Source organism: Buteo buteo, chromosome 12 (assembly GCF_964188355.1).
Source record: "Buteo buteo chromosome 12, bButBut1.hap1.1, whole genome shotgun sequence".
Lineage (NCBI taxonomy): Eukaryota > Metazoa > Chordata > Aves > Accipitriformes > Accipitridae > Buteo > Buteo buteo.
Window position 1 is genome coordinate 18,436,343 of NC_134182.1, and position 123,981 is coordinate 18,560,323.

The 123,981-nt window shown below is 42.0% G+C and overlaps 1 protein-coding gene across 1 annotated transcript; it reads right to left on the bottom strand.

The window, feature by feature from the left end:
* Positions 1–33,225: 33,225 nt before the first annotated feature.
* On the bottom strand, positions 33,226–121,389 carry PLB1 (phospholipase B1). The gene is made up of 57 exons (XM_075042882.1): positions 121,357–121,389; positions 120,119–120,182; positions 119,587–119,645; positions 118,069–118,109; positions 117,139–117,182; positions 116,076–116,160; positions 115,487–115,538; positions 114,203–114,289; positions 113,668–113,730; positions 111,128–111,210; positions 108,964–109,042; positions 100,569–100,673; positions 98,926–99,018; positions 91,744–91,812; positions 90,851–90,931; positions 89,345–89,411; positions 88,561–88,619; positions 87,252–87,325; positions 85,831–85,874; positions 84,885–84,993; positions 83,904–83,955; positions 81,889–81,969; positions 80,285–80,350; positions 79,488–79,588; positions 76,572–76,653; positions 75,805–75,909; positions 75,025–75,120; positions 74,478–74,549; positions 73,787–73,846; positions 73,322–73,382; positions 72,542–72,600; positions 70,699–70,766; positions 69,634–69,677; positions 68,261–68,369; positions 64,614–64,665; positions 64,392–64,472; positions 63,197–63,262; positions 62,692–62,792; positions 61,712–61,793; positions 61,180–61,284; positions 59,340–59,435; positions 58,218–58,289; positions 56,260–56,337; positions 54,207–54,267; positions 53,467–53,525; positions 50,899–50,957; positions 49,689–49,732; positions 48,342–48,441; positions 46,891–46,942; positions 44,922–45,002; positions 43,812–43,877; positions 43,167–43,261; positions 41,926–42,007; positions 40,468–40,572; positions 39,281–39,376; positions 35,115–35,189; positions 33,226–34,629 (listed from the first exon to the last, which is right to left on the bottom strand). The coding sequence occupies exons 7-57, from the start codon at positions 115,499–115,501 to the stop codon at positions 34,408–34,410; spliced, it is 4,014 nt and encodes a 1,337-aa protein (XP_074898983.1). The 5' UTR covers positions 115,502–115,538; positions 116,076–116,160; positions 117,139–117,182; positions 118,069–118,109; positions 119,587–119,645; positions 120,119–120,182; positions 121,357–121,389; the 3' UTR covers positions 33,226–34,407.
* Positions 121,390–123,981: the final 2,592 nt, after the last annotated feature.

The following is a 123,981-nucleotide window of genomic DNA, read 5'->3' on the forward strand; positions in this document are numbered from 1 at the left end:
CCGCCCCCCCCCTTGCCCTTTTCAACCCAAATACAAGAAAAAGTACGAAATAGGTGTTTCCATGTGTCCTGGTTTTGGCTGGGATAAAGCTGAATTTCTTTCTAGTAGCTGGTATAGTGCTATGTTTTGAGTTCAGTATGAGAAGAATGTTGATAACACTGATGTTTTCAGTTGTTGCTCAGTAGTGTTTAGTCTAAAGTCAAGGATTTTTCAGCTTCTCATCCCCAGCCAGCGAGAAAACTGGAGGGACACAAGAAGTTGGCACAGGACACAGCCAGGGCAGCTGACCCAAACTGGCCAATGCGGTATTCCATACCATGTGACATCCTGCCCAGTATATAAACTGGGGGGAGTTGGCCTGGGCGGGGGGCAGATCCCTGCTCAGGAACTAACTGGGCATCAGTTGTCAAGTGGAGAGCAATTGCATTGTGCATCAATTGTTTTGTATATTCCAATCATTTTGTGACTATTCTTGTTATTTTATTATTGTTATTATCATTATTAGTTTCTTCCTTTCTGTTCTATTAAACTGTTCTTATCTTAACCCACAAGTTTTACTTTTTTTTTCGATTCTCTCACCCATCCCACTGGGTGGGGGGAAAGTGAGTGAGCAGCTGCATGGTGCTTAGTTGCTGGCTAGGGTTAAACCACAACACAATGTCCGACTTGAATTTTTTTGCCTGGGGGGAGAGTGGAAGGGGTAAATGCAGACCTCATTAAAATAGTGATGGCAACAGTCAGAAATACAACAAGCAGGTATGGTACTGCCCAGTTGCTGTAATCCTTTAAATTTGACTTTCTGCCCAGTTTTCCTGGGTACATCTGCACTGTGAAGTGGAAGAATGAGCCAAGCTATCAACAACCTGAGCTGGTAAGGCTTCCTCACACAGCATCATACAGATGCAGTCTAGCCATGCTGTCCTGTCCACAGACAAGAAAAAAAGTCTCCTGCGGCTGGTTATGGCAGCCAGAGCCAGCAGCTGTATCGCATGAAGAAGAACCTGCTCTGTGCAGGGCACAGCCTGCCTAGTGCCCAGTTAGCATCTCACGCTGTTTTCTTAAATCCCTTTTGGCCTAGCTGCACCCATACACTGATTAATATAGAGGTTAGAGCTGACACAAGTTAGTTGGGGAAGTGTGAGAAGTCATACGAAAGTGTAAGTAAAAGGAGGACAAGGACTAATTTTCTCATGTTTTTGTACTTCCCAGGGCATTGCTTTTCTCATTATACCACCCTCTGCTAGTGGGTGAATCACATTGGTGCAGTCTTTCTCTAAAGGAGCAGGCCTGATCCTCCCTCTCCAACGGGCTGGTGTCCTGCTGCTGACTTCTGAACTGGGTGAGAGTCAGACCCAGTGTGTGGCTGGGGAAGGGGAGGTTTTGGAAAACAAATTATACTTTGTTAAGTGGTTAGAAGACATACTGACTTAAATAAGCACCTAGCTCCTGTTTACACTTGAAAGTTTTGTCATGCTGGTGTAGTTATGCCAGTAAACTCCTCCTACATAATTAGAGTGCTTTTTGCCTGTAAAATGCATTCCAGTTTGGCAAGCGATATAAGCCATAACATCAAAACCACTTTTTTTTTTTTTGCTGGTATAATTGTGTCTACACTAGGGCTTTTGTTGAAGTAGTTATGCCATAAAAATCACCCTACACAACACAAAGCTTTCAAGTGTAAACTGAAATCTTCAACCTTGTCTACCCAGCCAGATGTTACTGTGCTTTAATACAGTTATGGAAAATCAGGGTAGTTTTGTTAGAATGTGCTGACCACAACTGATTAGTCAGCAGAGACAAAGTTAAATCCCATTCAGCATCATGTCAGCTAACCATGTATCTGGTGTGGTATAATCTAATTTGATCTTTGCATAGCTGTGGTTGAACAGGAACAATTCAACCTTCCTTAAACTATATCATGTATTAATAGGCCCAGGGTGAAATTTGCTTTATTTCAGCTTATTTTTCACTAGCTTTACTGATGTATTTCTTCCGACGTACGTTACTTTGGTTGCCATCTCAGTTAAGTCTATTAAGAGTCATTCTTCCATTTAGGTTTTTCATATTTGTTTTCCATTTTTTTGATACCATGAACTGTAAACATATCTAACATATCAATGAGAAAGAAATGTCTGCCACTGTAATGGATACTCCACTGGATCCTTTAATTGTTTAAATTAAGCTATTTGCAAGCATTAACATAGTGGATTATCAATACAAATGAATTTAATATGTCTTCTTAGCTGAGTATCACTTTCTAAAGGATGTCATTAGGCACACTCAGATTAGTTTTCTCCAGTAGACTGTAATTCAGGCTTGCATTTCTAATAGTCTACCGCATTTTAATTATTTTTCTTTCACATGAGCATTCCTAGGCTTCCTCAAAAACACAAATGCTGCCCTTCAGAAAACAATGACACACGTTTTTATAATAGGCAAGGCTAGGACCTGAAGAAGTCACAGAAAGTTACTTAGTAGATCATGTGAAAAAACAATGCTATCTTAAGCATACAGTGCGAGTTTCACTCACTGCAAATCCAAAGTCCATCTGCTAATGAAGGACTGGAACCAGATTTGCCCTGGAATCAGCCACAGTTTGTTACCAAATTCAGAGGAAGTAGATTTAGGCCTACACTAAATAAAGGAGAAACCTCATTTATCTCTGAGATGCAATTAATTCTGCAGTGTGATGGGGACCTGTTCAATCAGCTCTGCTTATTTTACAGATTTTGAGAATGTCCATGATCATGCTTTAAGTACTAGCTAACAGCGTGATAGCTGAACAGTTTGTTAGCAACAGCCAAAGCAGTAAATGCAGAATGCTACATCCTGGTGATACCACTGGCAAACATGACGAGACAATGTAATTACCCAAGCTGGAATTAAATTAGGGCATTGTATCTTTATTACAGAAAATACCAGGGGATTCTTACTTGCCACGGATAGGGTTTGTACCTCATCCCAAGCAGATACTGTCACTCATTATGCACCTGTACAGAGCCTGCCAAAGAGAGTCTGTCGTGTTACTGTGACCTGTGTAGGACTTTACATGAAAATAATCTTCTGAGAGATCACTGCCACCAGCACTGAAAGCTACAAAAAGGACAAACTTAAAGGCCAAACCAGGGACCAGGTGTGCAGTGGAGCCTTGGCATACACTTTCAATCATGGGATACACGGTAGACGCAGTGACTGAGGCTTTCAGAGAACTAGGAGAGGTCAGACATGATATATTTTAGTATTGTTTTTTGACTGCAAGAACAGTAAAGGACTAGTGGCTGCTATTCCACTTCAGGCCACAGAGCCTCCTATTAAGATAAGGAAATTCTTGCTTCACTACTCAAGCAAACAGACCCAAGAGCATTTTCCGAAAAACAAACAAAAGTGATGCAAATGCAATTTTAGTGCTGGCACTCAGCGTACGTGTGTACTGCAGCCATTGCTTTTGCTTTGGTGCGGGCTGAAATCCAAATATATGTAGGCCTACATAGCTGTTTAAGATCAATCCTGCCAGGCTAACAGTAGGGTTTTCTCCAACCACCTATTTACCATCTATCACTGTCATCAATATCACCACAGGAGAATATCATCTCCTCGTGGCTATAAGTGTTTGTTGTTACCCTCTGCAGCACCAGTTGATTTCCCAGTAGAGATAGTAATAAATAACACCAGTAATATAATGCACTTGCAGCTTTCCAGGAGAGGACATAAAGAATGATGCCTGTGAAAAGCAGAAACTTTCTTCTTCACAGAATACTGCGTAATTTTGGTAAATAGCCTTAGAAAGTATAATTTAGGTGAAGAAGTGGGAGCTAGGCAATTCAAAGATTCGTTAGTGGTTACGTATCTTTTACCTCCAGGCTCCTCTGAGTCTCGACCAGATGAGTAGTGACTGAAAGTTGTTACCACCTGGCAGCTAAGGGAAGAAGAAGTGGTGGTGCTTCCAACTCAGATTTTTCATGAACTGCTGACCACAATACAAAGACCCAGGACTGAACAATGTACACAGATTAATCATCTCTTTCAACTCTGATCTGGGAATAATCTCTTTTGATCAGGGTGGAGAAGCAATTGCCCTGTATGGGAAGCTAGCCTCACCGTTGCCAATTCTGTACCTATCGTATGAAAAATGAGTACAAGCAGACCTGCAGCTAGGCCAAATTGTCAGAGTTTGGGTCTTTGATTTCAGAGTAATTACCATCACTTACACTGCAGAGGAGTCAGGCCAACAGGGTTTATATATGTTGATGATTTTTATGAGCACTACATATATTTCTTAAACATGACTACTGCAGATTAATTGCCCCATCTTTTAAAGTTACAAAATACGCTTCTCGAATTGCATTGGATTTTTTCCACTCTCTTACTATATCAGACTTCAAACTTCCACATTAATTTTACAGCACATAAGATCAAAACACATATGTTTAGATTTTTTACAGTGCTTTATGGCATTTTTGCTGGAAAAGTATTTTTAAAGTTGGGGGTTTTTTTTCCTCTTTTCTCTGTGCATGCAGTCATTAATCCAGTTTCAAATTCTGATATTTCTGTCCTCAACCTTTGGTAGATATGAACAGGACGTACTGCAGTACTCACAGAATTCCCATTTCACTGCAGGCATATAACTTGCCTCTATAAATCACATAACCCATTCTCCTGCTAGTGCAAGGTATGTTTCCCCAACAAGTGACTTACTGGATATTAGTGGTATTAAACTTTAAGACAAAAACCTAAGAAAAACTACACCTGTCATTACATATTACAAGACATGGACAGAACACCTTTTTTCACTATCTTGAAGAAGCACGGTTGCAGCCTCATTGCATAATAACAGTTATTTCTACTGTTCCACGGCACATGAACAGCAATGAACAGACTGTATGATTAATGAAATTAACTAATTAAAACCTTCTCCAACCTTATTTGAGTATTTAGTTAGTCAAAGCAGTTGTTTATTTCCCATAGGACAAAGCAACAGAGGTTACTATAATTAATTAAAAGTAATAGCAAATAATTTGGAGAGTATGGGCTTTATGAATGTTCATTGAATGTTTGAACAACAGGCTAAAAAAACCCAAACTCCTCCAAACACAAATAGAACTCCATGTTTCCCTGCCCTTAGTTTCTGGTTGTGAGCTGTAAAGCCCTAGTGGTTCAGGTCTGGTCTGGTGTGGGTGAGAGGAGGGGATGCGAAACCCGCGTGTCGGGGACCACCGGCCAAACTCCCTGCTTGCAGCACACCTCTGAAGCATGCATGCTGGCAGAGGTTTGGGGATGTTTTCAGTGCTGTAGGGCACCCAAAGACAAGCTGGGGGAAGGGCCTGGGCAAACGGAGGATTTGCATCTCCCTGTGGAGAGCGTGAGGTGATGACAGGCCTGATGTATCCCACAGCTCAAGGCCGGCTTGTGGTCCATGCTGTGATCAACCTGACCACCACAGGTCAGCATGGTAAACAGCATCACATCTGCCTTTTGTTATCCTTAATCAAGATGATCCAGCATCCTTTTTCCATCTCTGCAACTGCCTTTACTATTTCATATTAATGTGGTGCCACACATCTTTTCACCTGCCTAGAGGCTTTAACACACAAAACATACAAAATAAAAACCCAAAGTTTCTCATCCTAGCCACAGTGGTAAGCAGTTTCTCATCATTTACATGGTATTTTTTCAGCAAAGAAATATTTCTTTGGGGGAGAGGTACAGCAACCTATTGATCTACTGATTTCAGTGTCAAATAATCTGACTGATCACACTTAACCTCCCAAAAGCTTGTCTGTTGCCGACTGCCCTACTTTTCCAGTAGCTTAGCAGTCTGGACTCCCAATGGGGGATTTACTCAAGTAATGTGCAACTTTTCCAAGTAGTGTTTTCTCTTGCAAACACCCTTCTTGTTAATGAGAAATTCCATGCTTATTAGCCACTCTAGCTCCACAGTGGACCAATTACATGCTTTGTGTACTTTAAGATTTGGTGCTTTTGACTGGACCTGCGAATAAAATTAGCTGAAACACAGAACTGACTTTGGCTTCAAGGAAGAAAGTTACCCAACTAAGTTTGATGATCATAATGGATGTGAAAGAAAATTTTTCCTGGGTTGAATTTCAGCTTGGAAAGAAAGGCAAATAGAAAACATGCATAGTCTTGAAGAATATTCCATAAACCAAGAAAAGCTACTTTATCAGATAAGCATTCATGTTAATTTTTTATCCAGTCTCATTCAAAAGAAGTTAATTTGGTGCCAACAGATTGTATTAAGATTAGTTCCAAACCTCTGGAGAATGTTGTGGTTGGCTGTCTCTGTTTCTGAGCTATGACTGAATCTGCAATGAGGAGGACAAAAGAGGGATTTTGCAGCACAACAGTACATGAGTGAAGAGCCTACAATCCTGTGAGGGGACTGATGGAGGGGCAGGTCCTAGGAGAAGCAAAGGCATCTCCAGTTGCCTGTCAAGGGAGTTCCGAGATGGAGGAAGAGCAGATCTTTCTTTCAAGGTTTGGTGTGAACAGAAGAGCCTTACAGCCAGCTGGCCAAACACTCAGTACAGGGAGCTTATCTTCCAGAAACAGGGTCCTAGCTATGGCCTCACCATAAGGAATACATGAAAAAGTAACAGGAATAGTGTGGAATACACATGGGGATCAAGGAAGACCTGTGATACAATCCTGATTAGCCTGTCATTTTATTCTATTTTTAACTTTGCTCTTTTCTTGAAGTTCTCCACTGTTTTTCGTTCTCCCTCTCTCTCATTCATGTTGTGTTTGAGAAACCATTCCTCTCCATGGACTTCAATGGGCTTTGGATCAAACCCTACAATACAGGTGTAGCTTGTTAAATTTTTAAACATACTTGCTTCACAATCATTGTGCCATATTTTCCTTCTACAGATAGAACAACAACAAAATGTGATCATTTGGTCTAATTCCAAAGAAGGGCTAATATTCTACCCTTGTCAGAACTAGCATGCCAGCTCAGCTTTTTAGTCCTTTAGAAAGCTGGGTTCCTCTAACCACAGGTTTTCACTGCTGTTATGTGGCCAGATTTACAATACAATAAATTGCTTGCTCCTAGAGAGAACTGTGATCACAGGAATACAGCGAATTCTTATTTTCTCTGGAAGCTGTCTCTGAAAAAAGAATTTTATAGAACCTGATGTGACTGATTCAGTGTTGTTTTATAGGAATAGATGGATTCTGTACGATGGTTCACTTTTAAGAATCTTTACTTTTTGAAGAGTGATCACTATATTACTATAATTGTTAATCAAGGCAAAGGAAGCTTGTGGATCACAGTCCCTTGCTCAGATGAGGACTCAGCCCTAGTATGTTGAAAGCATTAGGTGAATTTAAATTTATGGCTCATCAAAGCCCATTCACTTTCAGTAAGGAAAAGGTTTTTCTCTTCCGATTTAGCCTAATAGGTAACCATAAAGAAGCAAACAAGGAAGAAGAATGTCTCCAAATAAGTTTCTTTGCCGCAAACACTCAGAGATTGTTAAGAGACTATACCAGGATTCTTGACCTGAAGATAAAGTTGGCATAAATAAACAATATGCCTTTCAATGTGGCAAACAGTGAGGTTAAAAAAAAAAAAAAGAACCACCTTGCCCATATATACAAGATGGTGGGCTAGCCTAGCCTCCAACCCATGAGTGTGAAAAAGATTTGAGGTTTAAGTGGATAATGAATCCCTGAGCTGGTGTGTTGGACAAAGACATTTAATCAACAACTAAATTAGAAAATTCGCAAGTTAAGTTGGTTTTTTTGTTTGTTTGTTTTTGCCTCCCCTACAGAATCAATTAGTACTGAAATACTGTACCTACCTTTAGACACCAAAATTGCCTGAGTCTCAGGGAAACTAAGTGCCCATGACTAACATATTGGCTGCTTCTGTAGCTCTGCCAAGGAAGCCTCACTGACAGGGGTTAAGGAAGGCTCCAGCTCAGTGGTTCTCAAGCTAGGATTATAATAAATACATGGGGACTTTGATACCCCTTTCTTACTTTCCTTCCCCCTTCCTTTTCTTATTGGCTTTGGTATCAAAGACCTTCACCCTGTAACCCTTGTTACCTTGAACTTGGACTTCAGAATCCAGCCCCCATGAACCCCAAGGGAACAGGATTCATTCCCTCCCCAATGACAACACTCTTAAAGTAAGATTCTTTAGGACATTGCCAGAAAAACAAAACCACACAACGGCAAATACCCTACAAAGGGTGCACTGCAAGTGGGTTGAATAAGCAGGGGAACACACATCAGTGACAAACAATTCTCGTACCTGTAACAATTCCTCCTAACTGCATCTGCATGTCTGTCATGCCATCTCTCTCTTTGTATTTGCTAGCAGCTTTATAAATATCTGGGCCACTAAGCAGCTTTTCTCTTCAAAACCTGTGGCCCAAATTCTTAAGAACACATTAGGGTCCCTAAAAGGACAGAGAAGTGTGTGCGTGTGTGCACGTGTTTACATGTTTAAAAAGCAGAGCCGATGAGCTACATTATAATGCCTTTGCATAAGAATCAGTGGAAATTTGCCTGAATAAGAGCAGGAGAACCAGCAGATTTCTGGTTTTTCTGATCAGGAGCTGCCCTGCATTCAATGCACCTTATGTTGGTTAATTCTGTCAAAAGTATAAATAGTACAAGTTAAGGGGTCATGCCTAGAAGCCAGCAGTTGTGCCCCTGCCTCCTCAGGTCCAGAATGCCTCCTCTTACAGAAGATTGCAGCGCAGCTTTTTAATTGTTCAGCCATACAGAAGATAATAAAAAATAGTTATGTGTTTCTGAACCCTAGTCTTACCTTGGCTGTCAGTTTTCTGAAGAGCATCTTTTCACCTTAGAACACAGTCCAAAACAGTAAGAGACCAACAGCAGAGCATCACATACAGGGGCACTTGATGAAACTAACACCCAATAGTTTTAGAAAGACAAACTGTAAATTTCAACTTGATTGAGAACATCCTATGCACATTGAAGTGGAAGGATTTCTTATATTGACAGCACATGGTGGGAGCTTGCTCACCTGCTTCTGTTAGCTGGCCTTAGCTAGCAACTCCTAGTGTCACTTTGGGCAGACTAATTACATCCCAGTTACATTTAGGAAAACCAGGTGAACGGCTTTCCAAGGCTTTTATTGAGAATTCTCCATGATGTGAAATGATTAAATCAGGATTAACAGTGTTTCTAAAAATACATACTTGTTCAGTCACAGGTTGTTTGGTCTGATGCAGGAATTACCACGTTAAATTATACAGTATAAGCAAGAGTTCAGTGTGGATGATCATAACAGTCCCTGCTAGACTTAATATCCATGAATTAACTCATGAGAGGGAATAAATGCAGTGGGACAGCTCATGTGATTACTGATTCCAGCTCCTGCCTCCTCTTTTCAAAACATTTTTGAAGCAGCTCCCAAGCCATAGCAGTTTACAGCCTCTGCATTGCATCCCTGACAGAATACGCCATCAATACGTTGCTGCTTGGGTACAGGGCACTGAAAGGCAACAAAATGGGCTACATAATTTAATATTGAAGAATATTTGCATTTTAGACATGAATGTAAGGGTAAGCAAATCTTCAAGATGGAAGCAGAAAATCAAGGGGGTCAGAATAGACATTTCCTGTCTCCATAACTATGTAAGTAGCAGACATTCAAGACTTCTTGTGCTATTTTTTTTTCTTTTTCCTTTTTTGCTTTGAAGCCTCAGAAATTGATTGTTATTCAAGTCCAGATGAAAATCTTAAGAGACTAATGGCTCAATCCAGCAAGGCAAACCCTACTTTTAAAAATATGTTACATTAGGAGAGACCTTTGTCAGTAACACACAGAGTCGCTGATCTTGTCAAAAGAAACTGTTTTCAGTGTGAGTTTTTAGGCTCAACCATTTATCAAAAGTAGATCACCCAATGCTGACTTAAGGCAGTGGTAAAGCTTCCACGTGATTTCAGTGACTGAACCCATTGGCACTGCTCTTATTTCATCCACCCAGCACAACGAGTCAACTGATTGCATTTAGGAATTTGCTGTACGCCTGTAATTTATTATGCTGTCATCTTGGGAAGAAGCATTGTTGAAGAAGAATGACATAGTCCTTCCTTTATAATTTATTGTCCCAATAAAATTAAACACTCAACCTCCAGCTCCTAGAAAATTCCGCAGAAGAAATCAAATTCTAAAGATGATCCATTCTTATCAGTGGCAAATGGAGTAAAAAGTGAATCATTGCACAGGCCTTGATGTAGAATACAAGTGACCTTGGAGTGGCAATCAAACTTTAAAAGTTCATGTTTCACAGAAGACATCAAGATGATTAGTTGGAAAAGGTTGTATTGATTCGGAAGTGCCCCCACACCTTTAAGTACTTTTTTTTTTAAATGTAGTTTGCGGTTGTTCCAGGATTCAGGGAAGAGTCTACCCAGGGCAACTGTGATCTAAATAAGGGAGACACACAGTTGCATGCCAATGACTGCTGTCACATGAGTGACAACACAGAAAATCCAATCCAGCATTTGCTTTGATTTTGGCACCCATTAAAAGGCCACCTCCCAAGGCAATGTATGATACCAGGCCATGATCTTGCATGGAAGAGGGGAGAACTCTCAGAAAACATCAGGGTATGCAATTGCTTTGCAACTCAGGGCACCACTCCACCACTCCAGCTATTGCAAGGAACCAGGTAAAAATGCAAGAGATTATGAAAGTTCTTAGGCTCAGGGGTGGAGCCATGAATGAATGCTAGGGTGGTTTGTCCTAAGCTCTCCCAACCATGAAGCTCAGTGTACAGGGGTAGGTTTGCCAGGACCTAGGAGGACCGTACTCCCCTTCCCATGCTGTTTTCACTGCTGGGCGCAGCACATGCTGTGTGACTCAACAGCGAAGTGGCCACACCACTGAGCAGCTTCTCCCAGCGCTCCATCAGGCAACGGTGTTCTTTACAAACACTGATGTGCAATGTGCAAAACCCCATAACTTCCGATATGGATTTTACGACTCCATTCAAGAGTTAGCAAAGTAAGACATGGAAACTCAACAGCCTTAAAAATTTTCCAGTGCCTTGCAGTTAGTGTGAGAGAGTTTTGAAGAAAAAAAAAAAAAAAATCAATGCCAGAAATTTGAAATCCCACTGCCTATTATATCCAAGTTCACACCAGTGCTATAAGACAAAGCCCAAGGCTATTCAGCTGAGCAAACAGGGAATATAATATTCAGGAGTCTTTAGAAGATATGCAGAAATCAATAGCACCATCCTAACTTCGCCACTTATTTGTGATGGTTAGGTCACTTAAACTCTCCATTCTCCCTTATTCCTGCCCATAAAGTGAAGACAATTCTAATGACTGCTCTTATTACAGAAATACTGAAAGATTTAATGAGCTAATATTTTTCCAACACTGGAAGTATGTAAAGTACTTGGCAAATGCTGAATGTTATCACCAGGGCTGGAGCAGCAGTGGATAGCAAGACTGCCAGCACTTGTAGCTAAGGAAGAGATAGGAAAAAGCTGTTTCATCAGAGATGGAACCAAATTTGAAATGGGTTCAATCTTTACAAGCCAGTTATGGTACAATGATTGCACATTCCAGCACTTGCTTAAAACCCCAGACATTGTTGAGTCACATGAGCTAGTTGGGGCTTTTCACAATCAAGAAAGCGACTCCCTCATCTCCACAAACACTTCACACTGTTGCTCCTACTGGTTCTTCACATTCAACTTGCCGTTATGTATTTTAAAATCTCTATGCCAGAGGCAATGAATTAGTTCAAATGTCTTACAGAGGAGAGATTTACAGACTTAGTTGATAAATGCTGTGCTTCAACCTAGGCTAGTTTTCCATGGCAGATTAACAGATGAAAGCTACCAAAAATGATTATAAAGTACAGGGTAAGAAACTCAGGTAATATAAAAGCAACTTCAGTTGGCCTAGGATGACTTATACTTTGAGGATCTGGCCATAAACTAAGAGGAAGCTTGCCAACAGAGCTTTTCCTCAGCAACTATCTTACAAAAGCCAGTGCAATCCCAAGTAATTCCTCTATTAAACCCCTCTTTCAGCTCAGGAGTTGCTTCCTTTTACAGCAGCACTAGGAAAATGTGCCCAACAGCATCAGACCTATCTGTAAAAGTAATTTAACTACCAGATCCACAATTAGTATTTCAATTTGTGCACTGTGCTTATCAAAGGAGCTTAAGGCCCAGCTACAATTCATAAAGAAACACATTTTTCAAAGCCATCTGAGCCAACACGTTTGCCAGAGAACACTGAGTCACTGAAATCAAGATCCTCTTCAGCAATAAAAACAATGGGAAAAATAGACTTTGTGTCTTGCCCAGGACGTCAATGGGCTTTGCTCAATGATGAAACACACTGATCACCAGCAGCCTAAACTCACAGCATGGCAGGTACTGGCAGTAAGTTTTGTCCTTGTAGATATCTTAGAAGTGTTCATAATTTTGCTCATTTCATAGTTTCCATTAAGATCACACTATTCACATCAGTAAACATACACATTTGGTCAAATAAACTTTTATGATAAGATTATGCCCTGCACTGGAGTTTGCAAAACAGCACTGCTAACAGAATGTGCAGCTCTGTGCAATCAGCTGCTATATATCTATTCATCCATTTTACCAGATAACCTTTGCTTGCAGTGCTCGTACCTGCACTCCAGTTTGAATTAAGATTGTGCATCTTTTATATCCCTATGGCTGAAATCCCTTACATATTTGTAGTGATTTAAGTGGAGAAGGGTGCAGTTGATATGTTGAGGGTCTTTCCTTCCCTACCCAAACATCTAATGCTTTTGTCCACTGCACCTTGAAATACATCATTTTCCCACCCCAACACAAGCCCACATTTACCTGTCATACATGCTTATTTTTTTGTATACCCCAGGCCTGGTCTCCCCTCCCCTCCCTGAGTGCTTTCCCTCCTGCCTGATGCCTCCTTCACCTGGCCCTCTACCTTCACCCCAATACATGTGTGCATACAGACATTACCTTTCTTCTTGGTACTTCTATCGTAACACACAGGCCCCCAGTAAGGTGGTAAGTGATGGCAACTGTCATGGGAAGGTGCCTGAGACACAGACAGAAATAGATGCTAGTGCTTCTTCGCTGCCAGGCCATGGCCCACATTTATGGTTTGGCTTGTGGTCACTAAGAAGCCCGGCAGAATAATATTTTTTTTTTTCTTATTACCCACTTCATTGTAGCATTTAATTTCATTAGGTTTATAGATTGTAGTAGTTTCGTGTGGCAATGTTTTGGTAGCGGGGGGGGGGGGGGTTACAGGGGTGGCTTCTGTAAGAAGCTGCTGGAAGCTTCCCCTGTGTCCGACAGAGCCAATACCAGCCGGCTCTAAGACGGACCCGCTGCCGGCCAAGGCCGAGCCCATCAGCGATGGTGGTAACACCTCTGGGATAACATTTTTAAGAAGGGAAAAAAATTGGGACAGACAGAAACAGCAGCCGGAGAGAGGAGTGAGAACATGTAAGAGAAACAACCCTGTGGACAAGGTCAGTGAAGAAGGAGGGGGAGGAGATGCTCCAGGTACCAGAGCGAAGATTCCCCTGCAGCCCGTGGTGAAGACCATGGTGAGGCAGGCTGTCCCCCAGCAGTCCATGGAGGTCCACAGTGGAGCAGATCTCCACCTGCAGCCCATGGAGGACCCTATGCCGGAGCAGGTGGGTTCCCAAAGGAGGCTGTGACCCCGTGGGAACCCCATGCTGGAGCAGGCTCCTGGCAGGACCTGCAGACCCGTGGAGAGAGGAGCCCACATTGGAGCAGGTTTGCTGGCAGGACTTGTGACCTCATGGGGGACCCATGCTGGAGCAGTTTGTGAAGAACTGCAGCCTATGGGAAGGACCCACATTGGAGAAGTTCATGGAGGACTGTCTCCCGTGGGTAGGACCCCACAATGGAGCAGGGGAAGAGTGTGAGGAGCCCTCCCCCTGAGGAGGAAGGAATGGCAGAGACAATGTGTGATGAACTGACCATAACCCCCATTCCCCGTCCCCCTGCGCCGCTGAGGGGGAGTAGATAGAGAATCCAGGAGTGAAGCTGTGCCTGGGAAGAAGGGAGGGGTGGAGGAAAGGTGTTTTGAGACTTGGGTTTATTTCTTATTACCTTACTCTGGTTGATTTGTAATAAATTGAGTTAATTTTCCCCAAGCTGAGTCTGTTTTTGCCCATGATGGTCATTGGTGAGTGATCTCTCCTGTCCTCATCTCGACCCACAAGCTCTTTGTTATATTTTCTCTCCCCTGTCCAGCTGAGGAGGGGGAGTGATAGAACAGCTTTGGTGGGCACCTGGCATCCAGCCAGGGTTAACCCATCACATAGATTTCATAGAAAAATGTAGTGCTAAATGTAGATGAGAAAAATACATAGTACATACAGAAAACATATCCTATAGGAACCTTCCAGCATCATTTCCAGGTACCATATTTTTCTAATTATAAAACATTATATCCTCCTCTGTGCAGGGTGACATGACATAAGCCCAACATAGTAACATGAAGGAATTAATATGCTCCCATCTTTCCTGCCACTGGCTGCATGAGAGTTATTTGCTTAAAAGCAACTTTGGAATACAAGTATTTTGACCTCAAGTACTTTCAACCATCTCCAGGCAACCTCCTCACAGGATCAGGTGAGTATAGCTCTATTTCCACTATGAAATGAGGAATAATGTTATTTGATCTCAGTCTTTTTATCTTTTCTAACACTTTTCTCTTTTGCTTTGTCCTCCTGTTACCTGGTGTGCAATATGCTCCTTAGGAGTTCCAGGGTGCATTGTCTCAGGGAAATAGCTATTAATTATTAAACCTGTCTCTATAACAGCCTTCCAGGTGTTGAGGCAATCTGTAAGCTAAGCACTGATGTTTATCTCTGTAACACAGCACTACTGCATGAAACATGGCAGCCAAGCGGCTGCGCAAGCCTTTTTATGTTTATATTTTTTGGAATTGCCTTACAGTGAGAAAAGTGCCTTTTTTTCAGAAAAAAAATATATAGAATTGGTCTATGGTTAAATCCTCCCTTTTGTCCACTTCTAGGCAAGCACATGTCATTGTCCAAAGCCTCACACTGGTTTTAGTACTGCACTTAATCTTTGCTGTGTAAGCAGTCAGAAGCTGGAAACCTTGAGCCAGGTTTAGATCTGTCACCTGCCATTTGCAGGCCAGTCGATTTCTTGCAGGGTTACACACACCTACACATCAGCTGGCTACTTTTAAGGTTGTCCCTAGAAGTGGAATGGGGCGGGCAAGGGCTGAGGATCTGCTGCTGGCAAAAAGAAATCCAAAATGGTGGGGTAAGGTTTAGTGCCCTGCAGTTGTCAGATGAACCTTTCGTGATTAGATCTCCTGAGATTCACAGACCAGGAAAGCAGCCAGCCTGAGAAGATGGCTAAAACCCAACTGCACTATGTCAGTTTGGTGGACCCTGGTGATACAGCACCAGAATTGCCTTTCATTCCTAGCAGGAACGATGAAGAAAGCCCAAATGTCATTTTGAGCCCTATTGCATCACCATTTGAAATGAAACAGATGCAAAATAAGTACATTAAGACTGAACAAGATTTTGGAAGGCTGTGGTGGAGAAATCTATGGAGAAGTGCCAAAGCCAGCAGGATTACATAAAGGTGCTGCCCTGAAAATATCTTCATGGATGGGAAACATTCATTAGTACATTCTGCCTTTATTTCTATTATTATTTCATGGTCTGTAGTAACACAATAAAAATCCCTCTCAGGGACCTAAAGCTATTTTCCCAATCACTGTGCAAATAACATAAAAAAGCAAGTAATTCAGCAAGCACTGTAACACAAGAGTCCAGGTTTCTTATGTCTCGTGGTCATTTGCAGGTACAAACTGAGGCACTTTTTTGATACTTATTAGCACATCTCTCCCTTATGAATTGTTTGGTATCTAATACGATGCGAATTTACCTGCTACCTTTCTTTCTGGCACGTGACTTCAGGGTTCCTCTCTGCTCTGGTTAGCTGCCTACTTGCACAAAACTTGCAGGAAATCAATTAGTTTTCAGCCCACTCTCCATCAGCCAAATTAAATCAACCGGTGTACTCAACAGTTATCTGAGGACATACAGGGCATGACCACCTAAGCCTCATTTCCTGAGGAAACCAGACTTGCAATTCCTACTTCTAAAAGCCAATTACTTGCAGTTTATACACAAAATAAATGTGAAGATAGGAAGAGAAGATGGCAGAAAGGCTGAAGATAGGTAATAAGAAACCAAGCATACTGTTCTGCAAAAAAATGAACACTAGTCACAGTCCAACACTGACAGCTGGCACCAGCTTCGCAACCTGACGAGGCATCTAAAGGAAGCGTAGAAAGTCAGGAGGGAGGGGGCAAGGTGGGGTTTTGTCCCAGATCTTCTCAAATGTGTAAGGCAGCATAGAGGGATACTCCACTTGAGGGAAAGTTAACTAGTAGGAGGTGGACAAGCAGAAGTGGTTATGTCAAATAAGCAGGGACCAGCTGTTTACCCCTAGATTCGGCTGTGCTGATCCAAGGAGACTGATCTGCCTCCAGCCTTGTCCCTGTGGCTTGCAGTTCATCCCTACCCCTGCCTAGGGGCTCATTTTCCAGCTGAGCAGTTTGTGCAGACATGAACTCCTCCTGCTTCAGCTGAAGTGGAGCAAGGGGAAGCTTACCTTATATAAATCCAGGTTCATTGTTCTGACAGGAGGAGGTTGAGAGGTGCTCCTGTGGGCAGGTCAAGAGGGGCAGTAACTTTTTTCACTGCCATAGCTGTTGGCAAAGGGGTGTCTGTCCACATCCTCCGCAGGGCAACTGGTCTTGGGAAGGACTGTGTTTTCAGGCACCTTCTTTATGAAAGCACAACACAACACTTGGGTTTTCAGTATGGAGAAGAGGAGAGGAGTCAGCTATGTGTTGAGAGACAACATGTTTCTGTCATTGTCTGTGTGATGAGAGCATCTAGGCTCTCACCTTCCCTCATGGGTGGGTACTGGAAGTTTGGATGGAAAGAAAACCTGAATTTAAAGAAGTGTGCTTACTCTGTCACATGTTTTGGCTGATGTGGTTCTAGTGAGAAGCAGCAGCCTATGGCTGCTAGTGGCCAAGTGGTGGGACACGTAGGCTGCGGTGACAAGGAAAGGCAGGAGACAATACAAGGGAATACCAAGTTCTGTGGAGGTAGGACTACTCACCAGTTCCATTATTTCATACATCCATAAGGCAATGTCAAGTTTTACATTTGGTCATTTGGACATAAGCCTGGAATAGATAAATGTGAGAATTATTAGCTGAAGCTGTGACGAATCAGACATATGCTCAGCCTCTAGAAAGCCTTCTGCTCTTCTTTCTCTACCTGCATCAAGAGCAGGAGATGGCAGACTTTGCAGCTCTCTCCATTTTCCAGCTCTCTGCTGGCAGAGCTACCTTGTTCCAGGAGGTTTTTTCCACTGGCTAAGCCTGATGCTTTAAGGCCCATGAAGGCTTTAAAGCTACTTACAGATTGCAAAGTGACCTTTTTTAGGCTTCAGATTCTGAGACTGACTCATGTGAACTAAGAGACCCTGAACATAGAGATCAAATTCTCTTTCATATTTCTCAACTGTCACATATTCATTAGTTATAAATAATAAATGTCACGTGGCTTGCAAAATATATAGCCTACCTATTTAAAAATACCCAATGCTCATAAGCTTTTTATCTTAAAGTATTTTTGGTCTCAATCAGTGTTTTCAGCCCTTGACCACAGAACTGCCTATGGGAAGGAAGGAGAAAGGTAAATACCATACATCATACTCTTAAACGTGAAGACAGGAGAGGGGGGTAAGCCAGAGGCAGATCTTGGACAAAAACCCAGGAGGAATGAGGATGGACTTGTGCACGCAGCAGCCATCATGGTTGCATCGCTTTGCAGAAAAGCTGTGCTTCCTGGCTGCGGGTTGCCAGACACCGGGCAGGAATATTCCCTGCAAGATCCATCCTTACCATCTGGCCCACAGCTCTGCTCCCAGCCCCGGGAAAGGCAGGACAGGAGGCAGAGCAGGTCACAGCTCTTCCCAGCTGAGCCCCACCACTGACTGCTGTGCAAGACTGCAAGGCAGGCAGGGGATACATAGCTTGGCTTCATGTGAACATAACACAATTCCTCTCTCCTCACCAGTTCACTAAACTCACATTTCCTATGCCTCTGCTAGTGCAGTTCAGGCTGAAAAATAGTCGTCTTAATGGCTGAGTCTGTTTGCTTTCTTTGAGGATGTTTATTTAATCTCTCTTCACTAATGAGTCAGGCTTTTTCTATGATCCACAAGACATCAATATTGCATGTGCTCAGGGACCTGAAGCACGTACACTAAGCACTGTGTATTTCAAAAGCAAGTGTGTTTTGTTAACAACAACAACTAAACAAGCTAGGGAGCAGCCTGAACTTTTAGGGTCAAAGCGAGATCAAAGCATGCAAAGGTTAATTGGCAAAATGCCACAGGAGCCATTCTGCAGTGGGAATTTATCATTTACAAGCATACCATTAAAGACTGCTTTAATCACTAGATTACTCTAAGTACTTGCAAATTTTAATAAAGCAAACCACTATTTTTTTCTACTTTAGCATCAAAACCCCCTCCTTTCTTAAATATAGAAGCACATAATCAGATTCGTATAAAAGGCTTCTCCCCCCCAAACCCAACAAAAGCATTAATGTTATAATTAACACCACAGATATCTCTGGAGGGTAAGGGGGAAGAATTCACATCTTCCTCCCTGCTCCTTTTGTGCTTCTCATAGCTATTTGCCTGGAGCCACTTGCCCCTGCTGCCCTCTGGGTTATTTCCTCCTCCTTCTGTGAGGAAACAGGCATTGCCCCATGCTGACCCACAGCTCGAGGACCCTAATATTGTCCCCCGAGCACAGAAATCCCCCAATGCCCTCCCTGGTGCCCCTGTGTACTTCACTTGCCCAGTATGCTCTTTGGACAACACCTTTGCCAAAACAGGGTGGGGGGTGGTGTTGAGGGAGCCCCCGCAACCGTACATCCCTGGTGCCAGGGACACACCACCCAGAGGGTGTCCCCCCCCAAGCCAGGGGAAGCTGCTGCAGGAGCAAGGCAGAGAGCCTGGCTCAAAGCCTCCTGAAAATGCTATGTTAAATAATCTATTGTGCACTTAAATGGTATTTATAGACACCATCAATCACACAGGTACTGAATGCATTAAATCAAGATTTGTTTAAAGACCAGTGTTCTTCCAGCCTCCTAAAAACAGCTCAGAAAAATGAAATCATTATAGCCCTCACCCAAATGTCATGGATTCAAGTAGGTCCCTGATGCTCAGCAGGGCTTAGGCTTACACACAGCCCCAGCCCCCATCACTGGCATCCCTCACAGAGGTGGACACAGGGAACAGGCTCAGGTTGACCTTCTGTGTTACAGTGAGCAGGTCTCATGATACCCTTACCTTCATAAAATCACGATTCAGTGGAGCAACATCAGTACAGAGCTAGTGAGGAGTAAGCTAAAACCAGCCCCCAAACATGCAGAACTGGTAAAAATGAAAACAGAGCACAAAGACAAAACCCCAAGCCAAAGTGAACAACTGACCTCTTGCACCGCTTTTAAACTCTATCCTCCATGGGTCTCTAACCATAATTGGCCACAGCTGGGCCCTCTCTGTTTGCCTCCAGCCAGGAGGAAGTCTGAAGCATCAAACAGAAAACATATGTGAACTACAGACCTTGCTAAATGAGCTGTAAGCAGCATTTTTCATTCCTGGTGTGGTGGCATTTTAGGCAGCATTAGAGTGTTTGTGGGGGTGTAGTTTCTTGGGCAAACACTTGCTTTTTGGACACCTGAACATAATTTATGCAGCTGTAGCAGATGTCCTATAGTCTAGGACATAGGGATAGCAGCAGGCAGTACTGGCATACTAACAGCACGAAGAGTGATAGGCACAGTACCTCAGTAGATGCGTGTACTGTCATCCAGCTTTTGACTCTTAAGCCTAAAATGAGTTATTTAACCTCTGATTTTGGGTTTCCCTGGCTACTCATGTTTTTATTTGCATTTACCAATTTATTGGTGATGCTTGCAAAAGTAAGGTAGCACTTACAAGCCATTCTCAAGAGAAGCAGCATTTTACATTCTGAGTTTTACTAGTGCAATGGTACTAGAAGCAGAAATGAGGCATAAGTTAGTGTGACTCCTTGCAGGAATGCTGCTGCTTATTCCCTACATAACTAACCTACAAGGGCAGAGGAATATTAAACATCATGTAGTCCACTGATTTGCTTACACATGCAAAACCTCCACTGCAAATTTAAACAATGTCTATACCTACCATGCAACAGGGTAAGCTGTGATGCAGTTTGCTTTTTCTTCATTCTAGTAATTAGGTTCTATATTTTTGTCCCCTCCCCTTTTCTTTGGTGTTAAATGTTCTGCAGAAAGTCAAACCACAGGCAGCTTTCTTCTACAAACCAATCCAATTGTTAAGATTGTGGACAGATTGCGATTTAAGACTCCACAGAGATGCCTGGATGGAAATCCTTTAGGTTAGTTAGTTCTTATTCAAAAACACACAAACAAGAATGAAGGATAGCAGCACATTTAAGTTGGGGACTGGTGGCTGGAGACCACCAGATAATTAAAGGTCTGTCCTTAATTATCAGCCTTAGAAAAGGGAGGGCCAGATAAGCTGGGATATGACCCATTAATGACAAGGACAGTTATGTAGGTCACTGTCATATGGAAAGACACAGAGCAGAACCTAAGCAGCAACCTACATGCAGTGCCCCAGATCAAAGAAGAAACTGGCGACACCTTCAAAAAGAGTTCTGGCCACGGATCAGAGAACAGCAAGAGGCCCCCCCATCCAAAGGAAAACACTGTGCCCAGCTTTCTTCTCCCTCTGGATGGATAGATGGCCATCTTGGCTGCTGTCAGGAGATAGCTGATGAAAAAATCTTTGATGAAGAATTCCTAGGATTTTGTGGGGCCAAAAATAGGGAGAGCAAACAGGTGCAGGGGATATGCAGACAGCTGCATGTACAGTGTGAGTGATTTCTTCTGCTTGGTCCCGCTCTTCCTTGTGGTCTTTCATCCAGAAAAAGAGACTCAAAGAAAGCAGAAGGGAACAAAGATTTCTTTCCTAAGGCATAAAACACAAATGGGGCAGACAGCACGGTGGATGCAAAGGTTTCAGACGTTCATTTCTGGGAATGGGTTAGGAAAGATCATCAGCTAGTCTGCAGCTCCAGTTGAATAGCTTCTATAGCTCTTGGAAATAAAAGTTGCCAGCATATAAATGCCAATAAAGTGGGTATGGTAGGCTTAGAAATGATCACATGAGATCATCCTGGAGGATCAGCTACCCAGCTGGAGTCAGTAAGGGTCAGAAATGCTGACAGTCACTTCTCCACTGCTTTCTAGTGATGACTGTTTTAATCCATGTGACTCCAGAAGGTACCATGATTGTCATCTGCCAGGCAGTTCCCTTGGTTATATGGTGTCACAAAGCAATAATATATGACTATTTCCCTGGACTATGAAGTGGGTATTTCAGGACATAGTATTTTAAATAACTGTTTATACAGTAACAGCTTGTGGCAATGGAGTCATGAAGTGTTTCTGAGGTTACTTAGTACTGCAGAAAAACAGAACAAGAAACCACCTGAGCTCCCTAAACTATGGCCTGGGTACCACAGGGTGCCACAAACCCCACAGAAGTGGCATGGGCTCGGCGCAGCAGTAGGAGTTGCTTTGGGTGCTAGCAACCCACATTTTTGCAACCTTTGATCTAAACAGCCTGAATGTTGGGGGAGAACCATAACACAGCAAACAGCTCAATTGCATCAGGTCTTCTGACATCATCAGAGGTATTACTGTACCCAGTATTTCTGCCACTACCAGCTTTAATCAAAATGGTACCAGTTTATCAGGAATATTTACCACCAATAGGGCTAAATAGAGGATAAGACCTCTGTTGTGTGAATACTGAGTTTGAAATGTGTCTTCTTTTCACACTGGAATGAAATCTGAATGTTGCAAAACCCTGAAAAATAATTGTTTAGGATTGATCATAATGTAGAAGGAATTCTTAATCTGCCTGTGGAATTTTTGTGTTGTTAGGAAAACAAACATTTCACATGGAAAAAGGAAATGTTTTATTCCAAAAAAGTCCCCCAAAGTGAAAGCAGGACACTACCACAATCCAAAATTTGCAAAATATGAATTTCTGTGGAACTGTATTTTTTTTACTGGCCTGCAGTGGCTGTAATTGGTTATTGTTTATCTGCCCAATTCTAATCAGTATAGCAATATCCAACAACGGTGTGCTGAAAAATTACATCACATTTTATTAGCAAAAATGTATTTATAATGTATTCGTAATGACAAAAGAATGAGGTCACTAAATATAGTTTATTTCACCCCAAGGGGGCTAATATAGGAGAGTGGCAGAAGGCTGGTGGGCACCAGTTGAGCCTATGCTAGAAGAACTGCAGGAAGAGCTATGCAGTGAACAATATCAAAATATTAGATTAGGGGCAGCGTGGTCATTTTGAGCAACTTTGTATTTTAAAATGGCTGGGCAAGTGGCAGATTGAGAGAGACCAGAGCAACAAAACCAGGGTTCCGTATTAGCAAGTCAAATTGTAAACTGACATCAGGAGCACTGTGATGATTATATAATGAATTTCACAATATTTGGTGCTGTTTTCTACAGCCCTTGCTCCTGCAACTCTGTAATTACATTAAAATTGCTATTCTCATGTAAAAGTAAAAAGTGTTTCCAGCCTTGAAAGTTTAAAAAACATTAACCAAGGACTCCAAATGAAAAAAGTAAATAAAAAGCACATTAAACTAACTATTTAACCCCCTCCAACTCTCAGGGTTTTCCAGCAGACAGCTCATGATGTGTGATGATCTGAGTTGAGCTGATAGTTGCTGGCTGCTCAACTGGAGAAAATTTGGTTTTCTTGAGGGAGAGGTGACTAAGAGAGAGTATCTGTTTTTAAAAGATAAGACAGTAAAATGTGGTGGCTGTGTGGTTGGTAGGAAGGAATAGCTGTAGTTTTCATGTGGGTTTTTTTTGTGTGTGAGAGATGGAGCTAGGAGAAACACTAAAAGTGGATCCTAGCTAAATCTTTAATGACAATCTTTGCACTTGCTCCCTATCTCTTTATCTGTGTTTCTTACATACCACTACAGAAATTTTCAAATACCTGAGAAATGCATCGCTAACTGGGATATATATGCATGTATACATATGGGGAAATATACATGCATAAATATGCATATGTTTTAAATGCCCACAGGCCTTTAGCCATCTAAGGCCTTGTAGGAAACAACAGCTACAACACGCAAGAGTTATGAAGTAAGAATGTAGCTGCCACAAATCCATCTCTAATCCTCCTTTAATTATACAGGCGAGTGGTGCCTTAATGCTGAGACAGCTCCACGCTGCAGTGTGCTCCAGCAAGCATAAAGGAAGCAGCAGCACCTGATGACACCGGACTGTACAGTACAGAGAGTGAAGTGAAGGCTACAATTAGGAAACCACTTTATAGTGAAGCAGGCAGTCTAGTGAAAGCAACTGATGGGACCAGCTGACTGCATCTATATTGACAATAGCCTGCTAGCATCATTACTATCTGTCATCTTCTCCCCCTTCTCCAGCACATCTCTGAATGCATAGACTGAGTAATCTTCCCACACCATAAAGACCAAAATCCTTAGTTAAATCACTCCACTGAGATCTGCCCAAACTCACGTGTTATGATGGCCACTATGACAGGGGGAGAATTTCACCTCTGAGCACACCTATGGCAAACAGCCAAGAAAGGATGGCTGCATCCTACTCTGGCTTCACACATGCTTCCTCATGCATGAAAGACATAAACAAAATACAGAAAATACAGCTAGGCAGTGATAGAAGCAGAGTAGACTAGGCTAAATCTCAGAAGAAAGTTAGATAACAACAAATGCAAGGCGCTTACAAAGAGTTTTTCTTCCTAGAGCTCAAAATGGTCTTACACACTTTAGTGAATTCATCACTCCTGGCTCTTGTGAAAAGGTGTCAAAGACCAATTACCTGTTGTCCAGCCAGGAAGGCTGGGGTAGCAGAAGAGAGCAAGGTGCTTGTTCAAGGCCTGACACATGAACAGAAAATGAGTCTGCTAATTTTCAGTGCTTAATTCTGAAAAATTTAGCTTACATGCCTCAAAAAGACCTTTGGAGATCCCTAATCCATCTGTCCTGCATGTCTGTTACCCTATATGTTTTTTCCCTCCCAGACTATTTTGCACAGTTTGGCTTGGAGAAACTAGTAACTTCTCTCTCTATGCTGACTGGGCTAGCCCCTTGCTTCTCAGCTTAGCTGTTAATGCAAGTGGAAATACATACAGGAAGAAGCTTGCCCTTTTGCTGCCCTTGACGCACCTAGTCTGAGCCTACAGAATTTTGGATCTCCAGGGGTCTCCGTCTAGCAGCTTGTAAAAGCATTCCAAATTTACTACTCTTTTAACCAGCAAAGAAAATAAATCTTCTTTGCCATAAATGCTAATGTTGGTGCACTGAGAAATTCAACAGGAGGCTGCAGAGAGAAAGAAACATTCCCCATGCAATGATTAAAGTGCCAGTTCATGAAAGCTGATGTCAGTGCATGCTTTCAGGGTGGCAGAGCACTTTGCATTTATCCTCTCCTTGTTTGTGCTCCATCTGGATGGGCTCCAGTGGAAAAAAGAAAAGGAGAAGCTAATGCCTTTCTAATACATTTCTGAATTCCTTCAGTTTCATGCAGGGAGCAGGTTCTGAAGCATCTAACTTTTGCTTGCTCAGTTCAATGAGATAAAAGAAACCAAAGGCAGCTGGTGCTCATGGCCAAACTAAGTTATAATTAAATTGTCATAGCAAACAGTCAGTTGGGGCAGCTCCAAGGAGGACCAAAGGAGAGCACACTGGTAATTAACATAATCTCAGGATTCAATAGTTTGCAAAGGCAACCCTGTTTCCCAACTGCTTTCATATAAAGTCATGATGGTTCAAAACCAAAACCAGCTCCATAAGTAAGCTACAGGTTTCTGCTAAAAATGGTCTGATGGGAAGACATCCAAGAGCAGTTCCCCAACTCCATGGTATTGTTCGCAGGTTAGAGGATAAGCAGGGCTACTACTAGGCTTCCTACTGAAGCAGATCTCCCTTCCCTGGAATGGAGCAGCACAGGGAGTGCTGCATGTCCCCCCTTTCCATAACCCCTTGTCCTCTTCCAGCAGTGGCACTGCCAGTTAGGTCAAGCAGAGCAGTTGGTTGCAGGTGTGAGATGTGAGCATCCCGGCAGAGATGGTGGCTGCTGGGAGGCAGCCTTATGTGGAAAAATACCAAAATACCTTTTTTTTTTCCTTCCTTTTTTTTTAAATTCTGGGCTGCTGTTGGAGTCAATAGGACAGGCTTACCCAATCAATATGGTCACACACATGCTGCAACTGCTACAATAATTACATTGCAGGGTTTCTTACTGAAGATGGCTACTGATAATTTGGTTTTAGAGCTACACGCTGGTACTGTCGAGCAGCGTGGCTGAATGGATGATGACTCTGCATGACGGCAGTTTTGGGCTGTGGTCACTCTCATAGCTGGCACAGTTACTTGTTACAAACAGCTCATGTTGATCAATATGTTAGCTCTGCAGTGAAGCTGCCTCTCAAGCACTGAAATAACAACTTTGAATTTACTGGGATTATTCAGAAGAAACAACTTTTCTTTCTCCCTGGACATGCTGATGGTTTAGAGTTATTTCCCATTTCAAAAATTAGGATGGCAATATAAAAAAATTAAAAGGTTCCAAAGCAGTAATATTTTTCAACTATATGCTTTCAGCTGGCAAATAAGTCAAAAGGCAGACATCCTGCACTTCTGAATATTCTGAAAGTAAATAGTCTTTGAAATAACATTCCAAAATGAAAAATTTCATTTTAGGTCCACTTTTCCCCATCATTTGTCTTCCACCAAATAAAAAATGAAAGACAAACAGACCAATGACACAAGAAAAAAAATTCCATTTCAGCAACATAATTTGTTCTCAGTAGGATTTTTTTTTTCTGTTCTAAAGGATATACCTTCACCATGTAAACAGATCTGAGATCAGTTCCCTGAAAATCCTAACCCTCTCTACCCTAAGCAAAGTGCAAGGATCCCTTCAGAGCTAGGTGAGGAGAAGGTGCAACCTGCAGGCTTGCATCTCACAGGCTGGAGGTAGAACCTGGTGAGCTAATTGCTGGGTATGTGTATTGCAAGTGGGAGCATGATGGGAGAGCAGTGAACTTGTCTCTCCTCTCCATTCCCCACGCTGCAATAATCACAGCCTGGGCCTCTGCCAAAGCGCTGCCGAGCACTCAGTGCCCCTGTATGGATATGGAGCATGAGGGCAGACCTGATCCTCAGTGACCTACAAACCGCAGAGCTTGCGGCTCCCCACCACTGTCTCCCCACTCGAACAGACTGCCAATGTTTTGCTGTATTTGCATTCAAACTAAGGGGAAAAACAGGCGTAAAGTTGGCACAGCTACCAGTCTAGCTACGTTAGTGATTGAGTGATAAGTTGTATAGTGGTTACACAACTGGGCTGTGTCTGTGGAGCCAGGACTTCTGGATTTAATTTCCTGCTCAGTCACTGACTCATCACATAGCCCAGGGCACATCACTTCACCTCTCTGCACATAAATTTAATCATCTTTAGTTGGGGGTTAATAAGACTATCTCATAGGAATGTTAGGACACACAAATTACCCTCATAAATATTTGTAAAATGCTTCAGCAAAGGCATTGAATATTATGTTGTTGACTAAGTAACAGCCAGGGGAATGTTCTAATCATCAGGCTGGCTTATTTACTTACCTTGCACCAGAGATTTCTGGCAGTTGTACCAAAAGAGGTAGAGGAAAGGATGAAGAGATTGTTTGACTAGTGCAGCAGGAGCAGCAGCAGGAAAAGGTCAGCTCATGCCACAAAACAAGTACGTGATGGATAAATGTTATGCTAAAGTTTGAGAGGCATTTGTGTCATTTTCAGCCCAGATGCACAGAAAGTTTATGTAGATGACACTTACAGTGATGGAATATGGATGCCTAATCCTGTTATGTGTGGTTCACAAAGTCCCATGTCATTTCTTCAGAATACATGGTCAACTCTGTTTTCAGACTTAAAAAGCATTTAGATACCTGAAGTTCTGCTTTTGCACTTTCACAGAGGTGTTATCGTCTTGCCTATGGTGAGCATCTCACTGTCTGTCCTCCACCTGAGGCTGTCTGGGATTCACAGCCTAGGTGTGTCAGTGCCTCAGATCCCCAGAGGGTCTGGGAGGAATACGCAGGGATATTATATGATTCATATAATCACTCAGTTTTGCTGTGGGATGTTAAGGAGCAGCTGCACTCCAGGCCCTAGAGGCTGTATTTGCAGACAGGTAAGCTTTCTGAGGGTCCCAACATCTGCACTGAAGTAATACAAGATGGTTGCTGAGAAAGCTAAGCAGAGAGCAAGTCTTAGAAACTTTCAGAAGATGTGCCCTTAATTTCTGTTGTCTAACCTATCCCAACTGTGTCCTCCCCACTTATTCGTAACTTCTGTGTTTTACTTTGATCTGAAAGCTGCTTCAGAGGATACCTGTGGGCAACCTGGCAAGTGCAGGTAAATCCCTGGCAGGTAGAGAGCTGCTAAACTGGCCAATTCCTGTGACTTTTACAGGAGGTACTGATTGCAAAACTGAGTTGGTGCAAGAGCACGGAAAGTACTTTCTGCCTCATCCACCCACTGTGAAGCCATTACACACATTTTTCTGAAATGCCCAAGGCCCAGCTCCTCTGCTGTTGTTAAATTGAAGCACTGTTGAGCAGCCCTGGCTGCTGTTTTACTTTGGGGATTATCTCCTATCACAACCTAAACCCATTGGGGCCCTCAGGTGGTGCTTCCAGTCACCTAAGCAACACGGGTGGTAGCTAGGGGCTTTTCCTTCATGGTTAGTTTTTAACACTAAAAGGAATTTTAAAAAAATCTTTAATGGTTATGATACAGACACTTTAAAGATATCAGGTCACTTTCTTTCTTCACAGCCATAATCATTCTGGAGAGGCTGGATCGATGGGCTGAGGCCAAGTGTATGAAGTTCAACGAGGCCAAGTGCTGGGTCCTGCACTTCTGTCACAACAACCCCGTGCAGCGCTACAGGCTTGGGGAAGAGTGGCTGGAAAGCTGCCTGGCAGAAGAAGACCTAGGTGTGCTGGTTGACAGCTGGCTGAATATGAGCCAGCAGTGTGCCCAGGTGGCCAAGAAGGCCAACGTCATCCTGGCCTGCATCAGAAATAGTGTGGCCAGCAGGAGCAGGGAGGTGGTTGGTCCCCGTACTCGGCACTGGTGAGGCCGCACCTCGAGTACTGTGTTCAGTTTTGGGCCCCTCGCTACAGGAAAGACATGGAGGTGCTGGAGCGTGTTCAGAGAAGGGCAACCGAGTTGGTGAGGGGCCTGGAGCACAAGTCTTATGAGGAGCAGCTGAGGGAACTGGGGCTGTTTAATCTGGAGAAGAGGAGGCTGAGGGGAGACCTTATCGCTCTCTACAACTACCTGAAAAGGGGTTGTAGTGAGGTGGGTGCTGGTCTCTTCTGCTGGGTGGCTGCAAACAGGACGAGAGGAAATGGCCTCAAGTTGCAGCAGAGATTGGATATTAGGAAAAATTTCTTTAGTGAAAGAGTTGTCAGGCATTGGAACAGGCTGCCCAGGGAAGTGGTTGAGTCACCATCCCTGGAGGTATTCAAAAAGTGTGTAGACAAGGCACTTCAGGACATGGTTTAGCAGGCATGGATGATGGTTGGACTCAATGATCCTGAAGGTCTTTTACAACCTAAATGATTCTATGATTCTATTTTATGCCAATGAGAAAGCACTCTTAGATGCTTGGGAGCAGCTGGTTCCTCCAGCTGAAATAACTCATGCCAGTGTCAGCCCATGGATCAATGGCAGAAATTCCCAACTGCCTCTCACTGAACCATGTCCCTGCAGCACCACTAGTCCAAAGGGACTATTAAATCCTTCTTGTAAGGAAGAAGGCGGCCTGGAAACTACAAGCACCCTACCACTGAAACACGTTCATGGATCCCATACTCCATCCAACGGAGGACATGAGCCCATTTTTATACCTGACTTCTACAAATCCTGCTGAAGGCATGCAATAAGGGAAAACCCATATGGTTCAGTGAATGAAGTTTTATCAGTAAAATCCACATAACTTAATCTAGTTATGACTGCGTTATGAGTGACAGTTACATAGGTCATGGAAATGGAAAGACATAAAGGAACTTCTTCCAGTCTCTAGCCAGTGAGTAGTTCCAACCATGCCTTAAATAAGCTCTCCTGTGTTTCATTGGATTTGTTTTCAATAATTGCTCAAGCCCTGGCCTTTTCTTGTTTCCTTGGGTGACTACTCTCTCCGATGGTCAAAAACAGAACAATTTTTGCTTTGTGCTAGGATGTTCATCAAAAGCAGCTAAAGTTAATAATCTCCCCCCCCGCCCCAAGTCAGGTGTGTGTTGATAGTGTTGGGTTTCAAAATACATAAGAGAAATCTACTGAACTCAGAAAGGAATTCAATAGCCAAAATATGGTGGAACATCTGGTGTCCACAAAAGCTAAGTGGTGGCAACAACAGTAGCTGACAGTTAAATGGAAGATATTCAGCATGTGCCAAGTTAAAATGTGCCTCCCCTCTTCCACCACCCCCTTTTTTGGATACAGACTCCTGGTACTAGAAATGTTTCTCAGATACCTGGATGAGCAACCTGTGTACTCAGGACAGAAATAGTTTTAACACAGTAGTTCTCAGGAGCATCCCTCCCTGTAATGCTCAGGGATTTATGATAAGCAAAAAACTTGTTTCATTTAAGTAATTTGTGAACTACTTTATGGATAGACTTTTGTCTTGCTTTTCCCAAAATTCCAGATACCTTCCTTCTAAAAAAAGGGTAAAAAAGAGCAAGCATTGCAAACCTGTGGCCCTTCAAAAGAAAATTCTTTAAATATCCCAGGGAACATGAATCAGGCAAATGCAGAGTTGTAAAAAACCAGAGCTTTTCCATACCCGTCTCTTTGGGGTGGGGTTGTTTCAACTTAACATTTTAGCTAAATACCCCTCAAAGTAACAGAATTCTTGCCCAGATGTCCTAATCTATAACATACTGAACAGCTGTTAAAATGATATCGTTTGTCATCAGTACATCTGTATCTCACCATCTAGAAAGTGGTGGGAGGGAACGTTTAGCAATCTCCAAAGCCACACAAAATTCTTCTGTGCAGATGTTTTTCTGAATTTTCCGTCTTCTCTAAGTTCACTGAGGACCTAAACTGGACCTTGGGGCAAACTGACCCTAGATGAAACTCTCTTGTGCCATTTGACCTTATGTCCTGGTTTCAGCTGGGATAAAGTTAATTGTCTTCCTAGTACAGTAGCTGGTAGCTGGTACAGTGCTGTGTTTTGAGTTCAGTATGTGAAGAATGTTGATAACACTGATGTTTTCAGTTGTTGCTCAGTAGTGTTTAGTCTAAAGTCAAGGATTTTTCAGCTTCTCATCCCCAGCCAGCGAGAAAGCTGGAGGGACACAAGAAGTTGGCACAGGACACAGCCAGGGCACCTGACCCAAACTGGCCAATGCGGTATTCCATACCATGTGATGTCACATATAGTATATAAACTGGGGGGAGTAGGGCTGGGGGATCGCCGCTCAGGGACTAGCTGGCTGTCAATCGGCGGGTGGTGAGCACCCGCACTGCACATCATTTGTATATTCCAATCCTTTTATTATTGCTGTTGTCATTTTATTAGTGTTATCATTATCATTATTAGTTTATTCTTTTCTGTTCTGTTAAACTGTTCTTATCTCAACCCACAAGTTTTACTTCTTTTCCCAATTTTTCACCCCCATCCCACTGGGTGGGGAGGGAGTGAGTGAGCTGCTGCATGGTGCTTAGTTGCTGGCTGGGATTAAATCATGACACCTTACAAAGCAAAACACAGACACTGTACCATGATGAGAGGGAGGTCCATCAGCAGCTACAAAGGAGACCAGAACTAGAACTCAGCTGCCGCTGAAGCTGTAGATAAATTATTTGCCATCACTTGTCAGGTTCCGTCACCTGCCTGTTTGAAGAACAGATTACTTCTCAAGACCAGGCAACAGCATAACATTTATTCCCAACGCCCTTCACAACAACCTGAGCTGGGCAGCAAGGCCAGTACCCACAAAGGTCCTTTGGATGGTGACTGTTCATGTCGGCTCAGCTGTAGCTCTTCTCCAGAGGAGGAATTCATAAAGCCTCTTTTCTCAGGATGCTAGGAAATCATTTTACACAGAAGAGGTGCTTTTCAGTGGTGGGTGAGACCACGATTGGCCAAAGCAAAATCTTCGGCTAAGATGGCATGCCTTTTTCTATACAGACTTAAAGTTTCTCTTAAGCCTATCTTCTTTTATGCATCAGTAGGGAATCTGGCCTACTCAGCAGCCCACTGAGGGAAAATGCCATAAGGGCATTTGAAACCAATGGCATGTTATTGCAGAAAAAAGGGGGAATGGACAACTGGCAGACAGGATGCACAGATTACTTTCTGATTTAATGTGGCACTGAATGCAGTCAGACTAAAATCCAGACCTAATCATTTGTAATTTACTGCAGCTTAATATTACCTCTGCTTAATGAGCACAGAGGGAATGCTCAGCAGTAATATCTTCAAGGAAATAATTTTCCTTGTGGAGCAGCTGCAAACTGCATGATTCTTGATGTTTTGGGTTTTTTTAAATGTCAGTGCAGTTCATCACATACTTCAGTCTGTACAACAAAGGTGCCAGAAGATACTTCCATAGACTAAATAAGAAGTCTGCCAGTTCCTGCTCCAGCTACTTTGTGCTCCTGCTGTAGTACTGCATTAGAGCTACACCACAGCTACAGAAACTAGGGGAAAACTGTCCTGCTGCAGAAGCAGCACAAAGCCAATAAAATTTGAGCTCGATGGTTTCTCAAAAGCATCAGTAAAGGCAGTATTCCTTACAGAGCTGAATGCCACAGGGAGCTGAGGACCTGCAGTCCAAAGAGTCACCTGGGCTCCCACACAAGAATTATTTCCACTCTGGAATCCTTCAGGATGGTGGAAGAGCTAAGAGCTGTCTTTCACCTCACTTCCCAACTGGCTGCACCTCCTATGTTTTGGTTTTCAGAAGCTCAGAACAAAGTTTAGCTTTCTAAGTGAGGAAAGGGAACGTCTAGTTATTCTAGCAGGGCCACCAGCATGAAACCCAAGATGCGCTTGTATCCATCTCTAGGCAGGACAAACCTGATGTGAGAAACTGCAGTATTTTGTATCTCTAACTCATGCTGTAGGACCCCCACCCCACTTCCTGCATGAACACATGATTTAGAAAAGTAAATCAGCACTGAACTACTGTTTTGAGTTTCCTTTAAAATACCTAGTAGTGATGGAACGTTCTGCAGAGAACTACATCTTTTTACTCCTTCACAAGCGAAGAGCTGTATAAGCAGTGCTCATACATGAGAGTCCAAGCTCCCAGGAGGGAAGAGGACTCAAGAACAACATTCAGGGATGAGAGGAGATTGTAGCCTTCATGATTCACTGGGATATTTGCTCAGGTGCCTCAGCTGTGAGGCTTATATTTTACAATGTGTCTGAGGTGAAGATGCTGTGGAATGGACTGGAATACAGTAAATCTTGTCTCCTGCATTGCAGGTTTGAGGCTGTGTTTGCTTCCATTTACTGAGCTAAATAAATATCAGCAGTTGGGATAGTAGATAGTTAATGACCCACAGTGAAGACAAGGACAGGAAGAGCAGCAGAGATGCCTGTGCTGCACTGAAACAAGATGCAGGTGCTTCTGTTTTGCATTCCAAATATACCCCCACTTGGCACTGCATGTAGAGCTCCCAGACACACATCTGTGGATAAGATTTAGGCAAATAAAAGTCCTACTAGTAATAGCCCAACCTTTGAGTGCGGATCAAAGGAGAGGCAAGTGGAGCTACAGTCCCTGAAACCTGACTATACAACTTGTATTTTACCCACCTCTTATCATCTTAGTAAGGACAACGACAGGAGTGAAATGGAAAAAGGAGGAGTCTGACGATCTTCTGTGTGCCTAATGAGTAGATTTAGGAACACCAGAACACTTTCTTTCCTGAAACATTTTAATTTTCTGCTCATTTGCATTTCTGGAGTGGAAACGTAGTACACCTCACAAAAAAAAAATCACACCAGTGCAAACCATATTTTGACTTCAGTAAAATCAGAAATTGAAGTATGTGACATATATAGGAAATAACAAAGATATTGGAAAACAAGATCACAGGGAACCTGTGAAGTATATTCTGTACTAGTAGATCATATGCATTGACCTGCAAGTATAAAACAAGGAAAGTCTAATTTCCAGGAACGACCTCCTCTGAAGTCCTGATCAGAATTTTGAAAAAACTTTGGAAATTCTTCCTTGGAGAACAGCCATGGAGACTCCAGTCTGGGAGACCTGAACACACCACAGGTCCTATGAGAACCATTCAGCCAGGCTAGGTTGCCAATCAGGTACCTCATTTTTGTTTAGACCCCCTACTGCATGCTAGTGAAGAGATTCCTCCTTCACAGGAAGAGTCATTCTGGAACAAGCTGCTGTACAGCAGTGGGCAGGAGGATACAGGGCTGCCCTTGGCTCTTTAGCCCTGGAGGGGGAGTGATGTGCATGGCCCAGGCCCACACCCAGTCCCAGACAGATAGAGCCTGGAGTTCAAGGCAGTGGAGAAGGTGCAGTTATTCTAGCTGTGCTGCCCAGCACTGCACCAGGGATGCCACATGGATGGTCCAGGTTACTCAGAAGCTGGCTTAAAGATGTTTCCATGACATCATACTTCCCTGTGTAGAAATGGTCTCGCTGAATCTAACATGTGGAATTGCAGCTTTTCTTTTTTATCTCACTTACCTTGCTATTGGGGAATACCAGGTCACAATCATGGACTTGTATCTAACATTTTATATACAGTTTTATAAGAAAAAAGGGCAAATGCACAATCAAGGTGCCAAGATGCATGAATGAGTTTTCTCACTTCATGCAAGCAATTGACATCCCGAGTAATATTCATGAAATGGAGAATTGCATCCCAGAATGAAAAAGCTTTATCACTTTGAACTTCATCCTCCACTTGACTGATCTGCAGAAGCTAACTCTACTGTACATTTCTGATCAAGATTATTGGGCCCCAAAATCCCTGACTTAACCAAGAAGCTTCATTTATATCCAAAAGCTTTTTATTCCACTGGTCTCTGTGTCATACCAGAGAGCAGCCTCAGCAGAGACAGATGTTTGTTCCACTTTGCTTTACAGAGATGTCGTTTTAATGTTCTTTTCTGTGTCAGTCTCATGTTGGTGCCTCTTGACTCTTCTTCCTGACACAAGCCAGATGAGTAAAGAACCGGCCAGGACTCCAGCTACTGCAGCCACAATGACAGCCCAGTAGGGGATTGAAGGTTTGGTTTTCTCCAAGTTGAGATCTGAATTTCTGAATCCACTGTTTCTCAGTGTGGAAAGAAAGGGTTTCTCCTACAAAGGGAGAGCAAAGGTTTTACTGACCACAGACCACTCAACAGGCAGCATTCAGACAATATGCCATCACCCCTTCCCAGAGAAGAACTGTCGATCTTTAGAAAGAGTATCAGCTGTTTCTGCCTTCTGTCTATCTTAGCTTAAACTCTTTCCTGCCCTACTGCCTGAAAGTTCCTAGAACAAAAAAAGGAACCATCTCAGAGAGCAATGGCATCATTTCCAAATTTGTTTGATGGAGACAACCAAATGGAAAAATGTAGACCCATTAAAAATGGCTTAAATGAGAGGCTTTCCACTGCAGTGAGGATAATTTTTTTTGCATTAAGTTTTAAGTAGATTTTCCTGTGTGTAACAAAAAAGGAGTTTATTTTAGCTAGTCAAAGTCTTCACAAAGACCTTTTTTAAAGAATTTTACCAATAAGAATAAAGGAGGAAAATATAACTGGTTAAAGGAGAGTATGGACATCTTGGCCTTTACTTACTGGGTTTGGACACTTAAGTTTTGATCTGTCATGGGTAAAGTTGTTGTAAGTCTGCTTTTCACCAACTGGCTCCAACTGAAGAAGAGAAAAGCAATAGTAAACATAATGATGATTTTTTTCCTCCTCAGACCCTCCTGACTTGGGGGGTGTTGTGGTTTAACCCCAACCAGCAACAAAGCACCACGCAGCTGCTCACACACTCCCTCCCCACCCAGTGGGATGGGGGAGAAAATTGGGAAAAGAAGTAAAACTTGTGGGTTGAGATAAGAACAGTTTAATAGAACAGAAAAGAATAAACTAATAATGATAATGATAACACTAATAAAATGACAACAGCAATAATAAAAGGATTGGAATATACAAATGATGTGCAGTGCGGGTGCTCACCACCCGCCGATTGACAGCCAGCTAGTCCCCGAGCGGCTATCCCCCCACCCCCACTCCCCCCATTTTATATACTATATGTGACATCACATGGTATGGAATACCGCATTGGCCAGTTTGGGTCAGGTGCCCTGGCTGTGTCCTGTGCCAACTTCTTGTGTCCCTCCAGCTTTCTCGCTGGCTGGGGATGAGAAGCTGAAAAATCCTTGACTTTAGACTAAACACTACTGAGCAACAACTGAAAACATCAGTGTTATCAACATTCTTCACATACTGAACTCAAAACATAGCACTGTACCAGCTACTAGGAAGACAATTAACTCTATCCCAGCTGAAACCAGGACAGGTGGTTACAACTTTTTATCCACTCTTTTGGTGCTTGCAGCAACGAAGAAATGTGGTGGAAGGTGCATCACAGAAAAGTTGCCAAACATTTTAACACTCATGAACTGAAGAAATTGAGAATCTGATGCACTGACTCCAGAAAAACTCCTTCAGGAAGCAAGGAAGAGGAGAAGCCTTTCCTCCTTTTGCACTGAGTGGAGGAGAAAGTAACTCTGAATACCACATACTTTAAATATTCTGCTAAAACAAAGTGGTTCACTATATACCCAGTTCTCCCACGCACACATCTCAAATGACAGTATAAACCACAAAGAAAAAAAAAGAAAGAATGACAGATGTTAGTTATGCTACTTAGCACAGTACTGAAAGAAAGATGCTTAGGTGTCACGGTGATGGAATTGACTTCGAAATAATGTAGAGTTACAGAGACAGGATGAGACGGTGCCAACCTTTGCAGTCTTCACTCAGACAAGAAATTCCCTGTGAGTTTTAGCTGAGGCTGAGTTCGCAAGATTGCAAGATGTGAGTTAAATAAAGCTTTTTATACTATCAGTTGTCAGCTAAGTTACAATAGCTGACCACAGGCTCACCCTGAGTCCATTTCAAACTCAAAATACGTCCAGGCTAATGGCATAGTATTTGTGGTTGGCTAGGAGCGCACATACCATTGGTTACCATAGTTAAGCTAGAGAGCAGAGGTTTGCTCAAGTGTTTACAACTGTGTATGGACAAGCCTGAAGTAATGACTTCAGGATTGGCCCATAGAGAACTGCAGAGTTGCCATTCAGCACTTCTGGGAATAGAGCGCAGAGGAGTGCTGGAGCGTCTGCTATTGTCCACATGTGTATTTACTGTCCTCAAGTGATTAAAGTGTCAGCTGCATGTTGGAGAGAAACAAAACCACAAGTCAAACACAACATGGAGAAAACAAATTCTATTCATAAGATTTCCATATGGAATCACTGGGAATACTTTCTCTCTTTAGTTCAGTTAAAGAAAAAAGAAAAAAAGGAAGTAGAGACTGAAAAATGAAAAGAGAGAGATGACTGCAGCAAAATGTGACCAGGGAAGGGAAGAAAGCTAACAAGTGGAGAGAAGATGAGAAGCAAAACAGAATGCCAAGTTTTGCTGGTTGTCGTGGGGTCCTGCTAGACTCATATGAGTGTCCTAACCACTTGGCCTGCCCGCCAGCTAATGTTGTGAAGACTGAATTTCGTAGTTTTGTTGCATCTTAAAGGGAACAGCTCAAATTCTGATGTGATTATCTGTAAGATGTGTGGCTTATATCCTGTAGCATTCTGTCTGCAGTATGACTGGGTGTTTGTAGAGAATTGTAATACGCCCTGCGTCAGGGCACTTGGTAAGGAGTTTGGCGCAGAGCCCAGACAAAGGACAATAAGGTGCAAAGTTCTGTAGCCAGCCATGCTTGCTTCATCTCTACGTGATCTGTTCCTCAGGGGCATTAGCTTCTGAGCTTTGAAGATGACAGTATACCCCTGTCCATGAGCATACAGGGCAACTTCTGGAAGAAACACACAGCTCCTCTAAAGCATGTGGCAAACATGGAGGCAGAACACAAGCTAAACACACTGTCCGAGTGCTCTTCTCCTGGGCCAGGGAACCAATGAGGTGGATTTGGGACCAGTGGGGGCCCCTTAAGACTACAGAATCCTCTGACTTCAAAAAGCAGGAGCATACTTTGCTTTGCGTGAAGCAAAAAGGGCAAAGAACATCATGGTGAGGAAGAGGCTCCTTCAGCCATCCCCGACCCTGCATACCCACGCACTGGCCAGGCACAATCTGGCCCTTTACATGTACTGACAAGAATCCATGTCATTTGGCCATAAGCCTACAGCCTGCTGAGCTTTTCGGGGAACAGGGAAACAATACAGCCTTACAGTAAGCTTGCACAGCCTCGCCGTACATGGACTGCGAATGAAAAGCAGGGATGTGTTACAAGAACTAAATTTAAATAGTAAAAGGTAGAATCTTCATTTGGCATAGACTGACAGATCTCTACAGAAGGGAATAGTTGCACTTCACATCAGTAAGAACCTGATCCCTGCCACCCCAGTAGAAAGCTTTGTGTCAGTATCCTTACATGCATAGGAAATGAGTGACAGTCTGGACGGAATAAAACTCTGGTTGCATAGAGAAAGGACTGATAGGGATTCAGGAATGAGTAATGGCCAATAGAAACACCATGTGGCAACAGGAAGCCAATTTAAGGCTACCATATGTCCAGTTAGCAACTCTTTTTCTTCTTGAAACCTGCAGCCATGCTTAATTTGAATGTTTTTTGCATTTGCCTGGTATTTCTGGGCCACCATGAGCCCTCTTCAAGCTACTGCACAATGAAGCCTACCAGACTGCTGTCATTTGGAGTCCCAGAAAGGGAAGATGGAAAATAGACAGATTTGCTGTGCATGCACAAATCAATTATTGAGAGCATGGGCATGCACTATACATCTACTGCTTTCTATAACCCTGGACTTACAGCTCATATGCTATACTGGGCAACTGCACAGATTTCTGCCATGCATTTCCCACTCCTTATGCTCAAGTTCATTCTGAAGTATCCTGGATGTTTCTTATCTTGCTCAAGCCTTTACTTAAACAAAAAAGAAATTCCCCTCCATTTATGCTTATTTCTTGTACAAACCAGGATACAGGATTTCTGCTACCACCATATGTTTGGGTACTGGTGTTTATGAGACAAGAGGAGGAAATTTTGCTGTGGCATGAAAATGCCATAGTCTTCCTTCCACCATGGGAAACATCATGGTTCTGAAAGCAAGTGTGACCTTGGAGCTAACAAGTCCAGCGTGTGCCTCTTACACACTCTTCCAGCACTGTTCAAAAACTATAATTTCCTCCAAAATGACAGAAGGAATATGACTGCAAGCAGAGGCATCATAGGTGTGATTTCAGTCCCCCATTAGTTTCAGTGACTCTGCTAGAATTGCTTCAGATACTAGAGTGGGTGGTACAACATGTCCACACTATTAATGGCAGCAAAAATTCAATCATCACATGTATGTTTTCCTAACAAATCTAACAGAATTCACTGAAGAAGGGAAGCTCATTCAACATACATTTTAGGGATACCTACAGGACTGAATGTTTAACTAGGCTGATTTTCTGCTTTAATGCAAGTTATTTACCAAATAAGAAAGGAATTTTTCATTACATTAAGACTCTCAGGATTTCTCACTTTGAATGAGCAAAAGTCTTACTCTCTTTTATGCAACATGATTGCTTTGGATTGTATTCCTGAGAAATGCAGGCTGAGAAGGGTCTCAGTGTTGAGCAGACCCCCTCTTGTTAGGGTATCAATTTTATTTCTTGCTTACTGTTTTGTTTCAGACATCTTTTTCATGGTCTTTTGTAGGGACTTCTACCATAAACACATAAGGATCTAGGTCGTAACCTCTTACCATGTTATTCCAGAGAGCCATGGCCATCTCGGCATAGCCTCTTACACTGAAATGAAAGCAGTCTGCAGCAAAGAAACTCAGATCTGGCTTGCCATTCTGCAATAAAAGCAAAAATTTATTTCTCAGCACATTTCAACCTTTGAGATCTGACATATTACATCTAATAGGGCACTGTACTTGGCATACCCACTTCACAATTTTGGTAAACTTCCTAAAGGCAATATGCGTATATTTTGATGCTGCAAATAAACTTAGATACTCCTAACTGTGGGCTGATTACTGCATCTTGAGACCTTCTGTGTAATTCAGCCTGCTCAAGTTCACACAACAATTTTCATAACAAACTTAAATTTGTCATTAAACCAACAGTCCCAGCTCTTATGTGGACTCTGTCATTGACCCACACTCCACCTTGCACAGAACTGATAGAAAACCGGTTGCATATTCTCACTTGTTAAACTTCCACAACTCAGACTCAGACTTACAACCTTTCAGGTGTTGAAATTTTGCTGAATTTCAGACAGCAGTAGAAATTGCAGGCTTATCCAGCTGTGGTAAATGTCTTTCCTAGGGAAAATTTGCCTCATCAATATCAATATGGTAACCATTCTTTGGACTTGAAAGCTGCCAGAACAAAATGGGGATGATATGACAAAAGAATCAGTATTGCAAAACTGTGTGGTTTTGACCAGGATTCATGCTGAATATTTGTATCCCTAAATATACAGCATACATAATGCTAAAGCTGGAGAAAAGAAGGAGAATCAATGTTTGGCTTCAAAGGCTGCTTCCTGTTTCCAGGCTGGGATGAGCTAGGCATGCAAGTGCTGGTCTCCATGGGAAGGAAACCTGGACATACTCTGTAACCTAGATCAGAAGAAAATTGTGGTGAATGCCAACCAAGCCACCAACAGGGGAAGCAAAAGGGGAACCAACATGCAGTTTAAAAGAAGCCAGAGGGTGCTTAGTTTTAATGTGTGCACACTACAAACGATTCCTGAAGCCATTTTGATTCACAGGCAACACAGTCTTTCCTGTCTTCTCCTCTGTCACTCATTGCAGGTTCCACCCTGTGCTGCTTGACTGTGCAAAGAGAAGAAAACACAGTCCTTGTGGCATGGATCTTACTGCCTTAGAGAAATCAAGGTACTGGTCCTTGCATAATGGGAAAGAACAACAGGACTTACGCTATCCAGGGGCAACAAAGTGTTTCGAAAAAACGGCTGCATGACAACGGCAAAGTCCTCACGCTCTTCATAACGACCACTGTTGATCAGCTGTAAGGCTTCAGCCTGTATGGAGTTGCATGGTTGGAAACAGAAAAATTACTTACAAGGTTCTTCTAACATTTGTTAGCTATCAAAAACATGCATATTACACTTCTTTCAATGTAAGAACCCATAAATTGTTAGTATAGATCCAGCTGAATAGTATAAAGCAGTCCAGAGAACAGCTAAGAAAATAATTTGGTTCATGAAGAGATTTTCATGAGGAAAAGGCACAGAAGCTAGGATAATTCAAAATGTAAAGTTCTTTTTTTTTTTTTAAGATTAAACAAGTACTTTGTACCTTACTTATAGAAGTCAGTGCTGCACAATCACAACGTGATTCAAATTTACAGAGAATTAAAAAAAGGAATAAGGCCAAGTTTTTTTAGAAGTGACAAATGAGTTCAGAAGGCCAACTTGAGACTGAAGTGTGCTTGATTTTTCAGAAAGGTATGCTTGAAGTAAAATAAAACTTAAGCATTGAAAAATCACCTGCCACTTTTGAAATCTATAGCAATAGTCATTCATACAGATAATAAAAACATCTAGTTACTTGCCAGCTTATGGGTATAAATTCTAATGCTTCTGGTCATATCTCAAAACATTCCTAACCTCACTTCCTTAGTTAAGGAAAACGTCCCCCTGGGTGGGTTTATACAAGTATTTTCCAAGATGGATTTTTTGAGCATTGTCAGATTCATCAAACAACATCCACTGCCAGAGCCAGAATAGGAGGACTGGAGAACATAATGTGAACAGATACAGTGATTCCTGTATTCAAAGGATGGAATGATGCAAAAACCTTCTGCTCCAATAGCTATTTATAGCCTTTGTTAAATTTCAGTGAATCTTATGCCTGAGGCTATGAAAAGTTACTCTCAGATAGCAAGCTGACCCATGGTAAGCTATCTGTGTGTACACTCTCAGTCCATGGCAAAAGAAAGGAATATCAGGTTGGGTTAGTTCATTTTCTCTGCTAATTGTTACCACAAAACAGCTAATGCAACATAATTTGTCACTCTTGCAGTGACATGTTAACTCATGTGAGCTATTCATTGGATTCATAATGGACAAGCATGTATCAACTGAACAGCCATCATCAGGAACTCCTCTTCAGCTGTCGAAACAGCAACGGGAAACCGAACTAGTCTTAATCTGCCTCCAGCTCAGAACCAAGGTCAAATCATAAAGAAGTATAGAAAGATTTGTATACTGCTAACTGGTTAGCTGGGTAGGTTTTTAGTTAGACTGTAGCCAAGCTGTTTCCCAGTCATCCCTCTCTGTCCTGCTGAGGATATGCATGAGAGGAAAGGCAGTGAGGGAAGCAATTCAAAAAGACACAAGTGAGGATGACCAGTTACAGAATCAAGGTATTACCTGAAAATCTCTGTTAACTCTCTTAATTTCTTGTAGTTCAGAAGAATTTTCCTTGGGGTTTAAGAAACATGGGCAAACATTCCTTCAATGAAAGAAATAGTAGAATTAAAAGCCAACCTGGAATAGCCTATACAATTATTCAGCAACGTGTGTTTGCTTCAAGAAGCTCAAAGCTCACATACTGAAGGAGATCCACCTCATTGGCTTAGAAATGGACAGATACTTCAGAAAAAAATCCCTACTGACTTAGTTTTCAAAGTGAACACCTGTCACAGCTGGTAATAGCTGCAGGATCCACAACTCTTGAGTCAAACACAAAAGTGTTTAGTATGTCACACATTAGCAGGAAATCACGTGTTAGAATAAAAAAACCCAAACCCTACATATAGGCTTACAGCAGATTTTCAGAAATCTGGGGGTTTAAAGGTAGAAAAGGTAAATTTTTCATGTAGTCCTACTCCTTAGACCACTGTGTTTTGTTCTGTTATTCCCATATCGGGAGGCAATAACTTGTGCTTCACTGAAATGCATCCTCTAAGAATGTGCTTGGAATGAATATGAAGACATCAAGAAGACAGTCAATTCATTATTTTCCCTTCTAGTGTGTTCCAGTAGTTAATCACTTCTTTTATTAAAAATCTGTGCCTAACTTCATTTGAATTCATTAGACACCAGCTTCCAGCCACTGGTCTTTGTTATACCTTTCTCTGCCAGACTAAAGAGGCTTTTCATGTCCATGCTGACTCCTGTAAAGGCACTGCTGCTTTCTTAAACAAGTCCCTCAATCTTCTTTGAGTTAGGATTTTGGTCTCCTCCATTAGGCATGAAAAGCAGTTCCTGGTTGTGCACTCTGCTGTATGCAGCGCAGCCTGCACCATGAGTAATGCAGCACTGAATACAAGGAGAGGCATCAGGGATGTCAGCCTGTGCTGCTGACCAGTCAATGGCTAAGTGGAAAAGGCTTTGAAGTTCAGTTGTACAGCAATTAGATGGTGACTTGTGCTGTGACATGCTGCCTTAGAGCTGAGAAGAAAAGTGATGATTCTGCTCTCTACAGACGCATGCCTTCGAGCTGAAGTACTGGAAGAAGTAATAGAAAGTTGATGGGAACTAGTGTGTCAGGTAAAGGCTGCAACAAAACTAGCTTGGAAAGCTCAGTGTGGATGTCCTACTGTAGAAGCAATTTAGACTGATCCAAAAAAATAGCACTTTAAAGGCAAAGACCTGCTTTGCTCACTTACTTTGCTGTCAAAGCGCACCCCAAAGAGCTTGCTGCGATGTGACGCAGTCCAGAAATCTCTAATATCTCCACCATGTTGACAAAGACTCTTGGGAGCTGCAGGGATTATAATAACCAGACATACCAAATCACAGAACATGATACCACTACAAAGTGAGAAAGAAGTGCCATCCGTAGGTCAGGGAGTCATTGCAAACTACACCAACTGCAACCAATGGCACATGCAAGGATGATGTATAAAGGGAGGGGGAAACGTACAGTGGATGTCAGCTAAAAAATTCCCGGCAGCTAATACAAACTAGCTGAAATGCTGCTTCATTCCCTGGGGCAATTTCCATTTTCTCTAGGGTAAATGAAACTTTGTACAGTTGGTTTAGCCATCAAAACTGGCAGTAGGGTTGTGCTGTGTTTGGTCTGCAGCAAAAATGCTGTGAAACACACAGTTTTCCTGAAAGTGCAGCCCGCTTTCTCAGGGTATTATCTAATACAGTTGTTGACATGCAGTGCTGAGGAGCAGTCTGACTCCACCTATTTGGAAGATGACCTTGTACGAAACAGAATCACTGACAGTCTATCAATCAGAGGTGAGAAAAACATTGGTATGCTTGCCAGGAAAATAGCTTGCTAGAGTATCTTAAAAACTTACCTCCTCATACAAAATATCCAGAGTGTCCTGAAGGTGCTTTACATACTTTTGCACTGAATAGGTTTCCTGTGTAATTAAAATAAATAAATAAATAAATAGGATCAGTCTTCTTTCAGGAACCAAGATGTTTTATTGTTTTGCCTGAACAAAGGAGTCCACAGACTCTCTACTTGCAAGGTGGTCCTTGAGAAGATATACTGACTCAATTCTCCTTTTTGCCTTCATTGGCAGATATATTTTCAGATCAAGAGGTTTATTGTCACATGTACACAGGTTATATAGTGCTTGTGTTTCCTTGTCACTAATATATTCCCTTAATCTCTGTAGAAAATCCCAAGGTATATAATAGTTCTTGGCAGAGTCTTTGCCTGCTGAATGACTAAGTAAATCACGTTTTTGGATTTCATGCTTTCTTTTATGGGACCCAGATCAGACTAGTTTGCCTTATGAACAGAGCGATACATTTTTGTTAAACTGCCAATCTGGGGAAATGGATATGGAGGCAGTCAGGCCCCACAAAACCCATAGGCAAAATGACTTTGTGACTGTGGTTAGAGGTGTAGCTGTGGGGGCAACGGCTATGGGCAGCAGCCTCTAAAGGAAAAAGAGCAAAACTGAGAGAACAGTCCCTGGTCATTTCAATGAGCTGGGGTCCAAACCCCCTGTTTGTGCCACAGGAACCTTTTCAGAGGGGATGGCCACTGACAGCTAGATGAAAGACATCTTTTTCACTATAATTTCTTTTGGTGTAATTCTGAAGCAAGAATCAGGCATCCTCAGCAATTATTGCATGGAGACACTTTCCAGAATAAAACTTCACTTGTGTCCCCATAACAACATGTCTAAGACACCATGCTGTCTCGATTGCTTTGTCCAGTTAAGCTGGGAGAGCTCTTCAGTTTATCCTTGGTGTTTTGTTCAGTATGGGGCAGGTTGCTTGTTCTTAAGTAAAGCTATGCGCTTGTTTCTAATACAATAGAGATGAAAGGAACAGGACTTCTAAGTGCTTTTTAAACAAAGTGGAACTTTGCTCACTGAGAAAGGTTATATTTCCAGGGCTGGTCACCTCCCAAGTGCTTGGATGAGCATGCCTAATTGAGAGATACAAACCTCATCCAAGCAGTACTGGCATAGGTCGTTGCCTCCAACAAGGACAGTGATCAGCTTCCAGTCTTCCTTGAAGTTAATTTTCTAGTAGCACAAAAATAAACAGATTGCAGCATCCATTGCTTAGGCATGCAGAGGTAACATTCACAAATGGGGCTAAACAGGGTACAGACAGCATGGCAGAGCAGAGAAAGGAGGCATGCTGAGTTAAGTTGGCAAAAGAAAAGCATCTGTCCAGGGGGAAAATGTGAACTGTTTGCTAGTGTAGCTGCAATTCACCTTGGCTTTTGTAAGGAAATTCCCTTCAGCAGACAAGACCTGTCAGGGTAGCCAAGCATGGACATGTGTTTGTGGCAGCAAGCATGCCTAAATGAATGTTAGCATCAGGACAGGGATAGACAGGAGAGATTTGCCAGCCATGGCTGAACACTGCAGGCAGCATGGGGACGAAGCAGTGTGGGAGTGGATACTGAAGTGACTCATGGAGCTGTGGAACAGGAGCTGCTGGGCATCCCTGCCAGCTGTGCAAGTATTACCCCATGGCCAGGAGGGGCAAAGGGCACCCCAGGGAACAGGCAGCTGGATTGAAATAGAGGAGTCCAGGAGGCTGGCGACTTCACTGAGCTCATATAAGGGCAGCTGCAGCATCCACGTCACCGCAAGCTAACAATAGACACTGCTGAGAGCTGGATCTCATCAAAACATTTTGTAACGTTCAGTACAAATAAAGGAATCAAAGGCAACTATTTTTAGTGTGGTGCATTTACATAACAAACATCTGCAAAAGGTTCCCACAAATAGAGGAAGGGCCTGGGAATCACCCACAGATCTGAATTCTCCTTCTTAACCAGCACTTTGCTTGGAAAGCCTTTCATGAAGAGCCAAAGTACAGCAGGGACTTCCCCCCCTCCTCTTTTTAAAGTTGCATAAAAAGCAGTGAATAAAACAAAGCTCCAGAGCCATGTACCATTTTATTGAAGAGCCATGCCAGGGCCTTTCACTCTGCCAAACAATTGGTAATGCAGAGTAACTGACAGTGGGGTTAGCGTGCAGCATCCATCAAGAGTGCTGGCACAGAGACACACATGCTTTGACAAATCCTGTTTATTCATTACCTTCCTCTCCCATTCAGCCTGAGCCAAGGAGCACCAGGCACTCCTATTCCCTTACAGGGTGCTTTGCCTGAACCAACAGCTCACACCCAGCCAGTCGTCCGCTCCAATTCAGCCAACACTTAGAGCAGGGCAGCCTTAGTTTTCTCCCAGATTTCCTCCCCCCACCCTAAACTTCAGTAGCAGTCACTGAATTAAAAGTGAGTTGCCTGTTTCGTGCCCTTTGTAGCCCTTGGTGGAGCTGGCACAACAGGCTGGTCCACAACACTAGATCCCCTACTTAATTCCCTAAAAGCTTGTGGCATGAGAGGGATTCACCTAACCCTGAGGTTTCTGGCCACTAATTAATCACTTGCCTGCTCAGAACCAGGGTTTCAGAGGGCCTAATCTCCTGGGAAGACTTCAGTTTTCCCCCTTCTCAGTATTACCATTTCCCAGACCCAAGGGTGAATAGTGTGATTCATATTGGTCACCAGGTGCCTGCTCCAGTGATTTTACTCTCAGCTTTTATGACCGCCACTTTGAATGCTGCTGCTCAAGTAAGCAGTCCTCTGATCTCCCCAGAGCCTTCTGATCTCTCCTTTTTCTCACTACCATCCTTACAACCCCTGGCTGCACTGCATCCTACATTAGTCTCTGCCTTGTGTGTTTGCATCTTACCTGCATGGATTTGTACAGGTAAATTATCATCTCCTAAAGGCTAATCCCAGGCACATTCATCTTGGAAAGCACACCAGAGACAAGGACACTGACTTTTCTTCCATCAGTAAAGCACTCTTCACTACTCAAGCATCCCATCAATTAAAGTCATCTCCCAGAGACCACGGGAGCATTGAGGGGTGGCCAGAAGCTCCACTTACCAAGCTGCTTCTCATTAGCTCCACCAATTCACGTGCTTGGGCTGACATATTGCTGTAGAGAGAGGACAGAAGCATTTTAGATGCATGCTCTGAAAGCACATCATCTTCTTGCTCTCCCACTCTTCATTTCAGGGAATCTTAGGATCAACAGAAATCAGTACACAGAAAGTGATGCCTCAAAAGGACAGGCAAACATAGAAGGACCAAAATCAGCAGCAGTTGCACAAGTGAATAATCTGATCTGAAAGGGCTTCAGCTAGGATGGCTGCCAAGTGGCAAGCAACTGGGATGAATTCCCCCCATCTCAGAGTTGGCTTAAGTGTGTTTTGTTTGGAGAAAACCATTAATACCCAGATGCACAGAAATGTTTAGTTGCATAACTCCCTTCAAAATCTAGTGGGGGAATTTGTTACTTACACAGAAGCTGAGCATCTAACCAGCCTTCCTGATCTGGCCTTAAATTCCTACGGCTTATCTTATTGCTGCAAGATATTGCTTACACTGTGGAACTGCCAGCCTGGAGAGTCCCAGTCCAGCTCTGGGCAGGATGCAACCTCCATGGAGCAAAGCACAAACCATGCTGAGACACCAGCTGGAAACTTGAGCTCCTGATATACTAGCATGAGACTGTGCTTAAGCTAATTAGCCCTACCTCTCTCCAGCAGCTACACAAATGCAACTACATTATTTGCGCTCTCAGAAACATACCGATTGCCCTAGTCTTTGGTCAAGGTACCCACAAATATTTAGTAGCTACACAGGCTTTGCTACCTGTCCTGAAACTCTCTTGCAGTAAATTTAATGACTGTTAAAGGTGTCACAAAGTCTTGGAAACAAATTCCATGAGTATTCATGGAGCAGGCATAACATATGCAATAAAAACTCTTTCACATTTTGGTTCTTAACAGACTAGTAGAGCTTTTCTTCAGGAGGAGAAAGGAATTAATTCACAGCTGCTCATTCTGTTCTTTTTCTTTGCACTGGTTTTTAATGCCATTAGGGTGGCAGTGGGCTTCTATTTGTTAGTTTGAGGCACATTTCCCAGAAATCAAGGAATAAAGGAGAGATGGTCATTAATTGTTTCTCATTACAGATATGGCCTGATAGTGAATCAGAGACCTGCATACCGAAGGCTGGTAAGAAAAAGGTACTGATAGAATTAGAAGCATAACTAAGACATTGGCTTGGAAATTGTGGGTAGAGGTTAAATGGAGAAAGGAATTTTCTCTTTGTCTCTAATTTAGAAAAAGATACAAATAAATCCCCCAAATATTGAATTTAAATACTATTTTAAATAAATAAATAAATAAATAAATAACATCAGACCACAGAAATGTGCTCAGTACAAGTAAGTCATCAGTATTAACTCAACCTTAACATGCAGTTCAAAGATAATCTGCCAGTCTACCAGTTCTCACCCCTTGCCCTTTCTTAGTTATGCTTGTGCTTACCGTGCTGTGGCACCTCTCTCTGCAACATTGAACCCAGCTGTTTCCTTAGAGCTGCCAGTGGAGAAGCCAAAGAGGTTTGGATTGAATTTTTTCAAGATATCTTAGAAAAAAGAAAACACAGTGTTTAATCTTCCACAGTACAACTGGCAATATTGCCTCCCACAGAACTGCAAGCCAATTGAGTGGTGAGAATACAGACCTAGGTTTTCCCCTCATTCACTGTGACCTTACAGAAGCTATAGACACACCTGCCTTGGAGAATTCAGTTACTGTCCAAACTTCAGCACTGCAACTATTTCTCTACGTGGCCTCAAGAAGCCAGAGTCTGGCAGCCCAGGAGGTGCACAGGTCCCAGGCAACTCACCAGTCTTGAATTTGAGTGCCAGAGTAATCAGTGTTACTTTCCTTCATGTACCAAGAGCAGATGCTCTGAATATGGCCCTCTACCTCCCACTCCTCCAGCTACCCATCAAGATAATAATATTTATTGCAGAGAAGTGAATTTTATTCATATTTCTAGATTTCACCAAATCGCTCAGTGGGGAAGTGTGGTGTCTGAAAACTGTTATTGTTACTGTGTCTGTAGTGCTGCCTGAAACCTCTTTATAGAGTCTCATTTATAATGCATTAATGAAACGCACCTTCTATTTTTCTTTAAACACAGCAATGTGCAAGGTACGAGACAAAGCATAACACATTTTATTACCAATGATGTCAGGTATTGTCAAACTGCTCCACAGCGTGGATCACATACAAATAGATGAACCATTGTGAACAAAGTCCCCTCCAATTTATGGTCATGCTGACCACTTACTGGTTTCTATGGCAACTACAGGGACTGATTACATAGAACACTCGGACGAGAAATTTATAGTATTTTTAGATTTTTTTCAGTGCAATGTAGCAATTTGAAATCAGGAGGAACCATAACTTTGTCAACAACACTGTCTAGATGGACCACTAATTGTTTTATAACCCTGCATTTGCCCAGGAACCATTCCAGTCAGTCACTGGAAAACACAAAATGAAACAAGGGAGGAGCAGGTCTGCCATGAACTTCTGTCATCTTCAGCACATTTACTCCTTATAATTTCTGTCAAAAGGACAATACAATCACACGCAGGTCCTGTGATGTGGAGGGGCTAAATCAACTTTACAGGTAGTCAGGCCAGTCTGGGTTTCGGCTGTGACTCACATGAACTGCTCATATCCACAATAGATGGGCATCCCCCACTGTTCGCAAGGAAAGCATGACCATTTCCAGATGCTTCCTGGCATCCACTTAGACTACTTTCAGAGTAATACCCACCTTTCGCTTTTCTCACATTGATTTTCCAGGATACTCACTGGGTAAAGTAGTCTGTGTCTCTAGGGTCCCATCACCTCCAATACTACAAAGGGAAAGAACAAAATCATCATGTACAGTTAATCCTGCAACCATCTGTCTTATTGTCACCATATGTTGCTGTAGCAGTCCAGGAAGGTTAAAAAAAAAAACAAAAGACTAACCTCAAACAGGACTAAGGAGGTAAACCACAAGAATTCAGGGAAAGTACTGAAAGGAGATTTCACATTAAATCAAGCAGGGCATCAGCTAAGATCGAAGCTATACCTCCAGACTGGGAATAAAGCATATTGGGAGAACTGATTTTTCATATAGACATGCTGGGATACCCATCACAGAAAGGTGTATTTCCTCACCGAAGTTGCTCTACATGACCTTGCTGAAACTACATTTGTGTGCAGTTATGCATAGAAGAGAGATTGCATTAAATGCTCATTAACCACCTATCTGGGATTCTGCAATGTTCATTATGAAAAGAGCCTCTGCCTCTACCATTTAAAACTTGTCTGTGGGCATAGCCAATACATTCTTATACCACTTCTGGCAGCCCCTCCTGAAGATATCTATGCCTGCAGATACATACAAGGGGGGGAAAAAGGATGAAGAAAAGAATGTATACATGCGCACAGGCTTATCAACTGTACTTCTGCCCATATGAAGTAGGCAGTTTCCTTCCACTCTAGCATGGATATTGAGATTCATACCCACTCTGACAGGTATTGTCTTTGTCCACTTTGCAACAACAAAGATGTTTGGGACATCTTCAGTGAATATGCATGCAGTGCTCTCACCATGTTCATGCCAATCCACAGTCACTCAGACTCTCTAGCATTAGACACCGCATTAGATAATCACAGCAACAGCAATATTTTGAATAAACTCCAGAGAGCCTAGCAAAAGGCTAAAAGAATTCACTCATATTAATAATCCAGTACTGTCAGACACACAGGACCATGCTTGTAGCAAACAGGTCTGGTTAAAAAAAGAAGCAACAAAAAACCCACACAAAATCAAACACAAAATACCCCCACATGAATAATTCCCCTTCTCTTCTAGTCCTGACTCCTCCAATCCTTACCAAGCAATACTTGCTCTCAGCATCCTACCCCTGCATTTAACATACTGAAGTATGTAACTACACAACCAGGTGACCCACAATTTTAACTGTATCTGTGGTCAAAAGTAGAGAAAGAGAAAATTGAGCATTTTCACCTCCAGGAAAGTCCCCTCCAGTCTGTTTGTAGGTCAGTTGCTTTAGCTCCTACTGCAGTCTGGAAAGAATAATTCACAAAAAAAGTGCTACAAGTTTAGATAAGACAGACATCGCGATTTGAAAGTGCTGAAGCATTTTGGTAACTTTAATCTGCATCCAGTCAAGCTTTTGCAATATCCCAGTTTTAGCATAAATGGTCCATGTCCTTCTTCACCACCACACACTGCCCTCTGGGCAGCCCTGCATGTCCTGTGCTTCAAATTCACAGGCTTCTCCTCATGTACAAAAGCAGCTCATCTAGATAGTAGACCGTGGAGCATCAGAGGAAATATAGTCCAGCCAGAAGACATCAAACTCTAAGGTCAGGGATATAAGGCTTTAGAACTACTGCTCTAATATGTTTTAGCAACCCAATGGGATCCAGATTAGCAGCAATGGACCCAGATTAACATCAACAGCTTTGTATTTGTTTGGATTTTTCTGATAGAAAATACTTCATCCTGGCATTTCCTGAAGAAAGCCGATTTTGAGAGACTTAATAATCCAGGAAAACAAAAAACAAAACAAAACCCAAAACCAAAACACAGATGAAAAATTCCCAGCTAGTTTTAGCTGTAAAGAAGTCAGCAGAGGAGCTGCTTTTAATCTGCCAAGAAAACAAATCGTTGGTGTAAAATCCACTTTTCCTTTGCTGGACCCACTCTGCTAGTCTAACACACAGACTTGATGAGGTGTAGGCAGGATTATTTTTTTTGCCAATACAGAGAAGCATGTTGACATATCTATTGCTTTCACTGTTCATTGGTGCTCAGAAGTCAGAGACATGCTTTCTAGCCAGAGACATGACTAAATTGCTCAATGTTTCATTAATCTCCAACTGCATCTAGACTGAGAACAGCCTTCCTGCAGTGTGAACTTTAATATCTTTAAAAAGAAAGAAATAAATAAAGCTAACAGAATAAAGAAGTTTGAGGTGAATTTGGGTACCTAGCAGGACTAGGACAGACCTCTAGGAAGGTCAGCACCCTGACTCACATTCAGGACAGCCATTGTGAAAATGGGTTCTTCTGCAGCTTTATAGCTTCCTAGTGGTTTCACTTAATTTTGTATTCATCAAAAAGCCATGGTATCAATTCAGCCATAAACACTGACTGCATTCAGGGCTCTTGTGGGAAATACTAGGAGGAAAATCAATGCCTTAGTGGACCAGGACAGGTCTTTGCTGCTGCAGTCCCTTGGTGCCAGGGATGGTTAGGCAGTACAAAGTGTGCACTGCTGCTGGCTGCACTGCACTTTGGCGTGTGTGTGTGTACATTTACACACGTGTGGGAAATACTCTGTCATTTTTTCTGCCACCCCCCACTCCACCAATAAAACCCTTAAAAAAAACCCTGACCACACCTTGCTGTGGCAATGCCGACTAATAGGAACCACATGAATAATGGCAGTATGAAAAACTGCCTTGCTCAGCTCTTGAGACTGGGACCTCCAGCATCAGAGTCTAGGCCTTATAACTAGGGCTCTCTGAGATATTTCATGTACTAAAAGAATTAAAATTTTAAAAAGAAGAGATTTGTGCTAGTGCACATATCTAGCACAAGATGTGGGGGAGGAAAACAAGCAATCAATTTTAAAAGTCATGGCAATGGATAGGAGGGAGACTTGCAGGGTCATTACTGAGGTCTTCTAAGAAAAGTTTAAAGCTCAGCAGAGGGGAAAGCCAGGATTACATCAGGTCAAGCAAAATCAGTTTCAGAGCTAATGAGGAGGTGGAGACATGCACACCTGCCTGATCATTTAAGGGCTTTCGTCCCTTCAACTCCCTCTGAACTCTACAAGAGCTGAAGCTGCTAGAATGAGCGATGGTTTAGCCCAGGAGTTAAAATTCATGGGAACTGTTGACATGAATGTTTGCTTTCATCCCATGCCAGAGCAATTCTGTAGTGCTGTGTAATTCTGGAACTTTTTCTCAGAAAACTTTGGCACAGATCTGTAGTATTCCCTGCTATTATTTTCTAGGGCCTTTGTTTTGTGTGCCTACTCTTTTCTTTTCAGTTTGCATTTCTTGGTACACAAAATACATCAGAGTTTTAACTGGAAGATGCCCAAACTAGTAAGCAACATCTGAAAGCAAAATACAGAAGTATCAGAATTATCTCAAGTGAGAAGCACTTAATTCTGCAAGCAATTATTTCCATAGGAATTTTCATCAAGATCTCTCATTGCATGAAAAATGCCAATTGCTTGCTCTTGATTTTATGTCAGAAAAGACTATTCCTATAAGGCAGACATTTCCCTTTTCAAAAACACTTGAACAAACTGTGTGCAATAGAGAATGTGATCCCATTTCTGTTCTGGCCTGAATTATTCATTACTGGATTACACAATTGCCAGTGTCACTCATATCCCTTCAGGCTTTCTTTGCAAAGGGACACAGGTAGATGAGTTTTGCTTTGCCAAGCCAAAGCAATTTGCTTTCTGTCTGATGATGGCTGACACGACCACATCTAGGTAGAAATTGACAACGGCTCTTCTCATTCTAAACATGGGAATACAGCAGTACTTACAGTCAGGGAATCTCCCAGTGCTCCTATGACTTTGATGTCAGCAGCTTGTAGCTCATGTACTAAATAATAGTAAGAGAAAAAAGCAGGATTATTGACAACTAACACAAAATACTGTTTAACAGAATAAAGATGCAAGTCTGGTTTCAGTCTGATGGCATTTTTACAGACCTTTAGGGAGAATGAGCCCCAAGTTCTGTGCGTCAGCTATGCAAAAGGCATAACTTCTTGCCTTTGCTTACAGCAGTGCACTCAACTAACACAGAAATAAATTGAACTTAAAACAGCTTAGGGAAAAAAAGGAAACAGATTAGATATGTTTAGGGGTGCATTCATTCAATCTCATTTAATTGGTTTTCAGGTTTGGGTCATAGGTCAATACTTCCTATTAGCAATCTCCCCACAAAGCCTTCCAACTACGCACAGCAGTCTGTACTGCACTCACCAGGTGGGTCAAACTTGCTGAGCCACTAACCTACCTAGCCAATTTTAATCTGCCATGTTGCTGTATATGATATATGTATATGATAAATGTGATCACATTTATCCATAGAGAGCACACCTGCTGTGATGCAGAACTTACTGTGTATGGCAAGACAGACTTTCTTCCTTTGCTGCTAAATATATCAGCTTATATTGTTTGCTTTCCATCTAGGATGTGCAATTACAAGATCTTATTGTTTTTAAAAACAAAAGGTGAAATCTTTCCTATTTGTGATTTTAGCTTACAAGTTCTTTCTCACCTGATGTTGGGACATGACCGGACGGAGCCTGCTCAGAACACAACAGGTCACTGCCCCAATTCTGAAATGGCAAGTTACAAAACTGGTTCACTTTGTGGTTAGAAGATAATGTGGAATTCATATATGGTTTAATTGTACAGTGAAGGGCAAAACCAAGTAAAGACATAGATCCTAGATTGGTGCCTATATAGCTCAACAGTCCTTTCCTCTTCTTTGTGGAATACTGTCCAAACATTAATTACTTTTTGGTGAAATTTTCTAGCCAAAGCATAAAACTTTTCCAAAGGCAAAACTTTTCATGTAGAAATATTGCTTATGACAATGTTCCATAAGGAGGATTATTTTTTTTCCCTCCTGTACAGCCTGGAGATTTCATCCATGACCTAGAAGGTGGGGTGTCCAGGTTTGAAGTCCTGCTCTGTCTCAAAAGACATGAGATGTAAAAACAAAGAAAACAAAAAAATCAACAATAAAATCCTCTGCAAAGTTATAATATTATAGTAATGCATTATATTATGTTATTATTATCTCCCCTGTACCTTGCCAGAAACCTATTCTTTTCCTAGAAACTTTCAAAAAGGGCTTGCTTTCGCTGAATATAAAATTTGAAAAAAATTTGAATCTTCAAAAGTTTTAGTAAAGAGAGCTGTCAGCCTCTAAATAATTGGACTTTACCATACATTTGTAGGTGATATAATAGCTATTATGTTTATTCCACCAATTGAGGAAATTGAGTCAACCACACATTGCAGAACATCTTGGTTCACCAGCAGAGATAGCTGAGGAATGCGCCACCCATGTGTTTCAGTAGTGAGCAACAATATTTGCTAAGAAGGCAGCGAGGGTAAAATTGTAATTGTTGTAATGGGCAGTCCCTGCAAGAGCAAAGACATTTGCTTATGCTGATCTAAGAGCTGGCCCTGCTTGGAGCGGGAGGTTGGACTAGGGATGTCCTGAGATCCCTTCCAACCTTAATTATTCTACGATTGCACAACTCTATCATCCAGCGAAAAATTACATGGACCAGTGGTCTTCAGAAAGCATGGTTAGTGTTAATCTGTTCTTGTAAAAAATGGTGTAATAGGCTCTACTATCAGCCATCTAGTTAAAAGCTGGTTGCAGAGACTAGAAAGCACAGCTGGGCTTATTTTTACATCAGAGATGAAACTGTTCCTTTATTCTACCATTTATTTTACCCTATCACTTAAAAAGCTATTGCTGTTGAGATTCAGTGGAAGTGCAGGAATTACCCATTAAAAGTGTAACTGCAGTTCTACAGATAAAAATCCCATTTCAATATTGCAAACCATGGCTTGCTGAAACAATAACAGCTCTTGCTCTTTGTAACCCTCAAGGTACACAGAGATTTTCATAATTTGGTTAGGCATGAGGACCCCCAGTATGCCAAACTAGCCCAGCCCATTTTGACTGCCATTTCCAACCACACTTAGTCTGCATGCCTGCAGCCATTTCTCAAGAACAAATAACTGCCCCATTTCTTCAAGTCCTACACAAAGTCTGTTTCTGCAGTTTGTTTAATCTACCTTGTGGTAGTTGCTTAGTCATGGTGGAAAGTGAATCCCTTGGAAAATGGATTCCTATCACCTCCTTTGTATCTGGCCACATATCGAATATGTAAAGGTGACTGCCCTCTATAGGTTAAGCTTACTTGAGTGCATGGAAGTACAGTGGCTCAAGAAGAGAATACGTAAACCTTCCTCAGATCATTTGGGGTCTCAGGTTTCTAAGTTATCTCCTCCCTATTGTGAGGAACTTGCTATCTGAATTAATGATGCATCCCAGGTGACTTACTGTTGTCCTGGTTGAGCACAGTTTTGATACAATTGCACCAATTAATACAATTCATCTTGTTTGCCTTTTAGGAAGAGTTTAACATTGGTTTACACAGGAAAATTGCAATGCAAGGTAGAATTCCCTTTCTGAAAACTCGTAATAGTTTCTCTCATCTATAAATTCAGGATGATGTGTGAACAGTCACCAGATACAGCTTTGCATAGTTTGCCTGAAATGCAGCAAAAGATGCAACAATTACCTCTATTGGCTCGTTAGTGGGCTCCACAGGTGGATATGTATAGTTGCTATTCTTGTATGTTCCCAGGAATGGTTTGTTCTGGAAAGAGAGGAATACAAAAGTAAGATAAATTAGGCAATAAACACATGGCACAGACCATAGCAAGGGATATCAAGACATCATATCACCAAGAAAGTAATTGCCTAAGCCCCAAAATGAGGATCTGGGTTTTGAAACCATGCTCCTTCCTTAAATTCAGAAGTAAGATTTGTGTTCAGCACCTTATGGCAAAAATGAAGTATGTCAGATCCCAATTGCAGTTTAACATTTTCTTCTCCTAACTTTCCACAAATTACTTAGACTTTATTAGATGTTTAGTCCTTTCAAAAGGCAGTGATGTAAAGTCTAGAGAAACCTGGGCAGATCTTCCTGTGTCAGCAGAGGGGAGATGAAAAATTGATTACTGAAAGGATCACTCTTCCCTCCAAGAGAAGCTGTATAAATTTCAGGGCTATTTTTATCCCCTACTAGTGCAACATGCATACAGGAAGACATGCACATTGTATAAGCTAAAAAATATCACTGGGATGCCCACTTATCTCAATTAAGAGCAATTCCAATATCTGCATGAGGAGGTCTTATAAAGCACTAAAATCAGAAGGCATATTTAATTGATTAGAAGACCCACTGTTCTTTTATTTGCAGGGTTTTATCCTACTTTAGGTTGCCTCAATACAAATAATTTTCCATGGCTTGTTGGGCCCTTATACTCTGGCACACCAGGTATTTTCATGGACATGACTACCTGAAGTAGGATTTTAAAACTGTAGTGAGAAACTATGGGAACAATAAATGGAATTTGTGGGTGTCAGAATCTGAAATAATTTACTACTCCCTTTAGTAACATGGAAGGTGAAATCCCCTGGAAACAGTCTATTTATTCCTTTGTAGCACTGTTTCATAGTCTTTACCTCAGAGCTTTCTGAGCAGGGAAAGCTACTGGCACTTCTATCAATGACTTTTCAAAGCACTGTGGGCTTACCATTTCTGAAAACAATGGCCATATATTCTTTGCAAGGGACATAAAACATTTCTATGCCTACTTCTCAAAAGCAGTGTCTTTGAATAGGAGTGGATGAAGGGAAAGAAGTATAAAATCCACATTATTTGGCACTGAAGAAGTTGCTAAATTAATTAATTTAAGCTGCCCGGAAAGAATACTGTGTAAAATGAAGTAGGATCCATTTAAGTGAATCTGAGGACTTTTGAAACATGCTGATTAAAAACTCAGCAGATCTTCCTTTTCTGACAGGATGGACACATGATATGGACAAAATCCTCCTGTATGACTTGAATAACTGTCTCCAGACCCAAGAGTACAACTTGGCTCCCTGGTCTGTTCAGTTCTTTGGCCACCTTGTTTAAACCGCTGAAGAAAGGGAGTCAATTATTGCTGACTGCAGCAGTCATTTCCACATGCTGATACCTAGCAACTGTACTACAAGTTCAGCAGATTGTTTTATAACTGTAAAAGCAGCTTCCAAAGAGTCTGAACTATCCCTGTTATGGATCAGGCCAGAAAAACCAACCTGCCACTAATTCAAGAGATAATAGATACTGGGGGTTTTCAGAGCTGCTGTGGTGCCCAAACCCCATTGATTCTAATGGGAAGGTTAATGCAGCATATTCTGTTGTTTGCTGCTTGAGCTGCCTCTGTACTTCGCAAACATAAAAAAAACAGCCTCTGCTACAACTGAAAGCACACAAATTAGCATGTTGTCCATCAGTATTCATGGCACAGTAAAAGGCCAAGGGATACCAAAGCAGGTATATGGGAGCACCTGCTCACTCAGAGGTAAGCAGAGAACAAAAATTTTCAGTAAACTTGTTTCAGACATACTGAACCCCTGCTCTCTGCAGCAAGCACAAGAACATACAGCCACCTCATACCCAGCTTCCACAACGTGGGTAATATTTACCTGAGTTGGACAGTCGAGGACGATGTCAGCCTTGAAGTCAAACGACTCAGCTTTCTGGCCTACAGGCTGTAACTAGAAAGGAAGACAAAAACCCCTATGTTGTAACCGTGTCATATCATCTTACATTTGTATAACAATTCTAACCCAAAGAATCTAAATATACCTTTCAAATTTATATAAAACTGCCTGTATTTACAGACCTTGATTTACCCAAGGCTGAAATGCATCTACTTCTGGGAAAGAACATGGCAACTGTGTAACAAAACAGCAGCTCTAGAAAGAAGCTTAAAATGGGAAGTAGAAAGCTACACTGGATCAGTTTAAACTCCTGGAGGATTTTGGCAGGCACATGAATTTGCCAGAAGGCAAGGTTGTAAACTCTCTTTGCTTGTATAAAAGACAAGACACTAAGAGTCTCTCAATTTTTATAGCTAAGCTTCATGGTGGCATTTCCAACAAAAGGCTGTTTATGCGTAGATTAAACCTAATTTAATTAGAGGTACTGCTTGATGATTGCAAGCAATCATGTCAGCTGTTAAGACATTACCACAAAGTATATAGAAGTTACCATCCAGGATCTGAGATACCACCCCTGACTGCATGCATACTCCTACTTTACAAGCAATCTTTAATGGCACATTTTTATTGAGCTTTACTTATTTCCAAAGGCAGTAAAACTAAACTGAATTAAAGCCACTTTAATTCCTAATGAGACATTCACAACACATGGATTTAAAACAAACTTCTTAAGTAATCCCGTATGCAGTTACAATTCTTTATTTGGTGCGTTCCCACATCAGCTCACAGAAACACCATCCTTATTTAATACTGCCCTGCCTTTCATGACAATGGTGAGACAGACTTGAAGTTGCTCAGCTGAAATCACAAATGACTGTGATCATGCAGTTAGAGCACCCCTCTCCTCCCCACACACTTTAAGAAGCAGGAGATTCTAGGCTGAGAGCAGCAACAGAAATTTGAGAATATCTGACTAGTAAAGAAGAAACAAACACAAGGTCCAGCGTTACCCAGGCCTTCATTGCAGTGTTTATTACAAAGATTATTTTAATGGTAGCCAGGTCTAGGTAAAGACCACATTACATACAGAGCCTATAACCTTACCATTGCATTCCAGAGAGCCTTGGCAAGCTGAGAATGGCCCTTCTGGCTTGGATGGAGGCAGTCGGGTGAAAAGTAGGAGACATCTGGATGCCCATCCTACAAATGGAAGCGTAGAGGACATTTGAGTGCAGAAGAATCCACACAGGTCCAACCTGGGGTTACTGAAGCCGGACTAGAGCCAGTGATGGGAGGTTCATGCTACTTGTTCTTGCTGCTCTAATGTGGAAAGTCTCATGATTACCTGGTGATACAAAGTGTACGTCAGTAGATCCATGAGCTACTAGAAAAGCTTAACTAGAAATGCTTACGTGCATCCAAGGGCAGATCCACCCAGAAGTAGCAAAACCACCATTTTCAATTATGTGTCTACTCTGTCTTCAGGTTCTGCAGTAAAGATGGGTTCCTTTCCTCAGCACATCATCAGAACTGGCACCACAGGCACCACTATGGTCTGCAGTACCTTTACATGGTAACAAGCATGTTACAGATGCTTTACCAGAAGGAAGAGAGCCCATCTGCTTTTTCACAGCTGTGTCAGTTCAGCAAGTTTGAAAGAAGCACGAAGCAAGTGTTTGAACGAAAGCATCCAGGCTGATTGAGTACACCAGTACAGTCTCCTTTCTGAGCAAAGCTGTACTTTAATACAGATACTGAAACACCTGAAGGAAATGGGGTTTGGAAATTTAAATGTCTTGGCTTTCATGAGAGTATTGAGATGAGAAAGAGTTTAGGTCACAGACGACTGAAACAACATTTTTTTGGTCAGAGCAGTCCTTCTTCAAAATTTGAGCAGGTTTTGATCCAGTGTGCTTGGGCTAGCTTATTAGAGGACTACTACCAAAATGTGCATCTATATCTGATCTTTTGCCAAGTTTAGAGGCATAGTTTTCACTTCAGGAACATTTCAATGTTGTGTGAGATAAGAAGAAAAAACAGCATCCTGAGCTTTCTTAAAATCTGAACTAGTGCTTGTGAGACTATAAAAAAGTTCAGAAATATTTTGCCGCTTCTGTTTTTATTTCTGTGCTCCCTACCTCAGTACCAAAACCCCTAGCAATGAATTTTCACAGGAACCAACTTCACAAAAAAAAATAAAAAAAAAAATGAACAAACAAATCAGTTTTCCAAATTTGTTTGTAGCAGCACCTGAACTTTTCAAACTTATCACTAGCTGTTGCCAGCATTTTCAGGATCACTCCAGTTCAGTTTTAGAGTAATCCCTGCTCAATATTTTGCCCCATCTGCTCTTAGTTCCAGGTGAGATGAGGAAGTGCAGATGAGTGTGAAAATGGAGTTTCAGCGAGGGTTTGGGTAATTTCCGAGATTTATATTTTACTGAGACTTACCATTCAAGGTGCTGAAATATGATTGCCAATAACAGGAAAAAGAGCTCACTACATAAAAATACTACTTCCACCAGATTATATGTAAACTTCTCTTTATGTCAGACACAGAAGAATGAGTTATGGAACATGAAGAGGAAGTGATGCTGTAGTCTGCAGCTATGTTTTTTTAAGAACTCTAACTTAATATCTCTGTATTTTATTAATCATGTTATGTTTTCAGAAAGAAAAATATTTATATACCCTTGAGAACATACACAAACAAACCTCTTAATTCAGGTTTTTATTCATTTTCCAAAATAGGAACTCATATTGACAGCACAATAATTAAAACAAATAACTGCTAACTATATAAAGAAATCTGATGTACTATACCAAAAAGCAACAAGTTTTAATAAGAAAAACACAGAACAAGACGAAACTATTTTGCATATAGTCTCTATATGTTAAATACCCACACTTAGTCCTTTGCACGCAGAAGTTTCTTTAGACCATACCTGACCCAGTGGAATCTTGAGATTTTGGAGGAAAGGCTGGATGATCACTGTGAAATTTTCATGAGTATCATATCTGCCAGATTCCACTAGTCTCTGAATGCCAAGCTGCAAGAAACAAAAAAATCACCACCAATAAGCCATCAACATCTCTGCATCATAACTGTTTCAGTTTGGGGGGTGGGGGTGGTGGTGATTTGAGAGCCTGAGAATCAGAAGGAAGCTTTTACTTCTTAATTGAAATAGCCACAGATGCTGGCAAAAGGTGAGTCTTGCAAAGTGGCTGAGAAGGCTGGAACACAGTACTACAACTGTCCATGGGGGACAGGATTTTGGTGACTAAACTCCCACCTATCCATCTGTACTAGAAAACAAAATTTTTCTGAAGAGCTTTGCTGTTGGTTTTGGTCATATGGTGTTTTGGATAGCATCATAGGACCCATTCGGATAAAATATTGCTATGATATGTTGCTTGATAATCAAGAGCTCACCTCAACTAGAAATAAAGTAACTGCACCACTCTTGATAAACATACCTGGTAAGCTCTGGTGGCTTCCCTCACCATTGTTAAATTTGGTGAGTTTTCTTCTCCTGTGAGAACACAACTACACAGATAACTGTGGGAGAATTTAGAGAGAAAAACCAGGAATAGAGAGAGTTAAAGATCTGAGAATGCAGAGGTCACCCTTTGCCACCCAACGCCCTCATGATGTGGGAGTAACAAGGAAACCTGTATGGTCATGTTTCTGTGAAAACATCTTATCATCCTTGCCATCGTTCATAATTTCAACCCTTAATCTTATTTTCTGCCTCACGTGAACGATACTACTCTAAATCAGTTTGGTTTCACCCCCAGATGTATCAAAGTGATGTACCTTGTACTATGAGAGTTTGTCCCATTCATTACACCTTGGCATCCAAAAGCCTTGCAGCCTGACAGAGGTGCATGCCAGGTGCATGCCAGTCCCTCTGTAACTAGAAAACAGATCTTTGAAACTTACTGGCTGCATTACCTCTGAGGTGATACCTTTCCAATCAACAACTCCTTTTGTATTCCCAAGACACAGAATTTGTCCCTGTCTGGAGGGTCAGAAAAAAATGCAGCTCACCCATTGCAATAAAGCCTCTGAAAGAAGAGAAACCTGTCTACTCTGCAAATACTTCACATTCCCTCAAAAGGCCTGCAAATCCAAGCTTGTGGACTTCAACCCCACCTTGAGGAACCCTGCTTCAGTAACTTTAACCCAAGCTCAGTGAGGTGTACATTATGTATCATATGAAACCTTACAATTGTAGACATGGACAAAACACAGGTCCTCTGACAACACTTAGGTCAAAGCCAAGAGAAGGCAATGCCATCAGGCAGGGTGACGTCAGCACTGCATGGGATGTCTGTAGGACTGTAGCGCTACCTTTGACCACCAGTTCAAATGACAAGAGAAGCATGGAATAAGAACATGATTTATCATCACGGACTGTAAGTTCAGGTACAAAAGTCAGTCAAACAAGCCTTACTCTGCCATGTAAGTGGGGCACTGAACTTGAGTATCCACAAACAACTGTCTCAGAGGGACAAGGTCCATCACTTCAACCAGACTCACTAGAGCTTTTGGAACCTGAAAAGTAAATCAGACTTTAACTTAGAAGGAACTGGTTATGCAGTGCACAGTGCATTTATTTTACCCCAAAGTCCAGCTATTTGACACCCCTTCCCTTTCTCCATTGTTGGAAGGAAAAAAAAAAAAGCAACAACCCCCCCCCCCCCCCCCAACTCCCCCAGCTCAGCTTTTTTATTCTTTTCTAACACCATGGTCCAGTGTTACACTCTGTCATTTCAGACTGCATCTCACTACTCTCAGATAGACAAGACAAAAGAAAATGCTTTTGTAGAAGTCAGTGGAATATGTTTGGTACCAGAATGGAAGAAAAGCAGCCCAAAATCAAGCAAACAGAAGAGCTAGCACCAGTCAGTCATGTAACAGTACAAGCTAGAATGCCAGGACAATTTCAGAGCACTTGCCTGCTTGTGCAGAATATCAAGAGTTTCTTGAATCCTTCTGACGAAATTCACAGCTGAGTAGTGATCCTGATAGAAACAGAAGAGAAGGGATTACTGCTAAATGGAGACACAAGGCATTTTGGTTGGGAGGCTGGAGAATCAAATTAATTCACTTTCTTTTCTGCCATACAACACTGTGGTCAGTACAATGTTCTTGCTTCTTTCTAGAGACTAGGGATTTTAAGCATATCAATTAATTTCAAATGTAGAAAGACTCAGTGAAATTTTTGATTTAAAAGAAACCTTGTTGAGTAGCAGTATATTTAACCCAAATCCACTGGGTCCTTCACTTAAAGAGGTAGGAAGGAACCCCATCTGAATGCATGCTGAACAGCATAAACCAAACAGCCATAGGCGTGCTCACAGCCAGCTGATAAGCTCTCATAAAATTAGGTGAAATCATTGCTAGTCAAGGTCATAGCTATAAATAAAGCTATAAAACTTGGCAGCAGCAGCAAAGTTGCCTAGCTAGGCTCCTGCAGAAGCAGCAAATTTCTCAAGCACAAGGGGTTGCAGGAGAATTGAAAATGCTCACAAGAAGTTAGCATATTAAAGGCAGGAGAGTAAGAGCTGGCAGAGAAAGGTGGCCTCTCCCTGCCACCTGCCCACTCAACTCCCATGATCTCCTTATGGCAGCCTAAAGGCTTCTCCACAATCCAGAGAAGCATAAAATTCAAATGATACTGAGCACTGCAGCAACTTCCCTAATACATACCTCACCTGCTCCTAGCACCTCCCTACACTGTGAGTTATGGGGTGATGACAATTGTAGGATTGGACTAGTGGTAGTTCAAAGCAGTACAATTCTTTCTTGGATGTCTAAATAGGCCGTGCTAGCAGTAGAGCAGTTACCACATCAGAGGAGTGAAGCTTTTCTTCCCTTCCATTTTTGCTTATGGTCAAAAGACAGTAGCAAAGACAGTGGTTCTTACCCTGGAATAAGCCAGAGAAAACAAAACCATCCTACACTGTTGCTGGCAACTGTTTTTATATCAGGGCACTGTCAGCAACAACCCCCATCAAAACATATAGCAGCACATATATAGCTCATATTATCTCTGTGAAGGCTCTAAGAATCCATGGATTTCCCTTGATGTGTTTCTACACAGACATCACAGTCCCACTACAGTTTCAGTTAACCAGTTCTACTACTCACAGGGTCTTTGCAATAGTTGCACAGATCATTGCCTCCAATATGCACCGTTATGAGCTTCCAGTCAGCACTGAAGTCAATTCTCTATGCAATAAAGAAAATAATGAGCCTGAATTTCTTTGACTTTGAGATACGCACAAAGTATCATTGCAGGTGGATCTATCATGTGAAACAACACCTGTTTCTTTTCATGCTCTAAGATTAAAGGAGTCCCAGACAACTTACAGGATCAGTTTTCATTAGTTTCAGGAGACTTCTTGCTTGGGCTGGTAAGTGCCTGTGAAGAAGGACAACTAGTGAGTGAAAGAAACACCTGTATGGAGAGATCAACATTAATGCTCTTCAGACACGTTAAATCAAGTTGTCAGGTATTAGAAGAGTTGAGTGAGGAGACAGTACAATACTCATGCTGCCATGATCAAATTACACAGTCACATCTTTGTGGAAAGTCAATGTCAAACTGAACTTGAATATTGATTTTACTGAAGTTCAGTAATTAATCTGGAACCAGAAGTTTAGCTTCTATTACAGTGCTTAACACCTAAACCAGCTGAAAAGCCAGACACAGCAACATGTTTGTAAGCAGATGGCTTGTTTAGAACTAGGCTGCTGTCAATCTATTCCTTGCAGACTGAAACAATAAGGGAATCCCAAGTCCCAATATTTAACTGACCTCTTGAGCAAGGTCATGCATAAACCACAACTCATCCTGCTGCAAAGCAGAAGTGTTTCAGAGTTCACTGTGCACACCTCCCTCATTTCTGTAGCCTGCACCCAGAGTCAATACTTAATTTTCAATTATGCAAAACAGCTCTGTGCACACTACCTTCCCAGGGTAATTAAAAACCCAAGAAACTTTCAAGATTACTCAGACAAGTTAAGATGACAGCCTCGCTGTTTTCCAATAGCCAGGTGAGCACGCACTTTCTCTTTTTTGTGTATACGCACACACACACATATATTTATATATACATAAGCTGCCATGGATTTTGAGTTACCTAGGCTGAACACTTCAACCTTGTTTGACTGCCCCAACAAGTTGATCCTCAAATATGCATAGAAAAGAGAACATGGTTGGAAAGCTTTGGCCTTCCAGGCAGCTCTGTAGTATGGTATGAGCTGCATATCCCTCCAGGCTCTCGTTAGAAACACTTCACTGACTGTCTATCATTACTGGAAGCATATCAGCTGACATTAAAAGCATGACACTTGTTTTGTATGGCAACCAGAGCTTAGCTCTCCTTTGCAATGCTCAACTGAATACCGACCTAACACTAACATAAGAGTATTTATTAGGGAATGAGCCCTGTCATACATCTACTTGTGACACAGACACTGTATGCATGTAGTAGTTCTGTTCACTGTTACCCTTGTCCAATGTCATAACCTACTTATTTATATCCCAAAGTTATCAGAAGCCACAAGTGGTCACAATTTCCTTCTGTTCTTACTGTGGAAACCCCTAAGCTAGGGCATCAATTTCAATATTGATCCAGAGGAAAACACCACTTATTGAGCTGACAGTCTGCAACACCTTTGATTTCTCATGCAGTCACTGAAGTGCTGATGCATCCTGAGCCAACGCAGTCAGTAAGATCTAACATCTTGAATGAAGCAGTGCCAGCAATCACCCATCCTTGAGCTGCAGTTTCCACCAAATTTAGATCTTGATCAACAGAAACTGTTTGCTAATGGGAAATAGAGGTATTCACAGTTCATGTCACCTGTTCCCTTCTCTCAGTCTTAAATTCTTAACCTCCTTTTTTTAATGTGAAGTCAGAGATCTCAGCCACGCTCTGCTTCAGCAACATGCTTCAAATCTACCCTTAACTCCAGCATCACTTTGGCAATGAATGCAGATAGGCATAGGAACATTTTGCTGAATGAGACCTGCATTGCTACATTGCCATCAAGTCCACTAAAGAGCTCTGCAAAGCAGCCCACTGATTTCATTCTAAGAAACCCTTACACTTGGTTTCCAAAAGCTGGTAAGGGTGCAGAACTACCCGATTTCAGACAGGTCCCAGCACCTCTGGAAAGCAGTTTCCAGATTAGCACCCAAAAGTGAGAAAGGCCAGATAACAATTCTGAAATACCAGCATTAGCTAATGGACTCTTTTTGCCCTATGAATCATAGGAAAAATGGATATTTTGGGCTGATGAAGAATAAATGCTGTTTGCATCATCATTCCAGGGCCAAATACCTAAAGCAGGAGAAACATTTTCTTATGTTCCAATACATTTCAATATTCAACTAGGATACATTAATCTTCTCAGATGCATCAAGAGCCACAGCGTGGCAGAACAGAACCCCAAAAGAAGCATCAAACAGTTCAGGGTTATTAGTGTAGTAATTTACAGGACTTTACTTTTGCATCCCTTTCTACAGAGAGTTATGAGACAGAGAAACAACAGAAGACTATTTTTCATTAGACTGACATCCATCATCTCATTTCATACAGCTAACAAGTAACTATTTAATAGTAATGCCTCGGTTGCTACTGATACAAGCTGCTTTAAGTCATATTGGTGAACTAGGAGGTTGTGTATCCTCTTTCAAGTCTTCCCACCACTCCCAAAAGCCTGTTTAGGATTTAACTGATATAAAATACAAGACAGGCACCTATCTCATTCTTTTCTATAACAAGCAAAAGCTGAAGCTAATCTGGATATATGCTGCATATAGAAGTATGGTAATAAATTCTCATTAATGGCTGAATCAGAGCCATAATCCTTGCACATGCTTCACCGACACACAGATACATTCAGTCGTCACTAGGAAACAAAATCCCTTCTCTCAGGTATGGGGGGCTGTAGGATATATCAGGGCACCTAGCAGACTATTTCTGTCTGGAAATCCAAGCTTTCATTGAGATTGCCAGTACGAGTCAGAGGTTACTCAAGGCCTAGAGGAGAGCAATAAAAATACCCGATAAAGCCTAAGAATCTTTGCTTAGATACAGCAAACTCAAACACCTTACTTGGCTTCTGAACTTTGCTTCTGAACTTCACTTCCAAGACCTCTTTGGGAAGTAAGAGGAATTTTTCTTTAAACAAGCAAACAAATTAAGGTCTGGGTAATATCAACTAACAGTGTCAAATCCAGGCATCGTCTGCCAGAACCTGTGCCCAAACTATGACTGAATTCCAGCAGCCATCTGTTTTGTTAATTAAACAGCATTGACTCTTCCAATAAGAAGCCAGGGATTTCTGGGATAAGCAGTACAGCAAAGCTCAACTCATGCAGCCTCCCATGTGTGACTAAAAGCAGAGAGCTAAATTCAGATGGCTGCAAGACATTACAATTCCTATTACACTGGCAGAACTGGCTGCAATTGCACCAGGTCTGCAGTGCACCAAAACCCATATATGACCATCAGCAATTCTCCTTTTGTCAGATTCCAGACTGTGGCTGGGTTTTTTCCTCTCTCTTGTCCACTCTTGCTTGCTTAAATCAGAAGCCTGAGGCCAGAATTATGGAAGATTTCATCTAGCTTTTCTCCTAGTATCTCTCTACCAATTCCCTCACACTAATTTTCTGAAAATATCCATGCTCTCAGAGATTTATTGACAGATAAATAGATAAATAAATAGATGTTGAAGAGGAAGAGTAGAAACCACCACCACCAAACAGTTTCTGCCAGTTTCTTGTTTGTGGATTTCATAACCAAGACTGTTGGCTTCATTTGAAAGTTCAGCTATGAAATAAGCCCATCCATTTAACAGGTTTAGAGCCTATTTTCAACTCTAAACTTTCAGCTAGACTGGTTTTGCTTGCTCTTCAGAGCAAGTTGTGACAGCACATGAGATAGTTGAAAGGCAGCCAGATGAAGTATCCATCACCTGCAAATGCAAACCAAAAAGCTACATACTCAGCCTGGGCTCCAGGAACTGCCTGGTTAAGGAATGCATTTGAATCTTTCTCACTCCCAGTGCCGGTCGAATAGCCCACGATCATAACATCAAACTCTCGAAAGATGTCTGAAAAAGAAAGATGGCAATGAAGGATAAATGACTACATCTGCTCCCTGTCTACGGAGACTAGCACACACCAGCACTGCCACAGTTTTGCCCTCTGACAGCACAGCACAACTGCTGCAGCCTCCAGTCAACTAGATGTATCCACCAAGCAGTGGCGAGAGGGATCACCAGCTGGCAGCAACTCAGACAGCAGCATGCTTGCTGTGCCCTGCACTGTCACCAGTGGATAAGATGAGCAGAATTGAGGACTACAGTGTGCAGTTATCTCTCATGTTGTAGTGGTTAAAGCCTAAAATAAAATCCTCAGTCACGTGATGGTGACTTTGTCAAGTGATCCTGAATGGGCTTCAGCCCAGCAGAAGCTTGTTTTCAGCTAGAGGATCTGGGTCTGCTTCAGAGCTGTGCAGAATCTCATACTACTGACAAAATATGAAGAAAGCCTCAGATGCATGGTTCTGATGAAATCCCACCACATTCTCCATTCCCTCCATAGTAGTTTCCAAAAGGAAGTTGACAGAATAATTGAATAATTCACAGCTGAGAGTGAAAATAGTCACATTGTAAGCTATAAAAGCCACCTTAATCTCAAAGACTGAATTTAACCACATTTTAATGAAGGCTTGGTCAAATGTAATAGCATCCAGTGAATCAATTAATTGCTTATTCTAATTGTATTCTTGTTACATTCTGCTTATAATAATGGGCAACACACAGAAGGACAGTTTACTGGCCCTCTTCAACTGGAAGTTTCTTATTACAGCTCATCCAAACTGAAACTCAAGTGGCTTTACATTAACAATAGACTGAGCTACGAGAAGTTGCATGTTTCAGTGAAAAGAAAGTTAAAATTATTCCCTTCAGGTTACATGTACGAGTAGTCAGGTTTATCTACCAAAGAGGTCTACTCAATGCAAACATGTCTTTTTGGAAAAAGCTGTGGTGGAAAATTTATTAAAAGCAGATGTTGATTGCATCACAAACATGGACATAACAAGCTTATTTAGAAATTCAAATAACACTCACCAAGCAGTTGAGAAAGGACAGGGAAAAGAAAGGAAGGGAATTTCTAGCTGCTTCTCAGCTTCACTGGTGAAGCCAACTTTTTATTCATTAGTCCTAGGATATTGTTTCTTTGAAAGGAAGTTCTTGTTAATTTCTCTAAAACAGCTTTGAGATACTTAAGAACTCTCTGTAAACATATCGGAAATCAGCCCATTCCCTCTCTTTAGCCTTGCCAATTAGATCTAGCAAAGCATTTACTTACTAGGTAGAGTTGTCACATTCTCTAATGATGCATCTCCTCCAATACTAAAATGAGAAAGAGAAATCCCAGTCACTCATCTCTTAGCTGAACACAGACAATAAGCAAAGTGAAAACCTACCACACATCAAGAGAAAAAGCAAAGGGTGATAAATTTGGTAACTATTAATCTATCAGATTACATGGAGAGGACAGAAGTGGAAGTGCTATTGGGGAGAATGGCTTAGGTTTCAGTGGTAAAGACGCTTGTCAGAAGGATTTAATGATCTTGCAGCTGTAGAGGGGCATAGTCAGCCATTATGAAATAGCAGAAAAATGCCTGATACCGCTACATACTCGAATGATTGAGCCCTAAAGTACTGCAGATTAAAAGGTCGACTTTGAGGCCTGTTCCAGCCTCATGAAGGCACTCTAAGGCAGCACCAAACAGCCCCTGGGTGACAAGACAGCTGCAGCAGCAGCTCCTCATTCTCTTCTCCTGCTTCTTGCACAGGGGTATTCTCTCTCCAGCTTTCAGTTGGTGGGACACACTGAGGCCACGCTCCGGCTTATGGAAAGGTGTTAGGACAGCACAGAACTGCTTCAGTCAACAGAGCTACATCATCACACCAAAAAATTTTAGTCTTTTACAATTGTGTACTGCATGTGGTAAAAGTTCTCTGGTTAAACAAACTCTTTTCCATAGTGCTACAAAAAGTTCAGAAATAGAAAACTTCGAGAAGTCCTAAAAGCAACCAGTTCTGACTTGTTTGTTTCAGTGATTTTTCTCCAGTTTTGTAGATTTCCAACTTGCCATCCCACCATAAAAATACAAACTGTCACAAGCAGCCAAAGATGAAAGCATGAGAGAAGTCAAAAGGCTAGCTTAAAATCCATTGCTGAGAAAAATTTTTCTGTGAAGCCAACCTTATGACAAATCCTGGATCTTCATACATCTTCACAAGAAATGCTAGCCTGAGAAGGAACTTTTTTTCAACTGTTGGACAGCTGAAAGCCCCAAAATGTGTGGAATAATATTATTTACAGGAGAGAACATACATCTCCTCATCATCTTAGCTGAAGACTTACCTCCAAGACAGGCCCCGGTATTCAGCACCCAAATCCAGGAGATTATCTGAGGCAATTCCTGTACCAGCCTGGACATTATTTTTCATTAACGAAATGAAATTAAAGCACAATTACTAATAAAATAGTCATTCATACATAGTCATTTTATTTACTTCTGAATACATCTCTTCAAAACCTTTAGAAGGCATCTGGCTTTTCTCCAACCTTCCTCCTGAAGAATGCATCAATAACATTTTTGTAATTATTTACAAGCATCATATTGTATATAACGCACAAAATATATGATGGAGCCGTGGAACAAAGGCTTTCTTCTCATGGGTCTAGATGAGCTGAATAACTCATTTGCGGTTAACTCAAGAATGATGACAATGTCTCAAACACATGAAACTTTCTGGCTAATGATAAGAAACACTATATGAACTCAACAGAGAAAACAAACATATCTCAGAAAGAAGCACCATAATACCTTTACACCAATTTGAAAAGTATTGTGCTAAATGGAGAGACTTACAGTAGTACTACAGCAAGGAAGAAAGCACTCTCTACAATTACCCTGAAGAAAGAGGCAAGCTAGCAACTACTTCCCTTCTAAAACACCACCAGAATTCAGAAGCAGAATGCCTGCCAGCTGTGATACTATAGTTTCATGCTAAATTTGGGTATGGGGTAGTACTTCAGTAGAACACAAGACTAGGCAGACTATTTGCTGCTACCTCAGATTAAATCATACTACTACATTTTCTTCTATGTATAAGCTTTATTGAATTAATGGAAGACTGGTGTTCAGAATAACTATACACAGGCCAAGTGCAGCTCTGAGACAGTAATGCACCACTGCACTTTCTATGAAAGCAGATTTTATTCTCAGTTCCTACAGACTATACTTAGAAGCAGAAACACCTGCAGGGTCCTGCATATTATAATATGGCAACCACAGCTATATACAGAATATCTTTCATCTGTCAATATTGCAGGTTTGCATTCAAATGCTTCTATTTATTTCAGTAGCTTCCTGTGTGTAGGAGTTTTAGCAACATACCTGCCAGAGAGTTGTAAAGGCTTCATGGTTTGTACACATAATGTCTTTGTTGTTAAGGCTCAGATTCAGAGAAATCTATGTTCCAGTGACATCTTTCTGCCCAGTGTTTCCTTTGAGCTGGCTGGAGAGTTTCAGTCTTTGACCAGTATGAAAACATTAGCCAGAAAGACATAACTGAATATAGGATATCTGAATGTTGAGACATATTCCTTCTAGGCTACCAAAGATAATCATCGTCAGCAAGGACTACATCTTGATAAAGAAATTAGCTATGAGTTAAAACAGGCACAATAAAAAGACTGGATATCTTCTGAAATGGATAAAGTCAGAGGGCTCTCACTCCTGTACATCCTTATCTCATTAATGCTAAAATGAATAAAATGCTATTATCCAACATCCCTTAGTCACACTCTGTTCCTGAAAGAACCGAGGCAAAAGAACAGGTTCACCAGTCTGTTCCTATTCAGAAAAGCTTTGAAAAACACAGTAACTTAAGGCTTGTACTATGTCCCATTAGTTTCAACAGCATCTGATCTCTTCTGTCTCCAATTTAGCAAACTATTTAAGTACATCTTTAAAGGATTTGCCTGTGGTTTTGCCTGAGTTCAAAAGCATGTGAATATGTATGTGGGGGGAACAGTGCTGGAGAACTGACACCTTCTTTCTTGTTCTAGCTGCTAGATCTATTGTCATCCATGAATGAATGGATCTTTGCTTCTAGGTACAACAGCTATTTCCCCTCTGCTGGAGCAGGCACATGTTTGTAGTTTTACCAAGAGAACAATAAAAACACTATCTTCTTACCGTCAAAGAATCCCCAAGGGCTGCTATAATTTTCACATCAGCTGGCTTTAGGAAATGCACTGCAAAGGAAAGAGATGCAGTTGAACTTGGATAGGAAATAGGTATTCTTTTTCACCACTATATATGTGAAACATGCCATTGTGCATTCTGATGCTCAGACATGTTGCTTTTGCAATATCCAGGTGATAAAACAGGAACTCTCTCCAGCTCATCTCATGTGGTTGTAGCAGCAGCATATGCCTATTATTCAGCATCTCAACAGTTAACATTGCTACTGAAAAGACAGAAGAGCAAGGAGCGAGTAACAATAAGTTGCAAACAATATCCCGCACCAAGATGAAGGTAAAACAATGCAGTATTAGACAAAGCAGGAGCAACATACTAGAGCTGTAAGAAGACACAGAAGGACTAAGACAATATGAAGTTACTTGAAAAACTGAATACTGCTATGACTTAACATGCATGAAGCTGGATTTCCAGTTTCCTTCCCCAAGAGTTAGGTAGTATCACCTATAGGCTATGTCAGCATACAAATTTGGATTTTATCATGAGATATTTTGAAGTTCTCCACTGGCAGAGATTTAAGTGGAGCTACTTAGTCAGAACGTTACCTTGCATGAGAGTACGGCATTGTATCTGTAAAGCAGCTGCTGAAAAACATGACATCTTTTCTGACCAGTATTTTTCACAGTCCAGCAGTCATTTCAGCAAAAATAAAAACTCATCTTGAAGGACAGTTGAAGGTAATTCAGCCTCTTAATATAAAACAGGCAAGAATACCTGAAGCTGCAGGAGGGGAAGATGGAGACCTGTCCTCGCATAGCAGCTGGCTTCCATAATTCTAAATAGAAGAAGAAAGATGAATAGCATTTGTCTAGCAAGTATAGTCAGTGTTAACTAGGATCTTCCTAGTAGAGGCCAGGTGAATAAACCAGAGCCCATGTAGCATGTAATTAACCAGACAGGTCTTGGTTGCTTAATTCAATAATCATATCCAGTATTGTTCAGATTAGAGTAGCATCCTGTACTGCTAACCGTGCTGTCCGAGCGTGTGTTCTTACAGGTATTTCCGGATTCATTTTGCCTAACTCAGGGAGTGCTTTCTGGTCCCATGCCATGTACTCAGCTTCTCAGACCCTTTGGCCAAAGGCTGATTTCACTTGTGGTGCAGAGCATGACTCATCTGGTTACTATACAGGAACAGATGCAGCAGAATAACAACGGGATGGTGATGTTGACACTTACTGAAGTTTGGTTAGGGTATGTGTAATTACTGTTCTTATATGTCCTCAGGAATGGCTCAGCCTACAAAGCAAGGAAATCTGAGTCAATGCAAAGCATCAGAAGAATACATGGAGATTTCAATTCCCCAGCCTTCAGTTCTTAGATGTCTCTAGATGATTAGCAGCTTCATGCAAATGAATTCCAGGGATTAAAAAAAAAAAAAAAAAAAAAGAAATGTTTTTTTTAAAACCCATACAATAACAGTGTATACCTGGGGCAATATTTTTACACAGCCAGAACTTACAGAATATGCCCAGGACCCTGCTCTGTGTGATTAACAAGAAGCTTGTTGTCCCACTGCAAGGTAGTCCCAGTGACCTCTGCAGAGCTGTGTTGACTGGTGCCATCGTCACTCTGTTTCCCGCACTGAAGCTCTGCCATTCAGTGTAGACACTTGATGGTCTTGACTAGGTAGGCCAAACACCCCTCCCTTATGTTTTGGCCAACTGTGATGTGTGACTGTGAAGAAGCTTACTTCTAGGATGAGTTTCCTCTCCATCTCCTGGGGGAGTCCTCATACTGCTACTGGTGGCAGTGGCACAAACTATGTGGGGAAGAGTCAGACAGTGCTCCAGGCAGTTGGTAAAGGCTCACACAGACTCCCAGCCACTCCTAGCACCTCCACATAAACACAGACACCCCTGTAACTTACCTTACTTGGACATTTGAGAACAATCTCATCTTCTATTTGCTGATTATGTGTCTTCTCCCCCAAGGGTTCCAGCTGTGGGGAAAAAAGGGAGTGCACAGAATAAAAGTGAATGAGCATCAGAGAGCAACAAGTAATGCTGTGCTACCAGCCACTGGAAACCACCTCTGCAGCACAGGAAGACAACTGCAGTGCACTGCACCCATGCTGATGGCTGCCTCCATGCACAGCTTCTTTGCATGCTGAAGAGGTTAATGCCCATACACCACAAACATGGCCTGATGGTCAGTGTGCCAGGCAGGCATCATCTCCCTGGGAGAAGGCCCAGCAGCCCCAGTCTTAACATACCCTGAGATTTACTGGTTTGATATGACTGGATTAACAGTTCAGGTGACCTTCCTTCACATGGTCTCTCTTCTCTTTTGTAAACACAAGTAAGGGTTCAGAAGAGGTAGGGCTAGCTACCTAGTAGCTCCCTGGGGGTTTTTTTGCTGCCAAGGGCAGGATGGAGCAAACAAGGAGTGACCAATACGACCTTTGAAACTCTTACCATGTTGTTCCACAAAGCGCGTGCAGCCTGGGAATGAGACTTCTGGCTGAAGTGGAAACAGTCTGGGGCAAAATATGAACTGTCCAGTAGCCCCTCCTAGAGAACAAGACGGGTGCTGTCACAGAGGCAGGAAATACGCAACAAGCTGTGTATTATCCCCTCTCTCTTCCAGCGAGATATTCCATCTGACTTCAAACTGAAGTAGCTGCAAAGGCCTCTGAGGCCAAGAGAATTAAACTGGGCCAGAGAACACTAGTAACTTAGAACTGAGAAGCTTTTTAAAGCTTTTTAATATAGGATTTCCAAAGTAATAAGGAATACAGGCAACTATGACTCTGGGTACAGAATACCTGGGCATAGATATTGATTGTATTCTTTATTTCTCCTGAGATACACAGATTATAGTCCTTGAAGCACATGGGTTTTCATACTAAAAGTCATTTACCAAAGTACTGGAAGGGACTTTGTGATATATGGGTGATATAGGGGGAGTGCTCCCTGGTGAAGACTTTGAACTAAATATCTACTGCATAGTTGTCTGATCGCAGTGTAGTGGACTCAGTGCCCCAAGCTGTGCCTTCAAGGTCTGTATTCCTGTTGCCCATTATCTCCAAGGTATTCCATAAACATTTTCTGCAATTTTGGATGTTAACTCAACTGAATATAGTAATTATTAGGCCAGAAAACTGCTGGTCACATTTACAGCCAAGACAATTTTGAAAAGTCAGTGGGAATTGCACCAGGATTTAATGTAGGTGTTGGTTTTTTGGTTGTTTTTACCTGTGTTTTTGGCATGTTCACATTCATCAGAAATGGCTGCATAACCACTGTGAAATCTTCTGTAGTGTCATACCTTCCACTCTCCACTAACTGTCGGGTTCTCTCCTAAAGAGTCAAAGAAAAGTTGTCACCTTTCCTTCTTTTACATTCCGCTCATTGAGTACCCCCGTCCATGTACATCTCACCCAGGGGTTCCCCCTCCCTAGTGCAGAAACCCAGATGTGCCCGTGGTTTCCAGCTCGTGCCAGGCAGCCAATGCAGCTATCTTTTTGAGACATGCATCCTGGGCTTCTTTGCTGAGAGGCAGCCTGGGGATGGCTGCCTGACTGACATGAGCAGGCAACCTGCTCAGTAATGAGATTTTCTGTCAAAAAGATGTTCTTCCAGAACCACCAAAACATTTTTGGTTTGGCTGACATCCCATGCCTGAAGTTTGTTCCTGAGTTATCATGTTCTTTGACTTAATCTGATCTCCAGTGACATAAGTGATCAAAAAACTGCTGGGTCTCTGACATACTCTACTTTCTATGGCTCTCTAACAATTTTTCTTCTCATCTGTTTTGTTGGTTTAGTGAATCAGAGTTGTAAAGATCTTGAGCCTACTCCCATCTGCCCCCCTCCCCCCTTTTTTTAAAAAAAATCATGACTACAAATATGTCATTAAAATGAGTGGAAACTGTCCCCCACCTCCAAACATTAGGCCCTCTGTGGTCTCTTGATCAACAGGAGGATGACATTAAACCTAGAACAAATACCACATGCCTTACCTGATACCTTCTGTTAAAGTAGACCAACTTCTTGAACTCATTGGAATTGTCCTCAGGGTTTATGACACAAGGGCACAGGAGCCTGTGGGATGAGAGCATGGCGCTGAGATCTGCACCTCTTTTTCCCCCATTCCTGAGCTGACAAGCTCCAGGGTTAAAAACTTCTCCGAGACGGGTTTCTCTGAAAGGCCGCTCAATAGGAGCATTAGCTCTTACCTCTGAGTTTCTGCACAGCCCTGATTCTTGAGCAGAAACATATGTATTAGGGATAAATTCATGAGCATAAAGTGAGGAAAAGGATCCATGCAGACAAAGCCCGTACTGGGTGCCCATGGCAAGGTTTCAGCAGCAGGAGTGAACTCAGTGAGGAGAGGCCAGGGCTGCCTGTGCTGGACACAGGCAGTTTCAGCCAGCTTCAACAAACCAACCACAGGGCACAGCTGATCCTGTCAGCCAGGATGGTGGTGCCTCTGTGAAAACCTGTTTAAGAAAGGGACAGAAAACACCAGAGAGGGAGAGGAGGAGAACAACAGTGGGAATGAGGAGGAGGTGCTCCATGTCAGAGCAGGCACTCCCCTGAAGGGACCACAGCCTGTGGATGAGCCCATGCCAGAGCAGATACATGTCTGAAGGACTCATGCTGGAGCACAGGACAAGAGTGAGAAGGAAGCAGAGGCAGAGAGATACTGCTACATCCAGACCCCAATCCCCTGCACCACCCGTGCCTCACTGAGGGTACCCTGCGGCAGAAACAACAGGGGAGGGAGAGGTGCTTGGAGTGAAGTTGAGCCTGGGAATGAGGGAGGTTACGTGCTTTAGCTGTTTAACTTGTTTGTTTATTTCCCAATACCTGAATCAGTAATTAAATATTTATGCTAGTGGACAATAAAGTCAGTTAAGTTCCCCACATCCAGTCTGTTTTGCCTGTGATGGTACCTGGTAAGTGATTTCCCTGTCTTTATTTGGACCCATGAGTTTTCTTGCTCATGTTCCTCTTGTTTTCTCCCCTGTGCTGCTGGGGTGGGGTGAATGAGTGGCTGCGTGGGTGCTTGGCTGCCACCTGGGGCCAGACCACCACAAAAACCATTCAGAAGTACACCTGCACAATGTGGTTTGCTTCAGCAGAACTATGCAAGCATCCTTGATGACAGAGTTCACACAAATTCATTCTAATCAACTGAGGGTCACAAGTTGCAGGATGTTTCACATGGAGGATGGTAGAGCACCAAAACAGAACCAAGACTGATGCTGGAATCTCCATCCTTAGAGAGCCATTCCAACCTGAACCATTTTAAGTTTCTGTGAACTCATGTTGGCCACATTTATCCCTCCCTGAAATTTTGATTCTTCTGGCACATGATTTTTTTCTTCTGGTGCTCCCTCTTCCTGGGCATGCCTCATTATTACTTGACAAATCCAAATGAGAAAAATGACTTCTTTTAAAAATCCTGTCATATGATCACAGCAAAGCATCCCTGAGAGAGCTCTTAGAGAAATATCACCTATAGAGATGCAGTTGATATATGTAAAGCATACACAGATCCCTTAGAGAAATATCACCTATAGAGATGCAGTTGATATATGTAAAGCATACACAGATCCCTACAACATCCAAACTTGTATTAATGGAGAGCAACTAACAAAACAAGATTTTACTTCTAGAGTACATCTACATGAAAGGCAATACAAGCCTAAATTGTGTTTTCAGAAGTATTTCAGTAACACAAGCAAGGCAAAATTAGTGGAGACAATCTCTTTTTAGGTTATTTGCTACTCTCAGGAAAAAAAAAAGAGACAAGATTTCAAGACCAAACCCCTCCTTCAGGTCCTTCTTTAATTCAGTAGCATGGCATTTATTATTCCACAAAGGATCTGCTTAGTACCCTGTAAACTTTCTTACTGCCAGACAGGCAAATATTAAATTTGGCATGTCACCTGAAATGATGGGAAAAGGTTACAGGTATCTTGAGATACCTAATCTTAAAGGCTTCACTAACTATCCTTGTCCAACAATTAGGGTCTTGAGATACAGGTGCACTCTAGCCAGTAACCTTTGTTAAAAAGCAAAACTACAGCTGGTTATCAAAAGCACCAGCATGCTGAGTTTAAAAGCTAATTTTCCACTGGCAGCCACCAGAGAGCCCTTAAATCAGAGCAAGAGGGTTGCATCTATGTTCCTCCTGTAAAACCACCTTCAATGGCTGCCTACATTCACAGGACAAGGTTATTCTGTCCCAAAAAGCAGGAATTTGCTTTTCTGAAGCCAAGCAAGTCCTGCCAGAAGCAAGTCTGAGGGGACATGCTGGACCCTACCTGAGTCACCAGTAGCTCACTGAGGCACAGGCCTGCCAGCTCAGTGGCAGATTCACGCTGACCTGGGAAGATTGTTGAGCCTCAAGGCAACAGGTAGTGTGATTAAGCATCCCACACATCTACTTGAGAGACTAATTAACAATAAAACTAGTAATTAGCAATGAGATTACAGAGATCAGAAACTACAGAAGCAAGAAGGAGAGTTTTAAGACTGCAGAAAGGTCCATCTGTAAATAAAGCTAGTTTAAAGTGACGAACTAAGAAAACCCTGTGTCTTATCTCTTCTCTGTCTTTGCCCAAAGAGTGCACAGCTGAGCTCTTTCTGCTCTGGCTTGAACTCCCTTGCAGTGGAAGTGATGAGTCATTAAAGTGGCACCTCCACAAAAAGTGGTAACACAAGGGCTCAGATACAGAGACAGTGACAGACAGCCAGGTATTTCTAAACGCTGTGTTGAAATCAACCTGTAGGTACATGTGCATACACAGAGGAATATGTGGTCTGAAACACTAGAACGTTTTCCCTTTAAGAAAAAAGTTTCCCAAGAAGACCTTGCAGCCTTCTGTGAGCGACAGTGAGAGCTGTAACATAAATCATCTTCAAACCTCATAAGCAGCTTTGGGCAGGTATTGTTTTCTGATGCATGCAGCTCCCTGAGGCTTGCTATGGAAAGCACTGTCACCAGGTTCACAAATGCTCGTGGAACCTGCCAAGAGAATAAGCAAACCCATAGCCAACGCCCGGAGCACAGAGTGCCATCTTTGCCCCTACACAGCCACAGCAGACCTTGGCTAGCAGCCTGCTGATTCAGGCACCTTGCATTATTTATAACAGAGGTGTTCAAAGTACTTTCTCAATAATTAATCCCCCACAAGTACAATACTAAATTACAGCCTCTGCCTATGCTGCCTAGTTCTATTTTAAATGCTGATGGCTGGTCACTTGAAAATGATGATTTTAAAAAGGTCCAAACAAGTTATAGGTCTCAGCATGGCTCAGACACCTGCTAACTCTGAGTACTCTCGTCATCCTCACCCTCATCTGTAATAACAGAATCTCTCTCTTAATGACCACAAAAAATATACTTAATTGCAGTATAATGAACAAGCAAAGCATTTTCTAGCCATTGAATACTGTATGTTTGTTCAAATTTGTTACAATACTTTTTATGTTATTTGTCTGCAGCACATCAGCTAGAACCAAGCACATCCTTATTCCTTCAGTAGAATACTTCTCTAGCCCTTTCTGCTTTTCACAAAGATTTTCCTGCAAGCAAGCATCTCTGCATACAGCAGGGCTCCTCAGATGAAAGCAAGGAACTAAATTCTCAATCAATGATCAGTGACTGCTTTACAAACAGAACACGATCCCCACTCCCACATACTAGAAAAGTTTGTTTTACCTCTCTATGAAGTATGTCCAAAGCTATTTGTAGATTGTAGGTGTAGTTTTCAGGAGAATAGTGTATCTGTTGAAGGAAGAGGGTTGCATTTTATTATTGATTTAGTCAAGCAGGCAAAAGACTGACTAGCTAGAGTCTCTCACAGCAGCATTCATGTTTCTAACTCTTGGGTCAAGAGTAACGGAGTCTTAGGCAAAACCGTCCTGTCTCTGCTTTTCTTCTTTCCCATCACAGCTGTCTCACTCGCAAGAAAAGATCTAGCCGCCACTGGATACCAGCGAGGAAGCAAATTCAGGGGGCATTATCAGACATCACAACATCCTCCATCCCCAGGCTTGCTTGGGCTGGTCTTAAAAGCATGCCTAACAACTTGCTAACAGGCACCATCTTTAGTAGAGATCATTTTGTGTAAAAGTAAGTTTGTTTCTGCTATATGGACTATTAGCAGCATGCCTCCCATATGCTCCTTACCTGCCACAAATAATAACTGGCAAAGCTTAGGTGTTTATCTGGGAATGAAATCAAATTATATACTTGCCTCTCAGCAGCAAAATTACCCTGTTCCATTTGAATGGTTTAAGCCCTCTAATTTAATTGTCTCAAGTAATCCAAGTTTTATTTCTTCACTTGTGGAACTATTCAACAGTCAAATAAACTTCCCTTTGAGAAATGTCTGTCTTATTTTCAGCCTTAATTCTCTTTGATTTAATTTCAAGCAGCAGTTCATTGAGAGCCCCACTGGCCTACTCTACAAAACTAGAGAGCTCAGTTTCCTTATTCATTTCCTAAATCATAGCTCACCAAGAGCATTGTGGTTGGCACTATTTGTAGCTGTGCAACATAAAAGGAAGTATCACCATGATCTTTGGATGCAGACATGCTATCTCCTTGCCACCCACACTCATGTGCAACTGCCGTTTTGAGTCTGGGTCAGGAGCAGAAGGTAGGAATGGCTAACTTGCTCCTTCCTTGTTTTATAACCATCTTACTGTGCTGCTTTGCTGTTTTTCCCAATCTCAAATTAATCATGCAGAATGAAAAGCATGTGCTCTGCTGCTTGTAAGTAGGAAAGACTCGTCATTGAGGAGTCTGCTACAGCCTTTCACCTCCTCTATACTCTCACATATCAAAGGCTATATACAATATGTTCATATATTACATAAATATACAACATGTACTATATTATATATAATTGCATCAGCATGAGCTGCTGGTAGAACCATTCCCATAGTGCTGAAACCAGTAAGAGAGCACTGAGTAAGACTTAGGAGTGTGGGTGTGCAAAAGGCAAAGAGCAAAAACCCTTGACCTTTCATCTACAGGTGGTGAAGTGACTAGATAACGGGAACTTATCTTAGTTAACAGCAAAACAAAGTAGCCACAATTATGTAATTTACAGGTCTTCTGAGGATATCACTTCATTTATCATAACATCAGGTTGAATAACCTGAAGATGTCAGTACGGTTACATTCCAAAGCTGCACAAGTAAGACCTACCTTATTTTGGTCTCACCCAATGAGTTCTGCCCTCTCACCCACTGCAATGCATAGAGACCCTACGCCCAGGCTGGCCCAGTTCACACTCCAGGCAGCAGGGCACTTACTGGATTGTGGCAGAATTTGCATAGGTCGTTTCCTCCTATGAAAAGTGTTATGAGCTTCCAGTCAGTCTGCAAATTTATTCTCTGCACACAGAAGGAGATGGAATGAAATTTATTCATTAATTAAAAAAAAAAGGGGGGGGGGGGCGGAGGGCAGGCAACATACAAAACACAAATTTAATGTTTCTCAGGGTACTTGACTATAGTTCTTTAAGCATCCACCAGAAAAATTCATTTGTAGTCATGACTGAAGATGTAGAAACTACGATGATCTAAATAAGATTTACAACATCAGTAGTACCATGAAAAATTATTTACTTCAGAAAACTGTTGCTCAAAATCCATCTGTATGCTTTCCTTAGTAATATCTTGTGTATACACTGAGTGACTACTCCTGCAGTTCTAGGAATATATCTTCCTTGCAAAAAGGATGGTATATGTTTTACTGTGTCATAAATAATGCAGCTATCCTGCTGGAAAACATTGGAGGGCAATGCTTTTCAGTCTCACTGTGAGACAAACTGCAAAGAATAGAGGGGCAATATTAACTGTATTTAACAGTACTGGTACAAAATTACAGAACTTTTTCCTCTGGAAGGATTTTGCAAAGGGCTAGCTAGTAATGCTTCAGTAAACACACACCTTCTTAGCTCTGAGGAAAAGTTCTGATATGCTTAGTATCATGTAGCTGATGTTGTACTCAATATCTTAATGCTTCAATTTCCATGCAAAACACTACTAAGAAAAGTAGCAATAGTATACCAGCCTCAAGTGGTTTAAAAACATCTACCTTCAAAGGCAGAAGGCAACATATCCCAGCTGGGAAACACACTGTTTGGTAGTTTGGTCTCAAAACATATTTATCCAAATTAAAAGTGGGGAAAATTTTCTGCCTGCGCTAAACAGGTGTTTTAAAAAGAGAAAAAAAAGAGCTCTTAAATCAAAGATATATGACTTCTAATATGAGCATTCTTTCAAGTTAGAAAGAAGTTTATTAGTTAAATAAAGTTTGTCAGTTAAATAAAAGGTATTTGCATGCATTTCTTTTGTGTGATGTTTCCAAGCCAATAAATGACAGAGTAGTACTTAGAAGCCTTGAATGGTTTGAATGAAAACCATCCAGCTGCTTCATTGTTAGTTGCTATCCCTTTTAATCTCATTTCAGATAGAGCCATCAGAGTGAAACCTTGTTTACAAGAAAGTGAACCAAAAAGGAAGGTACTGCAAATATTTTTGCCCATATGTATTCACTGGAGTATTTATACTAGACATGCACACAGTTATCTTGAAAGCTTTTTGGCTGCTTTCCAAATGCACAATTGGAAAGCCAAAATAATATCATGTAACTTAGGTCACTGATTGCATAGCACGTTTGTCAAATTACAAATTGCAAACATTAAAAGCACTAGTTGAGGTGAAAAATATGCGAGCAATCCTCATACTAATGTGTGTTTTACACACCATTAATCAAACAGTTCCTGACAACAAATGTGTAAATCAAAAATTAGCTGATGGCTGAGGGAAAGAAGGGACTAAATTGTTTTTAAAGAAAACAAGTCCTTTCCTCACTCCACACAATTTGCCACTTGAAAAGCTTGCCCTCAACATCCTAGCACGTATCATTACTGCTGCAAAAACCATGTGCTTACAAGATAATTAATAGTACCATGGCAAAATTCTAGCAGAGAAAAAGTTCTGTCATCTTACAGGGTGACATAGGTCAGGAGGGGAAGCAACAGCACTGAATTTACGAGTCACTTGTGGTAAAAATGATAAGAAGATCACAATTATCTGGGTTTGATAGTAACTGTCACATGCTGGTACAAATTCATTTAAGACAAAGCTATAGATTATTTTTTACTGACTCACACTCTGTGCTGGGGAATGTTATACTGTACACTGCTGTACCCATAACCTTAATGTTTAGCATCCACTGTTTGCATCTGCTGTTGGTCTGTTAGAAACTAATGATGCCATATAACTTCATTCTAAATATATTAATGACATGTTAAACTCACAGTATCATTCTTCATGCGGTCCACCAGTCTTCTAACCTGTGCAGGAACATCCCTAAAAATAAAAGACAAATAAAATCATAGAAGTAAAGTAATAAAAATAAAAAAGGAGTCCTGTATAGACAGCAAGGCAAAGAGGAAAACTGATGAATGGACATTCCTCACATAATGGCTAAAAAAGGCTGGTAAAGTCCAATTGTCATTGAATGAAAGGTATGATACCCAAAAAAGGCTATATTTTGAGATAGTGATGGAAAAAAAATGAGGAAATAATTAGTATCCAATAGGCACTCAACCACTTTGCAAATACTGCATAGTTACACTTTTACAAACTATATAAAAAATACACTGTGCTACCACAAAATGCACTTTGCTCCTTCCCAATATCAGACAGATGCTATTGATACACATATCACTGAAGCATCCATGCATGTATCAATGTTATTACATGGCCTCAAGCCACTAAGGCATGTCTTATAAGAAGTGTTCCCAAGAGAAAAAGATATGATATGAATTTCACTGAAGGCTGAGCATAGTGTTCTCTAGTTAATTCCCAGCTCTGCCTCAGACTGACCATAAGCAATCCACAATTTTATCTTAGTTTCTCTACACAAACTCTTGGTCCTGCTAACAAGAGGGTTTGAATTTACCTCGTATAAAATGGGGATATTTTTTCTCTGCCTCATAATAAGGTTGTGAAGCTTTCTGAGTAGTGCTTGTAAAGTGTTTTGGGCTTCTTGGTTGAAAATACTAGAGAAAGCATTGCTTTTGCTGCTAATTTATTTGACATAGATTAGAAACATTGCAAAGCCCCATCACATTTCTTGGCCTTCACGATAGAGATGGGCTAAAGAAATATATTTGGGCTTGCCTATCAGCCTTATTGCACTCCTGCCAAAGTCCAAGGTTTGGGCCTTTTTTAGTTAGAACTGAGTTTTAAAGAAAAAATCAACTTTCTATTAAAATTAAGACTTTTCCTCTTACTCTGCACGATCCCCTGCCACAGCTTGGTTGAGTGCAGCATTATCTGTAGTCTCCTTTCCAGTGCCAATGGAATACCCTATCAGGGATGGGTTGAATTCACGAAGAATGTCTGCAGAAAAAGATAGCACACTGAAATGTTGCTTACTGCAGCAGGTAGCAAATGAGGTTATAAAGATTAGAGCTTGGTAAAAGACCATTAAAAAGCTTTAAGAGATACCTATTAAAAATTAACTTTTAAGTACAATAAACATGGAGATTCATCACCAGACAACTATTTCCTTGCCTTCAAAATTTCTGACTTTCATGAATTCACATATCTCATGATTTAACATGATCATCTTGGCTAGCAATGCCGTTTTGCCTGGTAAGCGAGGCTGAGTAACCCTACGCTCAGGCCCGAGACTCTCATGCTGTCATACTCTAACTGCATATGGGTTGGAATCAAATCCTTTAGCCTGTTCTCCCCAGATGTATTAACCTTAAAGACCCAAGATTCCCTTCTAGATCTTAGGTTACAAACCAACCTTACAAACATCCCAGATCTAAAACGTCCTGACCTCTAAAAATCATGTAAAATCTGATCTTGTAACGTGATTCTGCTCCTGCCTAAAACAACTCTCCCACACAGTCAAAACAGTTTCTTTAGGCTATGATCTAAGATCTTTGATTCATCTATCCCCAACATATTTTGGACAGAACTATAACCAACAGAAGAATACTGAAACAACCAAACCCCTAGGAATTACAAATACATAGTTAAGTCATGCACAGCAAATTACAGCCTGATTGTTATGTAACTTTAACTCAGCACTGGACACTGAATACAAAGAGATTTGTTCTGTCATGCTACAAATTGTAAATGGTTCTTCATGTCTTCTTTTATGATAATAGCTGTTTTAATAACCAGCTCCAGATATTTATCAAGTTTACAGAAAAAGGCACTTACTTGCTAGTGTAGTGACTGTGCTTATGTTTTCATTTCCTCCAACACTGTTAAAAAGAAAGAACAAGAAAAAAATGTTAAGATATGATGGACTTGGTAAGGCAGTGGACCAAGTAAGAGAGCTCCCCCTTATGGGGTTTCTACACACATACACAGCACATTCTCTGGTGGTTGTACTAAGTTAAAGCGAGCTCTTTGTGTGCATACCAATGGGGTCACGAAATTAGAGACTCTGTCATAATCATAATAATCATATTAGAAGCCGTGTACACTAGCTGCCCTTTCAATTCTCTCACGTATTTTGGCATATGTTCAAACCTAGCTGAAAGGAATGAGAATTTTTAAAAGCTGCTATCTTTGCTATTGTTGCCCCTATTAAAATATTTGTTACTTCCAAATAAAATATTTTAGTTAACAAATCCTTTGTATCCATAACAACAAGTTCTAAAAGCATATATTTCAGAGTGATAAGTATATTCAATACCTTTTACCCCCCATTTCACTCAAGTGGAAGAATACTACTAGACTGGTAAAATTCATCATATGTCTGTGTGTTCTTTACTCTCCTTCATGTTGTAGAAAATGCTAGTAGGCTTTTTCCCCAAGTGTCAGTAGATTATTATTAAAGATCAAAATATAAAAAGCTGGACTTAGAACAACTCTATAGTATTCCTTTAATTTGGAATAGAATATTTCGAAGTGTTCTAGTACCTGTTTAAACTTCTTATAGAGCTACAGTGACTCAGATGCATAAGGAATGATACACAGAAAATCATCCTGACAGGTTTGGTGTTAAATCATACAGTTGCAGAATAACAAGTGAACATAATTGCCTTTCTTCGTGACTTTTTGACCCATCTAATAAAATGCTGCATATGTAAAAGTCTGTACTAACCCATAACTGATAAACTGTTCTGCATGACATAAGCAATACTGGGAAAGGGTCAAGGAAACTGTGTATGAAACAGCAGCAGCAAAAAACATCACATTTTGACTTTTTGTAGACCGCTGATTTTAAATGAGACAAATGGATGACGTGGGCCACAGTGGGGAAGAGCAGACAGGATATAGAAAGAGCACGGACAGAAATGCAGAATGTGCAAATGGTGCAATGGCGCTGGGAACTAGAAGTTCCCTTTGCAACAGCTACAACCATGAGAGGAGAAGAGACTGTCTTAATAAGGACCTCATTTCATCCGTTTATCCCAGTGTATTCCAGCCATGCTACATTGTACTCTAGATAGCCACTAGTTTGAACATTTTATTTATCATGAGTATCAATAGCACGACTATGTGCCTCCGTGCAAAACGTAAAGTCAAATTCACTCTCCGCAAGCTTCCATTTGCTACAAAACCAACTATACATATCAAAACCCAAGAAAATGGATTCCCTCTCACTGGGAGCGGAAATTCCTGGGACTTACCTCCAAGAAACACCTCGGTATTGAGTCAGGACATCCAGAACATCATGGGGTTTGGATGCTGCCCCATTACCTGCCTAGAAGCAAAAGAGAAGAGGAGTTCACCTTCAGACAATAAGAATTGCTACAGTAACTAGTTCTCTGATCCTAGTGAAAATAATTAAAGAGTATGTTAATGAAGCAAGCTACATCATCTTCCCAAAAAATAACAGATCCTTGTTCTCAAAAGGATCAAGGGCTGAGGGTATTTTAACTCTGCTCCAGTGAATTACCCTCCTCTATCAACTTCTTGAGTAGATCAAGCGGGGAAAAAATTGGTTGAGAATGTTCAAAATATTCATATAATTCTAAATTTAAATTATAATCCTGAATAAATAATTATAATGTTCCTCACATTAAAAATTGGTACAGTAATTTTATGTCTTTCCTCCCCAAGTTTCCCCAAGAAGGGATACTACAAGGATTTAATGTGGTAATTAGCACAGAACACAGAAGAAATGTGAATTATGATAGGAGCAGCGAAGCAGTCATCACTGATTGGAGAACCACAGCCAGTCTAGGAGTAATGAGTTTATATAGTTCCAGGAATAATGTTAAAAAAAATTCTCAAAATAAGTTACACTTGACACACCTTATGATCTATTGCAATTTTACTCAAATATTTAGTTAATATAAACGGACATGGCTTTATAGCCTTTGGTACTATCATATATATATATATTTATTATACCACACATATCATATAAGTACACACATATACACAATTAGCTGCAGAATTTTTTTATTTCTCTTTATGCTGCTTACTAATAGCTTTGAAGGCCAATACCTTGGGAGCTGCCAAGAATCAATATAGAAAAGAAATTGCTGCAGGTCCACTCTAACATGTTGGTTTTGCTGCTGTGTGGTCAAATGCCCAGAGAGGCTGTGGCTGCCCCATCCCGAGAAGTGTTCAAGGCCAGGTTGGATGGGACTTCAAGCAACTTCATCTAGTGGAAGGTGTCCCTGTCCATGGCAGCGGGGTTGGAACTCGATAATCTTTAAAGTCCCTTCCAACCCAAACCATTCTATGATTCTATGAAATGTTGCAGCTCTTACTTGTGTGGCACTCTTGTGGACTTTGAATGGGAACTGTGCACTCAGATTAGACTCATGATCCGATAACCCATCAGTCAAGTTGGAGTATGAAAAAGAATATGTGAAAAATGTGGCTCAATAGGGTGTAGCTGTATGTGTTCTATTTCTTGGGTTAAAAATTCAGAAATGCTTTTTCATTACTTTCTTTAACAACGGTTATCCAGTGATCTTTACTTACTGTGAGTGAATCACCCAGGGCAGCAATCACCTGAATATCTGCCGGTTTCAAATTATGAACTAATAAATAAAAAAATAAAGGCAGTGTAAGGGAAAGAGGAAAGAAAGAAAACTTTAAATTGTGATGTTTGTTAGAAATTTTCCTTAGAATAAGCATAAAGCATTGCAAAGACAGTATTTTAATATTCATGACAGCATCAGGTCAGAATGACAGACACTGACAAGCATCAAATCAGAAAAGATTCTTAGTACCATAGCTGGGCATTAGCTACAACAACAAGGGAGGCAGTAAGATTTCAGTCTTGCATCTCTGCTTACTCAAATTCCTTTCAACCAGTGGAAACGACTGAAAAGCAGGCACAGCTCTGGTGCCAGCACAGGGTGGAAATGTGGGGACCATCACAGCTTCTGAGAGAAGACAAAACCCACCTGGGGACAGAATTCCACATGGCTTTTTGCACCCGAGGCTGCACTAACAAGAGCCATACTCCATACATACAGTTTTCCCACCCCTACAACTGAAGTACCTGACTAGCTCCTGTCTTTTCCACCATCACTTCTTTGTACATGGAAGATGCAGTTGCATAAGCTTTCACCATCCTTGAGGGAGAACTTGCATTTTGCCATGCCACTACTCACATTGTTCCAAAAAGGATCTTAAAAGCCACAGTCAGTAGAGTGCACTGCTTCAAAGAATAGTGTACCTTTCCTAACTAAACCCAGTTCCTGTTCCCCTTCTATCATCAAATTAAGTAGCTCCACAATAACACCGCATAGGACTGTACCTGAAACTGGAACTGTATCAGAGGGACCTCGGTCAAAACAGGGAATGTTTGTTCCATAACTCCTCTCCTGTAAAGACAGGTGAGGCAGGACTTCACATCAGACTCACTATACTCTGGTGATGACAAACCATTTATGTCTCAGAGCATTAGATTAACAAATTTCCCACACACTTCGTATATACCTACCCAGCTCAGCCTGTCCTCAGGCTGTGCCTACAACTGCCCTTTGAAGGCAGACACAAGCTTAGTCTGCTCAGAAGTCACATGACCATATTAGTGCAACACAGCTCTTGCCTACCAGTGGGGCCAGTTATTTCAGACTCTGTGTCACGCTGTATTCAACTATGCAACATTTTGTGCACCCATACTCCAAGTTAGACGAGCTCATACCTTTTTGCAAGAAACTGTTTGAACATCCCTGGAATATACCAGCATGGAACCATACCTTTGTCAGCAGGCCATGAACCTGCCTTCTCCATGTGCAGCCTCTACATGCAGCCAGGGATTTGGCCTCCTGGCTCTTTTGGGTTGCAGCCTACTGATGGAAACACCCCAAGGTCTACTGTTAGTGAAGGCTGACCATCAGTATGCCAGAGCAGACCATCGCACAAGACCGAAGAACATGCGTTTGCTCCAAATCTCTCTACAGAACTCCTTAACTAGGCTAACTTAAGTAGGCTAAGGAAAAGATACTTATTTGTCTTGTCCCATTGCTCCATTTTGGGTTTTTTTACTTAAAGAAAACAAACACAAACATAATACAGTGTTGCTTCTTGCCTCCTATGGCATAGCTACTACCAAAAATCAGTGGCAGGTACCATTGCCCCATACAGAGGTCTATACACCCTGCGTAACTAACAAAACAGATGGCAGTATATTAAAATGAGAGGAGAAATGTGTATTATTGTTCCGATGACATTCAAGCCATTTTAAGTGCAGATGTGGTCTAGACACTGTGTTCTGGGGCATGAAAATGAGTGTTATCACCTGCCTCTGTAGCTGCTTGGGAGCACCAAGCTTTGCTGAGAATCAGAGTACCATGACTTAAAAAACAACGTACCACTCTATCTCTGCTCACCTAATCTGTAACTGTCTCACAAAAAAAGAAAAAGGAAAAATCCCTTGGTTTTCAGTTTTACTATGGCATAAACTAGATGAAATCAGACCCACAGAGTGGTTCTGATCTAGTTTCCTCCATGGTAGGACTTAATGGCCCATTTTCACTATCTTCTTATCCCAGGGAAATTAACATTGTTGTCCAGATGTTTAAAAAAGGTTCTTGCTGGCTGAACACATCTACCTTAAATCACTCTCTACAAAATCCACCAAGGAGAAAATGTGCTATTAAGCATCTGACTATTTAGTCAAGCATGGAAATAAAGAGCTGGAGCTTTGTATTTAGTTTTCCCAGGTAGCATTGTTTAATTAGGCTACAACACGTTCTCACCTACCTGCCCCACTCCCTGGAATAACTCAGTCCATATGATACAAACAGTCCTACTATACCTGAGATGTTTCTTTGGTGTTTGATGTCTCGGTGGAAGATGAGTAGTTACTATTTCTATATGTGAACAAATATGGATTTTCCTGCAGAGTGAAGAGAATATGTTTACCAACATTAGTGGAAACACAGTCAGCTGATGTTAAAGTCTTCTGGCTAGATTTTCCAAGAGAAGAAAATCTTTACAGTATTAATGTTTGAATGAATATTGCACTAGTGAAGTAAACCAAGGTAGACCTGAAAATTAAGCCGTGGTATGCTCTAGGCATAGCACCACCTCTTGCCTTAAACCTAACATCAAACAAAACACATAATTCAATTTCCTTGATGTTTTAATTGCTGTTCAGTGAAGCTTTTGGATGCCAGTAATATTTTATCACCATCAAATTACTGAAGTCAGAGCTTAAATGCAAAAAAAATTCAAGAACCTGTTCTTTTAACGTGAGATACTCAGACCCTGAAGATACTACTGGGCTACTGACAGCTCCAGGGATTAAAATAGTTAAACCTGACAGCAGACAGAATCAAATCACAGAAAAGCTAAATTATATAAAATACATGGATTCAATTTTATTGACACTGACACAGATTTTAATACTGATAAAGCACCTCAATACCCACAATTAATAAATTCAGATTAGCTAGTTATATTTTGAATAAAAAATATCTGATACAGTAAGATGATTAACTAAATTTTGTCAAAAGTTCTTGTTTTCAGAGTTTCACCTTTATAAAATAAAGAGTGTGTGAATGAACTTTAAGAAGACTAAATTTTTAACAGTGCAGTATCTTGGGGAAGTGCACATTCTAAAGAAATTCAGAAAATTACAGTATTTGAAAACTTTGGAACTCTGCAGAGAGTAAATAAAATCTCACTGTAATAAGGGAACCCTTTTACCTGAGATGGACACTGGATCTGAAGCATTTTCGTGACACCATAAGGCTGCTTCTGTCCAGCTGGCTCCATCTGGAAAGTGAGAGAACAGGGGAATTGTACACATGCTGCATGCAGAAGGAAGGAAAAGCAGCAGCAACTTAAAGGCTCTAGTGCCTGGAGTTTTGCATCAGGTCCATATACATATTTAAAAACATGTTTTGCTTATGATGAATATTTATTTATGTATAACATACCACACGTATACCTGCAAAAGCAAGGAACTGAAAACAAGGCCTCTCACGTGATCAGACTGTCAACGCATCATCGTTAAAACAACCATCCTCACATTAACTCTGCTCTTGGGAATGCCGACTCTGTAAGCGTTTTTCCCACAAGGCACTGATCTCCTACTACAGTATTCAACTGCTTGCAATCAAGTCGCTATTTATCAGCTCAACCACAGTAACCGTAGACATGCTTTAGAAGAGCATAGCTTAAGCCATCCTCATGATTAGTTCTCCCCCCTTACGGTATGCAGTCTTAACTTTACTGCCATTTGCAAGCCAGTTTTGCTTCCCAGCTGGGCTGGGTATGAGAAAGCAAAGGGTGGGTTGCCACAGCTCAGCCGCCATGTAACAACTCCCTGCAGCAGTCTGTCCATCCTCCCAGGCCTCAACCACCACATCTTTTGTCTTCTCCCAGGCTGTGAAACCATGCTTAAGAACAGTTGAGAAAGGCATGCTTGGGAGTTTATAGTTTATAGTTTTCATATAAAAGTATGAAGAAAAATACAGGCTTTTGTGTGGAAGGGAAAGCAACTTCGAGTAGATTGAAACTTTGAAGTAAAAATGGTATTACTGAAACTCCTTGGAAAATGCAGTTTTGACTCAGATTATACACTGGAGGTTTAGGTAAGCCCACATCACTTTATTTCAGAAGCAGAAAGTACAAAATCCCTAATATAAACAGAAAACTAAAAATCTTTCATTTGGTGATACATTCATGTTGCATTAACTTCTTTCCTTCTGTCTTATGAACACTATCCTTATGTACATCCTCTCCTGCAAATTAATTTTGCACCAAAGTCAGAAACATGGACTATAACACATTAGGTCACATACCAATCTTTCGGTGGCTGTAGTCCATGCAACTAAAAGCTTGCTAATTTATCCCACCTTCCAGAACTGTTTCCTTATCTACATTTTCGTACAAGTTAGACATCAAAAGGTGCACTCCAATTCTGCATAGAAGCTTGATAATATAAATATTTGTTGGCCACCTTCTAACAAGATGGAGAGGGGATTGTTGTTAATGAAAAATTATGGAATTATTCAAAACTCAATATGGACAGCACAAAGTGGCAAATACCACAAAGAATCACTTCACTGGTTCAGGCACCTTGCTGGGTGCTAATTAAATTGCTATCCCACCCAAAGGAGTTGGCCACTGGTTTAGATTCCTCAGTGAATGTCTGATCAGCTTGCAGCAGCAGCTGCCAGAAGCAGCAGACTACATAAGAGACAGGATTGAAAGGGCTGGAAAATGCAACAATAACAGGCTTGACGTCACTGATACATTCTGGGCAGGAATGTTATATTCTATCTTGGTTGTTTCATCAATGAAAATAATGGGAAAATTCAGAGAAATAGAGAAGAGGTTTACAGAGTTTATATTCTTTGAAAGAAGGATTTGAATAAACAGCGTCTGTGGTTTTGAGAGAGAGAGAGAGAGAGAGATAAAAGGAATGTCCCCAAAACATGCAAAATAATGAAGCTCAGAGAAAAGATACATTGGGTGCTGGTATCTTCACATCTTCCTAGGACAAAACAAAGTAGCTATTTAATGATATTCGTAAAAAAAAATGCTCTTCTTCCAGCACAGAATCATCCCACAGAACATGGGACAACAGCGGTATTTCCTGGCTAAGAATGAACTTCAAACAAGTATTAGATACTTGTATGTTGTTGGGAGTTGTGTGATGAGAATGAATTTCTCCAGGAGGTAATTCGTTCCAGGTGACTCAGAGACACTGTTCTTCCAGCAAAGACCAACAGCTCCCATGCAGCAGAGCTGCAAAGTCCTGGTCAGGAAATTGGGCACCAAGTCTGCATTGTGGTCAGCCAAAACCTCCCCTGAATTCTAGCACATCTGTCATGCAGGCCAGTTAGTGTGCAGGTCTGCTCTGGTACTGCAGCAGTCTCTAAGTCAGTGTAAAGCCCTGAAGGCCAAAGAGAGGCATGGGCAGCCTCCTGTGGTGCTGCTCCCATTTGGGTTCTTGCCTGGTTTCAGTTTCTCTCTTGGAGGCAGCGTAGGGTTTTTTGTGGTCTTTTCTGTTACACAGAAGAATGGCAAACACAAAAGCAAGAGCTTCTTGTCTAAGTTCTTTACACACATGAAAGGAGTTTTGCCCCCGGATGTATGGCCAGAGGTAAAATTGTAGGCATTTGCCAAAAGCCATCCAAGTAAACAACCAAGCTCTCTCAGCTTTTCCTAGCTACCCAACGTCATTTAGCTGACTGTTCTCTGACGTGCTTAGTGTATGAATTACATTGCTACTAGATGGCTAGACATGTTTTGGTAAAATATCCAGCCATGCCTAGGACAAGTCCTTAGCACCTGCTAGCTCAGCTTTTTCTCAGCCAGCCTGAAGTGCAGTCCTACTGCCAATTGCCACTAGATTTTCAAGGTTTTGCCCTTTGGCCAATAAGCAGGTAATTGTTCCAAGAAAGAGGCTGGTACCAAGCTGCAAAACAAGGTAAGGGCAGTCTGGGAGACAGCAAAAGGAGGGAAACTCTCTGAACGCAGTTCTCGGGCACCTCCTCATTCTGCTGTGTTTGCTGCTTGACAGGTCATGATCTTTGTTTCCTATCAGTTCCCAATACTGTATTGTGGGTTGGTTTGTTTTGTCTTTAAAGGAGTCAGCATAAACCATTAGCTGGAATTCCTGATAGAACTGGAGTGACCTTTACTGGGTGAAGACATCTGCTAGTGCTTTTTATGCTGAAAGCATCTTTCATATCATCTGCTTTTACGTCATGGCAGAATACCATCACAGGCAGACAAGGAACCTACCCAGAGAGATGCCTTTCTGATGATTGTCAGCTATACTGAGAAAATTCTACTAAATCAAAGAGGCAGCAGGAAAACAGAGGGGGGAAAGAATTGTGAAGGAAATACTACCATTCCTGTAGCCTCCCTTCAAACCAGTAGCAAGATGTGGTTTTGGCACATTTTGCTCTTCGTCCAGATCACCTAGGCTGTCCCCTCACTAGAGGAACAACCTCACACTGAGGAAAAACACTGAAATAAGGCAAAGTTGGTATTTGTCTCCTTTATGACAATTCTCTAGTTCTGGTGGCTCCCCAGCATGCTCACTGCCTGAGTCTGGGTAACTGGCCCTAATGCAGCCATCCTTACAAGTACCGCTTCATTTTCCTTACAGTTTTTCACCTCTGCTGTTTCCACAAAATGCTCCTAGCAGTTAAAGTGACAAGAATAGAGTAAGACACCAAAGAATGGGATGCTAAGCACAAAGCCCAGGAGGCCAAATAAAGTCTGTGCAGAAAAGGGCTAGGGACAGAAAAATGAAGCAGGGGGAAAGAAGGCAGCTCTTTTGCTGGCAGAAGCTGCAAATAAAAAAAATATCAGCTGAAGGGACAGAAGGAATTTGTTGCAAGCTAAGTGTAAGAACTTGAGAGGGCAGGAAAGAGAAATCAGTGCTGAGCTGACTGAGTATGTCTGCATGAGTTATACTTCAGAAGATAAATCCTGGCCCTCTCCCCTTCTACACAGCCTGCATTTGGAGGAGGCAATATACCTGTTTCAGACTGGGGATGATACTATCACAACTCCTTGTAAAGAATATTCATCATGACTCCTTGTAAAGACCATTCAAGATGCCTCATATTAGATTCTGCATAAATTCTAAAAAGCTAACAGTAAGACGCCATAGAAAAAGAAAAAAAAAAAAGCTATAGTCTAGACTTGGAAAAAAAATGAAAGCAAAGCCCATTAGAAGCACATGAACTCTGCTAATTGCAGAGTCTGATAAGAGGACATTACTCAAAGCTGAAGGCCAGTTTCCCACTGATAAACCCTAGAAAACATATTAGTTCAGGCTGATCTACTGCCACAATTAGATGGATCTCAGAATCTGACAAATTTGGTTCACTTGGCCCCAAACAATTCCTGCTGGAGAGGCACAAAATGGGCTGGCAAACTGTTAGCACTGTGGTCCCTCTCCAGTCAGAAGCATTCATCTTCTGCACTGGCTGAAAACACATTCAGCATTTCAATTAAAAAATTTGCTGACAGAAAAACTGTCCTAAGCAGATGTAAAGGGCCACATTTCACAGCAGATTGGACGCTGATACTTTGTGTGGCTTGCTCCCAACTAGCTTCAATATTTATAATTGTATCTGAGGAGGATATGCCACTGCTTTCTAGTGTCTTACAGATCATATTTAGGTGATGGTAATTGTGTGATCTAGGTAAGTATCTCCAACACTGATGGCGACACTGAGACATGGGCATTTAAAGTAACTCAGTTTCTTTACAGAGAACTTCCAGAAACAGAGAGAACGTTTAATTCACACTTCAGGAATCTGACTTTCAGTGTTTGCTTTGCTCATTTGACTAGTGAAACTAATTGCCTAGTGGGACTAAGGCAAAACAATGATAAAGAAGCCAACATGTATCTTATCATGGCATCTGTTTTATGGTAGAAGAACTGAGGTAGGAACTCTGAGATCATCATGAGGAATGTCACGGATAACAGCAATGGAGATAACTGGATGCAGCATGGTTGTGCCAAGGTTAGAGCTTCAACAGCTGATCAATTTTTAACTCTTTGGCTCCTACTAACTAACCAAAGTCCTACCAACTTTAACTAAAAGATAACATCAATGACAGACAGTGGGATCGAGTGCACCCTCAGTACATTTGCAGATGACACTAAGATGAGTGGTGTAGTTGACACACCTGAGGGACAGGATGCTATCCAGAGGGACCTGGACAAGCTTGAGAAGTGGGCCCACGTGAACCTCATAAGTTTCAACAAGGCCAAGTGCAGGGTCCTGCACCTGGGTCAGGGCAACCCCCAGTATCAGTACTGGAGGCTGAAGGGGTTGGGGGATGAAGGAATTAAGAGCAGCCCTGCCAAGGACTTGGGCGTACTGGTGGATGAAAAGCTGGACATGAGCAGACAATATGCACTTGCAGCCCAGAAGGCCAACTGTATCCTAGGCTGCATCAAAAGAAGTGTGACCAGCAGGTTGAGGGAGGTGATTCTCTCCCTCTACTCCACTCTGGTGAGACCCCACCTGGAGTACTGCGTTCAGCTCTGGGGCCCTCAGCACAGGAAAGACATGGAACTGTTGGAGAGGGTCCAGAGGAGGTCCACAAAAATTATCAGAGGGATGGAACACCTCTCCTATGAAGAAAGGCTGAGAGGGTTGGGGTTGCTCAGCCTGGAGAAGAGAAGGCTCCAGGGAGACCTTACTGCAGCCTTTCAGTCCTTAGAGGGGGCTTATAAGAAAGATGGGGACAAACTTTTTAGCAGGGCCTGTTGTAATAGGACAAGGGGTAATGGTTTTAAACTAAAAGATGGTAGATTTAAACTAGATATAAGGAAGAATTTTTTTATGATGAGGGTGGTGAAACACCGGAACAGGTTGCCCAGAGAGGTGGTAGATGCCCCATCCCTGCAAACATTCAAGGTCAGGTTGGATGAGGCTCTGAGCAACCCGGTCTATTTGAAGATGTCCCTGCCCATTGCAGGGGGATTAAACTAGATGACCTTTAAAAGTCCCTTTCAACCCAAACTATTCTATGATTCTATGATGTTTTATTAAATTGACTGTATGATTTTTCTAGCTATATCATCTGGCTGAATAAAAGCATCTTCCTGCAAATCCTGCTTCTTTAAATGATCAGGGCTACAACAGCATTACTGCTGCAAGAATTAGCATAAAAGGAAACAAGAACATGCCAATCTGCATGGATTTATTTTTAAATCTGGTTTACTAAAAGGTGGTTGCAGTATAGACTTTGTTTCCTCCGTGCTTAGAGTAATTTGGACAGACACAGGAATAGTAGGTGCTCTTAGATGAAAATCTTATTAACATATGGACCGCAAAACAAAGTCAGTCTTTTATCTTTAATCTAACTTAATTGGCCATTGCAGATTCTTTTTAATTAAAAAAAAAAAAAAAGATTGTATATGTTATAAGAAAAAAAAGCAGAAAATTTTGAAAGTTTCTAAGTCAGAAGGAATAGTAAAATCAACATCTTACCCCAGACTAGTGGTATCGGGGCATATCCAAACATAATACACACTAAGCAGTAACATCCTACTTTGCTCTGGTGAGTCCAAAACCATATGCCTTCTTTTTTGTCTCATTCATCTTGAAAAGCAACTCCCATTTCTTCAATTGCCCCCATCATAAATTTTAAAACGCAAACCCCTCCAGATGTGCATGCATCCATTCTGACACACACACAAATGCTGTGTCAGCAGCTGACCACTGCAGAAGGAAACAGTCTGCTACAGAATTGGTCATCATGTTCACAGTCAAGTGGGTCCGAGAGTCCATGTTTCTTCCAGACACCCTCTCCCACCCATTAGAAGGCACCATTTTTTGGCTTTCCTCAGCTGGGTAGGACATCCAACTCTTGAGGAAGTAACAGGAGCTCCTCAAGGCTATCTCTCACTCTTTTACTATGAGCAACAACAGCAGAAGAATGATGGTTAAGGAACAGACAACATTATGTGACTCATTAGTAAAGAGGGGGGATGGATACAGAGCAGAGTAGACAGAAGAGTATAATTGCTATAATCTCAGGTTAGGATGAGCCTCTGTTGTCACTGTGCCACACCATCACAGAGGTAAGACTAGCAAAAGAGGGGTCTGCCACAGCTCATTTACTGCCTGAGACTTCCCAAAGGGCTACTTTGGAAACTTCTCTAAAAAGTTCTTAGTAGTAAGTAGCAGCCACAGAACAGCAAGACATTTGTCTTGGGAGTGTAGGATGTTTAGCAGTATTTGAGAGCAGTCTTTCTGCACAGCTGAGGATAACAGTCATGGGATGTTTCTTTCCTATATTCCTCCTTCTCCTGCCTCCTTGCCACTCAAAGTCTGGCTAGTGTGGAGTTGCTACCAGGTATCTGTACTAAGTCCAGTAAGCATCTGTGGTACTGCTTACCATGTTGTTCCAGAGGCCCACACCCATGAATGTATAATTTTCTTCCAGAGTTTCCACTTGTGTCTTTGATGTGGTAATGAAACCATCCCTGCCCTGAAAGAGAAAGCATTTTGAGCATGAGAAAACATTTAAGAGTATGGAAAGATGACATATTCAGCCACAAAAGGTCTCAATCTATAAAATAATATTCATACCCACAACAAAATCAATCTCTGGTACTCTCATTAAGCCACTTGTTGCTGATCTCAGTTACTGCTGGTGTGTCAAGACAGAACAGGTGCTGTTCTTATAAATGATTGCTGTACCTACCGCTGTAAGGCAGAAGTGAAGGGACTGCACATCAACAGGACAAGAAGACCAGAGCAACAACAAAGCACGATCACAATAGTGACATACAGGAGATCAGGGAGACACACAGATGTGATCACATGAATGATTTGGAATAAACAACACTTCCTCTAGCTAACAATTGCATGCATTTTAAAAGTGGAAGCAAGCAGAATTTGTCTTAAGAGATCATGCTCATTTTTAAATCAAAATAACTGTTGGAAGAGTTTGGAAGATTCCACATGGTAGCCTGCAGGTCAATCACAAATCAGAAGAAATAAAGAATCCACCTATGACATAAGATGGCATTTAAGGCAATAACAGAGCAATTTACTAAGAGAAAAAGTAATGCCATGAAAGTTAAAAGTCTGACATTTGCACACAGACCAGCCATCAACAAAACCAGCCTGGCCTAAGACAACCCAGCAGCAAAGGAAAATTTTGCAACATTAGCAGACCCCAACCTTCCTAGAAGACAAATTTCTTCTCCCAGTTCACTTTGTTCTGTTATTGAGCTGAGGGGAGCAATGGAATTACCACAAATTCAAGGAGCTGTTATGATGCCCAGGAACCAGACCATGAGTCACCATCAACCTGTTTTACAAATAACCACTTAATGTTATGTGTTGGATTTTGATACCTTGCTCTGTGTGAACCATTATCTAGGAAGTAATATTCTCCCTCTTCACTGCCAGGTCTCAGACAACCCTGACCTTTGAACTTCCCTTTAAAGATCACTTTTGGCAAAATCATGTCTGACATCCTAGGCAACCCTATCTATAGTCATTCCCCACTGGCTATACCAGATACAAAATCTGGACAAAATTCATTCCCAGGTTCCCAGACTGCATTAGTCTCATTGCAGGGAGGTAAGTCTACTTTCCAACACAGTTTACAAAACCTTTATCTTTTTTCCACCTACCCACTCTTAAATACTTTTTACCCACTTTTTGCCTTTGTTGCCAAAAACACATGAGCATAATCAGGGATGAATATGCTGATGACTACAAAGATATGGAAAAATTAGCAGCACTGACAATTTCCAGACACTCGTGACCTAATCCACAGAGACGCCATGAATTGATTTCTCCAGGAACATAACATTCAAAAAACAAAGGATCTCTGACTGATGCTGTCTGAAGCAAGCTCCACTCTGAGGACCTTTGTGTCTGATCCTGAGGTACGTTCTGCATGTGCCTGACTGCCCTTGTCTTCTAGCATTACACACAGCCTAGACACAAAAGAGCCAGCTGAATATTGCACTCAATCTCAGCAGATACAATCCAGAAATAATGGAGCAACTCGAGTTTACTCACCAGTCTGAGCAGCAGATTTCTTTCTTGGAGATAAGGCTGAAGAATGACAGTGAAGTCATCCTTTTGATCAAACCTCTCAGACTCCAGCAGTTTTTCCCAAGCATCCTGAATAGACATTTAATCAGATGAGTATTATCAGGTTGTCGTGGTTTAACCCCAGCCAGCAACTAAGCACCACGCAGCCGCTCACTCACTCCCCCCTCCCATCCAGTGGGATGGGGGAGAAAGTCAGGAAAAGAAGTAAAACTCCTGGGTTGAGATAAGAACGGTTTAATAGAACAGAAAAGAAGAAACTAATAATGATAATGATAACACTAATAAAATGACAACAGTAAGTAATAAAAGGATTGAAATGTACAAATGATGCGCAGGGCAATTGCTCACCACCCGCCGACCGACACCCAGCCAGTCCCCGAGCGGCGAATCCCTGCCCCCCCACCCCTTCCCAGTTCCTGAACTAGATGGGACATCACATGGTATGGAATACACCGTTGGCCAGTTTGGGTCAGGTGCCCTGGCTGGGCATGAGAAGCTGAAAAATCCCCGACCATAGTCTAAACACTACTGAGCAACAACTGAAAACATCAGTGTTATCAACATTCTTCACATACTGAACTCAAAACATAGCACTGTACCAGCTACTAGGAAGACAGTTAACTCCATCCCAGCTGAAACCAGGACAGTATCCACTCCTTATTCTATACCATTGACGTCATGCTCAGTTCCCATACCTTTAGTTACATTCTGATCAATCATCACCACCTTTCCATCCCTTTGAGACATATGAACAATGATATATATATATATATATAAAAGTATATACACACAGAGATATCAGTTCTTTAGTTCATGGGTTATGTTCATAAAATGTTTGTTGAGTTCATTTAGTTTCCGACTCTGGGCTCCATCTGTCATACCAGTCTGTCTGGGCAGGAGGGATGGTGCAAAGTCCTCTCAGTCGGTAGAGCAGAATTGGGCTTCTGTGCGGTGTGATGAGCAGATGACATTTGATGCAGCAGGAGGATGGTGTGCACTGTTGGATTGTTGTATGCTGGAGTCAGTTCTGGTTCCACCTCTACGGCGCTTTGCTCAGTTTTATCACAGTTCTTTCTTGCTTGATCCAAGTGATTCTTACTATAGTACTATGGATATAGCATATAACAATTATAGTAATGATAACATACAGTAGCAGGGTTATATAGCAACTAATATCATACAGTTTAATTCTGGCTATTTTCACCTAAAATCAAATCCCCTTGAGGCACACATCGGACTTCCCCATCTTTTCACATCACCCACCAAGTGCACCCAGGCCCTTGAGCAAAAGCAATCCCACGAATGGGTTTACCTTTGCCTGAGGCAGGAGTAACCCAGACTGTTTTCCCTAACATATTTTTCATGTGCACTACAGGGACTTTATCCCCTTCTACAGTATGTAAAAATTCTGACTGGGCAGGGCCACTCCGATTGGCAGATCCTCTGGTGTTGACTAACCAGGTGGCTTTTGCTAAATGTGTATCCCAATGTTTGAAGGTTCCACCCCCCATTGCTCTCAATGTAGTCTTTAACAGTCCATTGTATCACTCAATTTTCCCAGAGGCTGGTGCATGATAGGGGATATGATACACCCACTCAATGCCATGCTCTTTGGCCCAGGTGTCTATAAGGTTGTTTTGGAAATGAGTCCCGTTGTCTGACTCAATTCTTTCTGGGGTGCCATGTCGCCACAAGACCTGCTTCTCAAGGCCCAGGATAGTGTTCCGGGCAGTGGCATGGGGTACAGAGTATGTTTCCAGCCATCCGGTGGTTGCTTCCACCATTGTCAGCACATAGCTCTTGCCTTGGCGAGTTCGTGGGAGTGTGATATAGTCAATCTGCCAGGCTTCCTCAAATTTATATTTCAGCCATCGCCCTCCATACCACAGGGGCTTTAACCGCTTGGCTTGCTTAATTGCAGCACATGTTTCACATTCATGGATAACCTGTGCAATAGTGTCCATGGTCAGGTCCACCCCTTGATCTCGAGCCCATCTATATGTTGCATCTCTTCCCTGATGGCCTGAAGTATCACAGGCCCATCGAGCCATAAATAGCTCACCCTTATGTTGCCAGTCCAGGTCCACCTGAGCCACTTCAATCTTGGCAGCCTGATCCACTTGTTCATTGTTCCGATGTTCTTCAGTGGCCCGACCCTTGGGTACGTGAGCATCTACATGACGTACTTTTACAACCAGATTCTCTAACCGGGACACAATATCTTGCCACAGTGCAGCAGCCCAAATGGGTTTACCTCTGCGCTGCCAGTTGCTCTGCTTCCATTGCTGTAACCACCCCCACAGGGCATTTGCCACCATCCATGAGTCAGTATAGAGATAGAGCACTGGCCACTTTTCTCTTTCAGCAATATCTAATGCTAGCTGGATGGCTTTCACCTCTGCAAACTGACTCGATTCACCCTCTCCTTCAGCGGTTTCTGCAACTTGTCATGTGGGACTCCATACAGCAGCCTTCCACCTCCGATGCTTTCCCACTATGCGACAGGACCCATCAGTGAACAGGGCATATTGCCTCTCATTTTCTGGCAGTTTATTATACAGCGGGGCTTCTTCAGCACGTGCCACCTCCTCCTCTGGCGACATTCCAAAATCTTTGCCTTCTGGCCAGTCCGTGATCACTTCTAAAATTCCTGGGCGACTGGGGTTTCCTATACGAGCCCGTTGTGTGATCAATGCGATCCACTTACTCCACGTGGCGTCAGTCGCGTGATGTGTAGAGGAGACCCTCCCTTTGAACATCCAGCCCAGCACTGGCAGTCGGGGTGCTAAGAGGAGCTGTGTCTCAGTACCAACCACTTCTGAGGCAGCTCGAACTCCTTCATATGCTGCCAATATCTCTTTTTCAGTTGGAGTATAGCGAGCCTCGGATCCTCGATATCCTCGACTCCAGAACCCCAGGGGTCGGCCTCGGGTCTCCCCAGGTGCTTTCTGCCAGAGGCTCCAGGTAGGGCCATTCTCCCCAGCTGCAGTATAGAGCACATTTTTAACATCTTGTCCTGCCCGGACTGGCCCAAGGGCTACTGCATGAACAATCTCCCATTTAATTCGTTCAAAGTCTTGTTGCTCAGGGCCCCATTTAAAATCATTCTTCTTCCAGGTCACTTGATAGAGAGGGCTTACAATCAGGCTGTAATTTGGAATATGCATTCTCCAAAACCCCAGGGCACCTAAGAAGGCCTGTGTTTCCTTTTTATTAGTCCGTGGAGACATAGCTGCTATTTTGTTGATCATGTCCATTGGGATCTGATGACGTCCATCTTGCCATTTTATTCCCAAAAACTGGATCTCCTGTGCAGGTCCCTTGACCTTACTTTCTTTTATGGCAAAACCAGCTTTCAGAAGGATTTGGATTATTTTCTTCCCTTTTTCAAAGACTTCTTCTGCCATGTTGCCCCATACGATGATGTCATCAATGTATTGCAGGTGTTCCAGAGCTTCACCTTTTTCTAGTGCAGTCTGGATTAGTCCATGGCAAATGGTGGGGCTGTGTTTCCACCCCTAGGGCAATCAATTCTAAGTGTACTGGACACCCCTCCAAGTAAAGGCACATTGTGGACAACACTCTGCTGCCAGAGGGATTGGGAAAAAAGCATTAGCAATGTCAATTGTGGCATACCACTTGGCTGCCTTTGACTCTAGTTCATACTGAAGTTCTAGCATATCTGGAACGGCAGCACTCAGCGGTGGCGTAACTTCATTCAGGCCGCGATAGTCAATTGTTAGTCTCCACTCCCCATTAGACTTTCACACTGGCCATATGGGACTATTAAAGGGTGAGCGAGTTTTGCTGATCACTCCTTGACTCTCCAGTTGGCGAATCAACTTGTGGATGGGAATCAGAGAGTCTCGGTTGGTGCGATATTGCCGCCGGTGCACCGTCGTGGTAGCAATTGGCACTTGTTGTTCTTCAACCTTGAGCAACCCCACAATCGAAGGGTCTTGAGAGAGACCAGGCAGGGTAGACAGCTGTTCAATGCCCTCCGTCTCCAAGGCAGCTATACCAAAAGCCCATCGATACCCCTTCGGGTCCTTAAAATAGCCCCTCCTGAGATAGTCTATGCCAAGGATACACGGAGCCTCTGGACCAGTCACAATGGAGTGTTTCTGCCATTCCTTTCCAGTTAGGCTTACTTCAGCTTCCAATACAGTTAAGTCTTGGGATCCCCCTGTCACACCAGAAATACAAATGGATTCTGTCCCTTTATAACTTGATGGCATTAGAGTGCACTGTGCGCCGGTGTCTACTAGAGCCTTATACTCCTGTGGGTCTGACGTGCCAGGCCATCGAATCCACACAGTCCAATAGACCCTGTTATCCCTTTCCTCCACCTGGCTGGAGGCAGGGCCCCTCTAATTCTGGTCAGAGTATTCAGTATTCACTTCTCGTAAAATTGGCTCAGAAGTTCCTTCAAGAGGATCGGAAATAAGATCAGCCCTTCTACTCTGTTTGGAAACTGGAGCGGCATTTTTCCTGGTAGAATCCCCTTTTGTGGTGGTTTTTCCTCGCAGTTCACGTACCCATGCATTTAGGACCGAGGTAGGTTTTCCGTCCCATTTCCTCATGTCCTCTCCGTGATCACATAGGTAAAACCACAGGGCACCTCGCGGTGTGTACCTTCTATATTCTCTCTCTTGGGCAGAGGAACGCTCGCTCCTAGTAGCTGAGACATTGGTCCTTACACGTGTGGAGTAGGACATATCCTCTTTGAATTGCTGGAAATCCTCGGACAGCTTCTCCACAGCCACAATGCAAGCTTGTAGGGAGGAGGAGAGATTTTCTTCGTATTGACGGAGTTGGCGAGCCACTTCCTCCACTGTCGGTGCCTCTTCATCCTTCCAGGCCATTATTGCCAATGCGTTGGCATAGGATGATGGTGCGCTCCGTACAAACTTCCGCCACATGGGTCGTGTGCATTGGACTTCGTCTGGATCTTTGGGTAATTGTGGGTTGTCTGGGTCATGATGAACTGTCTCTAGCACAGCTAATTCCCTCAGATATTGAATACCTTTTTCCATGGTGGTCCACTTGCTTGATTGACATATAACATCTTCCTTAAAGGGGTACCTTTCCTTCACACTTGACAGGAGTCGCCTCCAGAGGCTGATGGCTTGTGTCCCTCTTCCAATTGCCTTGTCAATGCCACCTTCCCTGGCAAGCGATCCCAGTTGCTTGGCTTCCCTACCTTCTAATTCCAAGCTTGTCCCAGCATCGGAGGAGCCAGGTGATAATATGCTCACCTATACGGCGGCCAAAGTCTTTTCGCAAATCCCGCAGCTCACTCAAGGATAGGGACCGGGTTATTACCTCTGGTTCTGCCTCTTCCTCCGGTTCCCGTGATGACCCTGGTTCATCTTCATCCTTCGCTAAGCGAACTGATTTTTTTGTATATTTCTTCTTCTGTACGGGGGCAACTGATGCTGGTGGAGGTTGGTCCGCTGGTTCAGTTGCAGTATCGCTCACCAGGTTTTGGATAACCGCAGTGTCTGTCGACGAGGTTTGGGTAGCAGCAGTGCTCGTCGCTGGGGCTGGAGGGACCGCAGTGCCCGTCGCCGAGGTTTGGGTAGCTGCTGTGCTCCTTGCCAGGGCTGGAGGGGCTGCAGTGCCTGTTGTTGAGGTTTGGGTAGCCCGAGTTCTCATCGCCAGGGCTGGAGGGGTCATGGTGCCTGTCGCCAAGGTCTGGGTGCCTGCAATGCTGCTTGTCGGGGCTGGAGGGGCCGCAGCGCCTGTTGCCAAGGTTTGGGTGGCCGCGGTGCTCATAATTTTGTTGTTAGGTCCAGAGACTTTCTCTTCCCCTTGAGGGTACTGAATGGTGTCGAACAGGGCTCGATAGGCATGGGCCAGGCCCCAGCACATTGCAGTGATTTGTATCTCTCTGGAGCTGCCGGGGTGACAGCATACCTTTTCCAAATATTTTACTAGTTCTTCTGGATCCTGCACTTGTTCAGGGGTGAATTTCCAAAACATTGGAGGTGTCCACTTTTCTAGGTACCTGCCCATACTACCCCACACACCCTGCCACTCATAATTATCCAGCCTTGGGGCACACCTCTGGGTGATCTTCTTAAATAGCTGTTTAACCTTAAACGAGAGCTGAACCACATTCAGAAGTATGCTAATTCCTAGCAGTAGGGCTAGGACCGTGCTAGTCCCAACACTCCAGGAGTATTCAAATTTCTCAAAATTCTCAAACACCATTGTAACTGGACTGAAGGAGAAAGGAGAGGGGAAGAAAGGTACCCCACCCATAGACTGGTTTTCCAAGGAGGAAAGGTAAATGGTATAATTATTAATAGTTTCCCACAAACGGCTCCTGCAGTATAAAGGTGACAATGCTAAGTGCAAATACCGGATTAATCCCACAGCTGATGACTTTATCATACCATAAACCAGAGTTATACCATACATCAAAGCGAAAACCTTAATCCACCTCCCACGGATGATAAGCAGTAGAAGAGGAACTACATACAGCAAGTGAGGAGATACATAACAGAGCCTTAAAAACCAGAGCAACAACTCTAATACATAAATCAACATAATGAACGCTTAGAACAAATCTGTTTTAATGAGCTCTGGTCAGGTTTGTCGTTATCTCAACCCTTCGTGCCCCACGTTGGGCGCCAAAAGGACTGTCGTGGTTTAACCCCAGCCAGCAACTAAGCACCACGCAGCCGCTCACTCACTCCCCCCTCCCATCCAGTGGGATGGGGGAGAAAGTCAGGAAAAGAAGTAAAACTCCTGGGTTGAGATAAGAACGGTTTAATAGAACAGAAAAGAAGAAACTAATAATGATAATGATAACACTAATAAAATGACAACAGTAAGTAATAAAAGGATTGAAATGTACAAATGATGCGCAGGGCAATTGCTCACCACCCGCCGACCGACACCCAGCCAGTCCCCGAGCGGCGAATCCCTGCCCCCCCACCCCTTCCCAGTTCCTGAACTAGATGGGACATCACATGGTATGGAATACACCGTTGGCCAGTTTGGGTCAGGTGCCCTGGCTGGGCATGAGAAGCTGAAAAATCCCCGACCATAGTCTAAACACTACTGAGCAACAACTGAAAACATCAGTGTTATCAACATTCTTCACATACTGAACTCAAAACATAGCACTGTACCAGCTACTAGGAAGACAGTTAACTCCATCCCAGCTGAAACCAGGACACAGGTAGAGAGTGTAATATATGTGCAATTTGTCAGGGCTTAAAGTGAAGTAAGATTATCCCCATCCCTAATAAATCACAATAAAAAAATTCAGTAATCCAGAACGAAGAGAGTAATTTAATGAAGTCATCTTACAGAATAATTGGAAACTCCTTGTAGCTGTGAGAAAGCTACACTGATTTACCATAATTTGAAAGAGCAGCAAGCTTAGCAAGGCAATGAAATGCTTGTTGCCTCCCTGTCATTTCTAAAAGGAGTTCCAGCACAACTGTCTTTGTCTTAACAGAAATTTTCCCCTCTTCTAAATCATGTGGCAAGTTACTGGACAAGATGGATCATTTCTCTGATGGCATATGACAAATTCTAGGTTGCCAAAAGCTATATATTCATTAGAAACTTCAAGAGACACTAAAATCACTCAGGTATAGAGAGAACTTATGTCCAGTGTTCCTCATGTAAGAAATGGGGTCAGGATTGCTGTGGACGTGTAGTAAAAAGGCTGTTACTCAACTTCCTCACTGCTATTCCTCCCTTAACTCCTCACTTCAGTCCAATCTGGAAAATGAATAGACGTGTCTAGTAATATGAGAGCTGTCGTGGTTTAACCCCAGCCAGCAACTAAGCACCACGCAGCCACTCACTCACTCCCCCCTCCCATCCAGTGGGATGGGGGAGAAAATCGGGAAAAAGAAGTAAAACTCCTGGGTTGAGATAAGAACGGTTTAATAGAACAGAAAAGAAGAAACTGATAATGATAATACTAATAAAATGACAACAGTAGTAATAAAAGGATTGGAATGTACAAATGAGGCGCAGGGCAATTGTTCACCACCTGCCGACCAACACCCAGCCAGTCCCCGAGCGGCGATTCCCCGCCCCCACTTCCCAGTTCCTATACTAGATGGGACGTCCCATGGTATGGAATACACCGTTGGCCAGTTTGGGTCAGATGCCCTGGTTGTGTCCTGTGCCAGCTTCTTGTGCCCTGGCTGGGCATTAGAAGCTGAAAAATCCTTGACTATAGTCTAAACACTACTGAGCAACAACTGAAAACATCAGTGTTATCAACATTCTTTGCATACTGAACTCAAAACATAGCACTGTACCAGCCACTAGGAAGACAGTTAACTCTATCCCAGCTGAAACCAGGACAACACGGAAGATACCATACCTGATAGGACCACCTCAATATGTTATCATCTAATGTGGAGCATTCGCCAACACAATTGCACTGATTCCTGCCTGGATTGCTGCAGAAAAGAATGAAAAACGTTTATCAAAAGTTCAGAATGTCTTTCACAAGACATATAGCACAAACTCTTTTAAGCCACTGACAAGCATACATTGAAGACTAAATTGTTGCATATATTGAGAAAGCTACATGGAACATCCTAATTTTTGATATAAACATAGAATGATATATATTTCCACATCCAGAGCTTTGGATTGCTGCTTAATTTGAAAGCCTATTCAGATAACAAGTATGCCAGACTTGGATTAGCACATGGTCTCACAAGCTAGCAGCATGCTCAGCCTTAAAATAGCAGCTGCACTAGTTTTCAGATATTTCCCCCTCTATAGTCACATAGGAAAATTGAACACACTCAAAATACTTCCAGGGGAACTTTTGCCTTTGTATCTGAAAACAAGACCTGCATCTAGAAATGTGGATGGAAGCTCAATGCTGCAAAAGTTTATATATGCTAAAGGATAGCCAGGCACTGTCAGGCAGCTAACCAATCTCAGCAAAATTTGTGACCTGCAAGGTAACATGTGCGTACTGCATATTTCTGCAGCTAGTTGGAGAACTCAGACTTCCCAAGGCTGTAGGCAGGAACAATATAAGATACATTTAAGATTAGTGTGGTTCCAGCAAAGGTAAACTCAGTTGAAAATACCTGGATGCACTGGAATCTGAGAAAATTTTTTTGTGGGGTTTGCAGATGTAAGTGGTAAGTACCTGTCAGGATCAGACTCTCTCTCGTTTTCACAGAACTCTAGCTAATCCTATTAAATGGGAGTTTTCTGTTAAAGTGCTTTTATCGTTGCCGCTGAGTGAAAGAAATAGGAACGCAGGACCAGAATCTTACCCAAGCCTAACAGAAGAACCTGATAAAATATATGAAAATAGTTACATGCCTAAAAATGAGGTTCTTACACTACTTTTAGTGTGTGAGGGGAAAAAAATCAGATCTATTTAATTTTGTTTTTTAAGGCCTTCAATATATAGCAAGGCCCATATTCCTCAATCCATCTTTTCTACCTCTTAACTACCTGTCTTATATTTTTCCCCTTAGTGCCTGTGCAGAAGAAATAAGCTAGAATGCTCCATGCAGTTGCTTTTGACAAGGAAAGCTTCTCCTCTCCTTATACCTGTTGTTAAACACATCGTTATGCAGCAGCCAGACCCCTTCCTTGACTGATGGAATGTCTCCTGGATTGTACACATGCAAAGCTTGTGAAACAAGTCAGGATGACTATATTAGTACATATGGTGTGTTATGCCATGAGCACAGGAAAAAAATTACTGTGGAGTAAGATGGAGTGTAATCTCATCAGCTGTAAACGACTCCATCATAACTGTCCATGTGCACACTCCTACTCCATACTAAATTGGGACATAAGCTACTCACATTTTTTTACAATGTACTGAGAAAGGGAGATGGATGAAAGCATCTAGGGATGCAGTTACCATAAGGAACTGACAAGTTGGATATTCTCCATCCTACCATACCCTAAGCTGGAGTAGTAGCTTTCAAATAGCCTAAAATTATGCTTTAAGACCAGTTATTCCTTTTATGAACATCGATACCTAGAAACTTAAACCTTTAAGGAGCCTTCAGAGTTTTTGGCTTGAGAGTTGCAGGGCAGAAGTAGCACTGACTAAAGAGCTGGGGATAGGTAGACTGTGCAGTCTTGTGACCACAATCACAGTACGGGGTCTGGCTGGGATGGAGTTAGCTTTCTTCATGGCAGCCCATATGGTGCTGTATTTGTGGCTAAAACTGTTGATAACACACCAATGCTTTGGTTGTTGCTGAACAGTGCTTGTACAGTGTCGAGGCTTTTTTCCCCATTCTGACCCAATATTTAAACATATGCTATCCAACTTGGCAGGATTAAAAGCACCTACTCTTCCTGGTAAAAATATGCCTTGAAGAGAGAGTTTAGCAGAAACAAAGTGGAGACCTAAAATCTTTGACACGCTTTTGTATTAAGGGCAGAAAAACTGTTCAGAAGACTCTACCTCTGTTATAAAGTCAATATGTGTACATTGTTATGTGTCTGAACACTAGCAGGAGACAGTGTCAAGAATTTAAAGAAATCTCTGTTACCTGACGTTATTGTAACCTTGACATGCAAGAGAGGAAGTCGTGAGCTCAGTGGAATCCACCAGGTTTATGAAGGCCCTGGGAATCTGCAGTAATAAAGTGAAAATTAATCATGTTATATTTGCAATTAAAGATCAGCAAGTAGCAATAATGGTAAATTACGTCTACAGCTTCACATGTGTTACCTCTGGCCTGGGATTCTGCCTATATAAAATCAATGATCTAAGTCTTTGCCAATTCTGTCCTGAACTCTGTATTGGTTTTGTGCGGCAAGGTTTTGGTAGCGGGGGTGGGTTACAGGGGTGGCTTCTCTAAGAAGTTGCTGGAAGCTTCCCCTGTGTTCGAGAGAGAGCAAGCCCATACAAACCGGCTCTAAGACGGACCCGCTGCCGTCCAAGGCCGAGCCCATCAGTGATAGTGGTAACGCCTCTGTTATAACATTTTTAAAAAGGAAAAAAGGTTGGGACAGTGAGAAACAGCCGCCGGAGAGAGGAGTGAGAACATGTAAGAGAAACAACCCTGCGGACACCAAGGTCAGTGAAGAAGGAGGGGGAGGAGGTGCTCCAGGCACTGGAGCGAAGATTCCCCTGCAGCCCGTGGTGAAGACCCTGGTGAGGCAGGCTGTCCCCCTGCAGTCCAGGGAGGTCCACGGTGGAGCAGATCTCCACCTGTAGCCCGTGGAGGACCCCACGCCGGAGCAGGTGGGTGCCCGAAGGAGGCTGTGACCCCGTGGGAACCCCGCGCTGGAGCAGGTTCCTGGCAGGACCTGTGGATCTGTGGAGAGAGGAGCCCATGGAGCAGGTTTTCTGGCAGGACTTGTGACCCCGTGGGGGGCCCACACTGGAGCAGTGTGCTCCTGAAGGACTGCACACCGTGGAAAGGACCCATGCTGGAGCAGTTTGTGAAGAACTGCAGCCCGTGGGAATGGCCCACGTTGGAGAAGTTCGTGGAGGACTGTTTCCCATGGACCCCCATGCTGGAGCAGGGAAGAGTGTGATGAGTCCTCCCCCTGAGGAGGATGAAGCGGCAGAAAATAACGTGTGATGACCGTAAACCCCATCCCTGTCCCCCTTGTGCCGCTGGGGGGGGCTTGGTGGAGAAATCCAGGAGTGAAGTTGTGCCCGGGAAGAAGGGAGGGGTGGCGGGAAGGTGTTCTGAGATTTCATTTTATTCCTCATTACCTTACTCTGGCTGATTTGTAATAAATTGAGCTAATTTTCCCTAAGCTGAGTCTGTTTTGCCCATGACGGTAATTAGTGAATGATCTCTCCTGTCCTTATCTCGACCCGCAAGCTTTCATTATATTTTTCTCTCCCCTGTCCAGCTGAGGATGGGGGAGTGATAGAACGGCTTTGGTGGGCACCTGGCATCCAGCCAGGGTCAACCCATCACAACTCCTATACCTGCCATCTAGAATAATGTTGATCATAATTCATGAAGTACTTGTGACCGTGACTTCTTGACTGAGACCCAGCTATTCATTTTACATAACCAAAGTGGCCACCAGCCAAATAAATTGAACTCAAATGACCTAGGAACTACCATTTTTGTGGCAACATACCGATGCAAACCTGGGGCTGAAAAGCCCTGTATAATAGCACAAGCTCTCGTGCATCCCACCTCACCTCTCCCCCAAGCAGAAAGCAGTTTTCCATTTACATAATGATATTTCACTTTTACAAGTGCACATAAACAGATTCTGGAAATAATAGCGGAGAGAATCTGAAGAGAATGCATGGGTGGAAATTCACCCATGCACAACATTTGTTGAAGTCAGTCTGAGAAAAACAAGTGGTTGTGGCCTGACGCAATTGAACTGTAGCAGGTTTAGAACACCCTTTAGGCCTTCAAACCAGCAAAACAAAATTCTTAGAAGATGCTATTAAAATATTTCAGATAAACAGTTAATAGTCTGCTCTAATAGTGATACATCTGCATCTAGTCTGCTATGCATTAGTAGACTAAGACACAGTGCAGAGCATTTCCCAGAAACCACCCTAGATAAGCAGATAATTCTTAGTGCAGCCAGCTAGAAAACTTTTAGAAATGCTGAGATCTTAAAATGAACACAAAATAGGAAAAAAGATCCATTATACATATTTCTAATGGGTATTTTCTCTGGTCTGTAAAAGTCATCACCAGGTAATTAGCAGCCTGTACACTGCGTAGGTAGCTCCACACATCCAGTAATTAGATATCAATTATTTTCACAAACAGCCCTGTTAAACATGAATGACTTTCAGACCTAGACAGATATACTCCATTTTTCATAGAAATCACTTAAAAAAAACCAAAGACTGAGTGGTACATCAGCTTGTGTTGCAAAATGAAGCAGTTTCTTGTCCATCCTTTCTGTTTGCATGCATCAGTTTTTTAAAAGCATGAATAAAACACTTAGTGACAATGAACAGAGCCAGTGGATTGGAGTCAATGAGATTGGTATTCTAAGTCACCTGAACAGTGATACAAGCTGTAGTCCAGTAGGGGAGACTGGAAAAATCAGCAAAGGATTCAGGTATTCAATGTTGATGAATAAATCCTACCTTTTTATACAAAAAATCCAAGATAGATTTAAGTTTTTCCAGGTTGTCCAATATGCAGTTCTTCTGTAAATGAGATGAGAAATGCCATTAAAACTAGTAGAAAAAACAGTTATCAATTTGCCAAAGGTCACAAACCCTGCGTGTTGAGCTGTGTACTGAGGGTTACCAATGAGCGCTATATCCTGGATTCAGTCTTAGCTAGCATCAAGAAAAAAACCATGGAACTAGTCTTGTAATTTAACTGCCTATAATTAGACAACATATAAAAAGAAAGACAGGGATGGGGAAGAAATGTATCTTTAGACTTGAAGGTGGAAAAGTGTTGTTCTGCTAAGGCATCTCAGACACGGGATCACAAATTAAGTACAGAAGTTTAGAAATACAAAACACATTGTGTGCCAGGAGCTTGCATCACTGGATAGAATCATTCCAACATCCCAGAACTAGCTAGTCCTTTGGTTCACAGGAGAGCAGAGTTTGAGAAAGCATCTCAACCACCTGCCTTGACTGCTAAACCACCCCATGAAAAGCTTACCGGTTCTGTGGAGGCACAGGAAGAACATGGGTTTTCAGCACTAAAAAAAACTGTGATCAATTTCCAGTCATTTTGGAAGTCCATCATCTGGGAGAAAAAAAATAAATTGAAGGAACAGGGTAATAAGAGACCTATTTGCTATTTTTCTTTCTCACACAAGATTTGCTATGGTTTTAAATCAGCAAGAAGAAGCAGTAGCCCATGGCCCAACCATGGCCATCCTAATCACTTCCATTTGATAAGCCATCCAGCTTTTCCCTAGAGGAGACAGTAAATGGGTGGTTAGGCAGTAAATGCTGCAATTAAAGCTGAACGCACACCTATAAAAAGCTCAGGATAGAGCCAGAAATTGCTGCTGCTATTGGAAAGTCTATTGGAGAAGATGGGCATACACAGCTTAGCACAAAGCTTGCTGCTGCTTTCCATCACTGTTGCAGCTTGCTGACAGGATTAATGTTCCTGAACTGCTGAGGTTGGGTCACACTAGTGGGATGAAGACTGAAGCAAAAATCTGAGAGCTAGAGCTGTGCTCAGCTGTGCTATGTTTTTCAGGCGGTTCTCGTCAATCCTGAAGAGTATTGGTTGGAACCACTTAGTTCCACGAAAACGTATGCTAAATCCATGTACAAACAGTCTGATGGGCTCCCTGTAGAGCAAAGAGGCAACAGCGGAATCGCCTTGGCAATTACATTTTCCCATTATGTCAAGACCAATATACAAAATAACATGCCTCGGGGTTAAGAATAAAAGAAAAATGAATGCATAAAACTCCAGGATGGGATTTACAAAGCACTCAGCCATGAGTGATAATTCAAGCTCTCACCAGCATCAACCACTGACATCAGCCGAAGCATATCTAGATGTTTACTGTCCTTTTTGAAAATATGATCCTAAAAGACCAAGAGGAAACTGCAGAGACAAATACTGAGAGTTACTATTTTGGGTTGGCTTCTCAGAAACACTGGCACAGTTACGGACTGTAGCTAGCAGAGGTCTCACATCCTTAACCAATAGAAAACAAACATATTGGCTTCCCTACCAAGTTCTTCATCCACTCTGACAAACGTAAACCAGGTGAGATACTTTCCAGAATAAAACTCTCTACTTGAAAGGTAGAGAGTTTATTCTTATTTACAAGAGAAAGACCAAAGTCCATTAACCTCAAGAAATTGCATTTTCTATTTTGAAGCAATTTTTGAATGCTGTTTAAAGCATTTAATCACATTTCTCCCTTTTTCTGCTTCAACACCAAGCTCTCTGAATTGTCCTGTTCTTTAAACAAACCTGATTCTCTTTCATGAGCTTCACTATTTCTTCAGCTTGATGCAGGAGGTCTCTGAAAAGCAGAAAGGAAAAGAAAAACTATGAAGGCATCAGTAATGGTAAAGCTTTGGCTGATTTTTACCATTAAATCAAACAACATTTGAGACTTCAGATGGAATTAATCTTTTCTCTCCTAAATGTGTTAAGATTAGACACTTGTCTGTGCTACACAGAGAGCCTGGGGCGATTAGCTTATATTCAGGCATCTCACTTTGACATGTGCACTTAGATGAAAACAGCAGACACAGCTTGGTAGGCACACCTGTAATTCTATTTGAGCCAAAAAATTTGTTTTGCAGCTATAAAGAGGGAGACCTGATGTTAAGTCAGGTGATCCAGACTCCAAAGCGCACAGTGGGCTTTGTTCCTTGTGCTTCTGAGAGGTGACAATTGAGCCACACTGGCAGGGTCTGTCCCTGGAATGTCTGTGTAGCCTCTGCCAGTACTGAACATACTCCATGTCCAGTGAAGTGCTCCAGCACCAAAGGCTTCCATCCTCCACCTTGCCACCTGTAAATCAACTGCCCAGCCAAAAACCCCTCAGACTTACATGGCTTGGCTGTCTGATGCTGCTCCCTTTGTGCCAGGCAGAGGAGACAGGTGTAGGACCGAGGGATTAAAACTGCTAATGAGAGCTGAATGACATACATAGGTTAGGCGATTTCTGCATACAAGGGACTGCTACTCTGCCGTTTCATTATAAACGCAACAGAACAGCCAGAAAACGTAAAGTCTGAGAATCATTGGCAGGCATGAGAGATATGCCCAAGCCCTTCTGCAGCTGTTTTTGCTAGTTTTGCTCCTCACCTTCTGAAGTGGAGGTTTGCCATCCAAATTTGCCTCCACACTCAGGTCAGAAGCCTCCAGCCCCATGTCTCATGTCAGCCACAAGTAGTGTAGGCAGATTTAAATACAGGCAGCCACATAAATGAAGCTGCTGGGAAGGGCTACCCAGAGACAGCCTCCAGAAGTGCTGAGGAGTTGCCAGGTTTTAAACCCCTTTCACAGGGAAGTGGAGGTTACATTAAGACACTAGGAAGAAGATCTGGAGGGGAGGACCCTGGAGCTATCCACTACTCAACTCAGCATTTCAGTGGACCTGAAGGTTTTACTTGCAACACCCTTCAAGCAAGTAAAGGCTGCCTTCAGAGCCAGCTGGAAACAGCTGATAGATGATGAATTTGTATATGTGGTGCATCTATGGCAGCCCCAGTGTAAATCCTGACACACGGCAGTGGAAAGAGTACTGGACAGGAAAACCCACACAAGATTTCACTGGGCTAGCATGGGCAGCAAGCACACGCCAGAAGCAACTGGCGTAGGTAGTAGTAGCAGCCCAAAAATCCCTGTTGGGCATGCAAGACTCTTGCAGCAGTCTGCAGCACCCCTTCTTCACCACTATTTGTCTACCCGGACAGTCTCTTTAAAGCCAGCACAGATAACCCAGCCTGGTTGTACCCATGTTCCCCAAGTACACCGTCCCTCAGGCTTCCCTTACACCCCTGCAGTGTGCTTGTGCTGCACCTGCTCTGCAGCCCAGCAAAGCCCTGGAGCTCCTACCAGCATGCTGTTCAACCAATTTGCTCAAGTTTCACTGTGACAGCAACACGCACCTGCTAAAGTTTCCACGCTTATTTCAAGAATGCTCTTTCCTGTGCTATAGAAAGGGGAGAGAAAACAGGAAGTTGCTGTTATTCTGTTTCTCAAAGAAAAATTATATTACAGCACAGCCTCAATTTCTTATTAGCTACTCTACAGCTCAGAGTGTGTATTCATGGCAGCTGCTGAAATTAAGAATGGGGCCTTTCTTTCCCCAAAACCATCATGTCATCAGCTACTGCTGAGTAAGAACACAGTCTTAGATCCCAATTTTTTGTGTCTCTGTACACCCTGCACGTTGCAGTAATTGTGCTTATGCATATATACCAGTAATGCAGGGACTTCTCTGTGTGCACCCACATATAAGTGGACACAGATGTTTGTGCAACCATTTAAAAAAATTAGTCTTTTAAAGTTTGTTTGTGTGGGGCCAAGTCCTCATCTGGAGTGCTATGACTCAAAAGAGCTACACGGATTTGCATCTACAAAGTTTAGCCATATGTTCACTCACTGATTTAGATCTGCTAAGGGGGCATGAAAGAAGAAAATGGGGTAAGGCTTGTCCATGAAGCACTGGGAATCATTCAGGCAGAGCACAGGATATCAGGACTACCGGGTTCTTTCTTTGCTTTAATAAATCCCTGCTTTCTGGTCTCTAACTAGTGGATGATGATATTTACTATCTGGGATTCATCATGCAGCAATGATTCTTAATCAAGGTTATTGCAACCTTAAGGTAGTTCTATATCTTGCATAAGTACAGAGAATTTCTGTTAGCTAAGGATTGGGAAGGATCCAGTGTCTCAAAATCCTTTATATTTTATATAGGCTTTCTCCTCCTCTCTAGTAAACAATAATAAGAATTGCTTGGGACTAATTCCTGCACTGTGATACTGTATAAATTAGTATCATGACACTTATAAATGCTAACAATTCATTGTTACCTTTGGAGTAAATCCTCATGATGTACATCAGCTCCTGGTGTCTGTGAACAAGCAAGCAATAAGAATAGCATTAAGCAAAGGGTAAACTAGCTTTACACATGCTGTTCCCCTACTGTATTCCACTTCTGTTATAGATAGCATTGTTTTCTACATACTCTTCTCCATTTTGTTGTAGTTACTCACAGACTTAAATTACTTTTCAGAGCTTCCTTATTACAGCTTATTTTTATAGTCTGGTAATGCTTTCTTAGTTACTGCTTTCATTAATGAATTTATTACATATGATTTAAAATAAAATTTGACTAGTTGAACTCAAATTCAGTCAAATGAAATGCTGTTCTAAACCAAATTTCCCTGGATCTACTCCTTTTCAACAAGGGACACGACCTGAAGTCATTTAGGTAATTTACATGGATGGCACTCAGCCAGTACAGTGGCTGTAAAAAACCTCTTAACATAAACAGAGGAACTTCATTGATTTCAGAGAGTCTGAGGAGGAGACAGCAACAGAGATGTTTGCTCTAGGAAAGCAGACATTCCTTAAAAAAAGATGATTTATATGTTTTTCTATGGCACCACCCACAAGCAACGAAGACATTAGCACAAAAAAGACTTGCTCTAAAGGACCATGCATCTGATATGGGTGAAGTACCTTTGCATTTAGGACAATTATTTTCTTCCAGAGAGGGAAGTACTCACAAGGTGTCCCTGAGTGCTGATTTTCTAATGGAAAGCTTTCATCTCAGATAAAATTATGATGTCTTGATGAATACCACCTCAAATTTGAAAGTTGTTTCATGATAAGGGAGAATCTCCCCCATTTCTTTGCAGCTGTAGACCCTGCAATGGCTATCAACTTTTGCCCAACATGCATTTCTACACTTCCTCAAAGCTTGAGAACTGTCATTAAATGCTTTTAACTGGGCCTCAAATCTATTTCAGGTATTCACTTCCAACTATTAAGTAAAGATCATCCAAATCTGACTGTATTAGAACAGGCAGGAGAACTTTACCTAGTGGTTTATACATCAGAATTATATCTTCGTGATTCTTCTAGAGCTTCTGCCTTCTAGACAGGAAACCAGTCTCTACAGAAAACACTTCAACAGCATGGAAAATCTACTGCATTTCTCAATAATTTGTTCTAATGGTGATCACCAAAATTGTACTTCTTTCCAGTTTGAATTTTCCCAGCTTCTTCTTCCAGTTATTCGATCAACTATGCTTATTGTTAGGAAAACCCAAGCAGTCTAATCAAATATCACGGTTCTGTGCAAGAGCACTGTGATCACATTTCCTCCTGCACGAAGTTAGCTGGCTGTTTTTTTAGACTCAGGGTATACTGGAACACTGAACAGCAGGTATTTCCAGTCATTTTTCACCAGAAGCCTTTGATGCTTGTGGAAAGATTCAAGTCCTGAATGCCCTAACTGGGACCTCAAACTACATCATCAGCTCACTTCATCATCACACTGGAGGAAATGGGTCACGCTCAGCACATTTCCCACTTGTACTTACTCTTCGCAAACTTCCTATTGCAGTGACTGTTTTAATGTCAGCTGGTCTCAGAGCATGAACTGCAGAAAAGTGAAAGACTTCAGGTTAAAAGAGAGTAGTAACCTTGAAAGAAAATTACATTCACCAATATACTAAAACATAACAACATTGATTAATACGTAACAAGTCTATACTGATCCTTCGGCCTGGCAGTTTTAAATCAGTCAGAGAGGATGAGAAATTTTACTCAAGTGTTCAGTAAATACTTTGGGTGCTTAGATGCACTGAAATCATCAACCGTCAAGCAAGAAGAGATCACAAAATACTACTGTGAATGATTTAAGTAATAGTGGCATCCTCAATTAGCAACTGAATAAACTAAGGTAGAAAAGTAATTACGAATAGAACAAAAAACTAAGGAGTTTGTAGAGCCTACTTCCACTTCAGTCACATCCCGCATATGCATCCCCTCAAACAGCTGATTTCTCCCCCGGCCCGTTCTCAAATAATTTTGGGAAGGAAAGCCTCTACAAGGATAATATAAAACACAAACCTGAAGATGAAGGGGTCTCAGGTAATATCGCCTGCTCACATGAAAACTGGAAGCTTCTTAGAGCCTTTGACATAAATAAATATGGTTGGTTGCTTTGATCTAACAAGGAAATTTGTGGAAAGAGGAGTCCTATGGGCTCCATTCTTACACAGTACCAAGCTCTTACTCATGTAACAGCAATTTTAAAGAACAATTACACCTCTGCTAGAAATGAAAGGGAACACAGATCTGGACAGCTGCATTTTCCAACCCACTCTTCCAAAACTTGACACTTTTTGCTCTATTTTCTTACTGATTGCCACAGAACTGGGCCTAAGCAAACAAAGAAATGTGCTGAACACAACCTGCTACATCCACTGCTGCAAATAGTGAGTGCTTAATCTGGAAAAGGTCATAAGGACAGCTACTGCACACATCTTTGCATGCCAAGGGGCACCCAACAGACACAACAAAAAGCTACATCTCCAATATGCGACAGGAAAGGCAGAGTGAACCAATTCCAGGTCCTTGGCAACTGGCAAAATTCCCAGGTGATCATAGAAAGCACTAAAGAGGGGAAAAAAGAGTTGCATTTGGGGCAAGGATGTGAATGATGTTATTCACTCAGCATGAGAGACAGCTCAGTATTACTAGGAACACTATTTAATGCCCTCCTACATTCTGACTGTAGGTATGGCCCAACAACTGTTGCTTTAAAGAAAGATGAAAGACAACACACACACACCCCCCGAAAGGGTGACTTGGCTAGGGCTTCCTTCATCACTGTGACCACGTTTGGCTAGCTGACCATCACTACTACATAAAGGCGAAATCTGTATTGCAACAAGGGCCACCACAGTCCCCACGCACCCTGTAGTCTCCAGGTGGAGAACTTTAATGGTGCGCACGCTTTGCACCATTATAGTGCAAGGAAGAGTTTAATCTTCTGTTTCTAAAAGAGCGACAGAGCATCTAGGAACGAGTGCTAACGACAATCAATCTACGTACAGGATATGCAACTTAATAACAAACGTTGCTCAGAGAAACCTTTATTTCCTGATTAGGTACTGTAGTCTTGCAGCCGCAATATCACACTGTGGAGTCATTTGCTTTGCATTTAGTCTTTGCAGAGTCAAACAGTTTAGCACACCAAGCTGTATTTTTTCTTCTTCTGCCTGCCTCAGAGGAAGCAACAGCCAGAGAGGTGATGATAGGTATTGAAAAAAAGAAAAAAAGATAAAGCTGTACTCATACTTTACCTTTAGTTTCCCCTGTTCTTCCAGATGATCTGCATTACCTTAAAAACATTAAAAGAATGAATTACACTATCTTTTTACCTTAGAAAAACACTTCAGAAGATTTAATATACCTAAAAACACAGACTCCTGAGAGGAGCAACCTTTCTCTCTGCCCTACTTTCCAAAGGTGAGGCTCATGCCAACAACCAAATGTATTTTCTTAGTTTTTGCTATACTAGAATAAGCTTTTAGTTATTATAAGCAGGTCAGATCTGTTGAAATTAGTGGAATACAATTAAGCCACACACACAGGTGATGGACTGCGTGTGGATCTCCTCAACCAACCTCATCCTCCACAGGCCTTTTCTACCCATTTTCCTCTTTGGCACATTTCATATATCACTGTAGTCTTATTCTGTCCAAATTTAGAGTAATTAGAACATGTGCAAGGTGGAATTCCTTAGAAAGGAGCAATTCACATTATATCTTCCACAGAGAGCAACATCGCACTGTTGTGAGTTTGCCCTAATGATACAGAAACAGCTGCAATTTTTTCTTTTAGTAGAGAGCGTTGACAGATGAAATAGCCTGTGGTGCCAGAAGTCAGGCCTGTAGCTATTTCAGTAAACATTATTCTCTTTCCTTGAGTATACGCTTGGATTTATATGCATAGATTTTGGGTTATCCTAAAATCTCCACAAAGGTAGCCATGAAGTCTGGGTCTGGATCCTCAGCTGAACTTCAAAGCATGCTCACAACTGTCCCTGCTTGCCACATTGAAGCCATCAGCATCCAGCACATCTCATAACAAGTCTTGCTGTACTTTGAATAATTGTCCTTTAACATCCAGAAGCTACTTCTGGGACATTTAGTCCTGCTGCGTACATCTGCTTGTACACATTTCTTTTGACATCAGAGAGAGTAAATGCAGAGCCAGCTCAGCCCAGCAGGTGAGATATGCTTGGGTGTAGGGCAGCTGGCAGTGCTCATGCTGCAAGGAGGTGACATGCCCGGCACGAGCAGGGGGCTCTGGGCAGCCCCAGTGGACATGGGCACCAGTGCACACAGTGGCAGAAACCCACTACTGCTCCCCATGACCACCTCAGCCTGTCTCATGAGCCACACTACGTGACCATCTTCAATAACTGTCAGCAACTTCCATACATTTGGGGGTTTTTTTCCCACTTGGGTTTCAACCATGAACTATCTGCAAATTTGTATTATTTTACTGTACTTGGTAGAAAGTTGAGACAGTTGCTACCTGGCTGCTGTGTGACATTTTATTTACATTTGTGCTTGTTCAATCCATGTTTTTAGATAATGCTTTACTCAGGACAATAACCAGAACCCCAGCTCTGTTGTTTGAGATACTGGACGCACACACAATGAGGGACTCATTTACATCATGCAAATCTGTTGCAGAAACTCAGTATATTTGAGAATTTTAACACTAATTTCAACTATATTTGAGAACAGATCCGCAGCTTACATTGAGGGAGAAAGAGGGTCCGATCCTAGTTTCCAGGACTGGGGGGTCAGGGAGGGAGGGAGTGACCTCTCGATATTTCAAAGATTTAAGAACATCTGTACTGTGTTAGACTGAAGGTCCATCTAATCTGGGATTCTGCCTCTGACAACATCCAAAGGCAGATGCTTAGGGAAAGAATAAGGAAAATACAGTTATATTTCCATGCTCTATCCTCCCAACTATCTGTGCTATTGGTGTCCCTGAGCAAGCAACTACTTAATGTTGAAGAACTCCCCAAGACCTTTCTCCCATGAATTTGCCTGTTTTTCTAATTCTTTCACACTTTTGGCTTCTCCCACAAGTCCTGTGGCAAAGGTGCTTCATCATTTAATTACATGTTGAAAAAAAAGTACTTTCTCATTCATTAATAACTTGATTTGTTTCTTTGTTGTTCTTGTAAAGAATAGTTATTCCCCTGTTTCCACAAAATTTACTTTTTTGCATATGTCTGTATGTCTTCATCATCTACCTATCCATCCTTCTTCCAGGCTGAAGAGTCAGTCTATTTGATCTCATGTAGAAGTTGTTTCAGAAGTCTGAGCACTCTTCCCCTTTATACTACTCCTAGTTTTTTCCACATCTTTTCTGAGATGAAAAGTCTAGACAACTGTCAAGATGTGGGTGAACTGTGGACCTATACACAGCAGCAGAAATGTGTTTTCTATGCTGTTCTCTCCCTGACTCCTGAAATTGTTTGTCTCTCTTGACTGTTGCTAACACTGAGCTGATATCTTCAGAAAACTGTTATGTGACCAAGCAGTTCACCATAGTGCACACATAGCTAGTTTTTCCCCATATATATTACTTCTAAGTTTTAATTCTGAGCATCCTGAATAGTTTTGCATCAGCAGACTAGTGTGCCCCATTAACCAGATCACGTCTGAATATGTGGAAAGCCTACATCCCAATGCAGATCAATATGAGCCTCTGCAGGTTCACTCTCCCCTCTTCTCACGGTTTGAAAGTTTGCAATCTGATTCTTCAGTCCCCAGCTTTTAACCAGGGGCCCACAAAGGTGCCTTCGCCCTTATATCATGACATTTAGCTTCCTTTGGAATTCTTGCTCAAAAGATTCATAGAAATCCAAATACACCCCAGCTGAATAATTAATCCATGGG

Bases quoted from the DNA above. Each gene is read 5' to 3' on its own strand.
- PLB1 (XM_075042882.1), bottom strand. The intron at 83,956-84,884 runs GTAAGAGGAAAA...TTTTATTTTTAG, and splicing joins GTGGCAGGGGATCGTGCAGA to GGATGTTCCTGCACAGGTTA. The intron at 43,262-43,811 runs GTAAGTTTTTAA...TAATCCCTGCAG, and splicing joins TGGATATTTTGTATGAGGAG to CTCCCAAGAGTCTTTGTCAA.